The sequence below is a fragment of the Pezoporus wallicus genome, unplaced genomic scaffold (genome assembly GCF_028554395.1).
Source record: "Pezoporus wallicus isolate ANWC-B61680 ecotype Strahan unplaced genomic scaffold, APGP_CSIRO_Pwel_v1 contig_6936, whole genome shotgun sequence".
Classification (NCBI taxonomy): Eukaryota; Metazoa; Chordata; class Aves; order Psittaciformes; family Psittacidae; genus Pezoporus; species Pezoporus wallicus.
Window position 1 is genome coordinate 251,681 of NW_026642285.1, and position 121,896 is coordinate 373,576.

Below are 121,896 nucleotides of genomic sequence, written 5' to 3' on the forward strand. Positions count from 1 at the left end.
AGCAGTGAATGTAATTTTGTTTCCCTATATATTTTTGAAATCCTAGTACTTAAAGCATTAGTGTTTTATGTGTGCATACATATTCTATTATAGAATCATAGACTACTTAGGGTTGGAAAGGACCTTAAGATCATCAATTCCAACCCCCCTGCTATGGGCAGGGACACCTCACACTAAACCATGTCACCCAAGGCTCTGTCCAACCTGGCCTTGAACACCACCAGGGATGGAGCATTCACAACTTCCTTGGGCAACCCATTCCAGTGCCTCATCACCCTCATAGTAAAGAACTTATATTATATATAATGTGAATAATTTGCCATCATATCAGTGATACCAGTTTGGGAGGGAGAGAAATATTAGCAGGATTTGATTTTGAGTAGCCAGCTGTTTTTTTCCTTAAGAATATTTATTTCTTATTGGTGTCCCAGTGAATGACTAAAATGTAAACTAAGTTAAGAGTAGGCAAAACACTGGGATGATTCATACAGACATAAAATTATATTGGTCCAGATTTTTCTGAAGTCTCTCCAGTGTGGTTTGAGTTTCCTGCACAGATTTCAGGCTGTTATCACAAAAGTCCGAAACTGGACTTAACTTCTCCAGGTTCAGATATTAGCCATCTCAAAGCTGACAATGCCATTTCTCTTATCAAAATCCACTTGCTGCTAATCTTGGGCACAAGATTAACAGCAATGGTCTCAGTACAACCTTAGTTTTCAAATATCTGTGAAAACACTTTTACTCCAGGTCAGTGACATTAATAATAGACTTTCAGTTGAATTCAGTGGGAATTGACCTTTATATACACAGAAGTGTATATATCAACAGATATCCACCTAACTGTGATAACTAACATATAATGAGCCAGTAGAAGTTTGTGCCCCAGTAAGAAAGGTGTGTCAACATGCATAATCTAGATGGAAAGGCTTAAGCAGAGTTATTTCAGAGAGAAGAGAAAAATAAAATAAAATAGAACATAAACAGAGAAGTTATATACTAGATGTGAATCTCTAATTCAATTCTGAAGTTTACCACAGTCTTCTTGAGCAACCTGCATAGTCAGTCCACAGATTCTCCGCCATAATGGAATTCTTCCTTGCTTCTTCCAGAGGGGAGAACTATAGGACCTAGTCCTAGCTTATTGTGACTCTTTTGATTCTGGTAATGATAATAATTGACTTCGGTGTCTTTGTTTCTGGGATTATTTGTTAGCTTTTTTTGTGTGCTTCTTTGGACAGAAAACTTTCCAGGAACAGGACAACCTTTTACCAAGTGAGATGATGGCAAAGGACCCTCTCTTGCAGCTCAGTGCCAGCTGGAAGGAAAGGGATCTTCCTGAGGTGAGCAAAAAAAAAAAGGGGAAAAACCTCAGCAGTAAGGGGCATTTTGGTAGTGGAGAACTGTCTGGAAAGCAAACACTGCCCCTGGGCTCCATTCACAGACAGAGACAAAACTGGTCCCATGCCATTTACCCAGAGGGATCATGCTGGTAATAGCCTGGAGCTGGTACCAGCTGTGGTTTGGATGTACCATGCAGTGAACACTGAATTGAAACCACTGAACAGACCTGTGGGAGTTTGCTTGTGCAGTCCAACACACCCGGAACAAGAGCAACTTGCTAGAAACTTCTTATATGAACCTGGAAAAGGACTTTACAGACTTAAGAACGTGTAGTAAGATAGTAATATTTCATTTTCCAATTAGCTGAAAAAGGAAAATCCTCCACTTTCCCACACCTTGTGAAACAGCCCAGCTAAAGCCTGGGAGGTAGCAGCTTACACTGATTTTGCACTGTGTACCAGGCTGAAAACCAGAAAACTCTACTCTTCCACTCAACACCCATGACTGTAGGAAGGGATTCATATAACCTCCCTGGCCCAATAAAGTGGTGCATGGGGTAAGCACTGTTGTTCAGGCTGGAAATCTTTGTCTCTATCAGAGACAACAGATGCTGTTAATAACCTCTGGGAGATCCATAGGTGCTGTGCTAGGTATGGTTTTTGAATGCAGGATTTGAAGGATATAAGCAATTATTTTAAAGAATGCCTCTTTCCTTTGTAAGTTACACAGTTACATACTATTGCAACCCACTCTGAAACTATTAAGCTAAAGGCAAGAAAGAAGAAAACATGAAGATTTTCGAATAGCGAGAATTTGCACAGGGAATCAAAGAGGTTTCAAGTTCACTTAGTGCAGATGTTTCTATAATTGAGACACACTAGAAAAATGCATTAATGCACAAATCAGTCTTGCTTACAGTTATCTGAACCATAAAAAATGTCCATAGTCAGAATATAATTCCCTATAAAATCCTACAGGACACTTAAAAAAATAAGATAGGTTCCTTTTTTCCTATTAAACTCTTTAGAATTTTTTCAGTAGGGGAATCCACAGGGAGCACAAACAAACCTAAAGTCTGTTGACCAATTCACCCCATAACCCCATTTCATACACTCACCCACAGGTATTAAGGACCTGAATTTTAAAGAGGCCAGCTAAATGCAGCTGGTGACCTGGGAGATTTATTCAGGTCCTGATCTTACTCCCATTTAAACCAGTAAAACTTCCTTTGGAACTGTCTCAAGCTCCCTTTACTGCATGTGCCCAGTCAGCCTGCAAATTCCTGCATGCAAGGGCAAGAATTGCACCTACACATGTGCTACTAATCAAAATGCACAACTGTTTCACAGGTGGAGGGAGAACAAGGAGTCTCAATGTCTTTTGATTCCTCAAAACTGTACAGCTTGAAGCATAGACACTATTCAAATGAAAGAGGCTAACCTGAAAAGAAGAATTGAGTTCTCATCTTTCTAAATATGACAGAATCCTCCACTTTTATAGTTCCATATATATAAACAGAACTGGCATGTTCTTCTCAGGAATAAATTGTTAGCTCCCTATCCAAAATCAGCAGAGACCAGCTGTGCCCTGCTGTAACATCCCCGTGGAAAGCTGTCTTAGCTGAAAGTCTAAATCCCTACCAGTCATTCCTACCTGCAGGTAGCATAGCTATTTTCTCCCCAAAAATCCATCAAGCACACAGCCTCCTTCTGTTATAGTAGGTTTTAACAAGGATCTCCTAGCCCCACATTCAGAGATTAATTATCAGTGCTGCCTCCCAAACATACCTGTTTACCCTTGTGTTGTTCTTCTAAAACAACAGCAAACAATACTTCCCCCTCTTTTACTCCCCCCCTCCCCATCAAGATCACGATTGCCTTAATGGATCAAAATAGCGATACAAACAAGAAGGAAATCGTGTCTCTCCAAAATCTTAGCCCAACGGGAGGTGGATGGATGAGTATGAATAACAAATTATCTTACAGTGGATTCCACTAATTAGCCCCAGGGCTGGGCTGGTTTAGCATGAAGCAATTCTTAGCTTTTTGCAGCGCTAGGCCTTGGGCAGACGACCCTACCCCCTAATTAAGAACGTGAAACAAATTGAAAGCAGCTGTGAATAATTAAGACAATTTAAGTGCTGTTAAGAAGAAATAATTTTTGTAGCCATCGTAATAAATCTTATGCTGTCTGAACCCATACGCTTTACGTGTGCTTTTTTCTGCTAGTGGGTTAGTGCATTACTCATAAAAGAAACAGTATCCCTTTTGTTTTGATTGGGCCTGTTTAATAACAAAAGAGCATATCACTATAAGTGGAAGTGTGATGACAAAGCGAATAGCCTTTACTTTCCTTAATTTTCAGTCGTTGTGGTTCAGATCCTGTATCAGATTCCTGGCATAGGAGTTTGGTGGAAAAAAAAGAATTCTTAATTTGCACTGTAAATAATACCTGAGCCCAAGCTACTTAATATTTTTTAGATTTCTTTCAAAAAATACATGTAAGGAAAATACTTAAAAATGTAACAACTGACCTTTAGCCTTATGTAGCAGGTAAGTTCTTGAAGTATTAACTAAGACTTCAGGTAATCTATTTTTCTCTGAAATTTTCCACCTTTTTTTTAATCTTCCCACTTGTTTGGAACTCAGTTAAAGTGTTTAACAGGAAGTAATTTACAGAAGGAAAGCTTTCATCATGCACTGCCAAAATATTCAGGGCCTGCTTCAGAAATTCATAACTGGCTTTATTAGAAATCAGCTCTGTGAACACCTAAACACATATTTCAGTTTTCTGTTATGTATAGCTTTTCTGAAGTCAACGCATCTGCTCACACACTTCAGCCCTTGTAGGATCCAGTGTTTGCTTGGATAATGGCATTACTTGCATTCAGATATGGAATGAACTTCGTTATTTAGAAGTATTCTTTGGCTTTATTACTATCTTAAAATAACCTGCATTCCTCTGTCATTTTGATGGGTTTGTATAGAATAGAATCATAGAATAGTTAGGGTTGGAAAGGACCTTAAGATCATGTAGTTCCAACCCCAAGCCATGGGGAAGGACACCTCACTAAACCATGCCACGCAAGGCTTTGTCCAACCTGGCCTTGAACACTGCCAGGGATAGAGCATTCACAACCTCCCTGGGCAACCCATTCCAGTGCCTCAACACCCTAACAGGAAAGAATTTCTTCCTTATATCCAATCTAAACTTCCCCTGTTTAAGTTTCAACCTGTTACCCCTTGTCCTATCACTACAGTCCCTAATGAAGAGTCCCTCCCCAGCATCCCCATAGGCCCCCTTCAGATACTGGAAGGCTGCTATGGGGTCTCCACACAGCCTTCTCTTCTCCAGGCTGAACAGCCCCAACTTCCTCAGCCTGTCTTCATACGAGAGGTGCTCCAGTCCCCTGATCATCCTCGTGGCCCTCCTCTGGACTTGTTCCAACAGTTCCATGTCCTTTTTATGTTGAGGACATCAGAACTACACACAGTAATCCAAGTGAGGTCTCACAAGAGCAGAGTAAAGGGGCAGGATCACCTCCTTCGACCTGCTGGTCATGCTCCTTTTGATTCAGCCCAGGCTACAGTTGGCTTTCTGGGCTGCGAGGGCACACTGCTGTCTCATGTTCCTCACTGACCAACACCCCCAAGTCCTTCTCTGCAGGGCTGCTCTGAATCTCTTCTCTGCCCAACCTGTAGCTGTGCCGGGGATTGCTCCGACCCGGGTGTAGGACCTTGCATTTGGCATGGTTAAACATCGTAAGGCTGGCATCAGCCCACCTCACAAGCGTGTCAAGGTCCCTCTGGATGGCATTCCTTCCCTCCAGTGTATCAACCAAACCACACAGCTTGGTGTCATCGGCAAACTTGCTGAGGGCGCACTCAATCCCTCTGTCCACGTCAGTGACAAAGATGTTGAATAAGACTGGTCCTAACACCGATCCCTGAGGGACGCCACTTGTTACTGGTCTCCAGCCGGACATTGAGCCATTGACCACAACTCTTTGCGTGTGGCCATCCAGCCAGTTCTTTATGCATCGAGTGGTCCATCCATCAAGTTGACATCTCTCCAATTTAGAAACAAGGATGTTGTGTGGGAAAGTGACAAACGTTTTGCACACTTCCAGGCAGAAGATGTCCACTGCTCTGCCCTTGTCCATCAGTTCCGTAGCCCCATAATAGAAGGCCACCAAATTGGTCAGGCAGGATTTCCCCTAAGTGAAGCCATGCTGTCTGTCACCAAGCACCTTGTCATTTGTCATGTGCCTTAGCATGCCTTCCAGGAGGATCTGCTCCAAGATTTTACCAGGCACAGAGGTGAGACTGGCTGGTCTGTAGTTCCCTGGGTCATCCATTTTCCCCTTCTTGAAAATGGGGGTTATATTTCCCTTTTTCCAGTCATTGGGAACTTCACCTGACTGCCATGATTTTTCAAATATAATGGACAGTGGCTTAGCAACTTCATTTGCCAGCTCCTTCAGGACCCATGGATGGATTTCATCAGGTCCCATGGACTTGTGTGCGTTCAGGTTTTTAAGATGGTCTCGAGCCAGATCCTCTCCTACAGTGGGCCCAAGTTCTTCATTCTCACAGTCACTGTGTCTGCCTTCCAAGACTTGGGTGGTGTGGTCAGAGCCTTTGCTAGTGAAGACCGAGGCAAAGAAGTCATTGAGAACCTCAGGCTTCTCCAAATCCAGGGTAGCCAGTTCTCCTGAGAGCTTCTGGAGGGGGCCCACGTTGTGCCTCGTCTGTTTTTTATTTGCTACGTACCTATAGAATCCCTCCCTGTTATCCTTAACATCCCTAGCCAAGTTTAATTCTAACTGAGCCCTAGCTTTCCTAACCTGGTCCCTAGCTTCCTGGACAACATCCCTGTATTGTTCCCAGGCTGCCTGTCCTTGCTTCCACCTTTTATAAACCTCTTTTTTCCTTCAAATTTTCCTCAGCAGCTCCTTATCCATCCAAGGAGGTCTCCTGGCCCTCCTGCTGCACTTCCTTCTAGTTGGGATGCAACACTCCTGAGCTTGGAGCAGGTGATCCTTGAATGTCAACCAACAGCCTTGGGCCCCCCTGCCCTCTAGGGCTATATCCCATGGAACCTTACTAAGCAGGTTCCTGAAGAGGCCAAAGTCTGCTCTCTTGAAGTCCAGGGCAGTGAGCTTGCTGCACGCTCTTCTCAGTGTCCTGAGGATCTCGAATTTGACCACCCTGTGGTCGCTGCATCCAAGGCTGCCCTGGAGTGTCACATTTCCAAAGAGCCCTTCCCTGTTGGTGAGCACAAGGTCAAGCATGGCACCTCTCCTTGCCAGCTCCTCTATTACTTGCAGAAGGAAGTTGTCTTCCACACAATCGAGGAACCTCCTGGATAGCTTGTGCCAGGCCGTACCATTCCTTCAACAGATGTCAGGGTGGTTGAAGTCACCCACGAGAACAAGGGCCTGTGAGTGTGAGGCTGTTCCTATCTCTCTGTTGAGTGCTTCATCCACAGATTCCTCTTGCTCAGGGGGTCTGTGACAGATTACATAATTATATACATAATTGAATTATGTGTCACACAATTCAATCTGGACACTGATTCTGAACATCCAGTTTTTACAGGATTCATGAGATTCTGCTTTGTTTTAGTTCCATTTCCAGAGAAATGAAACCAGAGCTCACCATTGCAGCCATGTGTTCATAGTATTTGTGACCCAGTCATCAGAAATGCAGTTTTGATAAAATACCTGTTGTGAAGTACCTGTTTCTGCACTCCAGTAGTGTAGATTTAAGTAAAAAAATGGAAACAAAGCATTGTGCAAGCCTCAAAAAATTAACCTTATGAGCATGGTCTAAGTATGGAAAAGGGTTGCGATCTATCTTTTCTCTAGCTCATAAAGTGACAGACAATTCAGCTCTTGCTATACGCTTTTCTGCTCTAAGTCCTATGACACCTCTCACCATTCTGCATCTGCCTGCAGATGAGATCTGTGGCACTTGCTCTTGTACCTGAAGCTCTTCCCATCTCAGCAGTGTTCAGTCATGGCCCTGCTGGTCATTTCTTCAAGTCTGAATTATCCTTTGCACAGTTTAGCCCCAAAGTACCTGCTGTGTATGACCTCATCAGGATGTTGCTACATGTTGCTACTTCTTTCCAAGCCTTTCATGACCGTACTTCTGCCTTACACTGGCATTCAGGTATTCTGCGCATGGAATCAGTGGCCCCTCTGGGTATGAGGAGCTGAGATTTAGATTCCAGGTGTTAGATGACATTAGATGATGTAGCAGCCTGAAGGCTACATATAGTAATTAAGAGTCAGCCTTCTACCAAAATGTATTTCAGAAGTTGTTGTGGAAGAGCTAGGATGTCACATAAACAAGGTGACAGTTCTTTGTTATGCTTTCTGTGCAGAACAATGGCAAATATTTCCATCACTGAAGTTACTTAACAACATTCCAATTACTTTAGAAAAAAAGAGGAATAATGTTTTAAGTCCTATTGATACTTTAAAAAATAGTAGCAATATGAATACACTATCTCTACTTTTCCACCCTTCATTTTTCATTCATCTACTTTCTAGTGTGTGTATGAATTTCTTTTTTTGAGAATAAAGATGGAATGTCTTCCCCAGAAAAGAAGTCCTGACAATGAGGGACTTGATATGTTCATGTTCCCTCATTAAGCATGAGCAGAGAAAATGTCAGCAGAGACATACCTACCTATCCATATATACTTCTCTTCCTTCTCTATCAGACTGGTGTCCTCTTTAGAGGACTAGTGTCTAAGGAAGATGCCCAGCGATTTTCTAATTTTGGCCTAGGATAGTAAGAGTTTATTGTGGACAAAAGAACAATTTGATGTTTCAATGATACGTCCTTTGGCAATGACCTTAGGCACAAGAAACCAGTCACATCCATGCTCAAGGCGCACCATTAGCCCCAGGAACATCTTCTGGGTGAGTCAATGCCAGTCCTTGTGGGCCAACAGAGATACAGAAGGCATCAGCTTCTTTGGTTCTTGTTAGTCTTGATGGAGGTGCAGTAGGGGAAGGAGTGGTTTTGGCAACCAAAGGAAACCCCTGTGTGTCTGCCCACTAGCAGCCACCTCTGGCCCTCAGCTTCCCATTCCATAAAATGGGCCTAATAGTTCCTTACCCCGTACATGGCTGCAGGGTTTAATCAGCGAAGGTTTATAAGGTGCTTTAGTAGCTATGACGGCAAGCTGCTGCAGACTTGCTAACTACATTATTTCAAAATAAAATAAACACATTTTATGCAATTGAAAGGAAAAGGAAAAAAAGAATAAAATAAAAATCCACCACTCCTTCTTCCCCTTCAAATCAGCTTCTCAGGATTTCTCCAGCATGCGTTACACTGCACTCCATACTCAAGGTTTCACAAATAGACATAGCTGGTTGGCCAAGAGGTTTTTTTTTATCCTGGTGTTTATAATTCCAATTGGTGTAAAATTTCCTGATGGTTAACACATCCCGTTACAGACACTTTTGAATGAATGACTCATTCCCAAATAATTGACTAGCTTTGTAATTTGGGAAGTAAAAATCACATTTATGAGTCCCTGGGGGGAGGGCCTATAATGTTGTGCATAAAAAGCAGATAAATCATAAAACCTGATTTTTTTTTTTTTTTTGTAAAAGCTTCCATTAGCCTTTGTGTGCACATTAAAGCAGTGCCCTCTAAATGTGTGCAGCTGCTTTAAATCACTGGTGCACTTTAAAATCAAGTCTTTTTATATTGTGATGTTAAAATTACATGTTGGTTACTGTAATTCTGTCTTGGTTTTTGTGGGACATCCTTGGATCAGATCTGCTTCTGGAAAGACCTTTCGCTTTATACTGCTTTCTAATTCCTGCAAGCAGAAGAAGTCTAGGCATTTGGTAGCCAGTGTAAATGGTATTTATCAGGTAAACAAGAGAGACAAACAAAATGGACCAGTCAATGCCTGTGCAATTAGAACCCCGTCCTCACTTACTAAATGCATGCATTTTAGATTGAGGTTTCAAATAAATGTGCAAGGTGATTCTAATGGGATTTGACAAGGACATTTGGTGGCTGCAAGGCAAATCTATTATTATCTACAGAATATCTACTTACAAATCTACCCCTCCAAGAGGTGTTACTGAAATTCCATAACATTTAAACTCCTGAATGAAATGGCCACTTGCCTTGCCTTTGTAGTCTACCTTTATAGTATACCATATACCTTTATGATACCAAGGTCTCTTCCCACATTTTCAGAGTACTGTAAATTAGTTTAGTATGCTTGAAAGAACCTGTAATTGTAACTGCTCTTGTTGACACATCAGCTTGATGCCACACAGAGCACGACTGGGACCATATCCCTTGGTTTTGCAGCTACAGTGTATTTCAAGTGCTTGACAGGTCCAGCGCTAAGATGTTCTGAATTAGATTTGAATTACAGCCGCTAAATGCCCTTGTCAAAGCTTGTTATGCCTGAAACTAGCCATATACATTTAACTGACTATTCCTATGGAAGATATACTGCTTAAACAAAGACATACTCCAAAGTTTCATACAGAATTGTCAAAATATAATTGAGTTAAAAAAACAACTAAAGCATAAGAAGAGCAATCTTTACTGCCTTTTCCCCTTTTTTCCTTCTTTGAAATAAATCCAAAGGACAATTTAGTGGAATTTTAGTGTGAAATAAAAAGAACACATGCACTTCCCACAGACATTAAAGTCTATACAAATACCAGATTTGTCCATACATTGATCCTAGTGTCTTGAAAGGCCATAGCAAAACTTTGGGATCTTGCCCAGTGAAAAAAAGTTTCATGTCACATTGCTGGCATTGGAGGGCATCTGGTGCTTCAGGAATACAATGAACTAAAGCTAATACATTTATGAGAATCAGGATCAAGCTTTGAATTCCAGAGAATCCTAAATTTGTGCTTCATCAAATAAGGGAAGCATAATACTTATACATATACACATGTATGCAAGCATATACCTCTATGCCCGTATGTAATATATAATGCACATATGCAGTGTTTATACAGTTTAGCCATGCATAATAGAAACTTTCTTCTAACTTGCAGATGCATCCATGATCACGTACTGGTTGTACAAGGCCATAATCATACATTCTTAGGCTAGAAAATAGCAACCAGAGAGCCCAAAACAGATTTAGACAGTATTTGTCTATCAGTCTGTGCCATGGAGATCAGAGTAACTCACTGGGGCTGCATTGTGCTGCTCCTTGCTAAACCCTGGGCTCCTGACACTAGCTGCTTGATTGCTGAAATGGTTTGCTGAGACTGTCTGGGTTGGAAAAGAAAGTGCTGGTTGTAAGCACTGTGCAAAGGAGCTGGCCCAAAGCTGAGAGCTGAGAGTGTCTCCTGCAGACTAGCTAGCAAACTTAAACCCTCTCTGAAGAAGCAAGAGAGATTTGCATAACCTAAACCCATAGAAGCTCAGGCAGCACAGAAAGGGAGAAGCAGGCTATCACAATCATTGGGGATAAGACAAACACAGGCATACTTGTGTATATGACATAGCATCATGAGCTCCACTTCCTCCCAAATTCTCCTCCATGACTTGAAACAAAACATCTTGGGCATACAGTTGTTGCTTCACATCGGATTTCCTAGTTGAATATGAAAGTTAACATAACTCTGGAAGTTTTTTAGACTGGAGGGCAGGTGTACACTACAATGAGCTCCCAGGTTTGCATTCACTGGCTGACCTAACTGGAGACATAACCCTGATGCCCTCACTGATCACCTCTCCCTCTCTTAAAATGGGAACTGTGAGCACAGATTTTAGAGGGCAATTGCTGGCATTCCCCAACGTGGAGCCAGCACATGGCAGAGACATATATTCAGAAGGATCCCATGTCCTTCCACACACAGTGGATATGGATGTAGACTCAACATCAGTTGTTTCTAAACAAGGTTAAAGGTCCTTCCTCTGTGTGCCTTGGCTTGTAGATTGTAGTTTCTTTGGGAAAGACACTACCCCTCCCTGGGAAGAGCACAGAATACCCAGCACAATGGCATGCCATTTCATCTAGGGCCTCTAGAAGGTACTGTAAGACAAAGAGAGAATAATTCTGCCTTGCAGATGGACAAGGGCTAGACAAAGAGCAGGGCAGCTGCAGCAGGGCTGTGTTTCTGTCTCCAGTGGTGTGGTAGTGCAAACAGATTGGGAGCACACAACTAAGATTTCTCCCATCTGAAGCTGCCCTAGGCATTACCTCAAAAGTTGAATTCTCCAGCAGCAACAACAAAAAGATTTCTAACCCCATTCCAAAAGCAAAATGTGGCCTGAACTGGTCAAAACCTGCTGACAGCCTTAAGCAGCATGAGAAACCTGTTTCATGATGGCAGTTGGTTATTTTAAAACTGAGCTGAAAGATTAATGGTGAGATTTTCAGAAAATGTAGGCGTCCAATGACAGGAACTGACAATTTGCTCATGCAATTTCCCATCGCTATGAGTGCAATAGGGAGAAACGGGTGGGCAAAATTACACACAGCCATTCTGTGCCTGAACTCTTTCTGGAAACCTTAGCCCTAAAAAGGCAATAAGCAAATAACCAGAGTGTTTAAACAAAAGACAGAAAGACTTAGGCTGAGAGATACATTGATATTCTTTGTTAATTTTTTTATTCAATTAAGAGGCACATGCTGATTATTTTTAGCAGTGTCCCCCTGATACAGTTCAGATGTAAATCACATTTCTGTAGTCAGCTGCTGCTGTTTAAGCAGAAATATTTTGACACTATAATTATAGGGTTGAAACTATGCTTTACATTAGTGTATAAAACACTCATTAAATTAAAATTCTTCCATGAAATCATGAAAATAAACAGTCTGTCTGAACTAACATCAACAAATTCACAGGATGCTTCTGCATTTTCTCAGAGCTGGCCTTCAAGTGACTGTATTACAAGGCCCTTATTTAACCGTGAAGTGTTAAAGGTTCACATTCCTTTGAAGGTCCCATTCTGCTTATTTTTAAAATTATTGCTTTAATTGTTTTTACAACTTGTAAGATTTTAAAGCTATTAAGCCTCAAAGTTGTGGGGAAAATTAAAACGGTGATTATTGTAACTTGCATAAGTCTGTGAGATGGCAGTGGCCCTGCATTTTTTTTTCAAGGGTGGATTAAATAAAAGGGATCCATGGCACTGCCTATGGCATGTCACACTGGTCTATTATAGCTGAAAAGCAGGATATACAATGTATACACAGTGTCTTGTGGGACAGAAAGGAATCCAAAAGCTCAGGGTAGTAGTGGTGTTAGGAGATCCTTCTTGCCCTCTCCCTTGCTCCCCACCATCTTCCTGCCTTTTGCCCACCTCCCATCCATCATGGACCTGACAGTCTTGCAGACAACGGGTTCAACTGTCTATGCCCTAGAGGAGACAAAGTTTTCAGCAGGATGTGACAGAACAAGGCAATTTCAGTGAGGTCCAAGGGAAGGAAAAGGGGCATGTGTCTTAGCTCTGCCCTGCTAACACGCCGATTCATTTGTTAGGTCTGTTTTCATTTACTCCACTCCTCAAGGAAAGAAGCTGCTCCTCATCAAACTTTCAGGTATCCCAGACAGAGGTCACTGTCCATAGAAAGAGGCAGTCTCCTCTGCCTCTCAGAGGTCTCATTAGAGGGACACATCGATAGGCAATGGCATCAGCCTTGGTTCTTTCACCACTTACCATGGGCTTGATCAAAGATTGCTGGCTGGGACTGTGGTCTAGAACACTGAGCTTCACCCTACACCCCCGGGGCATGTTTGCAAACCTGTGTATGTTGGCACACTAATCCCTCTAAGCCCTGATTGGGGTTTTGTTTGTTTTCTCTTCATCTGTACAGTATCACTGATCTTTACAACGCACTCAGTGAGCTGTGGCTGTGTTGCCCTTGGGAGCAAACAGTACAGGATCTTCAAGATGCAGATGATGTAATCACAGTGGTCTGAAACATTTTTCCTCCATCTATATTCCGTTGAAATCCACAATTATGGTTGACTTTTCTTTGATTGAAGATATTCCAGAAAGATGGACTGCAATGGTAATTGCACCGTTTTATCTGAAGATATGAATCTGAGACTGATCGCTCTGGTCTTATGAAATTACAGTCAACATGTTATTTTCTCTATTTGTGCATGAAACATATATACAATCGTGGTTGCTGCAATGTATATTTAGTCTTAACTTGTCAGAACCATCAGCTAAAGAATATTCAAATCCTTCAACCATTTTATTAATTAGGATTATGCACAAGAAAGTTGGTTTCACAGTGTAAGTTTAGTACACATTGTAATTCAATAGGAAAGTTTTTTTTTTAATGCTATAGTTGTCTTCCTTCAGCAGCCACATGGATTATATTTTTGTCTAGCATTACTGGTATTATGGTTGCCCCTTCTCTCCCACAGGATGACATTTTCCATACTGGATAGCAATAACCTTCTTTTCAGAGCCTGTTTGCTATAGTCCAGAAAATTCAATTTAAGTTTTCCTTCAGATCAAAAGGAAAAAAATATTTTATCACTAGAAAACACTATTTTTTTATTCTACCTTCATATTATCATGAAACCTGTGGGGGATGTTCAGTGTGGTTTTAAGAAATCCCACTAATAACTGAGTATGTTACCCTTTTATTTTTGTTCCAGATCATTCCACAAAATAATTTTAGTTCTCAAAATAGATAATCGGCAATTTTTTTTTACTTAATATGTTTATTCAGATGAATTATTGTAGTCCTTAATCACTTGATTTTCAGGTCTTACACAGAATCTCATGAGAACTTTTTCTGCTTTTTAAGAATTTTATACAGAAATCTTAGTTGTTGAAATAGGAAAGAAAGGCCAGACTAGAGAACCATTTATTGATTAATATAGGCTGCTTCAGAAGAAGAATAATTTTTAAAAATATAGATGTCTTTTAGGGAAGAACAAAAAAAAAAAAAAAACAGTACAAGAAATCAAGAAATATTTCTAGCAGGCAATTAGAAATATCCAACATTAAATTTATTGAGCACATTACATTTTACTGCCTCTATTTGGCTTACCACAATATAGGTGTTAATGAGCACTTTTATGTAGCTATTATGTAGTAAATATATTATGTAGGGAAGCTGACTTTCCATTGATATTCTCTGGTATCTGCTCAGCACTCATTTTTCCTGAAAACACCACTGTTAGAAAAGTTGCTGTCTACAATATTTACAGAAGAAAAACACAGCTGAAGGGAACTCAGGACATGGCTTAACAAAACTATTGTTCTAGAAATTATTTGCTGGGACTATCTCTTATTAAAGATGCTACATATATGAAATGCAATTTAGTGACAAGCGGTAACATTAGCATAAGGGTGAGTGTAAACCCTGAGGACAGAGTGACTTAAAACAGTACCTAGTGATGGCAAAATAGACATTAGTAAGCAAACACTTGCAATGACCAATGCCCAAATAAATCAGATTACTCTGCAGTATATATGTTTATACAAATAATCATTCTGGTGAATTAAGGCACTTCAGATATGAGCCATGCATATCAGAACCACATGATTTCCCACCCATGGCGGAGGATTTAACTGCCTAGTCCTACTTCTTCTGGCATAGCTTCTGGAACATTTTTGGGTAATGTAAGAGGAGGCCACTAACAGGGCTCCATAGCCTTCATTTCCCACCAGCCATTCTGCCTTCCCATTTCCCTCAGTGCTGGAGCAGCTCTGGGGATACTCAGGACATGAAAGTGCTCATGGTTGAAGGACACCAGTCACTGACCACCAGAACTAAATACCCAGCCTCACATATTTTGAGAAAGGCAATTTGACATGCATTCTGCATTCATTTTCAGCTAACTCCAATTATCTTTCCCTCCCTCAGGAACAACTTCATTTCTCCTACCCTGTGGTAGGCTGGTCCATTTGTGGCTTCTTCTTTAAGCAATGATGTTGGAGACATCTGAATTCCTCAGTGTAAAAGATCAACAGCTGACACAACCATGATTACAGACTTCATCTTCTTGCACATACCTGCCTCACCTATGGAAGTCTAGAAGCTTTTGGCTTCCTCTACTTGCCCACAGCCAGACATAGTGCACTAGCATAGTCCAAACCTTCAGGAAATATCAGAGCTTCCCCTACCTTCTGCACTTTCTTCCACCATTCCTTATATTCTCCAGGAAAAAGCTTTCTCTCTCCTACCTTTCATATACAAGAGTCAAAAGAGTAAAATGAGTACTAAGTCCCCCTCCTTGTTACTGTCCTAAATGGTGACTCATTCTATGGAGCAGCTCATGCACCAGGGTCACCACCATCAGCTAACTTTGCTGGTGGTCAGTTCAAGACACACAGAGATGAAGTAGGCAGGATGAGGAGTTATGACAAATGAACTGCTCATATTCTCAGTAAAGAAGCTTTCTGTAGAGAATGGAGTTTTACCTTTTTAAAGTTGAAGCTGCAGCCTAAGTCCTCCAGTGGCACAGCCTCCATCCCCAGCCAGAAGAGCTTGGTAGGAGGTAGAAATGGAGGTGGACAAGCAGACGGTCTTTGGAAAATATGAACATATGACCTCCCCCCCCCCCCCTCCCCTGCCATGGTAACAAAGACTGTCAATGAACTACCAGTTCACTGGCAGTCAGTTATGCAAATGGTAGCAGATTTCAGTTTAACACTCACATTTTTCCTATAAAAAACAGCGAGCTTGCTCCAAGGTGGCTTGAAGGCCAAATTCCCATGCAAGACCTCTGCCTTAATGAAGTGTGAGGGGTTTCTGCAACACCCAGTGGAGAGCAAAGCTTCAGTCAGAGATGCAGTGTTTTGCTGCTTTTCTTGTCTCTTGATTACCAACTGTGAGACAGAAATTAACAACTCAAATGTTGGCTAACACACTCTTTAAGTGCCGCTGTGTGCCCAAGGGGTCTGGGAGGTGCTGGGCTAGGTGACTGCTAGCTGGTGGCATGGAAGGTGTTAGACACCTCCTGGCCAGCACCTGCAAAGGGGCATCTGAATGCCCCTATGACAGCAGGCATTCAGCATCAGGGTGTTAATAGCTGCTGTCATCTCAGCTGTCTGTCTGATGATAAGGTTACAGCATTCACCCTCAGACTGGCAAAGAAAAACTTAGGTGGAAACACTATTTGGCCTTGCCAGCAGCTAGAGCCAGTTCTCTCCACCCCCTCCACGTCCCTCCCTCTCTTGCGTCCCCAGGCACACTTGCTGGCTCCCATTGCTTTATTGCTTCCATGGGGAGAACATTACTTGGTCTTTGCACAGATCTCTGTCCCTTACATCTCTCTTTCTTCTCATCCCCAACTCCTGAATATATTAGCAGTACTAAATAAGAAGCACTTCAAACGGTTTTGAAGCTTCCTCTGGCAAAACCATAAAATCTGCACTGGTAAAATATACATATATTTCTGTCCCAGATTCCCAATCTGTTTCCTTTAAATCCAATAAAATTTATATCACACGGCTTAAGGGCAGAGGGCTTCACACGATTGAAACTGATTCAGTAAATGCAAAACATGAAAACAAAGTATTGGCATTTGATATTCCTATATTTCAATATTGCTTTGATATTCCACTATGAAACTTAAACTGGGTTGGGGTTTTATGCATTCTTCCCCACCGCCCTCTTTTATTTTCCCCACTTTTCCCTTTGAATTCTGTCTCTTTAATCACTGGACCATGGATCAGAAATACTTGCAACTTGTTTGTGAAAGGCCAGAGTCTAAAGCAACAGCTTGTTTAGAGAGTTGTTTCACCATCTGTTCTCTCTTTTTCTATTAGAGGGCTGGTTTTATATAGAGATTCATTTTATCGAGCTCTCACTCACTCTGTAGTACATCATCTTGTTTCATTCACATGGGCACACAATGGCTCATTTATCTTTCTTTTTGTACACAGTACCTATTTGCACAATGATACACTAAGAGTACACATACCCCAACAGGCAATATTCTCCACTGACTTTCACCAATTCCACATGTAACTCATTGGAGCCAGGGTAGGTTTTTTCTAAAACTGTATAAAAAAGCTGGTGGCTGAAGGAGGCTGTTATGATCATCTAATTATGATCATCTAGTTATGATTATGTTATGATCATTGGACTTTTGAAATAACAAAGGCCATGAAATAACAAAGGCCACAAAATAACAAAGGCCAAGAAGGAATTCCTGAACCAAAACAATACCTTCTGGTTGAGCTGAAGAGGTTTAAAATTTTGGGTGATCTACTAAAGCCTTGAAGAAACTGCAGGGGGTTTGGAACTAGATGATGACCTACGAAGGTCACTTCCAACCCAAACTGTTCTATGATTCTACAAGTTGTTCCAGCAGTCAGAGGTAACTGGCCACTTTTTGTGAAGAAAACATCACTGCCTTCTGAAATTTACTTTTTCAGCCACTAACTGTTATTTCCTTTGCACTGATAAAATTGAGGCCTATCTGTTAGCCAAAATCTTCTCCCCTTAAGGAACTTTTGATACACAGGTGGACACCAGAGCGGGAAGCTTGCGTTCAGGCTAACCCTTCCAGCAGCAGTGAGCTGCTGGAGTTGTTCCTCTGTCACCTACAAGCATGCACCAGTTTCTGACAAAACAAATAGGTTACATTTCTTTACATTTTTGCTATAAAGCAGGTTTTGAAGATCTTATCAACCCATACATTTCTGAAAATTTCTCAGTCATCGTCCTCTGACAGACTCGTAAGAAGTGGTGTTGCAAAGCACTCAGTGCTGCATTGAGAAAACTTTTTCAGAATCAGGGACGAATTCCTACCTATATCGCAGCCGCACATGAGCTCTGGTGTCTGAAAGCAAGCACAGGTAGTAATCTGCATAGATCACACACTTCTGGTTGCTTCAAACCCTTCACCTAGTGTCATGGTTATGTTTGTTATATACTTGTTATATTTTCTCAATTTTTCATTAACTCCCATTATTCCATTTCAGCAATCTATTTGTCAGGCTCTCTTCGATACTTACCTGGCAGGGGAGAGGCCACGATCAGGCTAAAGTCAAAAACACAGCACTGCATCAGCTACTAAGAAGGAGAAATAAAACCGCTACAGCTGAACCCAAGACACTTTGCTAGGAGGATGCAGAGTAGACTCCATGCAACAGATCTCACTTCAGTAAAGAAAGTTGGAATAGTTAGCTTCTTGAGTTTCTTTCCAGCCCTGTTTATCATAAGTGTAAAAACCATAAAATTCAGAAGACTAATTAATGTTTCTTTGCCTACCATCACCTGAATTCAGTGAGTTAGACATCTCCCAAAATCTTTCCCAATCTCTAAGCAATTTTAACCAAACATTTTAAATATATGTATGCATACATTAGAAAAATCTTTTCTTTCTTTCCTCCAAAATTTAGGATTCTATATCAATATGATAATTTATTGACATCTACTTTTTTCAGCATCTTATGTGACATCATGACACAATTTACATATGTAGAACTACCCTAAGCTAACTGCTCATAGCCTGCAGGGTGAGATGCTGGAACTTTGCACTACTGGAAGGGTGAGTGGAGCTGGAACATGGTGGGTCAGCCAGTACTTGTCCCAGACCTGGAACCAAACAGGGGATTAAACATTAAAAACTTAATAGTTTTAGCTTTGGAAAACCTAATTTTGATACATTTGTTGTTTAGTAAAATTTTCCACCCAAAAAGCAGTAATTTGTCAATGAGCTTTTTCAGAACATCCAGCCTTTAGCTTCTCAAGAAGCTCTTTGTAAGGGGAAGATTTGTACTGTTCTCTGCTAAAAGAGAAAAAAAAAAATCGGGAAACTTCTTCATCACCTTTTTCTGTTTTCTGACTAATTCTTATTTCATGATAATCTCCTCACATCTCTGGTTTATTTAATGCTATGAACTATTCTTGATGCTACTAAGAATAGTTCCTGGACTACGATTTCCTCTTCTATGAAGGTGAAAGGATGTGAGTCACCTTCCTTGTCCGGCTTGGTGGCTGTCAGAATTTTTCAGAGTTTTGTCTGACATACAGCTAATCTCAGAAATTAATTTTTCATGTATACACAGACATTGTACAATGGGGGGGGGTTGAAAGGCAAAGAATTCATCTGGACTATCATGAGTTCTGATGCATCCTTTTAATAGCCAAATAGCTGACATCTGATTATTGGGAAGATGCTCTGGATAATTCAGCCTATTCTGTGCTGCCACTGCCAGTTTTAAGACATCTCATGCCTGTTTCTTAGCACAAATTGCTTAACACATCCACCCATTTTAAGACAGCACAAAATCAGTTTGACAAGCATTCGTTATTCTGAACTCACATATTAAAGAGAGTAATAGTTGCAAAAGTACCACAACTATTAAGGAAGAAAAACTTATATGAGGTATAACCTTACTGTGCAGTGGGTAACAGAAGCATTAATAGGAAAAACCTAAGTGGAAACAGTTGACAAAATAAATTAAAGCACAGCTCTCCCCTGAAAAGTGACTAAAAATGGCATCCCAGGGTCCCATGTTTATTATGTGTTACCGACTCCAGATCAAATTTGCTCAGTATACAAATAATGGGTGAAATTCTAGCTGGGCTGAATTCAACTAGAGCTTTGCAGATGACTTCAATGGGGTCAGGATTTAATTTTAGGAGAACTTTTTTTCCCCCTTTTTTAGCAGCCTGTGGAGATCTGACTCGGAGGATCACAAGGCTGGTTGAAAAGTGAAACAGAAAGAAAAACCCTAAAAAAAATACAAAATTGCATCCATTTTGTAGAGTTGAAAACAGTCCAGTTTTTCACTTTTGTTTTATAGCTGAAGATTTCGCATATGATGTTTTTAATCAGTGTTCTTATCAAGGACATCACTGACATATTTATTAGCATTCTTTCCTGCCAAAGCACAGAATTTGGAAAAATGAAAAATCTAAATGGTCATGCTGGTATTGATCTTAATGATGCTTGTCAATGAAAATGTCAACAGAAAAAAGAAGCCAAATGATGACATGTGAAAAATTCCAGTCTTCTCTAACAATCTTTGTCTTGATAAAAAGTCAGAGAAAGGAGGAGTGAAAGGCTTTTCCAAGAGACTTGTTTTCCCCAGTGCTTTGCGTACCTGGACCGGTTTTATGGGTGCCTCAGGTGACCTCTCATCCTGAAGCCCGTGAAGGCTGGTGGCTGCCTGCTCTGGGTGTTATAACACATTAGAGAAGCCAGCAGGGAAGGACAACCCACTGTGCTTCTCTCCTCCCTGGTGCTCACTGATGGGGCTGGAGAGCAGGGCTGGGAAGGAAGTTTGTTTTGCCATTTCCCATGCTGTACTGTTTCTCCGGTTAAAAAGAGACTCCAGAGCTGTCAATCTGGCACTTTTCACTAGCATTTAGAAACAATTTAAAAATCTATTAAAAAAATTAGATCCCAAATCAACTGTACGTGACAACAGACAACAGACAACAGACAACAGACAACAGCAAGGACAGTACCAAGGGCTTTCTTTGTAGGCAAAGCTGGCTGGAGAGAGTTGGTGCTTTGCGGATATTGCATTTTAGTTTTGATAGCAAAGGACCTCTCTGTGCTTCTGTCATGTCTAAGCTGTCTGTTTCCATCAGGGAAAGGTCTTACAAGCACAAAACACATGGGTAGCCCTTTGGCCCTGTTTCAAATTTCTGCAAAACAATAAATCCGTTTGCTTTTATTTGTTCTTTCTGTAAACATTTTCTCCATCTAACATAGTAACTGCTGTTTATATAGCGCAGTAAAAACACAGGTCAGAGCACAATAAGATTATAGTCTTACTTCAATATGTCCAATCCATAATAAAAACTTACAAAATATCCAGAGAAACAGTTTGGGGTTCTATTCATATTAATGCATGTCATATGGGAGGGTTGTATCGGGGCATAATATTTTCCACAGCTGTCAGGACTTATTTAAAAGGCAATATCCTTTTTCTGGGATTTTATTTAGGTTCTGTTTTTACCATGTGTAGGATTGTTAATCCCATGATGTATGACTCAGTGGTGTATGATTACTTGAAGGTAATATGTACAAAATGAGTTAAATATTTTGGGATACATCCTTGGGATCTGACACACTGGGCTCACAACAGCAGAGGAGTGATAAGGAGGGACCAAAGGGAACCTGATGTATCGTGTTCCCCATTCTCTGTGGCTTCCATGCTCCCTTTTGCAGGGAGTCATGGGACAGAGGCTTGAATGCTTTGGTCTTGAATCCTTTTTCACAGCTTTCTGATTTCTACCTCTCTGTGCTGGGGAAGGAAGGGGCATTCATATCCCTGCACTGCCTCTGCTCCATTCACTGGAGGCTCCATTCAAGAGGCAGAAATCCTAAAAGGCCAGTTACAACAACTTTCACAGATGATTGCATCATGAAGGACAGAAGTAGGCAGGTATAGCATTATGAGGGCTATTTGAAGTGAAATATGAAACATATATTAAGTCTTCAGATTTAAACATGAAACACAAGTTCGTTTCACGGATGGCATGAATGTACTGCAATGTGCCTTCTATCAGCTGAAAGTCCTTTGATATGAAAATCAGAGGCATACCTAAAACCACTGAGCTAAATTTCTCCCAAGTGTAATGTCATTGGCCTTACATCAGGATGTGTTTGGACCAGTGACACTGTAGGTATTTATTTTTGCCATGTAGTTGGGTCTTTCCAAGTGAGTGGAAATGGAACAATGACATTAAAGGGCATAAAGTTGCTGTACTGTTAGAATCATAGAACAGAATCTTAAGGATCAATAGAATAGAATAGAATAGAATAGAATAGAATAGAATAGAATAGAATAGAATAGAATAGAATAGAATATAAACAAATCTATGGATCTTAAGGCTCTTGCTTTTCTCTTAGTTATTCAGTATGTTTGGAAATCAGCTTATGTGGTTAGAGAATTTGCAGAGATACCACAGACTTTTGTGCTCCCAAACTCTGGGTGCTCCTGGAAATAGATGAAATATGTAGAGATAAAACTTATTAGGGTGCTAACAAGCCAGAGTTTTGTAAGTATTTAAATGCCTGGAGAAGCAGACAGACTCTTAGGAGGACTTTTTTAAGTGTCCATAATCTTGACTCTCCCAAGTCATGGGAGCCTGAGTGAGGAGGGAAGGAAGAACTCAAACATCTGAGAAAGATGCCAGGACAGGAAGATTTAACAGTTGAGATTCAGCTAAGCATTTTTGCCATTTTAATGCATCATACCACCAACTTTTGAAGGATACAAAGCAGGGCATGTCTTTCTTTGTTGAATCACAGAACCTGAAAAGGACTTCTCTGTTTCTGGGTGCATCACCAGGAAGCATTAATGTGAAACCTTGAAGTCTCTGAGGCCCTGGCTAGTCTCAGGCCTGCTGTTACCTTGAATGACATTTTTGATCCCTAAACACACCTCTATTCTTACACAGTTTGCAATTGCATGAAACCACTAGGAATGACATGCATTGCTATATGGTGTTCAAGGTCTCCTACAAACAAACACATTGAGATAGGTGCCCCACTAACACAAAACTGCCCAGGAGGCAGACAGGAAGCTTCAGTCATGGGCAGGTGAGGGACAAAGGGACAGCAGTAAAGTAGGGGGAGAGGAAATGGTTCCTGTGGTGTGCAGGTCCTGCTTTACATGAGGTTTAGCATCCACCCAGAGAGATGTCTTGTGTGGAGCTGGAGGGTTGCAGATCCCCATGCTGCTGCTCAGTGCACACTGCCAGGCTTGATGCACAGAGCAACACAGGGAGAGCAGAAGAGAGTGTAGATAAGGACTCACAAACCTTTGTGGGACAGCATGGGACCAGGATGTTCAGCTGTGATACCTCAGCATGAAGAAGTCAAGAAGAATATATCCTGTTTCAAAGAAAATAGATAGCACTGAGGCACCTTCATCACCTAAGCCAGATTTAGAAATATTTATATATCCCTAGATAGAGATATGAAACCTGACTAGAGAGGAAGACTGGAAGGCGTTCAATGTAGCACAGCTGTGGCAGTGTATTGTGTACACTCCTCAGATGAAAACCAGTGTGCAAATTTTGCTCTTATCCACATCAATTTACTCTGTTCAAGCCCCAAGCCGCCATACAGGTAGCTTTGAGATCACAGTTGAGGGCAAGAACTGTATAAAGTGGGGATATGAATAAGAGAGTGGGTGAAAGCACTCACTAGGCTGAGCTTCAAGTCATACAGACAGCCATTTTACTGCAACAGTACTGCATACGCTTACAGGCAGTGTTTCCCCACCAGTGCAAGCAGCAGCCTTGGTTACAGTTGAGCATTGACAGCTTTGATGGAGAACAGCTCTTAATAGGGTGAATTGGATAACTGCAGTTTTCCTGAAAACTCTCAGTATGAGACTTACTCAGCAGGGAAATGGCTTTTAAGGAGAGAGGCAAAGCTTTTCTCACCTAGCATGCTACAAGAGATGTTACTGAAGCATCTGTAGATGAGAACACTACCAGACTGCATTGTGCTAGTCCCTGGCAATCCAGGGGGAATCTGCTGGCTGCTGACACAGGCTTTCTTCCACTTTTATTCCCAGATGTTATGTTACATTAAAAGAAATAAACAAAAAGAGGAACTGTGCACAACATTACTTTTCCCATGTCAAAAGTGTTTGCTGGACAACCACGGGGAGGCAATATGATTCCAGAGGGGGGGCAACAGGCGGTGGGATGCATCCTCCCTGTGTAAGCACAGCAATGCAGCCCCTCAAAATCAGGACAGTGACTTAAAAATAATTCATGAGACTGATTTACTTAAAAATGCAGGGCAACTGCTGCCTGCTGTCCTGCTCTTCAATTCTGAAGAGCAAGCTTGCTTCTGCTTTTTTATGATTCCTGTGTCACCACAACATCTAAAAATTTGCATTTCTTCATTCAGATGAGAGGAATATTGTTTGGTTTGCTTTTTTTTTCTTTACTCCTGACAAAATAGGACATTATGCAATATCGTGGATATCATGGTACTGGGTAGGTTTTGGCATAGCATCTCCACACAGTTGGCAAAAAAATGACAAATCTTATGTACATCATATAATCTGACAGACCTATCTCATTTATCATTTCTGTGGGCCAAATCCTGAAGATATTTATTAGTTATGGATAAGATTCTTGTGTACTGTTTGGTGTAGATCAAGACCTTGCCACAGAACAGGACCTTCTGTTGGATGCTGTACAAGCTTTCCTTTTAATTTAGGGAAAAGAAGGTTTACACAATGTTCTTATGGCAAACATCAGCTCACTCTGCACATGCTCACAGCAGGCTAACAGCAATGAGGTCATGTTAATACAGTGTTGCATTTATTGATAATCTACTTTTCTAATAACTAATATAGCTGCATAATCATAACTTCTGGTGAAGGCAGACCATAGCAGAGAAAGCTTTCCTTTACACAGAGCAATGTTAAGCTGCTTCAGAAAACAGGCAGACCAGGCTCACACATAGACAAGTTCTACAAGTGGCTTACAGAAGCTGTTAGTTTAAGCAGGTGAAAGAGGAGGTCTTTTGGGCTGCATTTTAATATCTTTTACACATAAAAGAGCCTAAGACCTTCTGAAGGTCTTCATGGTCTTATGAAGACCATAAAGGTCTCTGGTGAAATCCATAAAATCATAGAATACCAGGTTGGAAGGGACCTCCAGGATCATCTGGTCCAAACATTCTTAGTAGAGCATGACCCAGACTGAATGCCCCCAGCACCCTGCCCAGCTGAATCTTTAAAGTGTCCAGTGTTGGGGAATCCACCAAGTCCCTGGGGAGATTATTCCAATGGATGATTTTTCTCATTGTGAAAATTTTCCTCATGTCCAGTCAGAATCTGCCCACCAGTAGCTTGCGCCCATCTCCCTGTCTTTTCCATGTAACTCCTTGTGAAAAGGGTTTGTGACCAACCTTTAAATACTAGACCAGAAATCAACAGAAGTTTTACCTAAGCTTTCTGTAAGCTCTATTCAATGATGAAGGGAAGGCCAGAGTAGTACCTAGTTAACTCTTGTGTTTTTTACTATGACACCTTACAGCTCTTTGGAGTTCCCCTCCAACCAAACCCCATGCTTTCCACCAAAAAGTCCACTTCCCCGTGACCCATATCACCTTCCCACTTTTCTCTGGAGCTGATTGACCTCTAAAGAGGAACTTGCCTGAAGAGCTGGTAGGTGGAGCCTGAAACTGTGACCATAGTTTAGGCCCAGTTTTCTAGACATAGTTTCCTGCATTGTGCAACACAGAGGGCAAATTAAACTCCCATGTTTGCATTTTTGAATCAAAGAGGTTCCATAGTGAGCCTGGCATGCAAGGGCAGGCACTTTCCTCTAATTCTCATTATTTGTGACAAGTCCTGGTTATATGTAAATAACTCCTGTACACCATAAGGCTATTATCCAGTAGTGTCTTTTTCTTGCTTTCAAATATCATTGTCAAGTTTATTTACACAGCCCTTTGCTCTTCAGTTAACACCCTTCCAGACATACTATTTTCTTGCTCTATAATTATCAAGCCATTGTAAAACTAAATTGGCAGATACTATATTGTAATTCTGGCACTTTTAGCCTAATTGGGGATAACAACATCAAGAGAGGATGGTCACTGACAAATTAGTATTTTTTCCCCTGAAAGATAATAGGTAGCTGCTTCAATCAGTTTTTTGACAGCTCATCATTTTTATATCTTTCTGAATATATATTTCTACAAGGAGAAAGCTACTACTAATATACCACACAAGCATCTCCTATCCATAAATGATTTTTTTGTACTATGGGAGTGCTTTACTACTCAAGAGAGTGTGAGCTACTCTGCATTTATTTCACTAGGCACTACCAGCAGGACCTGCAGCTTCCCCACCTGGTGAAGCAGGACCAAGCTCAGCTAGACAGCCTGTGGGCCACTAAAGGGGTCATGAAAAAGCTTAATGGACAAACCAGAGAAACCGCAGACTTCTGGGCTCAGGAAAAACCTATGATAGAAGCAGTGTTAAAATCCAGGGCTGCTGTCCCTGGAACTAAAGGGGGGTTTTATACTTTGAAATATATTTCATCTCATTCGTGACATATGGGCCTTGGAAGTCATACAAGTCTTGTGAGATATTAAATATGTAATGCCTTGTGGTGACAAATGTACACTGCCGAGCAGAGAGTAATAGGGGCCATGTCCCCTGTTAGATCTGCCCAGGCACACGTGGTGTCCCAGGGGAGAGGCTGTCACCACGCAGCCTGCCCACACCATGCTGCCCCGCCGGGCACTTGGCCTTCCTTCTCTGCAACTTTCTATTAATCCCCTTAGCCAAAGAGAAAATCTTTGGAGAGAAGCAGCTTATTTTGGGAGGGTTGATGTGAGCACAGCACTCACGCAGTGGTGGAAGGTGCTGATGTAAACATCTATCCTGATCTACCCAGCAGCCCATGGGGCTGTCAGAAGAGACTTTAGATCCTCCAGAAATTGCTCTTGACACCATAAGGACCAATGGCTTGTGAGTGATCTCCTGCCTCTCACAAGTCTCCCTTCTTGCCTCAAGCCAGCCTCAAAACTCCCTTGGTCTGTGGGAAGTTACTGCAGGAACCCAAAACACCCTCAGTGAGTCACTCTTTTCACTCTTGTGCTGGTATCTAAGGCAGCACAAGAATAAAAGGACTTAAATCTTTTATAGGCTTTTAAGGTAAGCTACAATTACAATCTACACATTTGTACCTCTCTTAAACATGTTGCTTTCTCTGCTTCCAAATTTCTGCATGATCCATCCATCTATTACACCATATACCAAATGTTTTGCCTTGTCATCTCCTTGTAAATAGAGGGTGTCAAATACATGGCCAGCTCATTGGACACATCTAGGGAAATAGTTTAATCTTCCCAGTGGAGAAACTAAAGAAATCATCCCAACTAGCCGGTCAACTCTAGCCACACACCTAATCAGCCCAGCTGGAAACAGAAGGCTTGTGATACACATGCACTGGAAGGGGAAGGACATGCAAGATGTGTGGTCAGACATGGAGAACTCACATTTTTGGCAGCTGTGTTCTCAAGGATCCAACTGTGGGACTCAGTCTGAGAAAAGAAGCCCTAAATACTGGAAATATGTTTAAAAGTTTGTGATGGGCTCGCCTGGCAACTACTTCAGGAAAGGCAAATCCTTATGTTCAGCTGAGACTGTGTATGTTTTGACCCAGGTGATAAAATTACTACTGTATTTTGAGCAGTAACCCTCCAGCTGTAGTCAAGAGCAAGGAGTCTTGCCCACTCAAATGAAAAGAAAGAATGATCCAAATGAAAACAAGAACTGTTTCTTCGCAAGTATTTGTCTAGTATTGTTCAGACAGTACTGTACTGGATTGTATACCACCATGTGCCTGTTACAAACTCTGAGCAAAGAGAATCTGATAACCCAGAGACTGGAGATTCCTTTTTTCCTCATTTTCTTTAAGAATTTCTTTTTTTTTTGCTTTACTTTAGTTTTGTGCTGGAAAAAAAAATAATCTCCAAAACAAATATTCTGTTGTGTCAATAACTCAGTAACAAGTCTGGAATTTAATTAAAATCTCTTATTTCAGCCTTCTATGTACAAGCTATCCTGGAACTTTTAATGAACTAAAAGGCTTTTGAGGAGCCTGGCGGTTCAGTAGAGGGAAAAATAGAAACCAGTAAACCTGAGAAGCGCCATGGTATCATGGTTCTTGCTGCCATCTTCTATTCCTTATGGGGAGACAAAAGGAACTTTACCAACAGTGAGACACAGCTCTCATATTTGCTGTGTCCCTTGGTGAACATGCAGGAATTAATTATTTTCTCATCTTTTTACTTTCAGTCTTAGGATTTTAAAAGACTTCCAATTATTTCTTCTTCTTTCCCATGTTGAACAATATTTATTTTCCTTTCTGTTTTATTTCCATTTGTCTCACATGTGGAACTCTTCTTAGAAGAGAGAGGAAACGTCAACAAAACTGTGCTTCAAGCATGTTTCCACGTTCACAGACAAGACTTGGCTGTGCTTCTCCTGTGTACTTTAATTAAGCTAAAGTGCAAAGTCCCATCATATCCAATAGTAACCTTTGGCTTGGAAGCATGACTGAAGCCATTGAGGGAAACAAGGAACTCAATGGAACAAGGCAGTCAGTGCAATGTCACCAAGGGACACAGCAAAAATGAGTGTTGTCTCTCACCGTTGGTCAGAGTATGTGGAAAATAACATTTAAAACATCTGATCTACAATTATTTAATGCTGCTCATCAGCAGAATATCCTGTTAGCAGAGAATAAATTCACTCCAAAGGTGTCCTGTCTTAGTTAACCAGAAAAATTGTATTTTTAAGTTCCAAAACTCAAACACAAACACATTTTTTCTAAAAGTGAAGTCTGCTTGGAATTCATAATATGCGCTCTTGTATTCTGGGTTCTGATATTTATTTTAACTTTCTGGAGCACCAGAAGAAAGAGGTTCATTTATCAAATGATTTGGTGCATTTCAGCAGGAGAAAGCTGCTTCCATAGAGGTTTCTGTCTGCTGCTGTTAGGAGAAGGGATGCAGGTCTCCAAACCTGGGGAGTTTTGCCTGTTTAGAACAGAGATCTCAATTAGGTCAGTGTACCTTGTTTGCTGAAACAGACTGCAGTGAGATTTCCAAGCTGACATTACTAAAATGCTGTAGCAGAAAGAAAAATTATCTGACTTGTGAACTGAAATGAGGCTTTTGATAACTCCAGAACTAAAATACATCCTATTCATCAGTGACATTCAGATGGGCCACTGTGTAAAACACGTCAGCATCACTGATTAGACATCTGCCAGAGAAAAGCAAGCAAACCTCATAGGAGAAGACATTCTTCAGTCAGCAGGGCTCAGAACAGTCCCCATGGAAGCTGCTCCATTACAAACAGCTCTGTTTCCTCTACCAAATGTGTGGTGGAAACATCTTATTTCTATTTAGCTGATCAGACAACCATTTCTTTGCAAACTGGAGTGTGGTATAAAAGATTCAGAACGAGGTATTTAAGAAGTGAAACATTTTCTTGGGCAGTTTTTAATTTTAAACCTCTGAGTCTTGTTACTGTCCAGCCAGAGCTTGCTAGCACTTTGGGAATGCCAGTTTCCTTAGTGTTTGAAGTGACAACTACATGAACTGTGACATTTTAAAAGCATGATGTCTGCTAGGCATGTCTCAAAAGTTGTATGTGTTTGTTAAGCCCATAAATCTGCATGTTCACTTGTTGCATTACAGCTTTAAATCCAGATTCCAACTTCTGCTTTTTTTTGCCAAAAAAAAAAAATGTATATGCCAGTGTTTAATACTTCACTGTAAATTTATTATAACTGGAAGAACTCATGTAGTGTAACACTCTCAGACAGAGGGGGTGCCTACTGCAATCTCGAGGTGTGACTGCAGCTTGAGCAGACAGTGGAGCTAGTTTTCATCTTTCTTGCTGGGTACTGATAATGATGTAGTCAAGTCTGAATAATTCATTGAGAGCTGTGTGCCCTGCCATGGTCTCCCAGTGCTCTAAGGCTGCTAGTTTCAAGCTAGGCTGTAGGGCTTTTATGAGTTGAAGTCCCCTTGGGCTTCTGACATGGACAGACAAATGGACAAGGAGACTATATTAGAAAAAGATACTTTTCAAAGAAATGCCAGTGGCTATTACAGCTGTCAGATGAACGAGTTTGGAGTTTCAAAAGAAGGTCAGAAGCCAAGAGGTCTTACCCCTTAGACCTAGCTTCTTCAAGGTTAAGGGCAAGTTCCTCTTGCAGGTTAATAAATAGCTGGAAAAAAAAGATATTTAAAAATCCTTGTGAAAGTGAACAGAGCAAAGATCCCTCAGGGACTGTGAGAACCAAAACAGATGCAATCTCCTAGCCAAGAAGTTTCCAAGCCACAGCCTGGCAGAACATGGAAAATATGTAGAGAAAATAACACAGTGTAATGCCTGGTTCTCTCCCTATGTATCCACAATCCACTATCAGAGAGAGAGGTCTGCGGGCAAGATGCATTTCTGATCTAATCCAATATGGCCATAGTTGTATTCTTGTGAAAAGGTTAGAACCATTTTCCATTTCCCCAGTGGAAAGAAAATGTCCACAAGGAGTTGTCTCAAGGAGTTATTCCTGGAGCTGCGTTCCTTCAGCAGGCTCAGGAACTATCGGGAAATAGAACTGGGCCTCACTGTGGCTTGTTCTCTGGAAGTATTAGCTCTGGGATTCACAATGGTCTAAAAATCAAACATGATTTTAGGATTAGGAAAACACAACTACAGTGTTTGCCACCCCACTGTATAAATGCACAGTGCCCCCATATCATGAATCCCTGCAAAAGGGAAAAGCAACAAGCATGCTGGAGAAATATCCATCAGGGGCAGTAAAAGACAAGGATGTATTGAACTTTCACACATGGAAGTGGTCAGTGCAAATGGGTAGCCTTTCAGTCTGAACTGTTCTGACAATTTTATGTCACACACTTATGTAGTTCACTCCTTAAACAGACTGGCTTCCTCCATATGTTTTGTTTAATTTCTAATACACAAATTGCCAGTGAAATGAAGTGACAATGAATCATTCCAATAACAGCAATCTACAAGAGCAACAGATTTAGGATCAAATAATATATATTTTTTAAATCCTTTGAACAAGCAATTATTTTCTGGAGCACAGTAAGAACCAGGGTGAGCGCTACTCTATTAACTCTAGAGCATAACATCTGCAATACTGTATATTTAATAGGAAACATGTTTGCCAGAGTGGATCAGACCAGTGCTCTACTGTCTTCATCAGTAGTTATTCCCAGAGGCTTCACAGGAAGGCACAAGACATCCCATAATAGACCATTAGGAAATAATTTATCCATAAGAAAACTATCTCCTTAACTCATTTTGGTTAATGATGTCCTCTCTGCTTTGAAGGCTGATACCTTTTCCACTTTGGACTTCTTATTATTCATATAAATTCCTAACCCTGTAGAGTGGTTGGCCTCATTAATACTTCCTGGCAGAGAGTTCCACAGGTTAATTATGTGTTAATTATTTCCCAAGGTCCCTTTAAAAAACCGCATCCAAGTCAAAGAAAATCCTCACCTCCCTTTGGTTTCAGTAGACTCAGGGGCTCTCAGACCTTGGCAGTTGGGGGTGGCATTGACAACGTGGTAAGGAATCCAGCTAAGCATGTAGTTTGCGTTAAATGGAGCATACTCCAGCACTCCTATTTTTGATAATCTGAGAGCCGCAGAGATTTAAGGTTCCCCATGGTGATCCATCATGACTGTAGATTCAAATAGAGCTGTATTCTGGGATGTGCAGCTCCCCACAGAGCATTTTTCCATGCCAACAGAAGACTGTGTGTGTGTGTGTGTGTGTGTGTGTGTGTGTGTGTCCACATGTGTGCGAGAGCATAGTGTAGGGGGAAGGCAGCAAGGTTGAGCCACAGCACACAGACTGATATCTTCTAGAAGTATTAAGTAAACTTCTTCTATCTCACCACTGAAGTAAATTGCTGAACACTTGCTGTGTCTGACATGAACACGCTGAGACAGTGCTTTGATCCATGCCTCCACATGGGCTTTGTTTCACATCCCCTGTAGTCTGACTCAGCTGCCAACTGCTCCCAAGAGCAGTGGCCTTGCAATCCCTCTCCTGCCCACTGTCGCTCATTTACAATGCTGTTTTATGCTGGGACGGTGTGGCCACATGCAGGTATGTTGGCTTGTCAGGAGCTGGTCCTGGTGAGACTCCCATGGCTGGTGTGACAGGATACAGAGATGGAGAGGACACAGCCAGTGGTCTTGCAGCAGCTAGCAAACAGGGGGAGCAGAGACCGGCATCAGCCCATGCTTTCCCCACGTTCAGCAGCCCTGCCTTCTCTCTTGTGTTGATTCTGGTGCTCCTGAAGTTATGCAGTAGGTTAGATGAGGAACTTAATCCAGCTGAAAGTTAACGTGACCGCTTACTAGGAAAACACCCAAAGATACACTGTGACTGTGATACTTCCCTCACCCAGCTCAGCGTGCACTCTGCAAACGCTGGTGCATGGGAAGAGGAAAGAATGCAGGACTGGGAGGGCAAGGCAGAGAACCAAGGCTGATCCTTACGTTTGGGAAGCTCTAAACATACTTCTGACATGGGCAGCAGCCTTGGGTTGGCACAGCATATTGCATGCAGATGCCAGTCTGCTGCTGAGCCTGAGTGCTTCCCAGCACATGCTGTGTCACTCCTACAACACTCCCCAGCACAGGGGCAGGGTACAAAGAAGAATGTGATGTAGAATCATGGACCCATAGAATGGTTTGGGTTGGAAGGGACCTTAAAGATCAGAACATCCAGCAGAAGTCCTGATAAAGAGAGCCTTGCAGAACGAAGAGCACCAGGGGTTTCAGGGACATGAAATCAGAAGAGGATAAGTTGAAGTAGAAACAGATTTATGTTCTAGGGTACACAAGCTTTATCACAAGAGCTCTGTTTGCTGGGTGCCTCCCAAAAGACAGTAGCTGCTAGGACATGGTAGGAGGTGACACTTGATAGACTGGAACCTCTCATCCAGGTCTGAGAAACCAGACAGACACTGTGGCCCTGCCAGACAGGATGGACATTTTTTTGCAGACCAGAACACCAAGGCTATTAGCCATGCTTAATGTCACCAGCATTTCAGTCTTATCTTAATGGATAGGAAGAGCCTTATTTTTAGAATCAGACAAGAATCTAAGATCAGCTCAAACAAGTTTTCTCCAGCATTCAGGTTACTTTGCTCTGACAAAAAAGAATAAACCCAGAGATAACAATTTCAAAATACAAACAAATGAACAAGGATATTTTAGGGCATAATTTTCACAGGTCACAGAGTGCTTGATGGATGTGGCTGAATGTATGCTAGCACCAGAACTGCTGGCTCCTGACACAGCGGCCATTTCCTTCTGTATTTCCAGGCGCAGAATACTCTTTTCCATAGTGGTACATTCAGAAGGGCAGCAGGAGGACAAGGACAGCTGGCTGTGCATCTACGGGAGCTTTCCTAGGGAGGAAGCAAGGGCAAATTTACCCATTCTAGCCTCAAAGACAAAGGGATAAAGTCTGAAACCTGACCTTCACTCTTTCCTTCTGTAAATGTTGAGGTTTCTCAGCGAGCTAGAAATTATTGCACCTAAATACTTGGGGAAGAACAGTCATTAAGAACATGATAAGCACTTCTGCTACACCTTGGCATTAGCAGTGACTGCATTGTTTTCTTTAGAAGCTTTTGAGTGGCAGAAAACTGGATATAGAAAAGAAGAAATAGAAATTGTATAATATTCAAGCAGACTGTAGTAATGCTAAATACCATTTTTAAGCCCCTAAACTACTTTAAAAACAACAAAAAAGGGACTGATTTAAAACCTGCTTCACAGCTGAAGGGTGAGGACTAGTAGAAGTATTTGTCTTTGGATATGTTAGTAAAATAACAAACCTATATTAATCCCGCCTTGAACATAACTGCCAACATTGTGAGTGTATCTGTCTGTTAACAGCGTAGCAAAGCAGTCAAAACAGACTTTGAAAAAGGAATAAAAAGATCGAAGGCACTACTAAGAAGTCAGTTATTCATTATAATGCTTTTTGCAGCAGAGCTTCACATCAGAAGCTGTGGAGCTGGTTGCTCGCTTTGTTGTCAGATGGCTTGACATGCAAGTCATATAAGCGAGTCATACACATGTATAGCGTGTGCATATAAATATAGACACATATACACTAAAGACTGAAATAGGGAAGAAGCATGGTGTGTAGATACACTTTCCAATGTGCAAAAAAAGATCATAGTTTGGTCTTGGTTTATGGTCAAACTGGTAGAATAAGATCACCAACATGTATGTTCTTTTGACCAGCTTACCCCAATGTCATCATCATCAAATGGGCACTAAGCAGGACAAAAAGTACTTGCAGAATCATTGAAGTGAATAAGCATGTTTGAACTGAAATATTACATGGTAGGACACGGTCATAATTGTCCAGCAAAAGGGGGAAGAGTTCCCCAATACCAGCAGCTCCCACGTTACGCTGCCCCACAGAAAGACTTGAACTGCAAGAGCAATGCAGTTGTGACTGACAGTACAGCTCAGCAATTCCTCTGCAAAACTCAGCTGATCCGATCATGGTGCTAACAGGCTTGCTCAAAATTGCTTGAGCTAAAACAGCTTGGCTATTATTCACACCACACAGACTATTACAGGACAGAGCTGAGATGTCTCTTATGGAAACCATTATAGAACAAACCACTGGGTCCTATCTTCTCTGTGTAAATGAACAGAGCTCTACTGAGTCAGCACAGGTTCTTCTTTTTACAAGAATAAAAAATGTAGCCCCCCTGCTCTGAACCCTCCAAACATGCCAAAACTGTCACCTTCAAGGGCTGGGTGATGAACGTTTTCTCTTTACATCCAAGATGATTATTTCGCCAAGTCCTTGAACACAGGTGAAGTAAAATAAAGTAATTGAAACATTCCAGTCCACACTTAAAAGAAAATTGAATAGTAAAAAAGACAGACTTACAGCAAGAGAAAGGATTGTGCTTGATTCTTCATGCCAGAGCTTTCATTGAGAAGTTTAACTTTTGCCTATTCGGCACATAGTTGTTGCAGACAGCGCAGTGGAGATTCAGGTCAGTCCCAACACCAATACCCGGCAGCTCACACAAGACATAGGATAAGGGGAAAACAGCTTTCTATGGTACACTGGGATTTTGCAGAGCTGTGTTGCTTATTGCCCCCACCATCAATAGTCATTTGTGAATAAAGGGTAGCATCCAAACATGTCAGTAATATCTTCACACTGGGCAGGGTACTCTACAAAAGTGAGTGAAAAAAACTTCACTGCACAAAGTAACTTCAAAGAGAAAAAGAAGCCTAAGGGCATAAGCACATGCAACTATAAAATAAAGACATGTTTTATAACAAAGAGCTGACCTACACACCTGTTCCAAAAAGGACTTGTCGGACATCCCTTACTGTCCATGGCAGAATAGGTACATTTCAAGTTGGAGATGACTATCACCATGCTTTTGCTTTGCCCTCCACCTCAGCACCATTCTCCAGTTAGTTTTCTGCTGGTCTATCCACAATAAATTCAGGTGTCAGGGTGACACTGACACCTCAGTTAGCTGAGTTAACTAGCTCAGTCAGCTCCAAAATGACAGCTCTCATTTCAATGAGGAAAGTTTATGATTATGTGGTAACTCATCTGTAACTTGGGGTCCTAGGAGCTTTCCTCGAAAAAGCAAAATCCATGCCAGTGAGCTCCTGACAAGGCTGAAGCCAATGGGATTCTCACCATTAGCATCAGAAGATCAGGATTTCAATTCATGCTCTAGCTCAGTCTGTATCAGCAGCTGGGCAAATCACCTAATGAACCATTTAACAATTTATTGCTTTTGAGAGAGTTAACTTTTTTCACTCTGCCTTTGTTTTCTCCTCTGACAAGGACAACAGTCCGAGCTTTTCATAATTAGCAAGTTCTGACAGCACTTTGAGATCTTGAGAAACAGCATGCTACAGATACACAGTGTCCCTGACCTAGAAGCTGCATAAGCCTCCTAAGGTTGCAAGTTCAGTGCGACTTGCAATAGATATGGGTTGCAGGTTCAGTTTAAGTGCAAATGGTAAATTAGGGTTCATAAGTAGAAACCATGACGCAAAGGCAGAAGTGGTATTGGGAGTGAGGTCACAAACCTGGTAGTGAAACCAGAAGACATGTCCATCAGTTTTGATAGCTTTAGGATGGCTTAAAAAAGCACTCTTTCTATTGATAAATATGTTTCCACTCAAGGCTAAAAGGCAAAGTCTCACAGACCTGTTTTTCTGTTGAGCTGTCCCTCAAGAACAAGAAGAATGTTCTGCCTATGCCAGTGATCTGCTCAATTAGATTTTACTTCAATATGTGTTAAGAGATTGGAACAAGATTTTACACAAATGTTTACCCCGAGAAAAAGCCTTAACAGTCTCAAACCTATATTTGCCATGGGCATACATAATCTGAATAATAATAACCTCAGGGACATACTGTGAACATCAGATTGGCTACAGACTTTATTGCATGGAAAACTTCCCAGCAGGTGGTTGCAATCCTTCTGAAAAGGATCAGGGCTGGATCAGCAGCACCTTGGAGAGTTAGATGCCCATCTCTTATTGGATTTACACTATGATAATCAAAGCAAAGGACCATTGCTCCTTGGGTTACTTCATTAAAAAGCTGAAATTCTGGTTCATGATGCCGTGTCTAATCTAAGCACTTGGCCGGCAGTCAGTTTATTTTCTGGGTTTATCAGTGGTAAATAATATTGTCTAAAACTTTTACAAAGCTTACTGGTTCTTCCTGGGCATTGGGCTCTCCCTCCACCCTAAAAGTATGTATCATTTTTCAGGTACATTATGTTCTGGAAAATGTTTTTCATAGGGCACTAAAGTCCCCCCAAAAGGGTTTTCATTTGTCAAATATAATTTCTGCCCACATAAGATTCGTTCCTTAAAATAAATACTGAAATCTCAGAGAAAACCTTCATGCAGGGTTTGCAAAGGAAAAAAGTGCCTCGTATGTGGGAGTGGTGGTTCACTGAAGCCCGGGCCTCACTGGTATCCTTGTGAGCAGAGCAGAGCAGAGCAGCAGACTGGAGTTTTTACTGGCCTCTGTTGTGTCTGTTGAACTGTTGCTCCGTCTTTAGTGAAATCTCAAGCAACAGAAATCCTCTATTAAAACCACCTGAGTGGCTTTGTTAGCCAAGCTCCATGCTGTCAAGTAACTTAGCTTCTTAAGCCAATACAAGTCATTAAGAAGAAGGTGAATTAGAGATTTAGACGTTGCCGATAGTAACTATCTCTGATCAATTGATATCTTCCTCTGATAAAGCGGCGCTCCACAGCCAATCTCCTTCTCTGCCTCATCTGTGCAGACCCCGACCACTGGATCTAATTACGGGTGAGGAACACCAGGCCCTCGTCAGCGCTGAAAGGCCATCAGTAGGCCTATCCATTAATAACTCTCCTGTGCGCTGTACATTGTAATTGTCAGACTGCAATTTACAGTAATCCTCCAATGCAAAAACTTAAATAGCTGCAGCTGATTTGAAATTCATACAACCAGTTGAAAGAGAGAAAAACAAGATGCACGGGTTAAAAGGCCAAATTGTGCAAGTGTGTGCGCTGAGTGACAGACATTTTAGTACTAGCCTGGGACCATATTTTAAAAGGTCACTGAAAACTTTTGGCTTGGGCCCTCTGACAAACAATGAACTTTCCATATATTTATTTGCCATCTCTTTGTTTTTACAGCAAGCAAAATAAATGAGTTAAATGACGTTGTGCAGGTCTGCACATTGTCAGCACAGGTTATAAGTCATTATTAAACTCCATCAAATCAGACCAAACCCGGTCTAGGCAATGAGACTAAAAGTTATTTGCATTCCTTCTGTCATAAAAAATCATATCCCCTTACCCAAGACTTTCGTTTCTTTATTAAATGCAGCCACAAGAGTATTTCAGGTCTGGCAATGTGAGCTCAGGAAAACCTACTCTGTATAACTCAGTGTAACAGCTTAGAACCGATTCCACTAAAATGTCCCAGTTGAGTGTATCTGGGCACTCAATCAAGACACACATATTACTTTTAAATAAGATTAGCCTTTTTATTTTGCTGCTTAAGTTAAAACTTTTCATGTCATTCTCTCATTTTATGTAAACTCCAGCATAATTCTGTTTTAGAGAATACTTCAAATTAAAACCCTCAACTTGAACGTGTCTAGCAAAACTTGCCTAATGGCATAGCAAGCTGTTTGGTGACACTAAAACACTTTTAAATAAGATGAATTTTCCCTGCATTGCCCTGGCTTTGTAATTACTGCTGCTGAACAGCATAGGCCTTTGGTTACAATGGCAAAAGCAGCGGCTTGCGCTCTGAAACTTATTTGACAAATAACTTACAAGTGACCTGCAACATCTGTTTAAGAAATCGTCCTTTGGTATCTGCCTCAAGTTCAGCATTAATTATGAAATGCAAACATATCATCTGGGGCCAAGGGCAGCTTTTACACGTACACGAGGCATGGTGCAGGGAGGGAGACAGGCTGCAGATGCCTTCCTTACACCAGTCAAGGGGAAAGAAAACGTTTAAGTAAACCTCCATCCGACCTACCAGCTTGTAGCATTGCACTAGTGAGATCCAGCCATGCTCAATGATGGGCCTGATCCCAGTGGTGCTGAGCTCCCAGGTACTCAAGGAAGGCACGAGCCATGGTGGGGTGGTGCTTGGAGAGGCGGGTGGTGATGCCCAGCACCTTCAGCCAGCCTGGATGTCAGTTGGAGTGGTGGGAATGCAGCATCTCCGAAAGCCAGACCTGAGTCTTGCTCATGTGGAAGATGCCAGCAATGGCTACAGAGGTGTGTAAGTCACAGCAAACCCCTTGGAGCTGCAAATATCTACATGAAAAGCAAAGGGATCCACAGCCAAAAGAACACTGGCAATAGATTTTAATAAAACTAATGACAGACCCAATTTACACTCACAAAATCCTATAGTGATGAAGATGTGTTGTTCAGATGCAGAGCTTTAAATCCTCTACCGAGCCCTACCTCTAGACAGTTTACTGCTGTTCTGCTTGGTGTAACATCAGCTCAGTATAAGATTCATCTCGTAGTACAAAAGCAGATGGAAGAGTGAAATACAGCACTTCTTTCTTCTTCAGAAGAGAGAAACACTTTTTTTTTTCAGGATCTTAAAAGTCTGTTTTATGTGGAAGTCAGTAAAAAATAAAAATAAGAAAATCTGACCCTATGTAATCCTGAATTACGTTATTTTGGATCTGATTTAAAAACTATCCAACAAGGCTTGATTCAAATAACATGTGCAATGCAAGTGTCCCTTCACATCAATAAGTACTAATAATATAACTATTGAATATAAACTTTTAGAGGACTATTTCATGATTGCAATCAAAATAAACCGCTTCTAACCTATATGGAAGCACATGTAATATACAGATGGACAATACCGAAACTATTGATTTCTGCAGCTTTAAAAGATATTTGCTTGTAAGAGGTCAAAGACAGATCTAAAAGTTCACTTCTGCAGAACTCTTTTCTCTATGCTGCTTTTTTCATTTACCTTCTCGTACATGAATTTAATCAGCCAGCAAGCTCAGTCATCAAGTGATAACATTTCTGCAGCTAATTGTGGCGTATTGGAGTCTAGTAAGGAATATTATTAAACTATCTTATAACTCACATTTCGTGTGAAAAAATGGGACTTGAAAAACACCTGCCCAAACAATTAATAAACACACTGCACAGCAAATACCTGTGGTAATTCGCTGGATTTACAACCGTCATATTATATTAAACATACAGTATCAAAATTTATCACCCATTACACAGATTCCTGTTTTAATAATATCTTGTACTTCTGCACTAGCACCTTCTCTCCCAGAGGGTCCCAAAGCACTTTAAAATCATACATACAGGAATTGCTTCATTTGCTGTGGAAATACAGCTGCCTCTGGGGTGGATCGGGGGGTTAGGGGGGCAGGGTAATGTGCACAGCGGTTATAAACACTGACAGTCAAGAGAGATGGTTGGGGGCGGGGAGCCAAGAAAATTATGCCAAAGTCTCAGGAGCATCATATAAAAAGCATAACCCCAGTTGCAGGTGAGGGAGGAGTGTAGGCAGCTGTGGTAGAACATGCACTGTCTTGGGGTATTTTTGTGGTATCCCTCATTGGTGAGCAGTCCTGTAGGGCCAAGCTGGAGCTTCAGCTCCAACCCTCAGGCAGTGAGTCAGGGAAAGAAATGAGCTCCTGGCTGCCAAGGGATTTGAGCCAAAGGCTTGAAGGCTGTATCTCTAGTAACATCACAATTCATTGCCCAGATTCCCCAAAGATAACCCCAGTTGCCCTTCAAGGGAACCACAGGACAATGGGAGCCCACTGACCAGAGGCCTCTGCAGTGGGTGACTGTGTGAAATTGTCCAAAACCAATGCAATATTAGAAAAGTTCAGGCAGGTACACAGATTTATGGCTAAGCTATTGACCCAGTTAGAACTTGGCCACCAAAGACTGGTCTTACCTACACCACTGAAAGATGTTTGTGGTCCTCAGCTGACTGCAATCACAGCTTCATCTGTTTCTTCATAGTTGCCATAACTGCCAAAGTAATCTCTTGTGGCTTCATGTGAGCTCCAAATCTCTCCAGCCTGGCCTTACTCAGGATCTTCTTAGAACATCTTTGATGACGGCAAAGAATCAGCTTCTGAACATTAGGCTGGATTTAGCTTTACAAGGAAATCAGCCAAATGCTTAAAGGTGTCCCCTGAAACTCACCATCAATGGGCTTATTCCTGCCTATTAGACTTCAGCCAGAGAACCAAAACCCTAAGCTGCAATTGCTTCTCTTTGAGACATATTATACCAGTGAAGGCTCAGGGCAGAGATGCTTTTTTAAAACAGACAGAAGACCATGCCAGTGTGTGGGATGAGCAAGCACAGCTTTCAATGTGAGCAATCATGACAAGATGAAAAATCACCAAATGAGGCCAGAAGGCCAGAAGGAGTCTTATCTCTAACAGCAAAACCAATTTCCCACCTATCAAACACAACCCTACCGAGCCTGATGTCCATGGCATGGCTGTCACAGAAACTGTACTTTTACTCTTGGCACAGTGGACAGAGACAGCTCTTCTCATGACATGCTTAGGATGCAAGTCAGAGCTTTCACTACTGAAGTATGGAGTCCTCACAGGGATGACGTCTAGAGTCACAAACTTCACAGGACTTGTTCTAGACCTCAGAAGACTAAGTTCAGGGATACCTGAGGCTTCAAGTTTGATGGAAGTGGCAAAACCTGATAAGTGACTTCCGCAATACCCAGTGGCCGAGCTCAACATCCACTTCATGCAAAGCTCTACTTCAGCTGGCCTCTTCCCAATCCCCACTTCGTGTCCCACTGTCATCTTAAAACTTTAGCCTGGAATAAGCAAACTTTGGCTGTTTCCATCACCACAGAGACCTCCTCCATAATGGTTACCCCTTTCTGGGGAGCTGATTTATGAGCCAAGTTGCCCGGGTCTGTTCCCTTTCCTCTGAATCCTGGCATTTCTTCAGAAATATTTCCATTGTACAGCTTTCACTATTTGTTGATACCTCTCAGGAGTTTATGCAGGTCCCCCATCACTCCTTACCTGAGCCATTGCACATTCTGGGATTTCCTGACACACATCAATGCACTATATCCTATGTAAAAGCAGCTGCTATATATCCAGCAAAGGTGATGTACTCATTTTTATGGCACATAGGCTGTTTCTTCAGCCTATGTGCCATAGAATCTATTGCAATTTATTTAGCTGATGCACTAAGTAAACCTTCACCTTAGCTAAACTGCCAATAAACAAACATCATTTTACAAGAAACTTTCCAGAGAGATTGCTGTGTGGTTATTTTAAACTAATTTAGTGGCTTCTAAGTAACTAAAATAGTCAACCAGGTAAAATGAGGAGTACCCTTGAAATGCACAGGCACAAGTATGTGTTCTTGATTCAGCTCTACAAGGTGAGTCAGGAGGCTTTGAATTGTCCCTCTCTGCCTTGCATTACCTGCTGGGAACAGCAGCATTCCTTGGGAATTCAGCCCTCCATGGCAGGCAGTGCTCAGTGCAGGAACCCTTCTAACTCATGGATTCCACAGAAAAGGCAACTTTTAAAAGCCTAGCAAAGGCATTTAGTCCAGAAAAAATGGTTACTACATCTTTCATAGATCCCTTCCCATCCACCACCAGCAACTTCAACACTATTGTTGAGGCAGAGTCCTGGAACTTTTGCCCTTGTTTTAAGCAAGCTTTGTGCTGGCATGGCCTTGAATAGCAGCTGGTTGGCCAGACAGGGAGTACAGCTGCCTGTGCCATGCTTGTTTGTATAATGAGGTCTCTTTTGCCTGGAGCACATGTACTATATAAAGCTGGGAAGAAGGTGATGAGTGCTGCTGGCAGAAATATAATGCCCTGCTATTCCAGCTAGAATCACCCTGAAAGCAATAATTTCTTAACTTAAAATCAATGCTGCAAAATACTATTAATTGCTATAGATGTGTGAGAATAGACCAGACCTTAGCTATCAAGATATTGAGGCTGTACGGAATTCAGGAAGGGTTTCATTCTGACACCAGGGTCTTGCCTAAATTCAGGTAACTGGAGAGTGAATACATGAAAGCAAAAACTGACTGGCATAGGGAGCTGTGGTATAAGAACATGGGAAAAGATGTCTTTGCTTAATGATACCTGTATTCACTGATGGTTGTGCTAATGCTGGTAGTTATGAAATAAGCAACTCGTACAACCATAGCACTTCTCCTCTATGTTACTTAGATTCTCATTTATAAAATAAAGTTAAAAACCTTACCCTAAAATTGATACTAAAGTGCTGCTCTTGCACTTCTGTGAAAACTATGTGCTTAAAGGAACATATAGTTGAGGACTGGACTGGTGCTCCTTCAGTCCCCTTATGAAGCTCAGAGCTTCAAAGTTATGTAGGTGAAGGTTGCAAACAGTGTATTACAAAGCTGGAACAGCTGAAACAGTCCATACTCGCACATACTCCTGCTTTAGGCTAAGTGGTGGTAAAGAGCAGAGGTTCATCTTTACCTTGGCAAGAAGTGGCCTCAACCATCCCAGTATCTGTTGGGGGGGCAGCAGAGCAGGGCATAAGCAATGCAGAAAGTTCCTGGAATGTGTTGATAGTAACTTCATTCTCCAAGTGGTAAGAGGAGAGAGGCTATGCTGGACCTTGTTCTCACCAAGGAGGGGCTGGTGGGGAATATGAAGCTCAAGGGCAGCCTTGGCTGCAGTAACCATGAAATGATGGAGTTACAGATCTTTAGGGCAGCACACAGCAAGCTCAGTACCCCAGAGCTCAGGAGAGCAGACTTTGGCCTCTTCAGGGATCTGCTTGGTAGAGTGCCAGGATATAAAGTCCTGGAGGGAAGGGAGGCCCAAAAAAGCTGGTCAATATTCAAAGACCAGCTTCTCCAAGCTCAGGAGCAATGCATCTCAACAGAGGGGAACTTGTGAAAAAAATGCCTGCATGGATGAAAAAGGATCTCTTGGACAAAGACACAAAATGGAAGCCTACAGAGTGTGGAAGCAAAGACACATGGAATGTTGTGGAGGAACAGAGAGATGTTGTCTGAGCAGATTTTTCTGGAAATTATGCTAAGGCACATGGAAAATAACAAGGTGATTTGTGACAGCCAACATGTTTTTACTAGGGGCAAATTTTGCCTAACAAATTTCGTGGCCTTCTGCAATGGGGTTACAGTGTTGGTGGATAACAGAAGAGCAACTGACATAATCTACTCGGACTTGTGCAAAGCACTTGACACTGTGCTGGCTTGCATCCTTGTCTCTAAATTGGAGAAAAAATGGGTTTGATGGATGGAGTACTCAGTGGATAAGGAACTGGCTCGATGCTCACACTCAAGCAGTTGTGGTCAGCAACTTGAAGTCCAAGCGGACACCAGTGAGGAGCAGTGTTCCTCCTGAGTGAGTATTGGGACTGGTGCTGTTTATCACTTTTGCTTCTCCACACAGACCTTAGAGCAGCCTTTGAGAACCTAACAGGGGCCCACAAGCAAGCTGGAATTTTTTGCAAATGATAGAACAAGGGGGAATGGCTTTAAACTGAGAGGGTGGATTTGGATTAGACATTAGGAAGTTCCTATGTGGGTCGTGAGACACTGGCATTCTGCCCCACCCCTGGAAGTATTTAAGGCCAGACTGGACAGGGCTTTGAGGAACTGGGTCTAGTGGAAGGTGTCCTAGCCCATGGCAGGGGGTTTGGAACTGGATGAGCTTTAAGATCCTTTCCAACCAAAAACCATTCTGTGATTCTCTGAAAACCAGTACCCTACACCTGCTGATGTGGCTCCACTGACAGGAGAAGAAATGGGTGGCAGTTAGCCCAGATGCAGCTGCCTGCAAAGTGCACACCTTAAGTCAGCTGAAGCATCCTAGATGTTATTAAAAGCTAAGACAGACAGCCCTTCTACACCTTGCCCATGTGGCAAGAACTGCCCCCAGAATAAACACTGGAGCAATCAGTTGGGTATTCATCACAGTAGGTGGCTATCTCCAAAGCAGGTAGCTGGTGAGTGTGCCATCCTTTTTAATTAAGAGCCTGAAAAAATAGAAGCAAAAGAGGCTGCCTCTGCACATCACTGTGTTTCCCAAGTTCTGCTTGACATCTGGAATTTACACTTATTATGTCTGAAGGACTTTCATGTTAACTTCAAATGCACAGAAATTACAGAGCCCAAGTGGATGACTTCCCAGTGACTTCAGTGGGAGCTAGACAGGAACTTAAAAATACAGGAAATTTTCAAGTTAACAAGAGAAAATTACTTCAATTTAAGAGTTAGCATGAGGCTTCCAATAAAATATACATATCTATATCTAAAGAGTATAAGCCAGGTAACTGGAGGTGATTAAACTGCAGAGTAAATGATACTGTTTTCCTAACATATGGAAGGTCCTTGGTTATTTTACACACCAAAATGGAAGCATTGTTCACGTTCAACAATAAGAAAGGACATAATCACAGCTATGAGAAAAATAAAACCCACTTACATGTCAATGCTGCCTGTGTCCACTGACATGAGGATTTCCTCTAAGGAACAGATCCTGCACCTGGAATCCAGCAGAAGTGCTAAGGGAAGCCCAGCCAAGCACCAAATCTGCTCCTCTGTGTTTCAGGACTAAGTAATGGTTACCTTTGTTACTACCTCTTTTCAGGCAAGAATATTAAAAAACTTATTCCTCTCAGTTTTCACTCCAATTCCTTTTTCTGTATGGTTTCATTTAAGAACAGCAGCTACCTAAATACATATCTTAGCTCTATTGATGCAATTACGAAACACATTTATTCATGAGATGAGAAACCAGTACCTGTAAACTCTTCTTCAGATGGACATAAAGGTAGTCTCTTTCCAATTCCTATAGAGTGGCCATCAAGGTTTATCAGAATGACAAATAGTAACTACCCTGAAAATTTGGGTCTTGACTGCATAAGATTTACTACAGTTAATTATTCCCCTTTTTAAATCAATCCTGATGTTGCTTCAGGGGAAGGGAGAGGAAGAATCACGGCTGCATTCTGAGTAGCTCAAACTTAAAAACCTAATAGGATCCTTATCTTAAGCTGTTTCAACACCATTGCTACTAAGCTGTACTCGAATTCTGCATTAAGTAGGCGATGGCAAATTCTGCATTAAGTAGGCGATGGCAAAAAAATATGGTCGCCTGCCTTTGAAGCAGAACCTTTCTGGAGAATTCTGGGGGCTTCATCCCTTGCTGGGTAGTAATGTGGTAGTGATTTGAGAGACAGGTTTAGATAGCTATCCCTCATGTCACTCTTCCACAATGATCAGGAAGATAAAGGCACCTTCTTTGATCCTCTTCCTAGAATTTGGCAGGTGGGGGCTGCATTGTCCTCCTCTACTGCAAGTTACTAGCCTACACATGGAGCTTAAAGGGCTTTACCTACCAGTGCCATCAGTGCCAGGGTAGAATCTAGTCAGGGAATGAAAAAAAAACTGGTGGAAAGCTGCAGAAGATCCACAAGGTTCCTCAGGATTCTCAGCTGAGACAAGGGACAAACTGAGACCACTGAAAGACTTAGGTGATTCATCCCTCCTCCAAGTCTTGGAAGAAGGCACCACCATGCCTATCAGCAGTTCAGCAGGCTTTTCTCTGGAATCTAAGAGGAAACATACAGTTGAATGCTGCCCATTGCAGATGCCAAGAAAGTGACTGCTGCACTGGGAAGTTTTCAAAACAGACTGGCAGGTCTGTCTGGTCTCCATAAAACACAGGCATGACACTGGTATGCCAGTCAGAAAACTGTACAAACATGCTTTCAGTATTCAGGGTAAGTGAAATACTAATGGAAAACAAATGGGAAAAATAATTAAAGTCAATGTTACTGATGTTGAGATTATTAGCTAGTACTAACATGCTATTCTTAAAATGTGCTGAATTGTGTAAATCTGTGTTACTGAACCCTTGTGCTCTGGGGCCTCCCAGCTCTCCAACAGAAATTTTTGCAGGTATAATAGTCAACACAGAGATCCAATTGTAGCACGTACACCGTCATTTTTAACCTGGGTGTCCCTTAAGAATCTTCACATAGCTATGAAGACAGTTCATTCATCAGAGGAGGAGACATGCAGACTTGTTTTTAAACAAGGTCAAGAAATAAGGTTTCCACAAATTACTTTTTGTTTTTTTAGACTGAGACTGAAAAGTAATTTTCTGTAAATTCTAGAAGATTTACGGAAAGATTAAAGAGGAACTAAGAAACAAAATCAAAAAGACAACACAAGGTGAACAGACCATAACTTTATTGGAGATATACTCAGCTACAATTATTACAAAAAACTATTAAAGGTAATTGTGATCCATAAGGTGCAGATTGCAAACTTCTGCAGCATGATTACAGTATGAATGAATTACATTTTATGTCCCTTAAAGACAGCTGCAGCATGTGATTCTAAGTATTTTATTGTTCATCAAATTACATGTTATTCATTCTACTTGATTTTAACCATCTTCTCAGTCAAACTATTTACAATAAAAATGCCTGCAATTTCCAATTCTTGTTCACAAACATTTTTCTCTCCAACCTGCTGCTGCAGTAAATTCTGAGTGCATCTACAAAGCAATCAAAGTAGTTTGTGGTAGCCATTCAAATAAAAGAGGAAAAAAAAACACAGGCTTTATTGGACAAAATTTATTTCTTAAAAATGTAGTCAGCTTTGACAGAAATTAATTTTAACTGCTAGTAGAGTTTACTACAACCTCTAGATATTTGATAACAGAATTCAGATGGAGTTGCAGTTGATATTTAGATCACATTTCACGGTCACAAACCGTAGTGTTTTGAGTTCTAAACCCAATCTGAACATAAAGAAATTAACTTCTTGAAAATTGGAGTAATTGGAAAAAGGATTAATGTCAGTAAAACCAAAAATTAAAACCCTTCTTGCTTGGGACTCAATTTAGTAGGCCAGGTCTACTGGGGGCTGGCGGAGCTGGTCTAAGGGGAAAAGCAGTTTTGGTAGGAGGCTTGCCAGACTGGTCAAGGATGCTTTAAACTAGATGTGTTGGGGGAAGGGGGGGCATCATTCCATCCCAACAGACCCACTCAGTTGCCAGAACCTGTAATAAATGCTCAGAGCAATTTAGAGATATTCCAGCCACTCAAGCCAATGAACTGGCTTCGTTTGGAACTCGGCTCAGATGCCTCTATACAAACGCCCATAGCATGGGGAACAAACAAGAGGAATTAGAGATGTGTGCACATCTACAAGGGTATGATATAATAGGCATCACAGAAACATGGTGGGATGGCTCCTATGACTGGAGTGTTGGAATGGAAGGCTACATGCTCTTTAGAAAAGACAGGCCCCGAAGGCAGGGAAGAGGAGTTGCTATTTATGTTAGGATAGGACAGAGAGCATGGAACTCTGTCTGGGGACAGGTGAGCAGTCAACAGAGAGTTTGTGGGTCAGGGTTAAAGGGAAAACAGTGATGGGACACATTACCGTGGGGATATGTTACAGACCGCCTGATCAAGAGGACTCTGTGGATGAAGCACCCTATAGACTGATAGGAACAGCCTCGTGCTCACAGGCCCTTGTTCTCATGGGGGACTTCAACCACCCTGACATCTGTTGGAGGAATGGTACGGCCTGGCATAAGCTATCCAGGAGGTTCCTCGATTGTGTGGAAGACAACTTCCTTCTGCAAGTAACAGAGGAGCTGGCAAGGAGAGGTGCCATGCTTGACCTTGGGCTCACCAACAGGGAAGGGCTCTTTGGAAATGTGACACTCCAGGGCAGCCTTGGATGCAGCGACCACAGGGTGGTCAAATTCGAGATCCTCAGGACACTGAGAAGAGTGTGCAGCAAGCTCACTGCCCTGGACTTCAAGAGAGCAGACTTTGGCCTCTTCAGGAACCTGCTTAGTAAGGTTCCATGGGATATAGCCCTAGAGGGCAGGGGGGCCCAAGACTGTTGGTTGATATTCAAGGATCACCTGCTCCAAGCTCAGGAGTGTTGCATCCCAACTAGAAGGAAGTGCAGCAGGAGGGCCAGGAGACCTCCTTGGATGGATAAGGAGCTGCTGAGGAAAATTTGAAGGAAAAAAGAGGTTTATAAAAGGTAGAAGCAAGGACAGGCAGCCTGGGAACAATACAGGGATGTTGTCCGGGAAGCTAGGGACCAGTTAGAATTAAACTTGGCTAGGGATGTTAAAGATAACAGGTAGGGATTCTATAGGTAGCTAGCGAATAAAAGACTAGGGACAACGTGGGCCCCCTCCAGAAGCTCTCAGGAGAACTGGCTACCCTGGATTTGGAGAAGCCTGGGGTTCTCAATGACTTCTTTGCCTCGGTCTTCACTGGCAAAGGCTCTGACCACACCACCCAAGTCTTGAAAGGCAGACACAGCGACTGTGAGAATGAAAAACTTGGGCCCACTGTAGGAGAGGATCTGGTTCGAGACCATCTTAAGAACCTGAACGCACACAAGTCCATGGGACCTGATGAAATCCATCCATGGGTCCTGAAGGAGCTGGCAAATGAAGTTGCTAAGCCACTGTCCATTATATTTGAGAAATCATGGCAGTCAGGTGAAGTTCCCAATGACTGGAAAAAGGGAAATATAACCCCCATTTTCAAGAAGGGGAAAATGGATGACCCAGGGAACTACAGACCAGTCAGTCCCACCTCTGTGCCTGGTAAAATCTTGGAGCAGATCATCCTGGAAGGCATGCTAAGGCATGAAAAACATCTTTGTCGCTGACATGGACAGTGGGATTGAGTGCGCCCACACTGAGCTGTGTGGTTTGGTTGATATGCTGGAGGGAAGGAAGGCCATCCAGAGGGACCTTGACAGCCTTACGATGTTTAGCCATGCCAAATGCAAGGTCCTACACCCGGGTCGGAGCAATCCCAGGCACAGCTACAGGTTGGGCAAAGAAGAGATTCAGAGCAGCCCTGTGGAGAAGGACTTGGGGGTGTTGGTCAGTGAGGAACATGAGACAGCAGTGTGCACTCGCAGCCCAGAAAGCCAACCGTATCCTGGGCTCCATCAAAAGGAGCGTGACCAGCAGGTTGAAGGAAGTGATCCTGCCCCTCTACTCTGCTCTCGGAGAATTCACTTGGAGTATTGTGTGCAGTTCTGGTGTCCTCAACATAGAAAGGAACAAGTCCAGAGGAGGGCCACGAGGATGACGAGGGCACTGGAGCACCTCCTGTATGGAGGCAGGCTGAGAAAACTGATGCTGTTTAGCCTGGAGAAGGCTGTGTGGAGCAGCTTTCCAGTATCTGAAGAGGGGCTATAAGGATGCTGGGGAGGGACTCTTCATTAGGGACTGTAGTGATAGGACAAGGGGTAACGGTTAAAACTTAAACAGGGTAAGTTTTGAATGGATATAAGGAAGAAATTCTTTCCTGTTAGGGTGGTGAGGCACTGGAATGGGTTGCCCAGGAAGTTGTGAATGCTCCATCCCTGGAGATGTTCAAGGTCAAACTGGACAGAGCCTTGTGTGGCATGTTTTAGCGTGAGGTGTCCCTGCCCATGGCAGAGGGTTGGAACTAGATGATCTTAAGGTCCTTTCCAACCCTGACTATTCTATGATTCACTCATGTAATAGATACAGATATTTCCATGAGAATGTTTTTGTAGGGATCCCCCCCCGAACATACAAACCCAGAATACTGTTAGAAAGGTAAGTACAGTATCACAGCAGATCATGATGCTACTCCTCTTTTTTGGATAACATGTGCTGCTGTGACTGTGATACAAAGATTTCACCTTCTATACAAATAAATGCATGTAACGTAGCTATGTCATATGCAGTAACATAAACCCCCATAATTTCCAGTGTATACAGGTTCTGTATTTCCTTATAAGGAGGAAAACCCAATCTGCAACATACATATAAACACAAGATCTTCAGGTATGTAAAAGAATGCAGTTACATTGATTAAAATGATACCACATCAATTTGCACCAGCTGAGGATCTGGCACCTCCTCCCTGGGCCACCACTATACTCCTCCCCAGCATGGAAACTGGTTCTTGTCCAAGTTCTTTACTCTGCAGTCACAACTTATTATCGTATAATGAGACTTAAAAATAGTAGGGTTTTTTTCTGTATGGACTTTTAGCAGCATCAAGCTCAACAAACACTTTAGAAGTCACTACTGCGCACTCAAGATTCAGACTGAGCAGAGATTTAGTTGAAGTTGACCAAATCACTAGGGGCCATCTACTCGCAAAAACTACATTATATGCATTATATGTTGGTTTGTTCAGATATAATTACTGGAGTGTCAGAGGTCATTCTAATTTTAATTACTTCACATAACAGTAAAATGATGTAGCAGAAAGACAACAGCTTCAAAATACAATCAAGAGTTGTTGCACATCATTGTTGTATTTTCCCACATACAGTAAAAATGCCACAGACATTACAAATGACCTCAGTTGTGCAAGTAAATGACACATTGCAGGCATTATAATTATCTTTTTCAAATTCAGTAAATCACAACAGCAGCAAGGCCAAACCACATTTTTCCTCTCTGTTAAGCATTTTTTCCTTGAAATGAGGTAAAGCATGGTACCAAGTGCAATGCTTATTTGTGCTACATGAACAGAACAACGCAAAAAAAAAAAAGCCATAAAAATAAAAATGCAGCATAGTTAGGAGGACTGTTTAAAGTACAGTATAACAGGACTTAGATTAAAAAAAAAACAAACCAAACCAAACAAGGTTCATGCCAACTAACCCCCATGCTATTCATTACAAGCCTGTGTGGTTGCTTTTGAAGATGGGTTACAACAGTCCACTTACACTTGTGCTTATAGCATGTCAAGTGATTTCTATCCCAACCTTCAAATGATCAGATTTAGGTCTTTAATAGCATACAATGTCCAATATCAAAATCTTATCAACTGTAGGGTAAAACACACAGATGTGTAACATGGAAACTACTAAGAATTTTCTATCTCAAAGGATAAAAAATATTTCAATGAGGTCACACTGGAAAAAATTACGGCATTTAAAACACATTTAAAAACGCATCAGCAGCAGAAACTACTTTATAGTCAGCCACTACACATTTCAGATTTCCAATTCATAGGCTTTATCTAGTAACAAAGCAATCATTAAACTATTCTGAAACACAGAACAAGTTCAGTTAATTTTCTTTGCATCAAGACACTCTGTAGCACTTTACTGCTAGCAATTACCTAAAACCCCTGAGAATCTATAACCTTGTAATAATCAGTAAGAAATTTTAGGCATTCAAAGACTAACTTAAAGTTTAGTTTTTCGTAACGCAGTTAAAACTACTTAAGACTTTCTAGATGGTCTGATTTCATCTGCTGATTGATGTCTGGCCAGAAATACAGAACTGTTAACATTAATAATCATGTATTTTTGCTAGAAAACTTCACTCCTACCATGAAAAAAGAGCTGTAACTTAAACCAGTGACCTTTAAAAGCAAAAGAAAACAAAACAAAACAGTTAAAAAAATTTACCTTTGAAAATTCAGACTGTGTGTTTTTACTATTCCATCTCATTTACACTTGTTTTATATACATCAAGACTTGCAGGTCTTGTATTTCCCTGTTACATTTTCATGACTGAAGTACCAAACAAATGCTTTTATAAGCTAGTATTTTAATTCTTGTTCTCACTACTATAACAATGCTGCTTTCAAACATAAGAATGGTCCTTTTTGCAGAATGAAAAATGACTCAGATATAAAACATGAACTCTTGAAAACTGTATTTCAGAAAAGCTTAATGTCTATCCCTTGTCACTAAGGCATTTATTTTCTTTTGTTAAGAAAGCAAGAGCTGACAGTTTTCGTTTTGTTTTAGTGTGCATTTCTGAGGAAAGGAAAAGGGTTTAAAAGCAGGAAATACAGTATTTATTTGTAATTTAATACATAGGACACAGCATCAACTTCAAACTATTGTGCTGGAAAACGTTAAAACACCTTGCTCTGCTTTCTCAAACTTCAAGCATAATTAACAGGGCAAAATTGCAGCAAACCTCTATTGATACTGGTGGGAATACGAGACCCACAGCTTTTTTTTAAAAGGTAAATTAAGAGGTATTATAGTTACAGTGCAAAAAATTAAAATTTCAAGCATAATATATAAACATAGCACCAAAACAGAAAAACGCATGCAAAAAAAAAAAAAAAAGGAAAGAAAAGAGAAGAAAAAAAAAAGAACTGAGGTATTTAAGTAAAGAGTGCCTACAAAGATCTAATTAAAGAAGTAGAGGCAAAGCCTAAAAGTATGATTTCCACCCCCTGCCCCCAGCAGACCAAAACACCAATGAGCTAGTTTCTCTAAATTAAGGACCTAAATCACAGATGTATCAAAAGTACGGCAGTTGTATCTCATACATCAACTTTCATGTTATTTAACAGCACAGCTTTGGTAGGCGAAATATGCATGCAACTCTGAAAAGTACAGTAAGAAATTTATGTGGAAATATCTTTAAGTGTAAAGGTGCTCTGTTTGTTAAATACGTAACCAATTGACTATAAAATCTGCAGCATATTTAAGGTGTGATATGTCAAAGGTTATTTTGTTAGAGTGACAGTTTGTACTGTGCAATTTTTCATTACTGTTTCCAGTACTGGAACTATCTAGCTTGTATGTTTGTGTAAAATTGGAATTTTAACCAAAGACCATACTTGTTTATGGTATAAAAAAAACCAAAAAAACAACAACTTTCAACTAACCACCTCCTCAGAATTGTTAAAAACAACCTAATTACATATATATGAATACAATTTCTATTATAATCCCGTAATAAGTCACAGCTATAGTAATGAGTTGTACTGTAAATATAGAGCTGTATCATTGCAAAATGCATAATAAAATTAAGGGAATGTAAAACAGCTTGTTCCAAAAAAAGATCAGAAATTAAAAGATTATTAATGAGGGTTTATTTATTTTTAAGGCAAGAACCTTTTTTTATGCAAGACTGTGTGGCATAATGAAACGGAAGTTTCATTCTACTAGTATGCCAGCCTTTTCAATTAGAATCTGTCCCTAACAAATAAGTGCAATAATGATTGGGAATGCCATCTTAATGTAAAAAGATGACATGGAGAGATTAAAAAAAAAAAAAAGAAAAACAAAAAAGAAAAACAAGAGAGAATACTGGCACACTTATTCTTTCTTATACCCAATCATCCAGCACAGTTTATCAACTGCTTTATGACTGGCACTAGTGCACAGACTGAAGAATTTCAAGATTACTATATATAAATCTAGCAACTGCATTAGGCATAAGCTCCCTGGCCTTCTAACACTAAGCAAAGCTGTACTGACAATAAAAGTAAACCATAAAGACCTGACAACAATTATTCTGAACACTTGCTAAATGTCATCATTAAAGCACTCTCGTGATTAAACAAAGCAGAAGTGAGGAAAGAAGACAAGATTGTGTTTGCGCAAAAAACTATAACTACAGTTAGTTCCAAAATTTTATACACGTTAAATGTTTTGTTATCTATTCTGTTATCAAACAAACTTTAAATTCTGTCTTCCAATTTGTTCCTCTCAACATCAACATTTTTAAAAATTTTCTTTATTTGTGTTTTTTCCCCCCATTTTTTTTTAAGAGGAGTCTCAGCTGTTTGGGACCTGAGGTTGATTTGCTTTGAGGCTTCGTAGTGCTCTTCTCGCAGCTGCAGATTTGGCAATCCTGTAGCTTCTGCCAACACCTTTAAACTTTCCCTTTCCTACAACTTCCACTGTTACTCTGACCTTTCCATCGTAAGTTCTTTCTGCAGGACTGCAAAAATATACACAAAAATTACTTAGTCCTTAAGTAAGTTAATGTGAAATAAAGAGACCTATATTCTCTTTTCTACAGAAGTTAAAGCAGTATAGTTAAACAGAAATTGTTACTTTTCTCAAAGTTATGCAATAAAAAGCAATAAAATCAGTGAACACAATGATCATGCTAGCTACTTAGTGCAAAAGAAATTAATTTTGGACATTTATGAAGCACAGCTTAAAAATATTTTATGGCAGTGTGTACCAAAGGAAGCATATTCTCACCTAAATTTGGCTGTCTCTGGCTCCATCTCCAGCAGCTCTCGCACTGGAGAACGGGGCACATTAGCAGAAAATTTCTCTATTTGGAAGGGGAAAAAAAAAAAATTAGCTTTCTTCTCTTCATAGCAGATGGCATTAATTATTATTTTCTTTTCTGAAAGCAGACAATACCTATTAATGGCCTCATCATTGGATAGTACACTTGCCACACCATTTCCAAAGACATTCCGCTATCCATATAAATGGCACCAGCAAGAGACTCAAATATATCCCCCATGGCCTTTGGTACTTCAATGTCTTCCTCTTTTTCTTCATCTTCTTCAGATCTTCTGAGCTGTTAGCAATTAAAAAAAGCAGGGGGATGCAGGAAGAAAGGAGGAAGAGAGAAACAATTGCATATTTTAAAATAAAAAGATCTTCAGAAATGTAAGCTCTCTTTCACGCTACCCTGTGCTGCTTCCTTTAAGCTTTTCACTGACAATTTTCCACAGTGAAATTGTTCTTTTATTTCCCAACAAAACTAAGCTGCTGGATATGTCATTTTTCAAATGCAAAAATAATTCCAAGCACCATTCTGTACAGAGACCTCATGTGCTTTGTGAATTCCTCATGTAATTCTGTAGGATTTTACCATGGGTCTGTTTTTTCCAATAAGAAACAGACTTGGCTCAATCAGTTAATACTAGAAAGCTACGCATAATAAAGGAAGATTTCACACATTAGGCATCTCCTAGAAGTAGCTTCAAAAATCTGTATGAAAGCTTCAAAATCTCTGGACGAAAGTTGGGTGTACTTTTCCTTATCTCATTTACCCCAGAAGACAAGCATGAAACAAGTACCAGTAAACTGAGCCATTAATAAGTGATAACCAGCAACATGAGATAGCTAGCAGGCACACTTAGCTATCTTTTAAAGGTAGCAGGCAGTGTTTTCTTCTATGCTACTATCTTCAGACAATAGCACAGTCTCATTATTAAAGCTAAACTTTCAGCCTATGTTTTAGAGACCTTGAGTTAATCTAATCCTTTACCAGAAATACATCAAATACATACAATATACATTCACCTAAGTCCAAACAAAGTGATCTGAAACAGAAATTTTTGACCATAACGCTCCTCTGCCTAAAAGGAAGTAAGTTCGTCTTTTCTCCCAGCAACTACCTTCTCACTGCGTTGGGTTTAAACCCCAAGGTAGGGGCCAATGTCAGTCCTCTTAAGAGCCACCAAAATACTTCATGAACCAGTACAACCCAGTATTTCTACCCAAAATAAATCAAACAAGAAATCAGAGCTGATGTGTAAACACTCCAAACAGGAATTTTGATGTTAAAAAACAAGTTCAACTCTTCTGAATAGTGTATTTCATACCAAGTGCAAACTTAAGCACTTTTGAGTTATACTGAAATAACAGGAGAGAGAAATTAAGAGCTATAAAGCAAGGGACAACAGATGTTTCACGAGTGGTATCTGAAAAAAGCAAAGCAGATGATGTGGAGACACACATGGAAACCAGCCTAGCTGGCATGAACTGCAGAAACAAAGACTCTTCATTAACTCTGATGAAATAAGAGTTTCAGTAATTCAGTGCCAGACCAAGATAGGGAGCAGGCGCAGGGACAGCGAAACAAGAATTTTATTTGAAACAGCTATCACACAATTTGGTTGCAACTTCGGAGGAAGTTTCTAGGCAATCTTTTTGCATACCAGCAAAAAACTGAACGAACTTAGAAATCACTACTCTGAGGTCTTCAAATAAGTTTTTAGCCTTTTCACTCATATAGATTTCACTCTGCAACACAGTGCAAGGGCTGTAAAAACATGTTTGTAACAGAAGTATTTTGACTGCCAAGCTTCTAAGTTGTGTAGCAAAAAGAAGAAATTACTAAAGACGAAGATAACACGTTTGTTGAGTGCTGGAGTATTCTCTGATAGAATACTTTTCAAGAGATTGGTCACAGTTTTTCAGAAGACAAACTATGAGGGTTATGCATTGGATAACACTCCTAAAGAAAGGATAATGAGAAAGTCCATCTCTTCCAGGACCCTGATTAGAATTTGATTCACAAGACCCCTGCTCTCATACATTTTCTGAGCAGCTTATCTAAATGAATTAGTTTTAGACTAATGGATCTCCAGCAAATAGATGTTCACTACCATTAGGTTTCTTCCTGCATAGCACAGATAGGATCTGTGCTTGCAGGTCTTCAGTTAAACTATCTTTCAAGTGGTTTATTTGAAAGATGCATGCAATGTTTCCCTGGTTAGCAGATATAAAGCCCTCAGGAGCATGTCACACATACTTGAGCACAGTGCAGTAACACCTGCTCCAGCAGAAATATTCAAAAGAAAAATGGTGGAAACCTCTGTCAGTGTGCTACATTAAATAATCTCCACATAGTCCAAAGGTAGTATTGCTCATAATGTTGCATGGATATCCTATACTAAGTCAGTATTAACTCATTAACTCTTTGTCATGATTTTATGATGTAGTAGTAGCTTCCAGGCTAAGTGGTCCTGCTCCCCCCCTGCCTGCATACTGTTCTAACAATAACACAAAAGTGAAATAGTGACTGAAATCAAAGGTCACAAAAATCTAGAGGCAAACTGTTTTCAATTTAATTATTTTATGAAAGTTCTTTATACTTTCTAAAGATTGTATTTTAATTTGCATATTGTATGCTTTGTTACTGGGAGCCTGCTTCTTTGGTTGCTGTGTGCATAAAACTAAAGTATTACAAAATGTAATACAAAAATGTATTAAAAAGTATTACAAAAATGTCCATCACTATGAAATCCAGTAGCATGTTTCAAATCAGATACTGAACACATTTCTTCTACTTCCACTAACCTCAGAATCCATTCCTTGCATTTCATTCTTTTCCATTTGAAACTGCACAAAGTCATCAATAACATGAAATAGTTCAGGAGAGACAGCTTTGAAGTACTTGTGGTAGTCATACTTAACAGCTAATGATGCAAAAATGGTATTATTGACTAGAGCAGATCGCAGGTCAGTAAGAACTCCTGGAGAGTGTTGCCGTGGGTCTTCATAAAGGTGCTTGGTTATGAGGTAGTCCAGAATTGCATCTCCCAGGAATTCTAAGCGCTGGTAACAATCTTAAAGCATTGGAAATAAAAGAATGTACAACACCACAATTAAGTTTAACACACACATTCTTTCCAGGACATTCTGGATAAGAGGTCTGGTACACTGCCATTTAAATTCCACAAACTAGCCAATTCTCAGAGGAGACAATCTGTTTTTTAAAAAAAGGTATCTTTGTGTTCAGAGAGATTAGTTATTGAATTCTTTTTTTAAAAAAATCAGAAAAAAACAGATATTACATCTAATAATAGACATTTTTTAACTAAATATTAACTTGCCAGGCTAGCAAACCATTTGTGTTTATAATCAATTAATGCTTTTACTCAAAATCTTTACCACTGCACCAAGAAAGATCAAAAAAAGTAAAATTAAGGGATTCCACTAGCAAGCTGATCTGAAAATGGTAACAGTTAAACCTCAAAAAATTCATAAGAAAACAATGCAACAAAAGCAGGAGGAACATACAATCTCAGATTTTTCATCTAATTCACCACACACTTAGATTTCTCAAAAACCATTGAACTAAGATTCCCATTAAGAATGGGTCTTTTAAACTGGAAACTAAAATTGTCAAGCATTGGCTCTTTGGAAAATTGGCAGGGGACAGGAATGGAGAGCTATGCAAATCTATTTTTAGAACATAAACAAAAGCAAAAAGCAGTCTTGAAAGCAAACAAGGATGGGTAGATAGAAAGAAAGGAAGACAGAATTACTACAAAAGTAACATGAGAGTGAAATGGCTAGCACTAAGCTGTTTTTATAGCAGCTGTACCTAAGATACTGCCAGTTGTTGATTACTAGCTACTCCTTAACAGAAGTTACAAGCAACAGCAATTCATAGCTGCCTTATGTGGTAAACAGAAATGAAACCAAAACTTTTGGACCCAACAACACAATTTCAGCTAGACACTATGCCTCAAGGTTTCTGTTAGTATGCATGTATATGTGTGTAAAGGGATTATCTACCTTCTATATGTTTTGTGAAATATTTGTGAAAAGTAAATACATAGACAGTAGTATTACCTAGAATAAAAAGCTAAAGGAGCATTCCAGTGTACATTGTGAATTGTTTTCGATGTACTAACACTGTCAAAACAACTTCTTTAATTAAATCAGAACTTTCTTACTCCTTGGTATAAAGAACCAATTCACTTCGGGGAAAAATTCAGACTGCTGACTGCACAAGAATTTGCCATTCACTTCTAACAGGGCTGGAATTTACCATAGTTTGGTTTTAATTGTATATTATAATAGCAAAATATTTAAAGTTTTAGAATGAACAAATACTATGCTAATTGGCATAAGCAAAAGTTATTCAAGATCACAGAAACACAAACTTGTGCTGCTGTAAAATCTTCTGTGAGAGCATGTAGAGAAACATTAAGCAGTTAGCCTGAAATTAATATTTAGCCTGATTTAGTCAATTGCTTCAAACTTGGACTTTAAATATATACTCAATACAATGCCTAGACTTAAACTATGCCTTCTAATTCACAACTTCAAAGGGAAGTCTCCATATGGTATAGTCCTACAGACTATTCAGCTAATTAAAGTTGTATAGTCTAGTTTTAATCTTCAGAAGTATGGTCAAAGGGCAATATTCTTGGGATTAAATTATGGACAAATTTGCTAAATATATTTGCAAAACATGATTGCTACTTCTAGAAGTATACTGCAATTTTCCAGAGTTCTACAAGAACTTATTTCAGCTAAATAAGGATCTAATGTCAGTCACATACACTAGTGATACAGCCAAGATGAAAAATGCTGCTCTTTCCCAAAACTTGATTAAGACTTCAGTAAGTCTTCTATCTACCTCAAATCAAAATATGAATAATCACTGAGATACAGCTTTCACACATATCCCCCTCCTGAAATAAAGAGCAAGACAGTATTTTCAAAGACTTAATATTCAGAGACTATTGTCTTTTAAAGAAACATGTTGTCTAAAAAAAACTGTACAGGAACACATCATACACTGCTTCTCCTGTATTTACAATATGGGGAAAAACCCCACTCGTTTAAGACTACTTACCAGTAATGGTATTATAATGGTACGAGGCATGAGTAAATGCTTGAAGAAGATAAGCCTTGTTCTTAAAACTGTAGTTTATTTTCTTCTCGAAGTTTTCAAAACCAGAAATAAGGTGATTTAGGGTTTTTTCAGCATCTGGGTGATCAAACATACACCTTGGCGGAATCTTCAAACAACCATACTCTAGGTCTTTATACAGAGAAGCCTCTGAATTAGGTATAGAAGCAGAAATAGAGTCTGATGAAAGATTTTTCTCCTCGCTGCTACAATTCTCTCTGCTAGCACACAAAGTGCCTTCCCAATCAGTCTTTTTAATTACAGGGAGCACCTTCAGCCCCAGTGAACACAGGAAAAGCTGAGCAGCTCTTTCACCACAGCTGGTCAGATAGCAGCCCAACAGGGCTTCCACGCAGTCTGCAATGCTTTTGTCAGCAATACACTGTTCTGTATGCAAGTCATATGAGATAGACTGTTTTCCCGCATCAACACCACAGTTTTCTTCTGATGGATTCCAGAAGCCCACTACAAAATCATCCTCTTCAACAGCTTTGCTAGGATCCAGATAGCACATAGCATCCCACGAGCTATAGTCAAAATCATCAAAATCTGATGAAAATTGAACATTACCCAGGGAAGACTTCTTGGGTGCTTTCCATTCATAGTTTGAATCAGTGGTTGAAAAGTGAGAGAGAGAAATTTTCTTCACAAAAGCCCCTGATCCCATTAACATATTATCAATGAATTTGATATGCTCCTGATCATACTCCAGAAAATCATCTTCAAAGTCTGTTTCTTCCTTGGGTAACCTCCACATTAGGTTTTGATCCTCTTCATCATTTTCATAATTATCAATTTTGCCATTAGCCAACAAGTTCTCCTTTGTCTATGAAAGAACACAAAAAATATGGTACCAAAGAAGGAAATGAGAAACTTTTATTCCAGAACTGTCAGAAGTGTGGGATTTGAGTAGTGTCTGCTAACAATATGACTGATTTTTTTTTCATGTTTCTAATTACATTGTCTGATCAGCTGCACAATACAACCTCAATTTACACTAGCATTTTAAGACCAGAATAACTGTCTTAGAATATAAACACTTTATTACTAACCTATAATAGCACATATTCTACATATAACATGCAGCATTTCATAGAAACTTGTGCTTATACTAGAATATGGTGCATCTGGGATTAACTAAATCCACTAAACATTAGACATTTGTATACCAAGCAGACAAAGGAATTCTATACTAACAGATCTGGAGAAGTACAAGGAACATTTTCTGGGTGCATCCTTCCCTCTATCTGCTAAGTAAGGCTAATACAAACGGTGACCCAAACCAATTCTGAAGATTCTTTATACATCCTTCTACAGCAAATACTAAGGGACTTGCAGGACTTGCTATAGTCATAATCAAGATAATCTCAGTTTCTGGACACATAATTGGAAAATGCATTCCATGTAAAAACTGTAAGAACTTCTTTACCCTAGTTCTTCAATAATAATCACCTGAACCAGCAAAATACCTTTCTCTGTGTTCTCAAACACAGCTGCTAATTAATTCAGTCTACTTGGCAAACTAGTAGAAAGTAAGTTTAGTGTACCAGTGTAGGTGATTTTTTATTGCAGATCAAAACTGGAAGTCTAATACCAGTTAGTTGGCAAGAACCTAATGCTTATGTGTGTGGCTGTCTTCACTGCATAGGTTGGGGACTCAAGAAATGATCTGGCTGCTTATCATACAGTAGATATAGAACAATTCTTTTCTTCTGCAAGAACCACAGTGCAAGTTAATAATTCTCAGTTTTAACAAATATGCTATCTCTCCAGTTTTCCATTCATTTAATATCACCAGGATTTCAATATGGCAAGTCTAAAAATGTAAAAGCAGTTTTTAAACTGAATATTAACATATTCATGAAATCATGAAGTAGATGCAAAGGCAAATAGTATTAATCCTTTAACAAGTAAATACTGGCTTAAAGTTTTGGGTTGTTTCAGGCTGTACTTACAGCCTTAACTTATCAAGTTAAAGTTGTCACCAATTTTCTAATACTTACATACATACCCACACCAGCAAAACTAATGATGTCTCATGTCTTTTCCCTGCTCATATTAAGCAAACTGGTATGGACTGATGTAAATTATAAATTGAACGCAGATATGCCCAAGCTATACAATGATGTATAATTTGCCATGGCCCCAATCCAGGAGAGCACTTAAACATATTAGCTAAATGCACAAGTAGTCTTCCTAACATCAAAAGACTATTCACAGACTCAAACCAGCATCACTGATGTCAGCGGGAATTCTGCCACTTAATTTGATAGAAGCAAGATCAGATTCAAAGTGCTTTTCTGGAATGGGTCCTGAAAGCCAACACCATTTTGAATCAAGCGAAACAGCTCATATCTGCCCTCAATCTATGTATGTCATATTATAGGTCTCAGACACTTAATCTTACATATCTGTGAACCAGATGCTACCATGGGGGACCTGTCCCTCTGGGCCAAATGCACAACTCTCTAGATGTGTGGATGGGTGGCAGCTGTAAGGTGCACTAGGCAACGCTTGAAATCAGCTAAGGATCAGATCACAGCATTCCTCATCAGGACAGAGGAGGCTTAGTGAGATTTAGTGCTGGCAGGGGCAGGGGAAAAAAGTGGCTACAGAAATTCAGTTTAGACATTTGCCAAAAGAATTTCTGCTGCTGTAATTACCCATCTCACATATACACATCTGGGATTTCCGTAGATTTAACTGATCAGAAAGAGATAGCAACACTTGATTTTACATAGTTGTTTTGGATACTAGTAGCAGTATAATGCTCAAAGTAAGACTAATTTAACCAGTCCCAATTAGAGCTAGTGCTGATTTTTTTCTTGTTACATACCACCTGTCATATCTGTCACTGAAAAAAATACACTGACACATCTCTAGCTAGATGACTCAAAACATTGCTGTCTGCTTTCACAAAGATTTAATAAGTGATAAATTTAATTCTTACTACAATTTCATTCACAATTTTCTTAAATTCATTTTAATTAGCAGAATGGCTACATGAACTACCCTAACATTGTTTGCACACTGCTTCATGTATAAAAAAAGTAATAAAAATATAAGTGATGAGAATGAACAGTAGCTGAAGGAGCCGGGAAGCAAGTCTGATAGGTCATTACTTTCATCAGACAGCATTTAAAAACATTAATCAATGATGATCCTCAAAAACCAAACCTTTTCTTAAAGAATACCTGATTGATTTTGAGTTAGTTATGGCCACTTACAAGCTAAATACATGTAAGTGCTTCTTTCATGCTTTTTTGAAATAAACTACCTGATCAAATTAACAGAGGAAGATCCTTCCCCTTAATAAAGCCTGGTAACACAAAAATGCCAACATCTGACTAGGATGTTTTTGTAATAATCTGTCATAATAATATGAGATTTTCTAGCCCCAGTTACAGTCCATCAGCCCATGGATGGAGAATGAAAATTATATGCAAGAAAGCAAAATATCTACTTGGCACAAACCCCAGTACTACTTAATTGCACCACAGTCTGCATTTTGGTCTGAAATTGTGTATTTTATTTACAAATAAACAGTGACTAGCAAGGAGAAAGAGGCCACTAAAATGTTATGGTGAACTGAAAGCTTCTACAAAATAACGATTAACTCCTGTCCCAAATGTACTGTCTTACTTTTAGAAAGGTACAGCAGTAAGTCTCTTTGAAATGGAAATCTTGGCACACACAGTAATCAGGTTGGTTCATTCTGAAATAAGCATTTATTTGCACGGTACATCTAACTAACAGTCCTCCCCCATGTGCCCTCTGGTGGTTCTACAATCGAGCATGGTCTTCAGATTTGGGGAAAAGAAAAAAAAAATACCTCCACCTTCTTCCTTGACCTCCAAACCATTCTCGAAACACTTAAAAGATTATATTACTGACTGCTGTGATCAGTGATATTTCTTGCACACACACTCCTACTACAAACATACAATGCGTTTAGTCAGAAAATAATTGGAACTGCTCCTAATTAAGATTTGTCGTTTTGAAGCTTTAGACAGTGAGGGTGGCTACCCCAGCATTGTATTTTGGATGCAAAGTAGCCTTCAGCCATACCCATGGTGTAAGCTAACAGCAACCAATACTGAACATTTTCTCAAGCCGGTTCAATCTTCATTCTCAGCACTATGAAAACCAACTCCGTTTCATATACTCTATGAAGGTGAACTCATTTATTTCAGAAAAACTCCTGAGAGTACACGAACTACAAACAAAACATTTTTTCTTCTCTACTTTTCTATTAATATGCACACTCATTATTGGATGATGTTCAGTAAATTTCCTTTCTACAGGTTCTATTCCGGATCAGTTTTCCTCTAATTTTCCATAAGTTAAGGAGAAGTTTTAGAAAGGAAACAAAGATACAGATCCACATTTTTAGCAAAATATCTGGGGGTTAGAAGGAGGTAGGGGTGAGAGAATACAGACGTGAATAGTTACTCCTCAGCATAGTTAAATCAAGTCTTACCACTTCATCCTTCTCCCACTTATCAGTGTTGCTCTTATCCTGGTTCACTATGTAACCAGGAGGAAGCCAGTTGACCGGGGGATCAAAAATTGATACCACCATACGACTAGGCAGTCCTTTCTTTTTTCCAAGGCGATACAAGTTACAGTTGCTGACCTTCAAGAAAAACACATTCTCATAAACCTCTGGACATACATATATTTAGGTTAAAATGCAAAAGGAGCAAAACAAGTTTACACGTCAAGCCAGATCTTGTACCATCATGCATTTTTATCTAGACCTCAAAAGGCATTTCAGCTTTCTTAAAACAGATTATTTTAATATTTTTTTTTAAGGCTAAGCACATTAGATGTGTCAAATTTAATTAAAGAAATCTGATAGATTAAATCCTATTTGCAAAATAAAATTATTGCTTCTTTTAAAATAACAGTAAAAATGACCTGTACGAGTGTCATTAATTATTCATTATTAATGAACATTCAGGCGAGATTTGGAAATGAAAAATTATTGTGATTATGGGTAGATTCACCTAAACTTTGGCAGTAGAAAGTGTTGAAACAGTTCCATATAACAAATCTTATTAAGTCATAACACAGATGTTGTTTTCATAGACTCTAAAATTCTTTTAAACATTTTAAAAGGGAGGGGAAAAAAAAAAGCACTCACATGCAAACATATTTCCTTTTATGTTGTAACTATCAACTTCTGAGCTTCATTTCTCATTCTAAATACACTTTCCATGTTTGTTTTTAAAGTCTTGAAATTTGAACTTGAATATTAAATCACTTCCTTTACTTGAACTATGCAATTTATTTAGCCCTCTTTATTTTCCAAGATTAAACTACTCAAAATACATCACTGAGAATTAACCTATTATCAGAGACAGACAATCAAATCCTCAGCATTTGATTCAAGTTATCACATTATGTAGGGGAAAAGAAAAACCCAGAACACTTTCGCATGATTGATTACTCCGGAATTTAAAACCGGCAGCAGCAGAACTGACGACCCTACTCTGTACTGTTCACATTTACTTTAAAATACTTTCAAACGTTTTGATGCAACACTTCTGTAAGATTTTTTTATTGGTTCTGTTGATTTATTTTTAGCATTTGTGTAAGATCACAGTAAAAGTTTTCAAGGAAAGTAACTTATTGAGGAAACAAAGGAACAGTCAAATAAAGCTACAACCTAAGGCTCTGTATTGCTAACTCAACCCTTCATTCAAGCACTCCCGTTAAAGAAACTCAGTAACAGCTCTAGTGTTCAGTCCATCAATTATCCTTGCTAACCTAGAACTCTTATTCAGTCCTATCCTTTCTTAGGCTGATAATTAAGTGGTCTAGATTTCAAAATGAACTGCAGAAAACAGTTTCAATCAATCACAGTTATGGCAACATTAATCCTGTAGTCCAGTATTTTCATTCTTATATGCATACTACCCAACGTATAATTGGTAAAGGGGTGGAATTAAATCAACCTGTTGCCATTCAATCTTCCAGCAAAATTCTTACGCGTATGGCTGGTTACAACGTGCCTTTTACATACCATGACCGGATTGTTACTACTTACTTTTTTGCTTCTCATATATGACAGCCGTCCCTCATGAGCATCAGGGTAAGTGCAAAACAAGTACGTAGTGATGGCATGCTTTAAAAATGAATCACCAAGCATTTCTAGCCGCTCCAGATTAAATCCATCACTAGCATTTGAAAGAGTCAAAGCTTGAAGAATGAGACCAGGATTAGGACCAAGAGTTTTTGAGGAGTACTCATTGGAAGGGTTTGTTTCAGAATCTCCTGTGTCTTTTGAAAGACTAATAGCTTTTGAAGTACTGGTGGTCACTGCCATTTTGGGGCATCCATCTGAGGTAGATCTGTTAGCATTTCCATCAAGGTATTTATTACTCAGTAGAGTACATTCATTGCTGGGCTTGGGCTGGTTCTCACTGCTGTATAAATTCTGAACAGGATATGAGGTAGTTGGTTGTACAGGTATTTCCTGCCTGTAGTAATTCAGCTGATTTCCTTGGCAAAAGTCTCTGTTAACTAAATCACAATTGCCATTGGCAAGATTTTTATTATAAGAAACACCATTAATTGCTGCAAGTTCTGCTGAGACATCAATTTGGAGTTTAATGGGTGACTCATTGAGGAGTGCTCTGTAACTCACAGATATTTGGTCATGGTTTTCTGCAGAAGAGGTTCTATTAGCACCTTGATGTGCAGCATTTTCAGGGACTACAATTGTGCTGTGCTTACAGTAATTTTCATTCTCTGCTAAAGAGGAGTTAGGAATAGAGATGAAGGATTTGCTGTCAATAGACTTTTTCCATCCGAAGTCCAAGTTAGGGTATCTGAAAAGATACATGCTGATTTTGTTAAAAAAATACTGCCACAAGACAAGAAAATTCTCCATGCACACACGTTTAAAAAAGGTTAGATTCTTCTGAAAAGAACAGTGACTGCAGTATCTAACTTCACCTTTCATAATCAAGTCCTTTTAAGCTATGTTTCACTGAAAACCAATGCGAGTTAAACAAAGGGTATCAGTTTTAGATTAACGCAGTAATAGTTTTCACCTTACTGTCCAATGAAGTCAGATATCGTACTGAAAGACACATCCTGAAAAAATACATGCCTGAAATCTGCAGGAAGTGATTTAACTCCCACACCAGCATCAGTGGCTGTTTGAGCTCTTAGTTCCTCTGCTGTTAAAAGGCAGTGCAGCCGATAAAGTATGCTGGGCAGGCAAACAGCTTTTCTCCACAACGATGCTGGAATAGGATGTATAGCACAGAGCTCTGGAACCAGTATCTGGGGAGAGGAGGAGAGAGGGAAAGAATTTTACCTGTAAAAGTAATTGTCAGATCACTGTTGAGAGAGAGGCAACTTCAATTTGATACTTCTATTTTACCTGCTTATTCTGCAAGCTTTCCCACTTTGCTTTCCTTTTCTCAGCACTGCTTAGTGGAAGTGCCTTCCCCTTCTGATTCAAATGGCGAGGAGTCAAAAGGTTAAGTCTAAAAACAACATAAAAATACTTTAATATAAGCACATAATTAATAGAACTTACTAGCCTAAGCTTTCTAAAGTGATGACTTAATTCTTAGCATTCAACCTTAGTGAAGTGACAGCACAGTTACCTCTGGAAGAAAAATGGGATCAAGTTACAGTTGTTACAGCCTATTAAGTACCTCTTAAGAAAAAATATCGGTAATTATTTTGGAAAACACAAACCCTCAGCTTTATCCTGTAATTAAAAAAAAACAACAGGGCACTTTACAGTCAAATTACAAGCCTCAGACACAAATATGACTGTTGTTACCTTGAAGACGTGTGGTCCACATCCAGCAGTGGCTGGTTGAGATTAGTAAGGTCAAGATTATACTTTGTTTTATAATATTCAGCAAAAGTTTCATATTCAGGGGAAGGGAATTTACTGAGTGGAGTAAGGTCAGTGTATACATCAGCAACATAGAATCGATGAGGCTGATCAAAATTTCGATACCTAAAAAAAAAATAAATAAAAAAATAGGTATATGTTAATATGTTACAGTGTTAGGGGAAAGTTTGTGTGCTAAGTTCTTAATGTTCTAATGTGGTCAGGTATAAACCATTAAATAGTTCACTTGAGAGTTTTGACTGGTAGGTTTTTTGGTTATAAACCCATTTTTCTACACAACTCAAACACTAAGTGAGAAGCGTGCTAAGGTCAGCCTATAATCTCTGAAATTTCCTCGACAGAAACATTTAAACTAAATACAGAATTTGTGTCTTCAATATCTAAGACAAAAATTAACCTTTGGACAACAATCTCAGAGTAATGCTGCAAATGGTAATTTCTTAATTCCAAACAATTAACAATTAAACTTGATAATTTGGCTGTCTAATGTGTAGTCTTCTATGTACTGCCATCAGTAGAAATGGAGGTCTACTGCATGTGAAGACTGTACTACCTCTCATCTAAATTGGTATTTTAACCAAGTAATCCTCTAAATAAAGCTAAAATACCAAACTCCAAATATGCAAGGCAAATTCACAAGCATTACAAGGTCAATGCAGTTCTTGTAATGCAGCAAGGACGTTAGAAAAATAAAGCCAGAACTCTGCAACCCCTTTATTGTGGCTACTGATTCTCATTGGATGATATGGTGCTAAAGATGCAAAGGAAAATAATAAAGAAATTAAATCAACATTCAATATTTAGATCTGTGTATTAGCTTATGTCTTCCTTGATCAGCTGCATCTATTACTTTAAGCTTCTATTCAAATATCTAAATAGACATCCCTAAATAAAATTAATACACTATTAAGGACTCTTAACACACTTTTAAGAAGTTTTTATAGCTTTTTTCCAGAGGAGGAAAAAAAACAAAACAAAACAAAACAAAACATCAAGAAAGTCATATTATGAGGTTGTCTGAACTCCACTGAAGAACATGCTGGTTAAAAGAATTTCCTGAAAACTTCTTTATCTTACTTTATTCATAGTCATGCCTCATATGAAGAATTTAATTACAATTGTACCACTACAATCATCATATTATGCTTCCCCTGAGGAGTTTACAACCAAGTAGGATATATGCACAAGCACATATTTCCACCATTTTTATGCTGACTAGAAGCATAAGTACTTGAAATTCTGAGATTTCTTCATCTATGAAACAGGGTCAAAATTTTTTTGGTTTCTCCCGGGGCTGAGCATTACCAGATGACAACTAATAACTGTCATAAAAGAGAGGCACTCTTTCATGATGTACTCTGCCACCTCTCCCATAAGAATAATATTCATTTAGGCACTATGGCCAGATCTTTGATCTTCAGACAGGTGAAATACCATAGCTTCATTCACACCACCTATGAGCTACTTGTACAGTGCTAACCCTGATCACATGAAGTAATTCTTACACACTGTGATGGTCTGTTGCCATTATTTCACACAACCATTTTTATCACAGTATTCATCAGCACTGGTAGCAAGACATTTAAAGAAAAGGAAAGAAAAAATCTAACACAGATGAGGCCAAAACAAAGTACTAATATTTATCTTTGATATATATTCTACAATTACCATTATTGACAATATACTAGGTACAAGCACAAACCAGTCAGTCCATTTTCTTCCTTCCCCATCATGCCAGACATGACATAGGGAATAATTAAGTCTCCATAAAACCTACCAATTCTGGAGAACCCTTGCATACCCAATACATAAAATGATGTAGATTTCTCCTCTGAAAGATACTCAATAGAAAGACTTTTTTTTAACTGGTCTTTTTCACTTGTCAATTTTTCCATCTACCAACAGCACACCTTCCTTAGCAGGCCTTTGATGTGGGAAAGCAGTAACCAGAGAACATGACTTCCACTGAATTGTTCAAATTAAAACTGGTTTTGGTAGGCCAGTTCCAGTGAGTGTGTGGGATCCCATGTGTGTTTGTGTTTCTGTGTGACTGAGATGCAGCACAGCTACGAAGCGAGTGTGAAGTCCTGATCCGGGGTTCTGTGTTCTCCTCGAGGAGAGCGGCGGGAGACAGACCAAGCATCTTTGTTCTGTGTTGTGCCTAAGTGCTTTGTGTGTGTGTATGTCTGTTGTTAGTGTTAAAGATTACAGTGTTTAAGCAGTGGGGGAGGAGTAGACAAAAGTAAACCCTGGCTAGTGAGGGGGGTTAAGAAGAGTTCCCTCTCTGCACCCCAGTGGCTGTATAAGAGAAGTATAACCTCTAATATCCGAGATCTGGACTTTACACTCAGTACCACAGACTTGTAGCCTCACATATGGGTGCATAATAACTTTTGAACATTGGATCCTGACGTGGATACTAGGACAGTGTAAATTTTGCTGGAACCGAAACTATGATCTAACATCAGGGGAGTTGATCTGCAGAACCCAGAGACATTATTTTACTGAACCCCCTGAGAATATCATAAAACTTGTGTGTAGGTGCTCTCATATTTTAAGCGCATTTGCAGAGCACTGGGAAAGAGAAGCTATAGAGATTTGTAAAAGATTGTTTGAAATGAGAGCTGATCAAAACAAGGTAATTCTGAAGAAAAGCCCATTGGGTTACATTTTGGCACATTGGAAAGAACTGGGAGGGTCTTCTGGGGGCTCCAGAAACATTGATAAAATATTGTACCCAGTGTCTGTTTTTAGTTAGACTGTTGCCAGCTTAAAAGTGACAATTCTCCACTCCTGTAATTTCGCATGATGTACACCCCTGTTATTTTTAATTTGTAAAATTTGATATGAAACTTCTCTGGATAGAGTTGAGTACTTGATGCGTACGTATGGAATATCAGGTCTTGTGTGCAGGTGTATCTTTTTATAAAGACTGTGATGTTCCTATCTGTGTATGAATTGTACCTGTAAAAACATTGTGAGTGTAAAAAGCTTGCTTTCGAAAAGTTAATTGCCAAGCTTGTGATTGTTTATTAGATTGGGGAAAGTATTAATTGGGATTTTGGTGTGAAGTCTCTGAAGTTGAGTACCAGAGGACAGGTATTAGCCCCCTATTTATTATATGCTTATCCGTAAAAAACCCGTAAGACATTCAGGAATGATATGGAAAGAGAACAGTGTGTCAATGAAATGACTCTTTCCCATGGTCATCATCTATATGTGTTTGATTTGCCTTTCTAGACTTGGATTGCTCTGGAGACTACTAAGCATTTTTCCAATTTGATACGGAATTTTCCCTGGCTTGGATTCCTCCTTCTGTCTGTTGTGTGTTAGGGTTTGATAGCAGTTCTTTAAGGATGTTTGATGCCTAAGGCAGAGGATCCTTTATGGCAGTGTGTACATATATAATTTATTTATTTTAAATTTGTCAGATCAGAAAATGGCGCTACAGCTCCTATTGTCTGGTAACTCTTAGTGAATTTAATTATATAAAGCAATGAAAATGGTTGAATTGTAGGAGAGAGATTTAAAAAAAACACACCACATTTTAATCTCCTAATGACATGTCTCAAGCTGGGCATGGGGAGGCTTAGTCTGGGTATTAGGAAAAATTTCTTCACCAAAAGGTGATCAAGCATTGGAACAGGCGGCCCAGGGAAGTGGTGGAATGTGTCCCTGGAAGTGTTCAAAAAACACTGAGATAAGGCCTTTAATGATATGGCTTAGTGGTGGTTTTGGCAGTCCTGGGGTAATGGTTGGACTTGATGACCTTAAAGGTCTTTTCCAACCTGGTTAATTCTACAATTCTACATTTTATCAGAACACTACATAAGTTTTGTGGTGAACTCTACTATTCCTTATGAAAAGGTCCTACTGGAAGCCTTAAACATTTAAAACCTCTTATATTAGATTAAGTATTAACAACAACAAAATCTTTGAGACAGTACTACATACCTTCAGATTAATAGTAAAATTCTTCCTCAGGGACTGTAGTGATAAGACAAAGGGGAATGCATTCAAACTTAAAACAGAGGAGATTTAGGTTAAATACATGGAAAAAATTCTTTAAAGTGAGGGTGGCGAGACACTAGAACAGGTTGCCCAAGGAAGTTGTGAATGCCCCATCCCTGGCAGTATTCAAAGCCAGGCTGGATAGAGTTCTGAGCAACCTGGTCTACTGGGTGGTGTCCCTTCATGGCAGGGGGTTGGAACCAGATGACCTTAAGGTCCTTTCCAATCCAAACCATTCTACGATTTCTTACAAGCAATTATTTTGCAGATACCTACATCCCATTTTATAAGAGTTTATATAAATACAATAGGTACATACCTGAAGTATGTATACAGTACTCACCGTGGAATGATAACCGCATCCTGGTAATCTTCTAACTTGAAAATAAAAGGCATTTCTTTTGTATACTGTGTACTGGGAATGCCTGTTCGTGCTTCAGATTTCTCAATGTCTTCCATGAACTTAAAGTCAATGTCCAAAGTGCTGGAGTCATCAACTTAGAAAGGAAAATGCATAACTATTCATAGGAGAGTTTTCCAGGCTGAACGTTTCTGAGAAGTTGTAAATTACAAATTTTTTTCCTTATTCTATACAACTTGATTATTTTAAAAAATTTACCAAGGAGACATATATGATTTCAGACCCCTACAGAGTCAGCTGAAACCTACTATAAATCAACTTAAATCATCAAGTTAAAACAAATTTGGAATTGTGAAGAAATAATAAAAATGTAGTATAAAAATTTGTCAGTTACCACATATAGTATTATTTCTACAGCTAACACTTAAAATTTAACATAAACCAACAAGAGCTCTCTTCTTACCAACATTAAGAGGTAGAACACAATAGGCTGAATCAGCTTCTGTGGGTTTGAACTCTAGTGCAGGTTTCTCAAGACGAAGAATATGCGAAAATATATACTGATGGAGTCGTGTTATCAGTTCAAGCATTGGCAGAGACAGAGTAAAATCAGATTTCTTAAGCTCAATAGATATCGTAACCTCTCCAGAGCGAGTATACACAGGAAAATGAGGAATCTAAATAAGAAAAAAACAAAAAAACAAAAAAACAAACCCACAAAAGAAATCAAAAGAAAAAATGCAGAGTAGGATTCCTTTACAGAGTAGTGGTTGTTTAGTTTAGATGCTGAGGCAGCACTTGCCAAAGCAAGCTGGATCAGAATTTGGACCTTTGATGACTTTCAATTATTGATAAGGCTTTGAAGGCTTAAAGAATGACTGATTTTTTAGTTTTTATATATAATACTTCTTCCTGTGTTTTATAGCTCTTCCCTTTCTATAAGACCAAATAAAAACACAAGTCTTTTCCATTATGAAGGAATAAATGTGGAAGAAAACCAGCAATATTCCTGAAATGTCGTTTTCTGAGAACAACAGAAAATATATTTTGAAAAAAATCTTCCTCAGCTGAGTCTCATTCACAGTAAATGCTTTTCTATTAAAATTTTCTGAAGCAAGAGGTGCCAATTTCAATTAACATGGACTACTTTTTCTTCTGCTGCAGACTAGGAATGCTGAGAGGACTTGTTACCATAGCTTTCATATAGAGAAGGTAGCACTGCAGCCTCCTCTATAGCTGGTACACCACTCCTATCACAGCTCATGTACAAAAGGAGGAACATTTTGAATTTGTCACTGCAAAATAATAAAAAACAAAATTGTAAACCAAAATTTTGGCAAAAATAGAACAGACTGCTCATCACTAAAGACAGAAAAATTAAATGGCAACTAGACTGCTTGGCTATTACTGATTATTTTCTGGAGTTTACTTTGTATCAAGCAGTTCTTAAGGACATGTCCAATTCTTCAGTCTGGGGGTGGGGAGCAAGTGGAAAATGACAGGTTGTAGGGCATGTAGAGTAAGGAAAGAAGCTAGATTAATTACCTGAGGTATAGGTTTGGCTGTCAATATGCCAAAACATCTCGTTGTATCCTCAGGAGGATATAGCTTTCGCCTCCTGAAGTTGAGCTCATCAGGTAGAGGAGTCGTTAACACCATTCCTATTACATACAGGTAACAGGGCTGATCAGGTTTGGGATAACTATCCCTCAAACATTCTGGAATCTGAAAATAAAAGCCCCACCAATTAATAAAAATCAGCAAAATTCACCCAAACACTATCCTTTGAACAAAAATTCACATTTACTTGGAAAGGTATTGCTAAAAATGAGGAATAAAACCAATTAATCAGGACTTAACAAATGTTTTCTTTCTTAAGCAAAAAGACTGGCCAGCAGCCTGGCCTGGCAAGCACAAGATCAGTCCAAACACTTGCATCAAGAGAGCATGATACTCCCAGATTTCCCTATTTGCCAAGAGGCAATTCTATTTCATCTCTAAACTTCTTCTACATCCATCCTGTGTTAGAAATACATGTCTAACTGTAGAACACAGGCAGCACTTCACCATAAACACAACTGAAGTTTTGATGTCAGCATTTAGCCAGTAACTCTGAAGCGCTTTATGATCAACGTTCTTTAGACCTTAAGAGTAGAGAAAAAAGTATGCACAGGAAACCCCTGCATCTCAGTAATTGAATTTTCATACAAGTGTGCCTGAACTTACTGCTTCATTAACACGGATTTATTTTTTTTGTTTGTTTGTTTAAAAGTATCAAAATGTGTTTTTGTTAGACCTGGGACAAGCACACAAGCAAGTTCCCCTTTGCCCTGGCACTACACCATGTAAGTTTTCCATTAACAATTCTAGCCAGCCACAATACTTTTAACTCTGCTGCTTGTATCTGTCATAGAATCATAGAATTATAGAATAGTTAGGGTTGGAAAGGACCTTAAGATCATCTAGTTCCAACCCCCCTGCCATGGGCAGGGACACCTCACACTAAAACATACCACCCAAGGCTTTGTCCAACCTCGTCTTGAACACTGCCAGGGATGGAGCATTCACAACTTCCCTGGGCAACCCATTCCAGTGCCTCACCACCCTAACAGGAAAGAATTTCCTCCTTATATCCAATCTAAACTTCCCCTGTTTAAGTTTCAACCTGTTACCCCTTGTCCTGTCACTACAGTCCCTAATGAAGAGTCCCTCCCCAGCATCCCTATAGGCCCCCTTCAGATACTGGAAGGCTGCTATGAGGTCTCCACACAGCCTTCTCTTCCCCAGGCTGAACAGCCCCAACTTCCTCAGCCTGTCTTCATACGGGAGGTGCTCCAGTCCCCTGATCATCCTCGTGGCCCTCCTCTGGACTTGTTCCAACAGTTCCATGTCCTTTTTATGTTGAGGACACCAGAATTGCACACAATGCTCAAGTGAGGTCTCACAAGAGCAGAGTAAAGAGGCAGGATCAAGAAATCATGCTTTGTGTTTGGTAGGAAGTTCATTACTTCATATGTCCCAAAAAGGATCCTCCCGTTCATCTAAAAACTAAATTGCAATACATGTCCTATATTTTAAAAGTTATACTGTTGCAAAACTATGGCCTTGGCTTAATGGAAAATTACTCATAAGTTTAATAACTATATTAAGCCCAAAAGGATCTTATAGACCTTAAACATTTGCCAAAGCTTCTTTTCCAGATGTGAAAAGTTGGGACAAAAGCAAGGGAAAGTATTCTTGAATTCTGTATTGAAAAATAAATGAGAAAGAATGAAGCATCACTTGACAAATCAACTTCTTTGAATGACAGATACCATGATAAGGCATTTTACAAGTCACCCCTATTCTAACAATCACTAGTAAGGCAAAACGACTGAGAGAGGCACTTGTAACAAGAAGCACCAATAAACACTGTAAAAAGATTTAAACTGTTTGTGAAGTCTTGCAAGTAAAAGGTTTTCTCATCTGTCATTCCCTCTGAAACATGATGCCATGGTATCCTTTCCTAAGGTTTCCTAATAAGCAACTATTTAAACTACTAATAAAATCGGGGCGCATGGAGGATGCCAGTAGTGGAATTACTTAAGGTCTATCACCATAACTGGAGGCTGCATTTGAACATACAACACAGTTTTGCAGCCTACTACTTGTGAACATACACGGTGACATTCCTACAGGTGACTAAAGGCTATTGGTTCTCCATGAAATTCTGAAGTTGTGTTTGAGCAGTAGTCACCAAAACAAAACCCACAACTTCGACCCCCTGTGCATCCCCTTCAATCTTCAATTATTTGTCTAAAAAGCCAGTAACTCTTCCTTTGCTGTTGTATATTTACCAGATAACTTAGAGATTTCACAGATTCTTAATGCAAGGCATTTTCTCCTCCCAGTTATTTCTATACTAGGCAAATATAGTCAACGAGTTTTACCAAAAGCGCACATTCTTTGAACTTCAGGCATGCTTCCAAAGCATATTGTCCGTAAGCCCATTCAGGTAACAGTGCAAGTTTCCATGCAGATAAAACTGTCAAGTATTCCACTACAAATGCAAGACTTGTAAAAGATTCTTATCTGAGAAAATTAAGAGTTGGCAATTTGATCAAAGTGAGAGATACTAACAGCTTTAGGATAGCACTGTCTCCGTTTTGTAGAGCCTGGCCTTCCTGGAACACTGGTTTCTTCTTCATCATGTAAATCAAGCTCTTCCTCATATTTAACCGTTTCTTTACCAACTGGCATCAAATGATCATCCAGTTCACCTGAATAGTACGAAAGAGTAGAAAGAAAAAGCATTATGAACAATCAAATCTTGGTACTTTCAGATACTACACAGCAGATGTGATTGCCTGTAAAAACACCTCACCTAAGGTTTTAAAATACACTTACTACTGTAAGGCTCAGAATGTGTAACTTTGGGGAAAGCGTGATAAAGATGGAATTTCTGGAAAACAAACAAACAAAAAAACAAAAAAAACCCCTCATTTATGGTAAAAACTGTCTGAAATTTTAAGTAAAATTTAATGAAAATTCCAAAGAAAACTATTTTTGACCATAGAAAACAACCAGGGACTGAAATACCCATCTAAAAATCACTCACATAGAGTTATGCCAAGAAAGATGGAACAGTTATATTCATCTATCATTCTAAAAAGGGAGTTACTATCATTAAATGTTCACTCTCAGTACTGAGTTGTGCTACCATGGTATTTTACATTTGTTGGTATGAATCCAGTGATCAAAAGATTTAAGGGGGGGGGGGGGGGTAGGAAGGAAATACAAACCCCAGACCTAGAGATTTAATTTATTTTTTTTTTTAAGATATGCAAAAGTTTCTGTACTTCATCAAAACACTCATAAATAATGCCACAAAAAAAAAATAATATGCTGCATTACACTTACTAGAGACAAGAGAACTGAAGTAATCCTGCAATTCCTATTTTTGGAACATGACTTAAGATACAGTAGAGAATACAATAAATGTAGGGTGGTGTATTCCATAATTTAATTTGTTACAATTTAAAAAAAAAAGTTATTTTTTGGCTGCAGGATATAGTCCCTGACCTATAATCAGCATCATCTGAAGAACACTAATAGAGTGCCCTCTATTAGTTACATTCAATGTCAGAATCTGCACATCTCATATTAATGTTACATTTGCTGCTTAAGACAAGATACATTAAATAACAAGCTTCCGCTGGGAAATTTAACTTCAGCTTACAAGGTGTAAGCTAAATTAGCAACATGATTGTACTGCAAAACAAGGTAAGAGAAGAAAACTATAGCAGAAGGCTATGACAGAAATGCATGTATATGCGTAACACCTGTTGCATGTTCAGTTTCTCAATTATAAGATATTCTTTACCAAAGAGGTACCGTTTTTCCAGTTCTTACCAATTTTGTGCAGTTTTTCACAGCAAATAAGAGCTACAACTCTCTCAGCCAGTCTTGCACAGCTCATTGGAGGACCCTATAAACATTTAAATATGTCTTAAAAGCTTTGGTTAGCGCATTACTTATTATACATTTGTTTGGTTTAATTTAACAGAAACATATTAGGCAAACAAGACTTTTTGAAAAAATACATTGACAACAGTTTTGTGAAGATATTCAGGCCTATGCTGTTTTTCACAGAAGCCAGAATTACAAAATAACAAGAACGCAACAAATTATCGATCAAAAGCAATAAAGGACATTTTTCTATAAAACTTACATAAATGTGTGGGGAAAAAAGGCACTTAGAAGAATATCTAAATATTTTTCCCTTTGGAATAAACAGTAACTACTTGAAAACAGATTAAAACAGTGATCTAAATACAGTTAGAGCACAGCATAGGGAAAGAAAAAGTGATTTACATAAATAACAATGAAAGGAATTCTAGAAACAGCACAGACATCAATACCAACGTATTGCACTTAGTTCCATGCTTTTCTTTCCTCAAATACGTACCACAATTGAAGCTCGAAGAGGCGAGTTGATTGGCAGGTACAGAGTAGAATAAAATGTATGATCAGGTAGTTCTCGTGTTTTACACTTGGGAGCTAGGTGTGTAAATGGATCACTTGGTAGTCTAGCGCAGTACCTAAGTTGACAAAACATTTTACAACTCATCAAAACCTGCAAATTGAAACCTAAACATATTTCAGTGGAACCTTGTTTAATGGTGTAAATGCTAGAAGATGACTTCAGGCCATAATGAGCACTGCAAGGGTACACTAACTTATATTCTACACTACTGAGCAGAAGACTTCTAAGTCCTTTACTGCAAAGCTAGTGTCCAGCAAGGTGGTTTCAAGGTTGCAATGATGTACAAGACTATTCCATCTCAGGTCCCAGAATTTGCGTTTGTTTAATCTCCTGAGTTTACTGTTGCCCTATTCCTCCTATTTGTCATGGCTCTCCCTCTAAATAGTAGCCTTTTCTCCACTGCACTCACTTCCTCCTCTCCCAGCTTGTCATCAACTGCAAACATGCCAATGTTATACCATACTGAACCTCTTAATGGCCCATGAATAATGCCACATATAACCAGCTACCAGCTAGCTTTTGAACCATTTACCATTACATCCTTCAAACCTGACTGCTATGCCAGGTTTTATTTATCAGGCAGTCCACCATAATGGTCTGCACCTCAAGAATTTGGCTACTAAGGTACTATGGCAATTGCATCAAAAGCTTTACTTAAGTAAATGACATTCACTGCACTTCCCTATCTTAAGAGTCAGTCACTTCATCACACAGGGGACTGCCTGGTGACAGAAGATAAAGAGATGGCAGAGTTACTGAATGCCTTCTTTGTCTCTGTCTACTCTGCTGCGGGCAGTCCTGAAGAGCCCTGTACCCCTGAGACCTTAGATGAAGTCAGGTCGACGGAGCGGTTTGCCTTAGTCGATGAGGAATGGGTTAGAGACCAGTTGAGCAATCTGGACATCCATAAATCCATGGGTCCAGATGGGATGCACCCGCGGGTGCTGAGGGAACTGGCGGAAGTCATTGCTAGACCACTCTCCATCATCTTTACCAAGTCTTGGGAAACGGGAGAGGTGCCTGAGGACTGGAGGAAAGCAAATGTCACTCCAGTCTTCAAAAAGGGCAAGAAGGAGGACCCGGGTAACTACAGACCGGTCAGCCTCACCTCCATCCCTGGGAAAGTGATGGAACACCTTATCCTTGGTACCATCTTAAGGCATATCAAGGATAAGAAGGTTATGAGGGGCAGTCAACATGGCTTCACCAGGGGGAAATCGTGTTTGACCAATCTCTTAGCCTTTTATGAGGAAATAACACGGTGGATGGATGACGGCAGAGCGGTGGATGTGGTCTACCTTAACCTCAGCAAAGCATTTGACACAGTCTCCCACAGCATCCTCGCGGCTAAAATGAGGAAGTGTGGACTGGATGATCAGGTAGTGAGGTGGACTGCGAACTGGCTGAAGGAGAGAAGCCAGAGAGTTGTAGTCTATGGGGCTGAGTCTAGTTGGAGGCCTGTAACTAGTGGAGTGCCTCAAGGGTCAGTACTGGGACCGGTATTATTTAATATATTCATCAATGATTTAGATGAGGGAATTGAGTGTACTATCAGCAAGTTTGCTGATGACACTAAGCTGGGAGGAGTGGCTGATACGCCAGAAGGCTGTGCTGCCATCCAGCGAGACCTGGATAGGCTGGAGAGTTGGGCAGGGAGTAACTTGATGAAATATAACAAGGGAAAGTGTAGAGTCCTGCATCTGGGCAGGAACAACCCCAGGTTCCAGTATAGGTTGGGGAACGACCTGTTAGAGAGCAGTGTAGGGGAGAGGGACCTGGGGGTACTAGTGGACGACAGGATGACCATGAGCCAACACTGTGCCCTTGTGGCTAAGAAGGCCAATGGCATCCTGGGGTGTATTAGAAGGGCGGTGGTTAGTAGGTCGAGAGAGGTCCTCCTTCCCCTCTACTCTGCCCTGGTGAGACCGCATCTGGAGTATTGTGTCCAGTTCTGGGCCCCTCAGTTCAAGAAGGACAGGGAGCTGCTGGAGAGAGTCCAGCGCAGGGCAACAAAGATGATTAAGGGAGTGGAACATCTCCCTTATGAGGAAAGACTGAGGGAGCTGGGTCTCTATAGTTTGGAGAAGAGGAGACTGAGGGGTGACCTTATCAGTGTCTATAAATATATAAAGGGGGAGTGTCACGAGGACGGAGCCAGGTTCTACTTAGTGGCAAACAATGATAGGACAAGGGGTAATGGGTACAAACTGGAACACAAGAGGTTCCACTTAAACTTGAGAAGAAACTTCTTCTCAGTGAGGGTGACGGAACACTGGAACAGGCTGCCCAGGGAGGTTGTGGAGTCTCCTTCCCTGGAGACATTCAAAACCCGCCTGGATGCATTCCTGTGTAACATTATCTAGGTGTTCCTGCTCCGGCAGGGGGATTGGACTAGATGATCTTTCGAGGTCCCTTCCAATCTCTAACATACTGTGATACTGTGATAAAGCTGGTTAGGCTAAAATTGCCCTTAATAAAACTGCTGGCTGCTGCCAACTCTCTCTTCTTTTACATGCCTAGACAGTGCTTCCATAATGACTCAGTCCATAATATTCCCTATGACTATAGTAAAACTGACCAGTCTGTAGCTTCCTGGGTCTTCTTCCTTGCCTTTTTTGAAGTGTCATAACATTTAACTTTTCCTGTCACTGAGGACATCCTCTAAATGCCATGGGCTTACAAAGATGACATTTGGCTAGCTCCCGTGGAAGCATACCATCCTGTCTTGTGGACTTCTGGTAAGTTCAGCTTACTGTATGTTTGTTTTTATATATGACAACAGATTGCTATGACATAAGATGCAAATATTAGAATTGGAAGATCTTATTACAGTTTTAACAAGCCACTTGATTTTTATTTTAAGCTAGCTTATCGAGGAAAAAAAAAATAACAAACCCACCCTAATAATCTTACTACCCATTTTTAAACTGAACATTTTCAGGACAACTTTAAATTAAACAGGAATTGATGCTGCTAGATCTATTATCAGAGCAAGACCCTCTGTAGGATAGAGAGGCAAAAAGCAAATTACCCCTTCAAACCACTGGGACTACTTTCTCTAGGAGAGTTCTAGAAGTTCTTCAAGGTCCTTTCCAACCTACCTATTTTATGATTCTAAGATTCCTAAGAGGAAATGTGTACAATTCCCTAACCTATGTGAAACAGACTATGAAAGTTTTTATTCAAAGACAAGGAGTAAAAACATTAATATGCTTCTTACCTATTTATGTGTCCAATAGCAGTGTTTATAGTAACTCTTGGACTGTTCTCATCTGGCCTCAACACGTAGGGTGGAAATATATCGTCATCATCAACAATGGGTTCAGTTTCAGTTTCACTGGTATCAACAGATTTTGAGCATTTGTTTCTGAGGATCTTAACATTTCAAAAACAGAACATAAGAGACTTTCTCCCTTAAAAAAATACTGTGACATATTCAACCAAATCAGGCACACCCCTTTAACCTCATACCTTCTCAATTGCTTTGTATGTCTTCAGATCTTCTTCAAAACTCTTGATTTTGTCTGTATCTGCTAACATAATGTAATTGGAAATTGGCGCTCTAGCTCTTCCTTTTGACTGCACATAGGAACGATACTCTGTGGGCAAATCAAAACGCACCACCAAGTTGCATTTTGGTATGTCAACACCCTCTTCTACAATACTAGTAGCAATGAGTAGGTTGGTCTCATGTGCTCGAAATTTTCTAAGAACCTGAAAAAATAATGAAGACATTTGAGAGATTAGTCTGAGATCTGTTTCCATCATCAGATACATCACAAGCCAACAAAGACAGACTGGATCAGATGTTCCAGAAATTTGTCTAAATATGCAGATAGTTACTATTAGAAAAAATGCTTTCCAGAAACACAGCAAGACTATTTATCAGAACAGGCAGATTCCCAGGAATGAAATCTGGTTAAGTGGAATTACATGAGTCCAAGAAGCTACTACAGCCATTAACAATGGATAAGACCTGGACAGGCTGGAGAGTTGGGCGGGGAGAAACTTGATGAAATTCAACAAGGACAAGTGCCTTGCATCTGGGGAAGAACAACCCCATGTACCAGTACAGGTTGGGGGTTGACCTGCTGGACAGTAGTGAAGGGGAAAGGGACCTGGTGGATAGGAGGACGACCATGAGCCATTAATGTGCCCTTGTGGCCAAGAAGGCCAATGGCATCCTAGGGTGCATTAGAAAGGGTGTGGTTAGTAGGTCAAGAGAGGTTCTCCTCCCCCTCTACTCCGCCTTGGTGAGGCCGCATCTGGATTACTGTGTCCAGTTCTGGGCCCCACAGTTCAAGAAGGACAGGGAATTGCTTGAAAGAGTCCAGCGCAGAGCTACAAAGATGATTAAGGGAATGGAACATCTCTCCTATGAGGCGAGGCTGAGGGAGCTGGGACTCTTTAGCTTGGAGGAGACTGAGGGGTGACCTCATCAATGTTTACAAATATGTAAAGGGCGAGTGTCAGGATGATGGAGTTAGGTTTTTTTCAGTGATGTCCAGTGACAGGACATGGGGCAATGGGTATAAACTGGAGCACAGGCGGTTCCATGTGAACATCAGGAAAAATTTCTTTACTGTGAGAGTGACAGAGCACTGGAACAGGCTGCCCAGGGGGGTTGCAGAGTCTCCTACATTGGAGATATTCAAGGCCCGCCTGGACAAGTTTCTGTGTGATGTACTCTAGGTTACCCTGCTCTTGCAGGGGGGTTGGACTAGATGATCTTTTGAGGTCCCTTCCAACCCTTGGGATTCTGTGATTATGTGATTTATTTACAATTTTTCAGCCGTAATATTAAAAAAAAAAAATATGCTGCTTTCAGGACCCAACCATTTCTGAAGTCAAAACATTCTTGGTACAGTAGAGCATATTCTAGAACTGGTACTTCTAATATTTATACTATTTACTAACCAATATTAAGGAAAGGTTTGGGGGAGATGGGATAGTCAAAAGGACAACCCAGCCAGGAGTACGAGATAAATGCATTTGCTTTCAAAATACTGTGAATGCTTTAAATGAGGTCAAAATCATGGGACTTTATATCAATTTAATGATTTAACAAATTCACTTTTAGCAAAGATAAATATTAAAGCCAACTTAACTGTTGAAAATGTAAATATATTTCATTTTCACTACAGTATTACTGGGCTATTACTAACCCAATGCAGAAGAAAATAATAATTAAAAAAAAAATAAATAGATGGTTGATGATCTGACATGAAGATTCAATTTCTGCTTGTGTAATATGATATAGCAATGTCCCCAAACATGTTTTATTTTGTTTCTTTGAATATGAAAGTCACCTGCATCTCCAGTAAATATGCATATTTGTTAAACCAAGGGTATCCCATGGACTTCAAATGACTGTACCCCAGACACTGCTTGCTGATGAAAAAAAAAAAAAGAAAAGAAAAGGTGCTGGAAGTACTCAATCATTTTTCTTGAAGTTACCTCTTCCTGTTTTCTGAATTCTACTTCCATCTGCTTGTTACGAGGTTGGTTCTTGCCAATGCCATGTCCAGTTATAAAATTGCTACTGATGTAAGCCAGTTCTGGATCTTGCTTGCCAGCTTCTTTTATCAACCTAAAAACATTACACGCATTTTTAGAAGTTGTACAGCCCAGCAAATGGAAAACAATATTTTGTTTGCAAGATCTACATTAAAATTAAGAAGGGAAGCATGACAATTAAGCCGTGCTAACACAAACTGACCTTAGGCTTCTTTAAAAACAGTAGCTCTAGTGAAAACCTTTGTCAGAAGAATAAAAGACGATCTGCACACATACACAGCATAAGTATGCATGTATCATACATTTCAGACCTACAATGGTAAAACCCAAGCCCTAAGGCTCCTTGTTGTTAAAGCACCCTACTCAATTGCTTTACTTAATCTTTCTGTAAATTACAAGTAATTTTAGCAGAAAGACCTGTAACCTCTAACTCAAAGAGTGTTTCCTCAATGTATGTTTTAACCTAAAAATTAAAACTTATATGTTATTCTCCTTAGTATTAAAATACATATTCTGTTCAGGTATACTGACAAAATCTTGACCTCTGTTTCTAGAAAATGATACTCAGCCTACTCAGTGAGATGTTTACTACTTCTGAAATTAACCCAAATTCATCTACTGTTGGAGGACTTAATCCAGCTCTTCAAAAGGAACACTGATCAGGGAGGTAAGGATCAGCCACGCTCTCAGTTTATTTCCCTACATACTTCTTTAGGTTACGGAAGTATAAGAGCATAGCTTCTCCAATGTTTTGATTTCACAGACAAGGTAGAAGATTGCTCATGTAAATAATATACTGAATCCAGAACTAGGCATTTACAAATTTAAAAGCATAACTGTGCAAAGTAATTATGCTGTGGTATCCTTAGTTGTCAGTTTTCAGCATGGACAGAACCTGGGATTTCTCAAAAGTAACAGGTCTTTGAGCAGCTGAGCCAATAAAAATCAAGGGATCATACAAAGAAATTTACATCCCTTGCACATTTTAATACAGGCATCCCAGCACCACATTGCTCACAGGACATTCATCATGTCCATTACCAAGTGCTCCTCTTGTCCAAAGGACAGGCTGCCTCTGCATACCCCAGTGGCAATTCAAACCTTTCCCAATTAAACCTCTAGCAGTTCTGCCTCACATATACAAAGATAGGTACTGTGCCAGTCTACCACCTGCCCTGAAAACTGCTGCCAAACCAAACAGCAAACTTCTCCCTGCCCCTTCTATACTCAGAAACTACCAAAGTCTCTCCTCTTTCTTGGTCTCTGTTTTAAAGAGGATTGATGGGAACATAAAGCACCTTGACCACTTCATTCCTTTGCAATCTGTTAAAACTGGAATGGACAGGGAGTACAGGCAAGAGAATGGAAGAGAGGCAAACAGCTTGCTATCCTTATGGAAGCAGACAAGGATTCTCCTGTACTCAAATGCATGCGACTCGTTAGTTCAAGGCCAAACTAATTCACATTTCCATATGTACTCTAGGCTTGAGACAGAAATACTAAGAAAGCATGGGTTAGTAAGCAGACAAAACCTTTTTTTTTTAAATATATTTATTTCTCCACATGGCACTTCTGTGAAGTCATATAGCTTCAGCCTGTGTACCTACTAAGCATCTCAAACATTCTTACTGTATTTCACTTATTACAGACATGGACAATTAAAAAAATCTGAATAAACACATTTCTCTCTACACATCTTTGGCAAGTTCTTGGGAAGCACCCAATACTTCAACTTTGTGGTTAATAAAGTACCATTAGTGGTAGGTAACAGGTGTTGTTTTTCAAATGCATAAAAGAACTTCTGCTATCAGACACCTTCCTAAGGGAGTTTAGGAACACTTCAGTGAAAATTAAAAACTCTGCTTTATAAAATGTTTCCTCTTCTGAAAAGGAGCTTGTAGGCACCAGAAGTCAACTCTACAAAAACTAAAACAGCAAATGACCCACTTCATCAGTTGTGTGTAATAATAAAGTTGATTTTTTTCATCCTTCTAATTTGCAGTATTTACAATATGTGCAGTGGCTGTTGCTAAAGATCTCTAAAGAAAGATATCAGCAATGATTACCGCATCAGAGAAAATTTCTACCCATTTCTCCCATGAAGTACAACACATGCAATGAATTTTGCCCTTCCTCAGTCATCACGGACTTCATAAAATGAGATTCTAGTCTCTAAATAACTACCGTAATAAATACATTTTAAGAAAAAAATATACTTTCTGCTTCAACTTAGTTCTGCAGAATGGTCTATATTGGATTACTGGAAACTTGAGTGGCTTTGATACACAAATTCAAACACTATTCACTGCCTTATTCAATGGAGACAGTCTTTCCACCTTTACATGCAATGTAAGTATAGTTACATTCAGCAGAGGCCCTTGATCTAAACCACTCAACAGAAGTGAGGTTACAGTCAGGTTCTTTCACTGAAGGCTTTCAGACTGGATTCCAACAACTCAGGCGTGCTGACCACCCAGGTATTTTGAGTCCAGGTGTGTTACATGAGGTAAAGGAAAGCCTGCTATAGCTAGCTTTCAGAAGTAGATAAAAAAATTACACAAAGTTTTATTTTTTGCTACTAATAACCTGCATCAAAGGTGTCTAAACCTTACAGACAGCAGAATTTGATCTAAAGATCACATTCTGTCAGGTTCAACGGCAGTTAGTATATAGTATCGTGCATAAATCAGTCTATAAGAATGCACAGTGGAAAAAGTATAGTTTAAATCACATTTATAAACAGGAGGAAATTTTTCACAGCTCTGTTCTCTCCCACAGAATAATGAAATATTTGTTTTCAGCTCAGCAAAGGTTTATAAGAACCTGTTATTTCTTCAGGAGCTGTTAACAAAATATGTTCATTTAACTGAATAGATTAGTTTGCCTCATATCGCATATTTACAAAAACATATTCATAAATGCAAAAAAGGCAAAGAAAAAAGATGAAACTCACAAAAAAGAAACTAAACACACAGGCAAGTCTGCAGATGAAAGAAGACATTACACACTCTATGACTATTGACTCTGGCAAAAAGGTAACAGCAGGGTCAGATTCAGAGGTATCCAGGATGCAATAAACAAACATTTAGCACACTATCAAAAAACTATTAGAAAACCAAATCAAGGTAAATGAATAAATGAGATGTCATTCATAGTTTGTGGAATATAGCATTAAACAATTAAGTGTTATACATAACTAAAAAAAACCACATTCAGGAATAAGAACTGATAAGGAACTACAGTACTGCAAATAGGCAAATATTCTAGGGTTCACATTTTTCTCTGTGGAGACTGTAAGAAAGTGCTTAGTGTCTGACTGAATAAGCATTTTATAAACTTCAACTGCTAAAGTAGTAGTGATAAATCTTAAGAGATATTTGTGCAAGGGCAAATTTGATTTTCTGTAGACTTGGATCATATAATACTGTGATTCAGTAAGGTAATGGTAAAGTTTCCAGAAGTACTGCACCCAGTAGGCTAGAGAAGTTTCCAGCATCCACTGCAAATACAAATTTAAAAGACTGGTTAAAACAAATCAGGGTATACCTATTTTATAGGCTAAAAAACAGTGTTTCATATGTTGTCTTCTAAAGGAATCAAGTTACTAACTTAGGTCCAAAACAAGCCTGTGAGTACAATTTTCAAAGACACATATTCTCATCCAGCCCATATGCACATAGCCTGATTTATTTTTTTGTTATTATTTATGCAGATCCAGTATGATCTCCTAAACCAACTTTAAAATAGAGTTCTGAAAATACAATTCCCTATATACTCATGATACTAACATCCATACGCTGGCAGCTGAGTCTGCCTTTCTTCTTTCTTTAAAAGATTTTATTTTTTTCTTTAAACAAAAAGCTTTACCTATTTAGAACAACTGCTGTGTATCTTCTTTCCACAAAAATAATTCCACATAAAATATTAGTAAAGGGAGATGGGAAATTAGTCTCTGGCTTCTCTTTCTCCTCAATTTCTTCATCCTCCTCATCATCTTCAGAATCACTCCAAGATACGTAATTATCCTGATTCCTATTGTTATACCATTCAACACTCTCAAACTGCTGCCGTTCATACGGTTTATATTTGCGCAAAATTTCAAGCAGCTTTATTACTTTTGGGGTTACAAATTTCAGGTCAAGTGAGGCAGGCGAGAAGTGCTCTTCACAGAGTGCATGTATTTTCCTTAGGAAAGTGTCTGTAAACAATAAAAATTTCCTGTGCAGCTCCTCTTGTTCATGTTTGATAAACTTCTGTAGCTCTCTCACCATCATCCCAGCTACCTTATCTGCACACCAGGGTCCCAGAACAACCAACACAGCTCGACAGTCTGACAATATCTACAACAAATGAATTCAAATATCAGTTCAAAGGAGTACATTCATGAACTATTCATTTAAGACTGGGATCTTGTTTCTTACATAGCACAATCTTTGCAAGGATTATTACAATTGTTCTATTATAAGAATATTTAGTAGTCTGCTTTTGTTATTTAAATGACCTTGGCAACTTTTGTTTCTAATGGAGCAAGTTTCCCCCCCTCCCCCTTAAATTACTACAGCTAAATTTTAAACTTTGTACATTTCTGAATCTCAAAAATCCCACTAGCTTAAAAGAGTATTTTGCAGTTCTTTTGCAGAGATTGTAACTTTAAATTTACTTTTAGATAATTATGCTAAATAGGAGAGATACTTTTATATTTAACACAGAACTAATAAAATTAATGCTTTACAGGGCATTTTTGTTACTGGCAGCTGCCAGAGTTTCAGAAGTATCCAACCAGAAAGTTGTTGAGATTACCCTAAGGCCATTGTACAAGTCTAGCCTCTCAAAGGTAAAAAATTAGGTTATTGTATGTGTGGATGGAATAGAAAAAACAGAGAACTATACCCTACTCAGAGAAAATAGCATAGGCACTTGAGTACCATCAACATCGTTTTTGACAGCAAGTTTTTTCCTCCACAAAAATCTAAGTGGTTAAACAATAAACTAGGAATCCAGAAATGGGTTGATAATTTATATTGATAATACCATTAAAAAAAATTATGATTTGGATGTATTATTACAACAGAAGAACTACAACAGAACTGTAACAACCATCACGTTCATAGTTTCAGTTGCTGCTTTAATTTATCTTCCATTCTGTGAAGAAGAACAGGTTATCACCCTCTTTACACTATCATCCCTGAAGTTTTTTGGCTATAAGACTTAAGGGCAAAATTTATCTAAACTATTGTAACTGTACATGGAGGCTTGACGTTCTCCAGTGCCAAGACAAAAGGCCCCTCAAACTGAAAACTGATTTCTTTTACTTCATATGGGTGCCTTCATCTTGGAGAACTACTTGATTAGAAAACAAGCACACAGGGTTATGTGCATTAGAAGCATAGCATTTAATCCACTCTTCTGGATTATGCAAATTCTGAAGACTTCCCCCACTTCCCAGCATTCCTTATGTATTTTAGCCTTTTGCATTTTAAGTTTAGCACAAAGTAAGCAGGATTTGCTTTTCCCATTCAGCTGCAACAGGCTTCCCTATGTATCTGGCCAATAGTTGTTTTATGGACAACATCAAGAGTGGTGGGTTTCTAAGAATGTAAAAGAACACTTTGGAACACTTTGGGCTGAAGAAAAATATATTCTCCAACTTCCTCATGGACTAATAAGGAAGTATGACTCACTACAAACTTCTTGCTGAACAAAGGCTTAAGTATCTACATAGCTGTACCTCAGGAGGCAATTCCACACCACAAAGCCTTAGAGGGAAACAAAAGCTGCTTGGACCCCATGTGTGACAGGTCAATACACCATACCTCCTGGATCTGCCATCTCACATGAGAACAGGGGGCAAACACATAAAAAGTGGAAAGCTAGAGGTTCAAATTCCGTTCCAGCAAGGTGTAGCACTAGTCCGATATTGTTCCAAGATCAACTGTAGAAAGTTTAGATCTATGGTTGGAATGTTTTTCCGATCCTTACTTTATCATCTTTCATTATACCTGGGCACATTCTTTCCAAATACTTCCTGAGGCATTAATTCCTCTTCTAGACTGAATTATTCAAAGGTCACAGGCGACCACAAAGATGTCAAATACTTGACTTCAGAAATAAGGACCCAATACATCAGGGTGTAGAACTGTTTTACTACCTTAAGCAAATCTAAATCTCAAACTAGATGAAGTTCTAATAAACGGTTGACATTCAAGCCCCATTCATTTATGAAAAGACCTGCCCTGTTAGTGAGCACAAAAATCAGAATTCTTTTTGCTCAGATAGTCTGTGATGGCTGGCTTAGAATGTTTCAGCAATGTAACATACATGGCAAAGAAAAACAGTAATAAGATTTCTATTACCCAGGTTTTTCACATAGCTTGATGTTCTTACCTGCTTAGAAATCAAGGTAGAATCTCTTTCTTTTGAATGTACAGATATGTTGCAGTCATTTAGAAAAATAAGTGCTTCATCCAATTCCTTTAATAATCTTCCATACAATCCACTTTTGTCAGTATATGGTCCACAGTCTACAACAATCTCACATGGCTGAGAAGTGTATCTTAATTGAGGGCAAAGATCAAGTTAAATACAGCTTCTGAAAGTCAGAGCTATTTCAGCCTGTTAAGGTTATACAGCAAATAGCAACATGAAGTGTAGTCAAGTACATTTCTTTCCTCACCATGAATTAATAATGATGAATACATACACAGCTAAATACTTCTAAAGCAGAAAAACCTCCCCCACACCAAATACTGAACTACTAAATTCTAAAATACTGTTCTTTCTAATACACTCCCTAAAAAAAGGAGGTTTCTATCTTAGTTTCACATACTAAAAAATTTAAAGCAAACCAGATTGAATTTACTTAATCACCCTCACTTTTGGTTTTCCAGAGTATACTCTTTTGATATACCAAACAAAAGTGATCTACATAAGATCAGGTCTATGCATACACTTACACAAGTAAAATAATTACTAGTCTTGAACGAAGAGCTATAACTGCAAAATTCTTAAAAGCACATGGTTCACCAAGTTATAAACTGCATTTAAAAAACAGCCACAAAACACCTGTTCCAGAACAGAAAGAATAACCATCTTTAATTTTGTCCAAAACTTGATGACATAACACAGCTAGTGCAAGAAAACATGCTACATATGAATCATCTCACACTAGTTTTCCCCTACAACAAATCACCACATTACCACCATCTTTATCGTAAATAATATTCACAGGACTATACATTCTGTAAGAACAGAGTTTTCGAAAACACCCACTTGTTCTGATATTTCTATATTGTTTTCATTACTTCCTCTATCCCCCACTGTCTTTCAGCCTCTATAAACCCAGGTTACTCATTGGTGGGATGGAATCACGCAACTTTTCTGGCATTAGACCATCTTGTACTGTGAATGTTGCAACATTTTTCTAAATTAAATAGCAACATTATGGCATACACTTAACATAAATCAGTTATTCTCCAAACATAAGGCAGTGCATTTTACAAGTTCAAAATGTGTTGTGGAATGTGGTTTTTTTATGCTGGTGGTTATGTTGGGTTTTGGGTTTTTTTTGGTTGGTTGGGTTCTTTGGTTTATTTGGGGTTTTGGGGTTCTTTTCAGTTGTTTTGGGTTGTTGTTGTTTTTTTTTTTTGTTTGGTTTGTTTCTGTGCCTTGGTTTGTTTGTGGGGTTTATTTGTTGTTTTTTTTTTTATTTGCTTGCTTGGTTTGTTCTTAGCAATTATGGAACATCTCTGAGTATCAAGGTCAATCAGTCAACAATGGTTTCTTAAAATACAAGTTAACATTCCCTCCCCACCCTAAAGAGAAGTAATGGTATCATATACACAGTTTTCTAAAATTTAAGAGGAAATACTTCTATTAGGTTACTCCCCTATTCAAAAATGAAAACTCAGGCATCAATTTAAAAGCCATAATAATTGTATAACATACCTGTCTAAGACAACCAAATCAGTTGCAGTTTCGGCATTGCTCTTTAAAATTTTCTCCAGTTTCTGGATCTTCTCCTCTAGCTCAGCAGGATCACACTTCCCATTTAAAATGGAAGCTGTTAATCCCAAAATTCGAGGACATGATGGATAACCCTCACAGATCTTCAGTAAAACAGAATGAAATACCTTAGGACAGTTATCCTGCAAACTTACTATCAAGCTAGTAGACTGCAAACTTAGATGCCTAGTTGGAAAAAGGAACTGAAAGTTGAATCAATATTCTACTGACTGGAAGTTAAACTAGAAACTGAGTAACATTTAACAGCGAACATCCGGAAAGGTAAATATTCACAACATGGAAAAATAGAAAGAGTTAGCATTACACAGAATAGCCTTGCCACATCTACAAAACACGTAATACTTCCACACCATCTAAAAACTAAAGTATCATCTAAAAAAATTAAAGACACATGCTCTTGATAAACTTGGAGAGATTTGAAATGACATCTATTATACAGGTTTCTTGCATTGTATAAGCCAAATACCACACAAAGCCAAGAATATCCCAGAAGAAGCCCTACAAATATCTCCAGAAATCAGTATTTTAAAAACAAGTAAAACTGATTTTAGTACATCCCTTTTCCAAACTCAAATTTTTTATCAAAGAATTTGTAAAATTCTCTATTCTATAAAGATAACTTATCTTCTCTGTTAATGCCAGATTTTTCTTCAATCCCCACTGTAAAATACAGTGTATCTCATAATACTACTGAAGTCTTATGACAACAGCTGAAACATTTTTCCACTGATACCTTTCCTTGGTAGCAAAGGTGCCTTAAATGGTTCCCACTTCTCCAGGCCTGCCCCACACCCCACCCTGCTCCCCAGACTCCTCAACCAAGGATGAAAACATTAATGCAATGGAAACCCACCTTCATAATTTCACGGTATGGATGATCCTGGATTGCAAGATGGCACTCATCAAACACCAGAAGATTAATATTTGATAGAGATAAATACTCGTTTCTCAAAACAGTCAAAGCAACATGACATGTCATAACAAGAACCTAGATGAAAGAAAAAACAAGTGCCAGTATAAGAAAAGTTCAAGCCTGTATTAGGTCAAAGTGAAGTAGGAAAGTGTTCTGTGGGTCTTGCTAGGCAGTAACAGCAAAAACCCCTCTGATTCATCTATATACAAAAGGTAAGGACAAGCAATAAGAAGACATTCTTTACTTGAGAAGGTATTCTGTCTGAAGGTTGTGTGTGTGTGTGTGTGTTTGTGTGTGTGTGAGAGAAGGATTGATATATTTGGGACACACACACATATATATCACCAGTCACATCCCTAGGGAGAAACAAAACTACAACAAACAAAACAAAACAAAACCAAAACACCAGAACAAAATACCAAATACAACAAAGAGATGGTATTAACAGCAACAAGACCACACAGAACAAATGCCATTAAATCCATAACAAGTTAGTGTCTCTTATGTGTCATCACACCCTTGGAAAGAAAGATAGTTCTTCATAAACTAGTAAGCACCTGCAATGGTTACAAAAGCAGGATATTATCAAATTCTTTTTTAAAGGAAAACTCATTTCTTGTACATTATCACAGATAAAAAGTTTCTAAACAAAATGATGCACTATTTTTCTGCTGACTTTGAACTCCACTAAGTATAACAACATTTTCACTTTTCAGAGCTCCTCAGACATTTCATCAACCAGTTCTAAACCCTGGAGAGAAAAACACAAATTACAAATACTTGCACTACTGCAGGATACCTGGGTCAGGGGGAAGGGTGGGGGGAGAAGCAGGGAGAAGGGATTATAACAGAAAGGGCTGAGAACGCCTACACATGCTTTGCCTGAAAATTCATATACAAATAATACAAATTTGCTGAATTTGAAAAAGTTAAGATTTAACTGGAAGAAAACACTTCAGATCAAGCCTAACTTACTGTAGATTCTGCTTGTGTAATTTTTACTTAATAAATTACCTGATGCTTAGAGAATTCCTGACTCCACTTCTCTTTTGTCCATGATTCAGTTAACTCTAAACTTGAATACTCTCCTACTTTAAGATCTGAATGTGTCCTGACAGCTGACACTTGCTGAGCAACTTGACTTGCTAAGAAAAAAAAAGAAAAAAAAATAATCTGAATCACATAAAGGTCTTTTCATACATTGATTTTCAAGATGAGAGCCATGTTACCTAGCACCATGTGTGATAACAATCTTTAGTTTAGGCTAATGTTAAGTCAGACAGTCATGATAACTGCCTCCAGGTAAAACCACAGCAAGAGAACAGATTGTTAACTAAATTACACTTCAGATTCAATGCCTTAATTTCACACCAGGAAACAGAAGATGTCATAAACAGGTTGTATTAAATGGATTAGAAGCAAAAGATGAAAGGTGTCACATCCTTTCTGTTGAACTTTTGCATAAAGTTTGTCCCAGCTTTGCTTTTACACAACTTCTATTAAGGAATGAAGATATTAGCAACATGTTTAGGAGTTCAGTATACTTTTTTCTTCTTACCTGAGTTGACCAAGAACACAGTTCTTTTCCCATTTCTGTTGAAATCTCCCCTGATCTGATAGGACAGCTCTTTAGTGAGTAGTACTGCAATAAAAGTCTTCCCTGAGCCAGTGTTTAAGCAGACTATTGTGTTATGATCCAAAGCTGCTTCAAGCAGCTCAACCTAGGTTTAAAAAACAAGGTCCTTATTTGCAGCAATGCAATGAAAAAACTGACAGAAATAATACAAGCAGTAAATAAAATACAGACAAGTTGGTAGTATTTCTAGACAACAGCAAATTTGCTGCTATTTTAAGTAGCTATTATCTTAATAGATTATTGTGTTGCTAGATACATTATTTGAAGAAAGAAGCTCAAGCTTTTAAGTCTAACTGCATATATCAGTTCCACCAAATAAGCAAGTACATTAGCTCAAGGCAATCCAAGTTTTTTCAGTAATACTAACAAAATGCTAGATTTCAGGCACCTCTGCAGTGCAAAGAGAACTGAAATTCTAGAGATCAGAAATAGCTTTCCTTAACAAAATGAAAATCAGAGTGCTCTGAGGGTTTTTCTGACATTACTGAGCTGCTTTGACCAGTATGTGGAAAAAAAAATAAAATATCAAGATTTACTTTGTAGAAGACAAAAGGTCAGAGGTGGAAGAAGACATGATTGTATGCATACAACTGAGAAGCAGTGTAATGTTTACTGTATTTGTCCCTAACCGCATTGCAGAAAGCAGGAAAGGAATATTCAACTTAATAGATGTTCTCTTCATTAGAGCAAACTAAGGAGGAGGAATGGGGAATACTGCAAACATAGAACACAGCCAAGCAAAAGGAAAAGAGAGACAATTAACTTCCAACAGGTGGAGGTGTGAGGGACACATGCCTAGACTGTGCATTCTACACTGCACATCGTACAGCTGCTCTAGTTGTTTTCCCATTAAGTTAGTGGATTTCATCGTACATTTTTTCTGATGCTACTGTATTACTATTATCATTTGTACCTGATATTTTCTTGGTGTGTAAATGTTATCATGAATTGCTTCTTGTTGCCATGGTAGTCCAAAAAATGGACCCATTGGGGATGAAGCAGGGGTCATGAGCTGCAGTCCCGCCATGCTGAGGGATTGCAAAGCAGGGCTTTTCATTCATTCATCCAGTGTTTCTTTCATTGCATTTTTGTTCCAGCACAACCTACTACAAGAAGAAAAAGGAACAGCATTAAATACAGTCACAATATAAAGCAAGAAGAGAAAACTTAGTGTAAGAAGAGGACACTACTTGCTTTTAGTTCCAGTATATGCTAATATACTGTTTTCAGCAGAAAATGTTAATTTGAAATTTACAGGCACTTCTCCACTAAAAGATGTGTGCATCAAGGTACCAAAGAAATTAAAAATATGTACTTTAGAGAGTAAAATTCATTCTATGCATTTGAATTTACACATATACATTTCCATATAAAGTTCCATTAATGTTCTGACAGAATCATGTTTAAAATATCTTTAAGAACAGATTTTTTTTTAAATAATAAAGCTGTTTTACCTTTACTCCAGGAAAGAAAAATATTTATTTTCTAGAGCACAGGCATAAATAAGTATCACATTTTCCATTTTTCTTTCCAGTCAAAATGTCTCTATGACCACTTAAAGCTTTACATACACACAAACAGGAACTTTATCCTAATCTGTGGGAAAAGAACAGGAACTACACAAGAACCTCAGTATTTTCAAATCAACAGATCCTGATAAGCTTAGCTGTTTAAGGACTGGCAGAAGAATTGTAAATAATCGCTGCCAACTCTGGTAAGGACTAATGGAGAAAGGGAACCTTACCAGGTTAGCCACCAATTTCCAGAAAGATATTCTAACTGATAAACAAACAAACCATTCACAACTTGACAATTCTGGAAAACACTTTCCTACTAAGGCAGTGAAGTTCTCATCACCAGGCTTTTCTTAAAATGTTTGCCAACTGTCAGGAATGATCGAGGTTTAGAAAAAAAAATAATATCTACCCTGCCCACAGAAACTAAGGCCTGACAACATAAAAAATATTGCTGAAGTAGAATACAAACATTCTGCATCAAATCTTCAGAAAAGTCCCTCTATTCAAATCCGATACATACCCTATTCAACAGGACAGTATTTTCAAAATCTAGTTTCCCTGAAAATTCCCAGATGCTCTATATTCATTTTTCCATCAATCTCAAAATGAGAAATGCATAAAATTGATGTTTTCAAATTTGATCACTAATTAGACATAAGTGAGGAAAAGCTGATTATCATTCTATTGCGCCCTTGCTTTTCTACAAAACAGAAAAGTTGGCTCAGTTTTGCAAATGTGCAGTAAGAAAAAAAACTGAGAAAAGTGCATGTTATCTAATAGACAATATTACCCACTAATGGTTATGAGAAATAATCACTTTGAGAGATTGCAAGTAAAGCCATACAATTAAAAGGTATTGATTTCTTTTCAAGATGAAATTTTATTTACCACAGTCTTCACCTAATACAACATTTTAGTTCTTTATCGTATATTCACATCTTTAATTATTATAACTGGGTCATGTCTAAACACTGATTTACACTCTAACTTAACTAATATTAAATAGCTATGGGAATCACTGACAAAAGAGATCAAACTGGTTCTCTCTATTTTTCCATCTCAGGCATATTTTGTAAAATAAAGAGAAGGCAATATACTGAATTATATAATCACTCCTTTTGCAGCTTCATGTACACGTAATACCATTTCATAGAAAAAGTCAGATATAAAAATCTATATAATATAAATAATTATTTCTCTTTTGAAGAAAAAACATTCACCAGTAAACACTATTTAGTGAATGATAATAATTGTAACTTCTTGGCCTTTGGATCAACAATAAATGTACTTCCCCCTATATCAAATATAGTATTTCCTTATGAAAAGCACATTTAAATGTAACAAACAAACAAAACCCACACCCAAACAAGAAAAGGGGTGAATGCGTATTTTCACAAGATATACTAAAGAATGTTCTTGACATTTTATCCGACTTTTTTTCAGTGGCTTTTGAATGAATCTCCAAACTCATGCAAATCTTCTCATTTACTTTTTCAGTCCTGCAACCTGAACTACCGAGTCTTCCAGATTATCTGAACGGATGAAATGCATCAATATACTGCCTTATTTAGCAGCAACTAGAAAAACAGCATAGTCTACACACATAAAATCAGTAACACAGTTATTCAGTTCAGTTGTAATACAAAAAGAGTCCTGTAGGTTTTTTTTAATTGGTCTTATACATTTCAAACAATGCATATAAACACATGCAGGTTCTGTTCTAACAATTCAACTAGTAACTTTATAGAGTTCAAATCTGGCACAACTTTAGATCCTCTGGTTCACTCCTTCTTTGCAACTAGTGCCTTCATGGCAATTCCACAGCTCTGGGTCTTGGGACACAACCAGGAGGAAACGCGCTATACAACTGCACACAGCAAAGATGGTCACCCTTGACATTCTGATCTCCTGAGCATTTGCACATAAAATATAACAATGTTAATCAGTATGTGATTAATCAGATTAAATCAGTCATGTGGCAAGGACAGTAGCATGATACACAATCTTCCCCAGGCCCCCGCTGAAAGCATTTGGAAACTGCACTGCTAACATAAGTGAAGCTTTCCTATGAAGTGACAGCTTATGTGTATGAGAGGAGGGGAGAAAGGAAAAAACACAGGGAAAGGTGTTATCACCAGCTCTCCCCCCCCAAGATTCTAGATGAAGCTCCCCTTTAATGTATCTAGCTTCCCTTTTTATATTCCAATAAGCATCACACTACTTGGTAACATAAACAAAAAAATCCTTTGAAGAACATGAAGTGTTTATCATGACTGGAGTATTTCACTGAAACAGTCTCAGGCCTGCTTCTCTACTTACATATAGCAACCCATGTGGAAATACAATTAGTGTTTTACTTTGTTTAAAATGAGACCTCATCAGTATCACAATTGCTCAAAGCTAGAAGGGACCAGGAAAAAACAAACCAGAACAAGCCTTTTGTGTAGTAAAAGTTAAAGCCAATTCCTCAAGCATCCTTTTATCTAAACCCAGCTACTTTAGTTTCATAAATTACTTCAGGTCAGCAGTGCCTCCCCTTGTTTATTATTTATTCCACCTATTCCGTGTTTCTTTTCCAAATCATAAATACAACTTTGGAAAACATATAAAATAGCTGTATCACATCACTAGGAGGGAATCAAGGAAAGAAAACCAACCTTATTTTAAAAAGCTGCTAATAAAAAACAAGCATAGAATCTAATATTCACAAATAATCTCATTTCCTTTGCTACACACTTCACCACAGTGATACTAAGTTAGCTACCCCACTGCAAAAAGCAAGAGGATTTATACTTATGTATGGTTCCAGCTTGATCCGGAAAAGCTGTGAAACAACATATACTACAATTTCAGTTTCTGTGTATCTGCTTATGAAAGACCTGCCCTAAAGTACAATCAAAAAGCACTGTTGAAAAAAAATTCTGAAGTGCAAAGGAAGAAGTACATGCATATTTGTACCTTGAAAAGTAAGCACAAGCAAAGCAGAACGCATTTGAAATAGTTTAAAACCTCTCCCACTGCATGCCAACTCAGGTAAAAAGAGAAAGTTCTCCTGCTTAAACTGTCAACGTTACTTCCTGCTATGCTGAAGTTTCCTAGTCCTGGCCTTTATTTGTATGATTTATATTGTAAGTATACAAGATCTGACAAGATCAATGTCAACGTTACTACAGGAGTAAGCCGGAAAATGAAGTAATTGTATCATTCTAAGTTGCTATTTCAATAGCAAGGAAAAATACCATGCTCTTCAATAAAAGAAAAGGAGTACAGGACCATCTAGAAATAACAAAGGGAAAACAGACATCTACTTGAAGAACAGGTTTTAAATTGAAAACATCTGAGATGCAAGTACATGTGTTCAGAATCTGTGGACAGAAGTCAACTGAACCTAGCCAACTGAAACCAGATAACAGAGCAGAGAAAAACCCAAAGTAGTCCTGCTCTGCCAGAGTAATAAACATACCTGCCAAGATGCTCCATATTATTCACTGTGCTATTTTGAAAACTGGTAGACTAAGAAACTGTAAGAACTTTTTGAATCCAGATTTGACGGGAGAAACACAGCAAACAAGCTCTGCTTTCTGTCATTTTAGACTAGGTTACAGAAGCTGGATAAAACAGCACAGTGCCCAAGCTTACCTGTTCTACTAAAATAATACTGAAAGGTCCAGTTTTATGACCATTACTCATCATAGTTTTAAGAACAATATCCACAACTCTGTGTCCTTACTTCAATACATATTTATGTGAACAGTGAACTGGAAAGCTAAAACTAACCCCTTGTCCTACTAATTAAGGAATTTAATTTCAGAAGGGCACTAGGTTAAGAATGAACAGTCAACAACAGTTAACAGCCATTTCTTCCAGACTACAGTTATTCTGGAACTGTGCTGTAGGTTTTTCAATCACAGGACTATATCCAAGTTGAAGCAGTCCTTCGATGCAAAAAAAAATAAAAGCCCGCCCCCCCCCCCCCAAAAAGAAAAAAATTAAATCAAGGTTTACTGCACTGAGGAATACAAACCAAACCAAGCAGGGCACTCACCTGAAATAAGACATCCCAGATCTAGTCCTACTCCAAGGACTGTTTAAAACATGGAGTGACACTGAAGTAAATAGAGAAGAGACTAGAGCCCTGCAGATGCATCTGTCAAGTTTTCACCACCATATGCAAGCATTATATTAATTATCAAGTTAATGCAAAGCTACAACTATCTTCTATTATGATCAAAAATTTATTACTGCCATGTGCAATTTATTTCATTTGCTTTCATCACTAGCACCGATTTGTAAATTTGTACCCAATATAACCCTTGTGACACAAAAATCAGAAATGCTCTAAAGACGCTCTCAACATCAGCAAAAAAAAAAATGTCAGCCTCAATAGGTTAAAGATAAAAAAAATCCACTTACTCTAAAGCAAATGATCTATGAAAAGGAAAAAAAAAATCCTTGCTGCTTGAATGTTCTCTTACACGAACCCCTGAAGAGTCTGAATAACACATTCTTTATACATAAGTTTTATGTCCAACTGAAACATGAAATATTAAGTTGCTGAAAGATGTAACACAGAAAATTCTTACTTTGGTAACGGAGGACCAAACAGAAAGAAAACTCTGAAATGTTACAGATATAAAATACAGAGTAAAAAATGAATGTAAATGTTAATTTACAAAATGAAAATATTCACTGAGAATGTTCCGCATGAGTTACTCCAGAAGTTTGCAGTAAAGTGACTTCTACTTACACTATAAGCAGTCAGTGGCAAGAACTGATTTTGCCCAAGTGATGGTAAACATACAAGGATTCTGACACCATCTGGTTTCCAAATCTGCTTTTAAAAGTGTACTTTTTAAAAGGATTTGCCTTTTCCTGTGATAGTCTAAAAGCACCACACAAGCACATTTCCTGACTATTACTCCTGTAACTTCAGTTCTCTCAGAGAACTTAGAAAAAAACCCCAAAACTACACACAGCTTTTTGGGGGGGGGGGGGGGGGGGGGGGGAGGAGAAGGAGTGTGGGGGTTTGGGGGGAAGTGTCCAAAACTCAAACATCTTGGAAACAAATGAACAAGTTTCATTTTCATGGGAAGGAGGTTTTGCCCCTTTATTTAGCAGCTGGTATCTAGTATACTCCAAAATTGAAGCACATTGATGCACACTCAAAACTCAAAGTTTGTAAACAACATTAGGCCCCGAAGGTCTAAAGTAAGGAAATACTGTCAAACAGTATTACTCAATAAGATGAATGAGAAACCTCCTTAATATTATGCTGTCTTTAATGTACAATGCAGCTGCACAAGGCACTCATCTGTTACCTTTCAAAGACGTTTACCACATGCATTGCCCAGCAACAATTTTTGTATTTGAATATTCTGATTAAATATGAAATCATACTTAAGATCTGTTCCCCTTCAAGAAGGGCAAACAGAATGCAAAAATGCTTACAAAACTCAAATGTAAGCATCCCTAAGGGAAACCAGGGAAGCTGATTCTTAAACATAATCACCAATATTCATTGTGGGTGTTCGTCTTTATAAGAATTTGCTCTATTTTTCCTGATACAGAATCAGTCTAACAGCACAAGCAGAACACTGGTCTCTAATAGCATACCAAAGCAGCAAAGGCTGTTTTCTGTTGTTCACTAAAAAGATTATTAAATGAAGATTACACTGAGGCTCTACATTTGAATGAGTTGCTTCTGAAGCATTTCTATAATCAATAGAGTATAGTTAACAGCTGGAATTCCTGTCAAGACTCCTAAATGTCTGTATACAGAAGAGAAATGGAGTAAACATTACACTTAGACTCAGAAAAATGCACAACCCCTCAAGTCCTAAATTTAGTGTTCACTCACCAGTATGACCAAACCTACATTTGAGGCAAAAGCCTAATAAACAGTTTCTGTTGCGATTAGTCTACCATTATTAACAGAACCAGAAGACCACAGTTCACACCAAAGCTGTGCTGCTGTACACTGCAACAGCCTATAGTGGATTATACCACTATATATCAGCATAACATATGTGGGCTGTACAGCATTTACTAGTACAGAAATAAAATGTCAAAATAAAATTCAGTTTTCTAGCCTATCTATAGTGACAACCAGTGTACATGAGGCATTCAGAGTGACAGTTTACAACAGTGGATGTTTCTCCTTTAACAAATTCAGACATGCAACCAGATTCTGGAACAAGCTCTCATTTTCAAAATTGTATGTATAAGGCCCAGTGCAACAGTCCTAACAATGTAGTTGCTTAATCGGCGGTGCAAAACTGGTGCTATGCTGATTCTTCTGCATTTCCCTCCTTAACACAAGATAAAACATTAAGCATCTGGCAAGGCGAGGACCAGAGAAGTTAGATGCATTTCTGTGTGTTCATTACTATGTTCTCAAACCACATACCAATTTTTGTTTTATGTCTCTTTAATTGGCTAGCATCTTTCCCTGTTTTTGCTGAACTTGTACTTCAAACTGAAGCACACTATTTAAACTAAGGCCTTAAAAATTTACCTGCCATTTACTTCCTTCAATGTTTATTTTGTATCTTCTACCTGGAGCAACATATAAATTCAATTCCAATTCTAACCCTTTGTATCACCCCTCTTTTCTCTTCCCACATTTTCTCTTCCCCCCAGTTGATTGTATTTCACCAACACAAGTACATTTGAATATAAAATCCACAATAAATATTTACATATGTACACACCCCGTTTTAAGAAACTGAGTATATTTTCTAATATTACTCTGCATCATAAGAAATATCAAAGCACACGTTTCATGACAAACATCTTTTTATCTGTGCCACTGATGTACCTAACCACCTACAGATAAAATAAAGTAGCTACTTTCATTATTCTTTTCAAGACATTCATGGTAAATTCCTGTAACCTTATACATGGAAGTTACTTCACTCTATGGTCCTGAAGAAGCTTTAAAAATAAGACAGAAGAATGCAGTGAAGCAATGCTTAAAAACCTGCTTCTCCCATGCTGCAAAGCACAACCTTACCGTTTTAATTTCCGCAGTCTCTGTGTTTATGCTTCGCGAACTGCACTTTGACATCATGATATCAGCTTGTAGATATATCACATAATTTGCAAGCTTCGGCTCTTAAAAACAACAACAACAAAACTTATGAAGTATAGAAGTGGTTTCAAAAGGGAACTACAATAGCAGGGTTAATTGTAGTCATTCAGTTGCTTATAAGCATTTAAATGTGTCAAAACTACAATATAACCTGCTGACAGAAAATGAGCAATTTAAGTCCATCCTGAACATGAATTATTTTTATTTAGTATTAGAAAGAAAAATTTAGAAGTGTGATTTAAAAGCCAATTTTTGGTAGTTTAAATGTGCAAGGAAAGCCTACTTCCCTAATCCTATTTACAGGTTACTAGGATCACCTGTTCCTGTGAGAAAGACAGTAGCAGTATGTTCCATTTAATTTTACTATGTTCTGTTTAACTGTACTGTTTCCCCCATGAATATGTATTTTCATTTCAGTTGACCTAAATGTAAAAAAACAAAAATAAATTTGTAATCTATACTTTCTTTAAAGTATTTCAATTTGAAAGCACAAGTACAGTAAACTCATGAAAAAGCAACAAACATTTCTTCCTAAGCACATTAACACATTTTTTAATAAAAGTAAAAATATTGTGCAATTAAGATTGTGATTTACATAAAATCACATTTAGCTAATCAAGTAAAATTAGGGAAGATGGTCATTCATGACAGAGAATTTCATGGCTACATTAACCATTCCATAAAACTACAACTTATATCAAAAATACCATATTTAAACAGACCTGCAGAGTTCAAGATCTAAAATAATTCTACAATATATTCACCTGAAGTATGAGTTTTCCCAGACTTAAAGAGAGATTCTTAAGTCAATTTTTTTTTTTAATTGATACTGAAAACTTAAATGCAAAAATCTTGATGAAAACTTCTACTCCAATCAGTTCCATACAGTTAAAAAGGAGGACACTCCCAAGATTACTTCAGTATGTTCATTTTTACCTCAAACGCTGATGTGAGCTTTTCCAGAGTCTCCAAGCCTGCAATTTTGTTTCACCCTAGGTAACCTAAAAGGCAATATAAGAAGAGAGCATTTTAACATGAACTACCATAAAAATCAACTGTGCCATGTGCTAGTCTGCTTTCCTGCATTTTAATATTTAGCCCTGTAGCAATAGCACATGGTCCTTCAAAATCTAATTATCATATGTCCTTTTTTGTCTGGGTACAGACAGGCAGTGTCTGCAAGATCAGCTTTAAGTGCTCAGGAGATATTTGCATATTTTTTTTATCTGCTAAAGTAATTGCTAGCTGAGTCCAACCAGATTTACAGTTTATCTCCACTGTGCTCCCTCCACGTTTCAGCTAATACAGTACTGAAATCTTGAAGAAAATTATCATTTAGCACATTTAAAAAAGATACCTTAAAGAATGTGTTTCCAGAAAACAAAATAAAGAAACAGCTATTGTTTTCTTTTACAACAAGAATATGTAGGGAGCACAGCACCGAAGATCTGATGAGTGTTGAGTTCATGTACAAAACAGACCTTCACAAATTTTACTCCCAGGGCTGCATTTTGCATTTTGCATTTGCCCCATACATACATCCTTTTTTCCTGCACAAAATAAATTAACTTGAGGCTAAGCTGCAGCAATTAAAACGTATTGTAAAGGTTCCTGTTATGCCTATTCATTTATTAACTGCCTCTAAAACATGAGCCAGAATACGTATTCCACTGAACCAGAAAACAGCTGAATGGAAAACTGTCACATCTACAGTAAAAATAGAGACATATATTCCACTCTGTATTTGCAAGAAAACCAGAAATGAGCAATAAATACAACACTTAGTTACCCCACTGTATAACAAGTATGAACAGAAAGAAAAGGTTCAAGTCTTGTCAGTAAAGCTAATGCCACATACGGCATCACATAGCAAATTTACTTTACTCCCTACTCATAGATGGCAAACACAAAGCACACAGACGAGGAGGTAAGATCTGGGAGAACCAAAAAAAAGTATCTAATTCTCCACCAACCACAACAATTTCCTTTGGCACATCAGAGCCGTACAACAGAAAACTGCAGCTTTAACCGACTGGCAGACATTAATTACAGTAGGCCCTTTTAACGCTCAAGCCAACATAAAACCAGACAGGCCACATTCCTGAGATGCAGTCAAGTTCTAGTACAAAACGCCAAGCTTATCTCACATTAGCATCTAAATGGTAGTTGTGCGCCACTTAGACAAAAGCCTGTAGCGGGGCAGGGTGGACCATGTACCGCTGCAGACCACAGGCATCCGCAGCTTCCCAAGGATCCCAGAAGACCATTGGCACAGGCCAGGGGTCACCACAGCAAACAACACGACCAACCCCTTCAGCACTTACTAACTACAGCATTGGAGTCCAACCTCTTAAGAGTTTTTTACCACATTAAAAAAGGAAAATCTTTTTACTCTAGAGTGACCAGGGACCTTGTTAAAAGCAAGCAAAGGGCTGAAAAGGGAAAATCAGTGAGGTTTCTAGAATCTCTTTTATTGAACAGTAACCCTACTTTATCATAGCAAATAAAGTAACAGCTATTAAGAACTGTTAAGAGCTCAACATTCACATATTTTATCTAAAGGTAGGAAGGTGAGAGTTCCAAGATAATGAGCCATTTGGACTGTCTAGCCAGACACACCACGAACACACCAAATACTCTAAGAAAGCAGCAGCAACAGGAAAAAAAAAAAAAACCACCAAAAAAACACCAAACAATGCACGAAACAAAACCCAACACTCAACCAAAACCCACACAGTTCTTATAAAGACATCAAGAGAAGTATCCAAGAAGTGACACACCATTCACTTCCACAAAGCTCCAGTGCCCTAGAAACCTGCAATTAACCAATAGTTACTTCTTTGAGTCTCAGCAAGGATCTTCAAGTATCTTGGCTATTTGCTACTTAACAGTTGCTAATACAATCCCCAAGTACTTAAATATACCAGAGCATACAGAATATATCAACAGGCTTCGTAATGCAGTATTTGAAAATAATCATGTTAATATGATGCCTAACTATTAAAAAAGTGATGCTGCTATTAAAAAAGGACCTACAGACATAACTACTGGCAAAAGGCTGAGCCTGAAACATAGACTATCAATGTTCTTGCTCTTCAACATCTACAGTTTGAAATTAATCAACTATTCCCTCGATCTTGGTAATGATGCTCATATTCAAACCATTATTCAAACGGTTAACAACTTGAAAATTAAGTTCTTATCTTGCAAGAAGATCTACACAATTGGACTCTTAAACTCACAACAGAACTATGGTGAAGTGAATTATCATCGTGCAAATACAAATGAATTCCAGCAAGAATCAAATCCCTGCAGCAGAGGGTAAGGTATAAAAACTACCATTATGACTGGGAAGAAGATGTCTGTCTGGGCTGGCATCCTGTCTCTCTATAATTACAGCTGGTCGCAGATGCTGGGGGCGGGGGGGGGGAAGGGCTGACTATAAAGAAGGACCCATCCCCTCTTCCAAGTGTTATTCCAGCAACCTTATATTTAAAATATTTTTCTTTTATTATGGTACAAACAATAAATTTAGTCAGAAACCAAAATACAAACTCTCTACTGCCTCAGATTAACTCCAAACCAAAACAGTCTTAGCATCCAAAGAACTAAGCCTTCTCTATGGAAGTCAGGAAAAAAATAATAATAAAAAAATACACTCTGGACATAAATAAAATCTGAACACTCAAACAACATATTTAACAGCAATTAGAGTTAAATTATTTAATGTAACATTTTCGGGATTATTTTCAAGCTACTGCTTGAAAGGTATAAAGGGTAAGGTATAAAAACTACCTTTTCAAGCTACTGCTTGAAAATTAACCCACAAAAAAAAAAATCACATCTAAGTTTATAGATCTTTATTTATATAGGTAACTACATTATTATTATATCACTATCACAAGAAGGAATAAATGACCGTATCTGTGAATTTATTTATCATTGGGTCCTTTATGTGGGTAACAAATTATTTGCTTGTGATTTTGCTTATTTAAAGGTTAGCTTCAAGCTTTTCAGGTGCCTACCTCATTCGACAGGAAGGCAATTAAGCCCACATTAGGACAGGGAGTTCGCTTTTCCTCAACCTGGGAGCAAGCTGTGAGGCAAGTACAGTTCCAAAGCACCAACTGTTCTTGCTTAAAAGTAAAAGCAGCAGCTGCCTCCTGAATATAACCCCATGTGGGGATTCAATCCCATTATTTGCATAAACATAAATCCTTTCTCTCCATGTGGCATAAAGTCAAGTTCCCAAAACATGAATGGGTGTTTGACAGTTTTCTGTTATCTCTGTGCCAGTACATCCAAAATTAACAAGATTCCTACATTACAAAAGGCTGTCTCTGAAGTCAGTAATTGCATGATGCAAGACCTGCAGACATTTGGGTTTTAAGTCACCCTCTAGAATTTCCAACGAGTCTAAAATTAACGTTCAAATATATAGATGGACATAATATCAGTTTCTGTATCACCCAAGAATCAGTATACAAATGATAGGACTTTTTTTTTAAAAAAAAAAAGAATGTTTATTATTAATGATGCATCAAACTAACTCAACCTAATGCAACCTTAAAATACATATTATGGACTGGTTGGCACATTATTTACTCCAATTACATTTTGGACTTTGCAGATTTTAATCTAATTTCCTAAAAAAGAAAGGCTTCTCACCCTACGTGTCTGCACATGTTCTTCCCCTGTAAAGAAGTTGCCAGCACACTACTGGAATTTTCTTTCATGTGAAGCTGGGTTGAAGTCAATATTAAGTTCAATATAATATGTGGTATAAAGACTATTTTTGCTCCAAGAAGACATCAAAAGCTGCTCAGATGCCACAGAATCAAATCTACAGAGAGATAATGGGACGAGTGGAGGATGAGAAGGGAGGAACAGGACATGACAAACAAAACCAAAACACCCCCTAATTTGTTAATTCTTACATTTTATTGGGGAAAAAAACCAACCAAACAAAAAAAAAAAACGAGCCCCCACACAAACAATCCAATACTGAACCACTGGAAAGACATTTCCATAGCACCAGAGTATGTACGAGCATCTAAAGGTGTAGACAAAACCATCCCGGAATACAAACATTATTGCAAGAGCTCTCACACAAGATGAGGGACAGAATTTCCCACATTACAATTGCAAGACAAGAATACATGTGCCTGACTGTAAAATGATCTGAATTGATTCCAAAACGGAAAAGCCATTAGAAAAGGAAATTCTTAGCATTTTATCCATCTGGGTAACCAACTTCGTGTGCAAAGCCATCAGAAAAAGCTTTTATGTGGAGCCAGTTCTTGTTTTGAGAGTCGAGAATCAACCTGGCCAGTGTTAATTATCTACATGACTCTAATCTCAAATTAACAAGTGCGGTGCATTCTGTAGCATTAATGGACCAATGCTAAAAAAACTGCATGATGAAGCACTTTACAGCTATTCCAGGTATTTTAAATTCTACCTTTATAAAAATTGAAATAACGTTTAACGTAATGCTTTCTATTTATTTGAGTCAAACTGAAAAGAACTGCTTTTATCACTTCTATTCCTACTGAAGCATTACGCTTCAGCACAGAAGCAGCTACTTAGATGATACATACCTAGTTGAATACAATGAACATCATGTTAATAAGCTACAGCATGTTATAGATACTGTTGTTTCCTTACATGTAAATATATGCATTTAGAATAGAACATTGTTTCTTTACATTCTTTACAGTTAAACAAACAAATATAACATGTTGGCAGGTCACATCAATTAACAATTTTTATTTATTTTAATGCATCAATCTTGCACTTTTCAATACGGCTCCATAAAGCACAGATTTACATACTGTATGTGGCCCAAAACTGCTGAGAAGTCATAGTTACTACATTTTTAAGAATATAAAGGCAGTAGCTTCATGTAGTATTTTCTTATTACAGTTATTTGTAACACTGTTGACCTTCAAGAACAACTGAGATGACACTGAAACTGATTCACATATATCCAATAATTTACCTGATGAAAAGACAGCCATGGGAGAGCTGAAGTCCCTGTCTGAGGTGAAGTGGCAAAAAAGTAACAGTACGTGATGAGACATGCTTGTTTTGACTCTTCTCAGTCCTGAGCTACATAGGTAAGAAAAACTGGAATAGTTTACAAAGATTTGACAACTTCATCTTGTGCTGTATAATTCAAAGAGTTTTGACTAAAAAAAAAAAAATCCCTTTATTTTTAACAGTTGCCTTAAATAGAAGTCTTGGGTTTAAGAGTAAATACGGAAAAATCATGATTTGACTTCGAGAAATAAAAATACTCAATACCCAAAATACTCAATTGTAACAGCTTTCTCTCCCCATTATGTGGAATCATTGATGTCTAAAAAAATAACTGAGAAGCTTTAAATTTGGAAGCTTTTTTCCCCTCCTCCTTTAAAAGCTTTTCACATTCTGATCAACTATGAAAGCACAAGGTCAAACAGCCTACCGTGTTAGAGTTGTGATGTAACCCCTACCACCAACACTTGCAACTAAGCACTAGTAACACTTTCAGCGCAAACACAAACCAGAAAACTGACCCACTCCCAATTCAACCATTTGTCAATTTTCCACAGTAGCAGAACAAATGCAAGATGAAAAAGAGTAACTGAAGATAAAATAGGTATCCTTGAGAGATTTCTCTGAATTATATTATTAGGTATATTAATAGATATCTTTGCCTGATGCCAAGTCTATATTACAATTAAGAATCTCTTCAGTCCAGTGCAGACCAATTCAATACAATTTTTCACCTTAGCTCTGCACATTATATATATAGGAATGGATATTATACTATGTGGCTAATAAAAAAGAAACTAAGCTGCTACTCCTTGTTGAACGGTGTAAAAGCTTCAAAACCTGAGGGGCAAAGATAAGCTTATTTTTTAGCCTTCTTTTCTCAGAATTGAATGAAACCTATCACAGCATATAGGCAAAAGCATTCTCCAGTTATGCAAATGAAAGGATTGTTCCAGACATCAAAGCATGGTTTCTTGAATATGGCATTACTCAATTATTACTGAAGCAGGTTAGAAGGAAAGGTAATGAAATACTGCTGAAAAAAATCCACATTTTCTATATTATTCTCTAAAACCACTCAGGGTTGAAAAATTACGTTTTAAATGAGTTAATTCACTGTATATAATGCAGTTGAGGGTTTCTGACATTAGCTTGGGTTCTGGAAGCAATTAATACAGTACTGCACCTGTCAATTAATTCTTCTGCTGAGCACAACTCAATTTCCTATGGTTCTTTCCATTTCAGTGGCACAGTATTGCACTGAAAGTCAGACATACCTACAGGATTCTGGTCCATATCCATCAGCTGAAGTAAACTCCTTTATTCTGTAACGCTAAAATTCTCTAACACTGTAATTCTATCAGTCCTGAACTGCATTTTCAGGGCAGAACACAAATATACTAGTTTTAATTTCTTGTCTAAAACTATCACCATAGATTTTGCTTTACCCAGAATTACCATCTCCACAGCACTGGTTAGCAAGTAACAGTAGTATCAACAAAAAATATGAAGCAAAAGAATTCTGTCCTGTTCTTACCACACCAGTTGGAGTTTCTACAGAAGTTGTCAATCACTAATATAATCTAATTACCAGAAGTATAATAGCAGTCATTTTACAGGTTGCTTGATTGCAACAACATTAAACAGTCAACATCAAGCAACCATCAACAAAAAAATGAGGTGTTTTACTGTTTCATTAGTTCAGAGTTTTCAGGAAAAAATAAAAATAAAAAAAAAAAAAGCAGCCAAATTCTATGAGGTCTTCCTGACAGCTGCAACAGCAGAGCCTGAACCATCTCTGCTTTCTGCTGGTGTCCTAAACTTGTGCTCTGGGTACATTAAGTCCTACAAAAAAATAAGTGACAGCCTGGCAGGTCCATTTGCTGCAGAAATCCTGGTGATTGACCAAACCCAGAAACAAGTGAACAAACAGAAGAGCTGGGAAATGACAGGAGAATCAGATAAGCAGAAGAACACGTCTCCACCATTTTGAATTTGGGAAAAGAAAAATAAGATTCACACACAATCTGATACAGTTATGACCGTATCCTTCTTTCAATCTGGGCAGCTCTGCAGACACTTTCAATAATTTCACTTAACGATGAGAACTGAATTAGGAGTACTTTCTTTCTCTCATTTATCCTTGCATTACCTTGCAGTTGACCAATTCCAGCAAATCAGACTGACTATGTAGCTATCCAGAGGTCAATCAAACCCAGACTCTCTGAAGAGATCCATAAAGCAGCACAGAAGGAGAGGGAGCAGAGCAGCTCTAATGAATAGGTAGCCTGTTAGGCAGAATCAGAAGAAACACTGCCAGCATTTAAATTTCAAAGAACTCAATCTAGTTATGAGGCAATCAAAGAAAAGGAGCAAGCTTCTGGAAGTAAACCAGAAAAACATGAACGCAATAAAAATCTTGGAAAATTTGAGATAATTCTGCTTATAAAAGGAAAACAAAAAAATTACTAAAAATCTTGAGACCAAATAATTGAGTTTTAAAGTATGGAACGACCAAGCATTTTAAGGTAAATTACCATTAACACCCCAATACAGCAAGCCTGATTAAATCAAAAGTATTAACACTCCATAATTTAATCTGGATTTATACTGGGAAACCTTACATATAATGTTTCTTATATGGCTAGCCTTTCTATCAGAAACATTTTGGTTTGCAGTTTTCTTGGCAAACAAGTGCTGCTACATTGACACTATTTACCTTGATTTGCAACTATCAAATACAGGCATCTGATTAATGAGGAAGGTAATGTCACAGCCATTATTAATATTCAAGTAATTATACCATTTAACTTATTAACTGGTATATTCTATTATGTAGTATAATTTTTCCCCGTGCTTATTATGCCTATTACGGTGCCTTTGGAAAGAAGTTGCAACTCAATTAATGCAAATATATTTTAAAGTTATAATAATAATTAAAACTTTAAATTAGGCAAAATAAATATTTAAATACAACTGGCTTTCAATTTCATTGACTAATCATTTGCTTCTATCAGCTAATGAGCTGCCTTATTTGAGTAGGCATAAACAGATGTACCAAGATGCCTAAAGAGGCAGTAATCAATTAGTATGATGTTCAGAATGATTTAAGCAGAGTACATGCCTACCTAACTTTCAGAGATCTGAATGATTTCCCATTTCTTCCTTAGCACTTCTTTCTCAGCTGTATAAAGGAATCTCTCATTTCTCTTTAGTTAACAGATGAACAATACCTTTCTTGCACAATAAAAATCAAAAGTAGTATTTCTAGGAAAACTGCATAGCTACCTTTTGCCTTTTTAAAGGCTGAACAGACATACTTACTGAAAGACAGATGTAATTCCAACACTCAAAAGACCCTTTCCTTTTCTTCATAACTAGATGTAGTTAATTCAAAATTGACCGTTTTCATAATTTACAATTCAAGGTACTTCAGCATCTTTCAAACACATACTAAAACTACATGGTGGGAAGTAAAAAAACCCAACAAATTAAACTAAAACAAATCCCAGGCTATTAAGTCTAGGCCTTTAAAACTTGCAATATAAAAATAGTTTTGAAATAAAATTTAAAAGGTATATTGAAGTAATTAAAGTTTGACTTGGCTGCACAGAGAAACTGAGACTAACCAACTAAGGCAACGAAGTTCATTCAAAAAGTACAAGTGCGTTAAACCCTGATGGGCAAGCTGTTGCTGAAAGACTGACCTTACATCCTCTCCAAGAGAGGATTAAACACAGAGCATATGCAGAATTTTAACATGCCATAATTTCACCAAATTGGCATTTCATTTTAGCACTCTCAAGTATGCTCATAAAAATCTGTGTCTGGCTGTACAAACTTTTCCAAAATAATCACAGAAGAATATGATCTCTGGTATAGACAGAATACAGAAAAGTCACTTGGTATTTTACCACTTTTCTTTCACTTTCACTCAGCAGTGAGACAAAATGCTGTATGACAAAGACTCCCAGATCACAGCTTAACATGCATTTAATATGGCATTGTTATACACACTCTTCTTCACCCTTCAACCTGCATGCTGCCTCAAGCCCTGTCTTACGCTGACACAACTGTTTCCAGGTAATTTGTGACATCTAGAGACAGACCATAACAGAATAAGGAAATCACACAGAATAAAATTGTTTCTAAGATTAATTAGTTTCCTTAATCCACTTTACCACATAATTTCAGAAATGCTTGCATCAATAAAGCTTAACAACAAATGCTTGGGGATACACAGGTCTTCTCTTTTAGGCAGAAATGCCATCTAAAATGCATGTCAAACTACCACCAAGATAGAGCTTGTGCACCTCAAATGCCTAAAAGGAAGAAGGATTTACTATTTGGAGTTGTATCTCCATGACTCTATCTGTCCTAAATAGAATACAAGTATTTTACATTAAACTTTTCTACATTTCTAATTAATCCTCTAGAAAGTATCATAATATCAAGTGCAAATACTCCTGCATTAAGTACTGGCTATTATTTCATATGAAAATTACACATCTGTCAACTAATATTCCTAGAAGTATTCCCATGAAATTAAAATCATAAATAGTGTTTATCCCATAAATCCCATGGGATACAAAAGCTTAGCCCACACTTTTAAGTGCTGAACTCATTACACTGAAAGACACATTGTTTACCTTTGGATATTCTTGATCAAAGATTTCGCATATCTTAACTGTACTACCACCTTTCAATGACATGTTTTCACAAAAAAATCAAAGTCAATTATCACCATAAAACCAAGTTTCACTTATTGGAAAAAACACATAGTATGGAAAATTCACATAACCTTAACCTCATCCCCAGTTCTGGTCTGAATGCACATTTATTGTGTGGGAAGAAACAGGATCTTGTTGAAGTTGGGGAAAAAAAAATTATAAAGTTTTCATAGTCTTGCCTCTCAACTAGTCCAACTTGTTACTTCTGAACTTCCCACATAATTATCTAAAGACATCTGTTGTGGAAGTGTGGGGTCCTTAAGCTTTGACTCTTTGATTTCAAATTAAGGATTACAGATCTCTACCATACTGGTGGTAAATAAAAACAAAGAACTCTGTAGTTTATTTTAGATTTTGTTTGGGGCATGTGGTGTGTTGGTTTGGGTTTTTTTGGTGGCTTGTTTTGGGTTTTTTTTTGTTTCTTTTTTTGGTCTTTTTGTTTTTTAAAAATCAGGACAGTGATTTGCCCTTCCCCAACTGAAGCCTAAGCACTGCTTTCAATAGCTTTTAAAGCTAATAAAGGTATGCCTGAGACCTTGAATACATGATTACAAACAAACCAAAAAAAAAAAAAAAAAAACAAACAAACAGGAATAAAACCCTCCATCACTTTCAAAAGAACAGGAAGCCGGATAGAGGAAAACTTTTATTTTAGGCAGTTTCTTGCACAGCTCCCTAATTATGGAGTCACAACTACGAACTACTGCTAGACAAAAATTAGAGATTTTAAACTAGGCATAACTCCAGAACTGAATTTCCCAAGCTAAGAGCTAGAGTCTAAGTGTTCCATCTTGATTATTGCACTCTGATGGTTGTTACCTTTGTTAAAAAGCTGTTAAAAGCTCAGAATAGTAAAGAAACATAGTTATATTCAATTCCATTTTTATTCCATTTTCATTCCATTTTCATAACAAACCATAAGCTTCTCCTCCTCTCCCTCCCTTGCTTTGGTTCATATCCTGGATTTACTACAGCTGATTTTCATATACAAAACCAAAAGATTACTGTAATAGTACACCTTTTTATAACAGCAGGTATTAACCATAAGTAAAAAAGTAGAAGGTTAAGAAAAATATGAAACAACTGTTTTAATTCATAGGTGAGAAGAGAAACCAATATTCATAAAGGAAGACAATCAAGTGGAAAGTAGGATTTTGGGATCAGATTTTATGAGACTGCAGGTCCAATCCCATGGCAACCTAATGCTAGATAAAGTAACCCCACTCTCACTGCTCCTCCCCTCTAAACAGTTTTGACAGTTGTCTGAGTCTTTGGGAGAAAAATAGTTCAGCACACTAACAAGTGTTTTGGATTTTTTTTTTCTTGACCTAGGTAAGTTTTCTGCAAACTGAATTGAACAGTTGATGGCGATCAGATGAGCATTAGAGCTGGCATAAAAAGATGGCTGTCATCCATTTTGACAGCCACTAGACTGCCTACATTACAGAAACCAAGCAAATTGGATTCAAAGGGATTTTGACTGTCACTCAAAACCAGAGACCAGTTTCTCTTCTCTATTGCCAACTGTTGCTGAACTCTGTTACACTAATGACAATAAACCTGAAAATACCAAATCTTCTTGCTGTCTAGTCCAAAACTATTTGAAAGCCGCAAAAGTAAACACCTAGTGGCAGCAGATAGCAGTATCACAATGGATGGATAAAAGATTTTAACAACTGTTAACATTAGTAGCATCACTGGCATGCTACTCAAAATGCTTGCCAGAAATCAGCACCTGCTTCATCATTATGCCAGTCACTACATGCCTTAAAATCATCCAGTAATTCCTTGTAGATCCTCATCCACCGAGATAATAACCAGACAGTAAACAGCTTTAAGTCACAAATTTTGTCACTGAAAACTCACCTTCTACTCAGTTCAAGCAACATAGTTTTTAGACCTCCATTTTCCAGACAATTTAGTATTAATCAAGTCAGATTTCACCCGTCAACTTCTACACAGCAGAGCATTAACTATGCAAAGATTACCATAGCAAAAACTATTCCTCTCCTGGAAGTTGATCATGTGTTTCTAAAACTGAAGGAGCTAATGAAAGTATTTGGCATTCATCCAGTCTTTTTTCAATAAACTACTTCAAAATAAAAATGCAGGCCTACATTGCCCATTAACTTCATCAAACCTACACCTTCTCCAGAGCTTTGTCACCTGTCACAGCTCAAGCTCTTCCCTCTCAAATCCTTCAAAATCCTTGAGTAGACTGTATAGCCACTATTCTTCAGAGGAAGATTTCACTAAGTCATGGTCTTTCTGATTACACAGTAAACAAATCAACCAACCTATTCAGCACATATACCCAGGTGTTCAAGTCTGTAGGTTTATTTTCTTTTTATTTATAACGTTTAAAGTATACAAAGAAGATGTTGCTTCTTGTCCTATCACAGCTTGCTATGCTGCTTTAGTGCCAAAAAAAGTCAAATTAGGAAGCTACTGCTGACAGTGTTCAATATCCTTTGGAAACAATGAAAAATGGAACACTCCTCTACCCCTTTTTACAAGTAGTAAAAAAACCACAAGGCAGTCCATAGGAATTTGTTTAATCTTCATAAGCTAACAGAAAATGCAGACCTTGCTTACAGGAACTATAAAAATAATGTGAAAGAGAAGGATAATCCCATGGCTCTTAGTAATATGCTTCTGTCACTTTCCTCTTGCAGTCTCTGCCATTCATGCTGACTATTCACTGAACTGGTAGAAAACACTCATTTCCTAGGGCCATTTTTTCCTCTTACTTTACCTCACAGAAACAGGAAAGTGTAAGTAGCAAGAAGAATACACACCCACCTTCCTGAGGACTCATAGAGCATACAGGAGAGGTTCAAACCTATGTCAGACAATACTGAAAGATGATCTTCAGTAACTGGAAAGGGAAAAGATCATGTCTTCCCTCCTCCCTCCCCCTCGCCCTCCCCCCCCCCCCCCCCCCCCCCCCGGGGATTTTTACAGACCTCATATCACTTCTTAGTAACTTTACATAGAAAAGTTGACAATATATGCATTTAGCTTTAGCAGAAACAGCAAAAGCTTGTGGATCACTGAAAAAAATAGAGGCCAAAGCTTTTAGTCATATTTCTAAGCACTTTTTCATTTTATGTCCTCTTTCAAAAACAAAAGCCTGCTAGCCATTGACCATGAACGTAGCAAGGCAGACAGGACTGTCTGCTCAGAAATACAAAGCTTAAGTGAGAAACTGGAAGTCTTTACTTGAAATGGATCACAGGCACTAATATCCTGATCAAAGATGATCAAATACAATCAATGAACATTATGGATTCATAAAGCCATAATTAATAAGCCAGTATAAATACAACTCAATGTCTTAATGCACAGAGACAGGGTATAAGCATCTAAAAAGAGTCTCTGATTTAAGAACTTGAGAATTAAAGGAGGTGGTGAAAATAGAGATCCCTGAATTAACTTGCCAAAGATCAGCGACAGAAGTCAGGTCCTCTGAATCTTAGACAATGTTCTAACCACTAGATTACCTCTTAGCAACTTCATCTTTAGGTACATAAGCTTTGTTCAGTTCTTCTTGACCAAGAAAATACAGAGCCAAAGTCATCATAAAAAAGCCAGTAACAGTTTCAAGAAAGGTGTAAGCAACTTGATCTACATCAGAAACAAAGCAGACTTTGCAAACAAAAGAACAAAACATGAATTTCAAAGTTAGCAAGCCCAAACATGTTTGCATAGCCAGATCATCTCAATGGAGTCAAACAAATTAACTTTAAAAAGCAAGCTCCATTTCCCTCACTTCCTAAGGGGAGGAAATTTATGCTACCAATAAGTGGGCAGGTCTAAAACTACAAACTATAAACAGAATATTAAGAAAATTAATTAAAAGAAACCCTAGACCCTTAAGTTTAAGGAGACTGATTTTTTTTAACCATTACCTACCTATTAGCATCTCTGCTGAGAAAAAGGCTGCTACATGGCTTGACAACTTATGAGGAATCAGATTCCAAAAGAGGAGACTGGCACTGGAAACTGGGTTTTAATAACAGTAAGCGGTTTTGTTTTCTTTACAAATGAAAAACCAAGATGATACTGATGAGCAATTTAAAATAAAAAAAAAAAATCCCAATGCCTGCTAAAATAGTCCCAACCTGACCATCACTTTTTTCAACCAATCCTAAAGCCAGCAGCCACTCTGCTGCACTCTTACTCGGTGAACCTAAAGGAACTGATCCTTTATGAAGAGCAACAGAACATGCAAAACATGGGTACAAACTGATCATGCCAACTTAAATGCCATAAGTACTGAGCAAAAGAGCAGAGGAAACCAAGCTTTTCTACAATACTATGACGCATTAGCAAGGATCAAGAGAGAACACTTTCGGTTCTTTTTCCAGGACTGAAAAGTAACATCTGTGCCAACAGAAACAAGATTCATTAATGGGTTGCGTTTCAGTAAAAGTCGTGTCAAACAGTACTGAAGTCTCTTAGATTCAGATGTATTTATGCAAGAAGTTGGAGAATATTGCTCTTCCTTCTTTTCCCACCTAAGGACATTTCAACACCTTCAGCTGTCCGACAATGCAAGTAAATTCCTAGACAGTAGTTTCAGTATTCTGCTTCATGACTCCAAAAGCTGCAGGAATTTGAAGGTGACAAATGTCACTTAACTAATACAATCTGCAATATAGAGCAAAAACAACATGGGAATTTGAGATGTACGTGCAAGAACTACTAAAACCAAGAGCTCAGCCAATACAGTATCATGGCATACATTAAAGTGGGCACTGCCTTGTCCTGTGCATTTTGTCTTTTAGAGTGATTATTTTCATTACATCTCTATATGTAATATCCCCCCAAATCATCAACACAATCTGAACATCAAACCTTGTATCCCTACCAAAGACTGCAGTAACTTCGGCTAAAAAATAAACTTCTAGTTTTTTCTATATATCAGGATTTTTGCTCTTCTGGTTTATTGCAATACATATGGAAGTCATGAAAGTCATGAAAGGCTAGAGGATGAAGACACCTGGGAGGCGTAAAGAAAAATCATGCCTTCTCTACTCTAATCATTCTTAGCCTTCAGGGTAGAGTGTTCTAAAAGCATACTGCACAGAATTATAGAGAAGCTCCTATTCCATACAATACTATAATTATAATTGCTTTAAAGGGAGCCACTTCCTCGGGGGAAAAAAAATAAATTGAAATTTCTGTGCTATCAGTCAGAAGAAATTGCTGTTGAACATATGACGGCGATGGGATACAGATGATCAGTGGTTACACTGCCAGGCATTAGGATATAAGAACTATCTCACTGTTCTGCCAACAACCTATCAAGCTCAGTATACTCCCTAGTTAGTACCACCTACATCAGAGGGAAAAAACCCAAACCAAACCAACAAACAAAACAAAACAAAAAACAAATAAACAACACCACCACAAAAAAAAAACAAAAACAAAAAACAAACCTTAGGTTTTCTTACAGAGAATTAGGGAATGATGGAACAACCCATCACAAAGTGTCTGACCTTCTATCTGCTGCCTGACCAATCAGATTATACCCTGAAGTAAAATTCCTGTCTGTAGTCTTAGCACTTCCTATAATGCTTGTCATCCCTAAAGCATACAATTATTTTCAAAAATCTTCCTGAACTCTTGCTCTCACTTATATTCTGCAGCTTATCCAAAGAGAAATCAAGTGTTTCAACTGCAAGTTCTCTACATTCATTTTATTAAATAGGTCCTTACTTTTTGAAGAGGGATACACATTTTTGTATTTGGTTTTGCTAGTAATTTGCAGTTACAGATCAGTGTACATTTAATCTGTTCATACTGAAAGTGAACATGAAGTGGAGATACTACCATCTGTGCTAAAGCAACTTTGTGCAATCCATTAACTTTTCCGAAAAACAGGAAAAAGTACTTTAGAAATTAGTGCGGAATTAGAAACATCTTTTTGGCTTCCCTCTGACAGTAACCAATGGATGACATATATGAAGGAGTATAATAGCAGAGCAAGCGGGAATACCTTCCACTAACCAGTCACTCACCATGGTGTTTGTGGAGTCCGAGAAGATCCTCCTGTGTTTTGATAGGCTGATGATTTTTCCTACAAATTAATTGTTTCAACTTCCTTGTAAACTTCTCCTGCAACACCTGGTGTTTTAGTTACACATGGTATAAAGGAGCATCTCCTTTTTTTTTAATGTCTGTTATCCCTCCACTGGTACCTTTTTCCCTGGGTGAAAAGCACTAGTCAATTTTTGATCTCTTATTCTTTTAGGCTAGTACAACTTTTTTTTTGAGGTAGAAAAGAGGTAAAGGGAAAATATCCAAACTATACTTAGTATTAATCATATGGCCCCAGAATGGATTTATACTGTGACATACTGATGCCACTTTCTTCTCATGTAATCATTAACTGTAGCATTATTTAATTTTTGACTGCTGAGTACTGAGCTGCTGCTTTCACAGAACTGTATCACCAAGGTGCTTTCATGAACTGCAGTAGCTAATTCCAAATTCAGCACTTCGGAATAAACATGTATTTTGTTAATCCTGGGGATTAATAAATAACAAACCAATGATTATACATGCATTTTCCAGCCTAGTAACATCTTCAAAGCTTATTTAACCACAGTGTATCTTGTGGAGACAGACAATGGGAAAGACCCTCTTAAGGGAAGAATTTAGGAGAATAATTATGGCATAATAAAAGTCAGTTTCCATTTGTATCTATATCAACCTGTTAAAACAAGCACTACCTAACCTACTGAACATACACATGCAGTTTGCACTTCATCAGAGCATCCAAAATCCCTTATTAAAAGTGTAAAACAGTGTACACTAAGTGTCTGTAAAACTGTTTCGATTTTTTCATTTTGTTTTGTTTCTCTAAATGTGATTATCATCACCCAGCCTACACACTTTTACCCCTAGAGCCCACCACGTAACTCAAAGTTCTTCATCAAAAATAGTCAAAACTGCTCATCTGAAGTGCCAATCATCCTCCAGACTTTTAACAAAGTTAACTGAAATACTAGAAGTCTCACTTTTTTAAAACAATAATATCTGGTTAATGACAATACACAAATTTTTTTTTTCAGATGTATTACAAACCATTTTGTATTCATTCGTGTTTTTTTAGATTACCTAATAGAGCAACAAACTCCAGTGCAAAATCCTTCATCTTTGTAACCTTTTATTTTTCAAGGTAAGGCCACACAACGAAAGATCTGTATTAATCACGCCGCCACTATGTTTTTTTCACTCCATGTACTGCTTTCATTTAAACTGGAAGAGGACGGAAAGGAAGCAAAGAGAAGAGCTACGAGTTTCCTACACGGCCTTTAACGTGAGCACAGCAGAGTGGAAACTATTTTACTACCCTGCACGGCTTTCGCGAGCCTACCACGACATGGCAGAAGGGCTCCAAAGCCCCCCGGAAGGCCAGGTGCCAGCCCCCAGAGCGCCCGCCTCGGCGTGGCTCCGGCGCGGTTGCCTGAGGGCGCAGAGCCAGAAGAGACAAAGCCGAGAGGGGCCAGAGCGCAGCCCCCGCCACCGCCCCACACGCGAGGCCCGGGCCCTGCCGGCGCCGGGGCCCGCGGGCAGTTGCCAAGACCGAGCCCGGAGGCCGGTGCTAGCAGCCCCGGGACCCGCTGGGACAGGGACAGAGGCAGGGCAGACCTAACCAGGCTCTGACGGAGAGAGAACGAGGAGGGAGCTACTGCTGCCATCCCAGCCCGGTCGGCAAGGGCGCCGGGGCTGCGGGAGCGCCGACACCCGCGCTTGGCAGCCATGCAGCTCCCAGGGCGAAGGGCAGGCGAGACCGGGCCGCCATCTCCTACCTGCTCGGACGGGACCCAGCCCGGCGCTTCCCTGCACTACAGGCCGCGTCTCATTGTGCTGCTGCTGCTGTCGCCGCCGCCGCCATTTCCCCGCCGCCGCCGCCTCACTCCCCCCAACTGTCAGGCTCCTCCATTCACCTGGGCCCGGGACAGCCTCCTCCTCCTCCCCCTCCCTTCCCCCTGCGCTGCCGGCTCTACGCAAACGGAGCACCTCCCCCACCTCTCCCACTCATACCAACAGAGGCCGCCTAGCGCCCGCAACGCAAGCCAGTTCCGAGAATTCCACCCTGCGCCGCTCACACGCTCCGCATCCCGACTCTATGAAAGAAGCCAGACAATTGGTGGCGAAAGCCGGGTAAAAGGTGAAAGGTTCATAAGGCAGCCAATGGGATAGCGGGATACAGCCACGACAGGAGAGCCGCCGGGTGGTCTAGAGGCTCACGTGCGTGCGCACTCCCTTCCCCCCACCGAAGGATTGCCAGGCTCTCGGTCCCCGGCGCTATCCCCGCGCACGCGCTGAGACGGGTCTCGCGAGCGCGGGAGCGGCGGGCGGCAGCGCTGGGGCGGTGGCGACTGTACCCGCCATCTTGGGGGGAGGGGAGGCGCGGTTAAGAGCTGCCGAGGCCTCCTGCAGGGTAGCGCTCTTCCCACGGAGGCAAGAGCGAGCAGAGCTGGCCTACCGTGGGGCTTCAGAAAGCCCTAGGAGATAAGGCGATCCTTT

The 121,896-nt window shown here is 39.0% G+C and overlaps 1 protein-coding gene across 8 annotated transcripts; it reads right to left on the reverse strand.

Moving 5' to 3' along the window:
* Positions 1-53,916: 53,916 nt before the first annotated feature.
* On the reverse strand, positions 53,917-121,462 carry DICER1 (dicer 1, ribonuclease III). Of its 8 annotated transcripts, XM_057428376.1 has the most exons (30): positions 121,176-121,270; positions 103,520-103,584; positions 102,506-102,606; positions 99,539-99,599; positions 94,890-95,082; positions 93,899-94,061; positions 93,355-93,485; positions 92,281-92,415; positions 91,350-91,510; positions 89,790-89,958; positions 87,273-87,745; positions 83,346-83,478; positions 81,360-81,602; positions 81,109-81,263; positions 77,811-77,943; positions 77,255-77,330; positions 75,983-76,122; positions 73,409-73,588; positions 72,327-72,540; positions 71,846-71,999; positions 67,414-67,596; positions 67,003-67,108; positions 66,727-66,902; positions 65,659-66,442; positions 64,087-64,242; positions 59,550-60,432; positions 57,257-57,525; positions 54,581-54,743; positions 54,413-54,488; positions 53,917-54,143 (listed from the first exon to the last, which is right to left on the reverse strand). In XM_057428376.1, exons 5-30 carry the CDS (start codon positions 95,031-95,033, stop codon positions 53,978-53,980), a joined length of 5,766 nt encoding a protein of 1,921 aa, XP_057284359.1. In that variant the 5' UTR covers positions 95,034-95,082; positions 99,539-99,599; positions 102,506-102,606; positions 103,520-103,584; positions 121,176-121,270; the 3' UTR covers positions 53,917-53,977. The 8 variants fall into 8 exon arrangements, with proteins under 8 accessions (XP_057284359.1, XP_057284358.1, XP_057284360.1 ...); XM_057428375.1 differs by lacking the exons at positions 99,539-99,599; positions 121,176-121,270 and adding an exon at positions 121,411-121,462; XM_057428377.1 differs by lacking the exon at positions 99,539-99,599 and having other exon boundaries at positions 94,890-95,079.
* Positions 121,463-121,896: the final 434 nt, after the last annotated feature.

What these genes read in the sequence shown, in the direction of transcription:
- DICER1 (XM_057428375.1), bottom strand. Translation starts at nt 95,033, where the DNA reads ATGAAAAGCCCTGCTTTGCAATCCCTCAGCATGGCGGGACTGCAGCTC. An exon ending in TGTTCTACCTCTTAATGTTG is followed by an intron (nt 72,000 to 72,326) that starts GTAAGAAGAGAG and finishes TTCCTTTCTAAG; the next exon opens with TTGATGACTCCAGCACTTTG. An exon ending in TCACTTCCTGCAGATTTCAG is followed by an intron (nt 66,443 to 66,726) that starts GCATGTATTTTT and finishes GTATCTTTTCAG; the next exon opens with ATACCCTAACTTGGACTTCG.